Below are 104,125 nucleotides of genomic sequence, written 5' to 3'. Positions count from 1 at the left end.
ACACAAAGAGTCATTAGAGTCCTTGGAGATTGATTACACCTTTTACTCTAGATTGGTCAGCCTCAGTGAACATAAGGCAGGTACAATTAAAGCCGCATTTGACCTATTAGCTCTCAATTCTTCAACTTGAAAGATTAAGAACAGAGTGATAACATGTTTAAACAGGTTGTCTTTTTAGTTTAGTGTAATTATTTCTGTACAGAGAAAAAAAAATGTGTCTGAGTTTAAAAATCAGAAGGAAGAAATATTCCCAGCCTGAATGCTTCAACTTAGTAATTCCAACCAAGTTCATGCAAGTATTTGTTCTTGTAATATTTGTACTTTTAAAAGAAAGCTTGTGAAAGAACCTGGCTCACTACTTGACTTTTGAGGAAAAAAAATCCAATTCTTGTCACTGCTCTGTTTATTGTATAAACTGGACAAATTAAAAAGAAGCAGATCTAAAGAAGGGTTCATAATAGCTTATTCTGTGTTACTTTCAAAGGATGATTATTCAGACATCCATGATCTACACAAATCATTCCCTTATTAAAAAAATGCATGTGACATCTACATACTCACTCCAACGACCAACTATACCATTGTTACAGAAATAATAAAATCACACATTTTTCTCAGACATGCATAATAGTTCATCACATAGATGCAATGAGTGGCTTTTAATCAAGCTACTCTCTGAAGACATAATAACCAATTTTGAGATCCCATTAGATCTCAAATCTCAACTGCATGCAGTAATCTGACTGCAACAGATTGCTTCTAAATCTAATAGCTGTATTATGCTGCAGCAGAGGTTTTAGGAAAAAAAACTATAAAAATCTAAAAAGCCACAATACTACTTGCCAAATGAGGAATTAAGTTTTAGACTGGTGGTTTAATTTCAAGAGCAAAATCATCACCTACACAAAGTTAGTAAGGTTCTTCCCACTGACCTTTCCAAATACTGTAAAACTTTTAGATCAGGGGGCATGAGAGTAACACACATTTAAGGGAACACTGAGAACACAGGGAAACTGGTGTTAGTCATTACCTGCATATTCAGCATTTTCTGTACATTACAGAATAGGGCTCAAGGAAAAGCAAGAACACTTTTTTGAAAATGTCTTCCTTTCAATTTTTCATGCATGTGCATACTCTCAACACACCAAGAAAGAGGTTGCTGTATCCCTCATTCCCCATATCCAATTGATAGGTAGGTACTTGTACAGAATGCAAGAGATCTAGGCCCAAATTCTATTCTAATTCAGGCAGACCTGTTTTTAAAATCACTCTTAAGCGGTTTGTCTATCTACAGAACTTTATTCATTATGAGTTAGTGCCACAGGTTGATTTTTCAGCTCAGGTATTACAGTGAGCTGTTCCTGATCCTGTTCTGAATCTGGCAGTGACTATGCAGTTGGAGTTTTTTTGTTACTTGTTACTGACACCTGCCTATAACTTTGACTGGAAATTCCATTCCCTTTGAAAGTTTCACCTGCATCAATATAGTGCCATTGCATTTTGCTTTTCATGACTCATTACCTTTTACCTAAACCTTCCCAGACTGCTACAGCAGAGATAAAGCATATGTAGATACCACTACCTTTCAAAGAAGAGATGCTTGACACTTCGTTCTGCGGTGCCAATGAAAGTAATTCTTTTGAGAAATTTATATATTTTGACATTGATCGTGACTGGAAAGGGTCACAATTACAGCTCTTCAACTGCAAAATTAGAAGCTTCATAACTAATACTGCATATTTTCAGTCACTTTTTTAATTTGGAAAAGTGAGAAAAAGTCATAGACAGGAAAAACTTCACAAACCAAAGAAGGTGTTTCTATTACAATCTCTGCCCCTGCAATAGCAGAATTCTCTGATCGTATTGATTCCCTTAGTGAGAGCTGCCAAGCTGAAAACCTCTGCAGAGAGGTTCAGATACCCTCATTCAGCATGGAGGAAGTTTCTCAAGGATTCCCAAGGATTCAAAAGATATAGAACATAAAACGTGGTACAAAATTTAACTTTGTCTCCATAATTCCCTCTCTTCTCTCATGCAGCCTTAAGTAAAAATTCTACATCTACCCTAACTTTACTTTGATATCTTATGGTTTGAAGAACCCCTAAAAATTACAATGAGAGATCATTTAAACATAATATTCCATACAGTAAGAACTTTACACCTAAGAAAATCACGTACTATTATTCTTTCCAACATTAATGAACACATTAAAAGAGAAGAAGTCACACACTCCTGTGCTAGTACTGTCATAATTCTCCTTTCTCTTCTGACAGAAACATAACAGATGCCCCACTAACATTATAGCCAGACGAGACAATTTTGGGAAATAACACAAGCCACGTGGTGTTACTTGCCATTAATATAATCTTAATCAGCAGTAACCCACATACTATTATTACACATACTAAGCCTATTCAAAGAATGGGAATGTCAAGCAAGTTTTAATAATAAAAAAAAAAAAACAAACCACAAACAACCAACAACCAAATCCACAGATGTTGTCACAACCTTTTAAAAGGCCTGGAGCAGCTTACCTCCACAGGCAAAGCTGTGGCTACTGCTGACCATACTCAATATAAATTACCTATTATTCATAGTTTATCTGCATATAAAACCTCTGCTAATCTGCAGATTGATGTATGTGCCAACAACATACTTTTTCATTGCCAAGTATCTACCTTTTGTCATTAGTGCTTGCAGATGAGCAACTGTGCTTATGAACAATAGGCCACCTTAAAAATATGAACACATCTGTCTTTAAACTAATGAAATTTTATAACTGGGAAAGCTATCCTACATATCTTCTCACCTTGACCATAACAACTCCAGGTATTTTACTTCTGATCTTTTGCCACAGAAGTTCTAATAGGCAGTGCCTAGGTGGAAATATAGTAGAGTTTAAGGATAATTTTTTCTTTCTGAAGATCAGTGGGTTTTCCTGCAAATAACGATTTTCTTCTTTGGTAGATGAAAAAAATGACAACAAAATATGCATTTTGCAAAAGATGTTTCAAGTCAGTAAGATAAAGTGGAAGGTACTGACAAAGTCTTCCAAGAGGGCATATCAACACATACAGATGTATATACAGCTGGACAGAAAGAACAGAAAGGCAAAAAGATCTCTGCAAGACCAAAAGGTCCAGGAATGTCACTATGACCATTAATCACTTCCAAGTCAATTGTTAACTAAGGAGCTCAACAAAAAAAACTTATACTGGCATTTCATCCCAAGAGCAGGCAAGAGACATGGAAATAACGCTACAGTTTTGGCAAAGTAGCCAAATGAGAGCCCATGAACTGGAACACAGCAGCCACCTGACTGAATATCAGCTTCCTCCTGAAGAAAGTTTGTGACAAATCCAGCCCGTAACAGAGCAAGCCTTACTCTCCACTGTTCATGCTATCACACATGCAGAAAGTGACCATCATCACAAACCTACCAAGGGTACCCAGTGTTCCATGAAGTGACAAATGCAAGTGAAAAATCATTTTAACAAAAGCCCTACAAAAGAGTGGTGCTTCATTCTTATATTTATATGGAGAAAACCAGAAAATCTAAAATAAAAGATCAAAGATTGCATTATGGCTATTAACCATTATGTATCAGTCCTGGAATACTGATGGGAAATGTTCACCAGGAAAGACCTGCACTGTTTATGGTGCAAGAGTCACCAAATCAGAGACAGAATTAAAGTGGCCCTCTAGGAACACCAGACTCACAGGCAATTCTGAGTGCAGGTTGCCCAATTATACAGACAACTTATGTTCTTTCTCCAAGTGCAATATAAGGGACAAAAAAAAAAAAGTAGATCTGTTCAGTATATACTTAATAAAGGCTAATTCCTGCCCCCCCCCCCCAAGAAGGGAAGCTTATCTTGAATCAAGACTTCAAGTAAACATGGGTGATTTGCTTGCAACCAAATAAAATATATCTAAACCATTTCCTGACTTCTTTCCAGAACACGCATTAAAAGAACCACAGACCAGAATTTTTGAGCCCGAGGTGAAACAGACACTGACTGCAAGATAATGGATCTTGTCCTGGTTTTAGTTCCTAGAACTGATTGATTTTTCTGCCACCTACTGTCTTCATTAGAACTTTGGTCCTGAGAGCTGAACAACATTAAGTCCTCCATGTTCTGCTAAGAGGTCACTGACGGCTTCCCTTAAGCTTCTCCTTTCAAATCTTAAAGTTAATTAAACCTGATTGTAAAGAGTGTATTGATTTAACTTTACAGCAAATTTTTTAATTCTGCTGTCAGTAAGCTTTCACCATCAGTAATGAAAATTCTGAAGGGGACAAAGGCATTGTAGGGCTGCATGGTGAGAAACACAGACCACCAGGAGTTTCACGTAGAAAAAGGAGAGCCTTCTAAACAAACATACAGCATTAATGAAGTAATGCCATGGCACACATTGTCTGGCATCAGCTCTACCAGCTGACACTAATACTGTCCCCTACCTGCACCATGCTACAGGTACTGCCTTGCATTTACTGTCACCTCAGGTTTGCCAGCTATGCAACCTGTCTACGTGTTTCCTAATCCTCTCTACTTATAGGGATTCAAGTCAGCTATGCTATGTAAGCGCTTTGTAGCTCATTTGGCCTAGGAAAAATAACAGAGCAGTTGCATGAAAGAAAAGTAACCTGCCATCCCTTTGAAACAGAATGAAACACTAAGTTTTCTGTAAAACGTTCCGTAATCTAAGGGTCTGCATTTGAAAACTATGAAATTTGAATATTAGAGCGAGCTACATTTATTTTATTTATTGTGTAAATAATAAATTTGGCTTCCTGTTTCAGTGGGCTTCAATGACCCCATTCCTATTGGGATAGCAAACAGGGCTAAGAATTGACTGTGTAAGAATGCTCTTTTCCAAAAATGGGAAATCAAAGACCTGTTTTTCAATTTTAGTTGTCTCATCCAAAAGAATGGCAAGAAAAGCTCGGTTGCTGATTGAGTGCCAGGTACACCTACCTAGAAAGGCCAGAAGCCCTCATCAGCCTTGCTCTAGCCTAGGAATTTCAAACTCTATCTTTAAATTGCTATTTTGCTCTTTTTCTTTTGCTTAAGTATGTTGCAGAGCAAATAACTGAATGCACCTACTGAACTGACCCTGATTCCCTTGAACTATGTTGCTCTTTGTTTTTAAATCTATTCTATTTAAAAGTTAAACCTGAAATATTAATGTCCCCCCTAGGCATGCAGAATATTCTTTGGTATCCAAGAACAGAGTGAACTGTTGTCTACTCATCTGATTTGATGTTTTTGTCCTTGCAATATGCCAGTTCAGTAGTTCACATTTTCTACTGACTTTTCAATGCTTTTTGAGGCCCAAATGACATTACCCTTTAAGTACATGAGCCTGCTGTCAGCAAGAAAGAGGTAGCACAGAAAAGTCACTGGATACAGAGCTAAGATACAATTAAGCAACTAAAAAGAAAAGGAAAAAAAATATCTTGATCAACCATTTCTGCTCCCATTCACCCCTTCCGCGCAGAGCCCTGTTGGAGATATATCTGCTCTGACATTCCTCGCAATGCAAATGAGGATAGCAGGCAAGTTCAGGTCAGGCTCAGTTCCATGGGTTGGGTTTTTTCCCCAGGTATAGGGATCCCACATATGACAAAGCTTCCAAGATAACTTACCACCTCTTCTACATGTTTGGCTTTAAGTAAAAGCCCTTGAAACACCTTTTTAGGCATGCTATAGGGCCTGTTCCAAAGACTTCTGAGATAGTTCCGTTTCATATTTTAAAGAGACTTATTTCATTTTTCCCTGGATTTTGAGTTCTAGTCCACGACAAATGAGTTATCATTGCTATTTTTCATTAGCTATCATTAGCACCTATCTATCAGCAATACCAGCTCGATTTCCAGGAATATCTTCAACCCAGCTGTATGTCCTGTAGCTAAACCAGAACATTTTTTTTTTTTTTATTATTTTCTTGTTAGCAACCTCAGTCTCCATAAGATTAAAATCAGAATTGACCAAATGAAGGTCTCAGTCACAAAAATTACTTATGAGCTAAGTATTTTGTAAACTATAGACTGTATTTTCAGGCAATAAATTACAGCTTCTGTCAAGAAAACTAAGCTAGTCCTCCCAAAATTTTGTTGCAGAAATTTTGTCTTTACCAAGCAGGGAAGTGATTATTTACTGTTATGTTCTATATAACTTTTTGCTACAATTTCAGCAAAAATAGTCCTTTTATGTATATTAAACAGCTAACACTTAATCATGTATTTATTAAGACCAGAATATGTAATACAGAATGAGTACATATGATAGAGAAAGTTAAACAACTTTGAGTGGAACCTGAGTTCCCTCATACTGCATTCCCATTTCTGGGCCAAAAAATGAAGTGACAGCCTATAAGGATGTTCATTAGACTGCACATACAAAAAAGTGTTCCATACAGAGTTTGATCCTGTACACACAAAACGGGTAGAAATTTATTGCTATTAACTTCACTGATTTTTCCTCTACCTTTATTGGGTTTGAAAAATCTCTGTACTCATAATTTGGGTTTGCATAATCCTTAATTAAATCTCTACATGCCATATTTCCATTTTGAGTCAAAATGATAAGTGAGAGTTACACAGAGACTGTCAGATATTCCCAGGGGTTTTCTTCCTTTATTTCTGGAGGATGTTATTTAACAGTTTTTGTATAGCAGAATAAGTAGTTGTCACCTAGGTAGAACAAGTATATCAGGAGGGTATCAAAGTATTTGGAATAGCAACTACCACCAATTCTTAGTTTTCAGGGCTTCATTTCCAACACAGCAATAAAGACAAACTGCTGTGAACTAAACACTAAAAATTAGAAAAATATCCGTTAGAATTATTTGAGAGGTTTCAAAGATCTTCTGCAGTTCTAATATAATCCATCTTCAATACTGATTATATGCTTGAGAAAATCTGGCATTTCAACAGTTCTTTAGCCAGTTGGTTTCCCTCCAAACTCCTGCTGCTATCTGATGTTACAAAAGGTCAAACTTACAAAATTCCTTAAAATTTATTTAAATAACAAAAGTCAGTAACTGCCTACAAACCACAGTATAATTGCTGTGAATACAAGAGTTTAATCCAATTCAAGAGGAAAAAAATTTTGGTTAGCTGTCTGGTATCAAACTCATTCAGACAATTTCAACTCTAATCTAATTCGCAAAACATTAATCTGTCTGGTTCCTGATCTAAAAGCTACCATTGTCAAAAACTTGCACTTGATCTTATTTGAATGTTTTCAAGCTGTATAAAGACCTGCCTAACATCTTCCAGCAGGAAAATTTCAATTTTCCAGCAACCATTTTGATTCTTGTACAAGCTTCCAGAACAGCCCTTTCCAAGATTTAAAAATATTAAACATTAAATACCATCCCAAATTTAAGGTATTTAAGAAATATCCAAGAAAGCAAAGTAATTCCTGAAGATAAAGTTGCTGCAGTGTTTTTTCTATATATAATTATCATTAACATAGTTTGTACACGTTCATACAACACACAAAATACAACAGAATACCCTGATGTCAAGCAATGCAACGTGCCCATTTATAGAAAGTTTCTTTACCATAGCACAAAATGTGAACTTTGTAAAAAAAAAAAAAAAAGAAAAAAACAAAACCAAACACACACACACAAAAAACTCTCAGCTGCTGTTCCAGGTCTCTCCAAATCTCAGAGAACGCTTCATTCCGATCCTGTCCCTATTACCATTCAAGTATGCAGAGTTATAGATTTCTCCTTATTTCTTGTTTACGTACTTTGTGTGCTCAACCAGTGGCAACTAGATTGATGTATGTTTACTCCAAGAGAAAAGTCTTATATTAAACCTGGCTATAATAAACTATAAACACAGATCCACTGACGACAGTTAGCATAATCCCTAGAGAGTGGGCTTTTCATAAAATATCAACCCAGAAATATACCCAGATTCAACTACACAAACTTATCCATAGCTGTCTAGCAAAAGGCATTCAGAAGATGTGCAGAAAATTCTCAAGCTTGGTCATTCACCAAACAGCCAATCTCTTTTGAAATGTTCACAAAGACAAATAAAATGTAGGGCAGAGAAAATACGGGGAACATCTTGCACAAATATCCACTGGAATTCAACATGAAATTTCAAACTGACAAGTTTCTGCATACTTGAAAGGCTTTTCACTCAAAGACTGAAAAAAGCTCCTGAGCAGGTAATTTCCATTCTACCAATAGCATATGTTAAACTCCTACAGAATAATTTAGGACCACAAAGCTGTGCAATCACACACCTTGGTAAAAGTGAAGTTACACGCTTAGATGACCATGTTGTCTTCATCATTTTGTGTCACGTATTATTTTAAAGTCATAGGAAAAGGCAAAGTTCTAATATATTAGAGAAAACAGTGTGACCACGACCTTCTGTGGACACCACCACAGAAGGTAAGGTCCACTGAAGACTGCTCTGCTATCGCTCCATGCAAGCCAAAATATTATTAATTGTTCCCAAGTCACCAGATTAAAATGTTTAAAGGGTTTAGAAACACAGAAAGAAACTGTACTCCTGCTATACATAGGCAAAGAATTTCAAGCCTCTGACCTGAAATGTGTGTTAAAAGCACAAACCTGATCTGATTTTAAATACTAATGTATACACATTTAGACTTCCTCTGCAGTCAGTAGAAAAAGGCATCACCAGACAGCATTAAAGATTCAGATCTTTAATAGGCTGAATTGTTTTCTGCAATCCCTTTCTTTGCTCTTCATCAATTAGATCTTTTAATTACAAGTCTCAGTTATGGTATGATAGGTTCACATTTTATATGGAACAGCAGCCTAACTGGCCCACCAAATTTTACTTTCCCCAACACCAACTCTCTTGAAAGCTGAATGGGTAGACAAGCACCGTTTGCAGGTATCTTCTGATACGGACAGTCTGAGAACACAAGTACTGCTGAGTGATACAGATAAATAAGCATACATTTGAATTAACCATTTCAAAGATTAAAAAAAAATGCTGAAAAACATAATGAGAATGAAATTTTAATAATAAATGCATTCAAGGATTTTATCTGTTTAACAGAAGTTTCATACCAGGAATAAAAGGAGGGGTAGAGGTGTTGTTTTGTGAGCCACTGATGGCTTGACAGCTGTGTTTTGCAACCTAACATACAGAGCCAATGAGCAGAGATTCCAACAGTTCCTAGTGATTATCCTTTTCTATTAACTCTGAAGAACTTTAGACTGTTTTGTTTAGAGCAGTTGTTTTGTTTAAATCTTATGAATTATAAAATGTATATTTTACATAGTTGAGGCAGTAGAACAACATCTGTAGTTTATTCCATGCTTCTGTCAATTACAGTACAGGCCCTGGTAAACGAATATGTGAAAATGTTTTCCAACCGTTTTTACGGAATCACGCACGCTATCTTACTTCTTCTGTAAGAGATACGACACTGCCTTTTTCTCCGAGAAAACAAGTGGACTCCTCTCATGATCTCACTCAAACAAAAGAAAAAGCATGTATAAACTCACAGAAAAATGTCTCCAGGATTATACAAGCATCAGGTTATTGACGTATAATTGTGGTAATAAGCAGATGCAAGTTTTTCATTAGTTGTTGCTGGAATGACTTTTTAATTATTTTCATTTTTTTTTTAAAGTCTGGAACAGCATTAATAGAATTCTAGAAAGAAGCTCTCCTTTCCACATCTTAGTAATATTAGACTGCATTCTCTAAGAAAAAAGTCTGAGCCATTTATAAACAAGGTTTACTATGGGCTATGCAATACATTCCCTATAAATAGCAATTTTCTTGTCCAATATCAAAATCCATCACCAAAATATTATTAATTGTTCCCAAGTCACCAGATTAAAATGTTTAAAGGTTTTAGAAACACAGAAAGAAACTGTACTCCTGCTATACATGGGCAAAGAATTTCAAGCCTCTGACCTGGCAAGCAAATCTGCAGCACAAGAAAAAACTATAACCTGTAAAACAAAATGACCACCCCCTTCTGAATAAATAAAACTTGTATGCAGACACGAAGACAACCTAACTACCAAGGACTATGTTGAGCTGCAGAATGGTTTTACTGCCCCAAAAAGGAGCATTGGCAGTAATCCTGTCTTTGAAATCAGTCACCATTACAAGCTCTTGTGGGGTATAACTGACATAGCTAGACCAGGAGGAAAAGCAGTAACTTCAGGACTGCTATTAGAACCGGTCTCACAACACATATATATTGCTTTATGTTGATGTGCAAGATACACAAACATCGTGATTTCTGTCTCCTAAGACAGTACCAGAGATGCCTAAGACATCCACACGGCAAAAATAAGACGATATGCAATTTTACTTCAACTCATACATCCTTTTCCCCATGTCTCCCCAACTGCAACAAAGCCAGGACATGTCATTTCCTAGGCAGCAAAATTTTTAAAAGTTGCAGTTCCACCACAGAGTAGGGTTCCCAAATGAAAAATCACTGCTAGAGAAGGTGGTATTTCTCCTAGGGGTAAGCTGTTATGCACATGCTTTTTGTGTGTAACATGACAATAAACAAAGCTCACTCTAGATATTTTCTGGCTCACAGACAAATACCATGCAATTAATGTCAAATTTACTTGCATAGCAACTGCTAATAGTTTTCACATATTTGGAAAACGGAGCAACTGTTTTCTGTCACAAATTATTTAAGGCTGACTCATTTTCAGGGTTTCTTAGCACCATAGGGCTCCACAGCTTTTTTTGTGACACTGCCTGGCTTTCATAAAAATAACACCAAAGAAATTTTAGGAGTAATGATAATAAACAAGCCTGACATGACCTACTGGGGCTTTTTATTACAAAAACTATTTAGACAGCAATATCTAGAGGCAGAAGACAGATCTTTAGCAATAACAGATCAGTACTTTTAGCCTCAGGAAGCACTTCTAGTATATCCCACCCATACCAAAATTTGGTGTTAGATAAGACTCTGAAGTACCTAACAGTACAATTTTATTTATTTTTTTTAATGTGGAATAAGTATTATGCGATTTTAAATGCACATCGCTAAGGTCCGTAATGTTACCTGAAGGTACATTCAGACTCAGGGCATCGGTTTAAGTAACCCTGCCATGCCTTATTCATAGAATGGTTCAGGTTGGAAGGGACCTTAAAGATCAGCTAGTTCCAACCTCTCTGCCCTGGGCAGGGACACCTCCCACTAGACCAGGTTGCTCCAAGCCCCGTCCAACCTGGCCTTGACCACCTCCAGGGATGGGGCAGCCACAGCAGCTCTAGGCAACCTGGGCCAGCGGCTCACTGCCCTCACAGCAAACAATTTCTTCACGATATCCAATCTAAATCTACCCTCTTTCAGCTTGAAGCCGTTAGCCCGTGTCCTATCATTACACTTCCTGATCCAGAGTCCCTCCCCATCCTTCCTGTAGGCCCCCTTTAGGTACTGGAAGGCTGCTATAAGGTCTCCTTGGAGCCTTCTGTTCTCCAGGCTGAACACCCCCAACTCTCTCAGCCTTTCCTCATAGCATAGGTGCTCCAGCCCTCTGATCGTCTTCATGGCCCTCCACTGGACCCGTTACAACAGGTCCATGTCCTTCCTGTGCTAAGGAGTCCAAAGCTGAACGCAGTACTCCAGGTGGGGTCTCACCAGAGCAGAGTGGGGGGGCAGAATCACCTCCCTCGACCTGCTGGCCTCACTTCTTTTGATGTGGCCCAGGATGCAGTTGGCTTTCTAGGCTGCAAGTGCACATTGCCAGCTCATGTTCAGCTTCTCACCTACCAGCCCCCCCAAGTTGTTCTCCTCAGGGCTGCTCTCAAGCCATTCTCCACCCAACCTGTATTTGTGCCTGCAATTCCCATGACCCAGGTGCAGGACCTTGCACTTGGCCCGGCTGAACTTCATGAGGTTCACACAGGCCCACCTCTCAAGCCTGTCAAGGCTTGCTTCCACCCTCTGTAGGCCTCCTTTTTGCTTTTGAGTTTGTCCAGGAGCTCTTTATTAATCCATGCAGGCCTGCCACGCAGAGGCACTTGGTTAGGGGATGCGGGCAAGGAGGGAGTTCAGTTGCCTCCGGTACAGACTAGCCTCTATTCACTAGCCTCCTTTTGTCCACTGCCTTCAGTCTGGCAGGGGGAGGGTACCAGATCTCCTTCAGCTCAGGGGGTTTTTTGTGGCTCTTCTGGTTTTTTTTTTACTCAGGGAGGTCAGAGTCTGATTCCACCAGCCAATTTCTTTCTCACACTCCCTGATGCTCCACAGCCTTTCTACTTCCTCTTTTAGCTCTGCTACCAGGCTAAGTACATCATCCACCTGGTCGCACCTCACACAGCTGTCACCTCTTCTGCCATCCACTAGCCATGAGAGGTTAAGGCAGTCCGTGTAGCCAGAGACCTCAGTGGCTGCGCGCTTCCATGGGAGCTCAGTCTGTATGGCTACGTCTGCTCTGGCAAGTGCAGAAGAGGCAGGAAGCTGCGTTTTTCGGGCAGACACCATGGCTGAGCGCCCCTCCTGAGCTTCCTCGCAAACTGCCCCGCCACGCCCTGTTTGCCCGTCCTGGTCGCTGCGCTCCCTGGGGCCGCCTTTAAGGGGGTGGGTCTGGCCACCGCCGGGGTGGGGGCTGCGTGCCGGTCCCTGCCGCTACTCGGGCTTTTCCCCGCCTCAGAAAAACTCGGGAAAAGCCCAGTTTTGCCGCGAGCGCCCGGCTCCGCTGCCGACGTGCCGGCACCGGAGCTGTTTGTCTCGGCGAGGTATTCTTCTCGGGATATTCTTCCCCTATAAAGTGAATACTGTGGTATTTAATTCCCTCACAGAAACAAGCTTATTCATAGAAGTTCTAGGAACCATCCAAAGGAAATTTAGTGAATTTAATATAATTAAATTATATTAGTTAATTAAATTATTTAGTGAATTTAATATAATTTCGTAGCTTTCCTGGTTAATACACTATACACAGCTGCTATTCTTGATTCATTTCAGTCACAGCCTTCTACTTGGGTAATGCTGCTTTTCTCTCCCATAAAATCAAAGGCGATAAACACTAATATTTTCCATACTTTTGCAAATATCTTAACTTAGAATAAATTTGTTAAGCTAATTTTTTCCCCTATGCAAGCCCCCTAAACTTAGGGAGTCTGCTTCTACCTTCAGCTCAGCCATGGAAAATAGCAGCTAGCTCCAGAATTACACAAATAAAACCAAAAGCAGTTTCACACCTAATGAACTTTATATAAAGATTAGATCACTCAGAAGCAATGTAACACATCAAAAAGTATTTAACATAACTGTAATTGAGTAAAATGCAAATAGATAGATAGATATGAAACACACATTTTGCACACTGGGAAAAATTTGGAAGTAATTCAGTTTTATACCGTGTATTTTCATATGGAACAAGCTTATAACTGTACGCACTTAAAATGCAATGAGAAATAGTAATTATGACTAATAAATAGTACTTTTAGAAAGCCAGTGGGACTGATATTTACAAATTCCATCTGTGATTGGTTCAGCTTGAGAATTGCTCCTCAAATTCCAAAGCTCAAAAAGGAACAGAATGTACACAGCTTGAAGTCTCTGAACTTAGAGGTGTTCAGTAAAGTATCACCCCATCCAGATCTAACATTCCTACAGCACATCATAGTTTCCTCTTCTGTGTGCAAGTCTCGATGGCTTATTATTTTCCCTTGGTGGGCCTGAAGCAGTTTGATTTATTTAAAAGATAGAGCTATAAATCTTTATGTTTACAGTGATTCAGACATATCCCTTAAGTTACAAATGAGGTACAAAATGTGTGTGTGTACAAATAAATTATTCTTTTATTCAAAGTTGCCATAGAGACACACTACTTACTATTGACCAGAATGGCAGCTCCTGTTGAAGTAAACAGGGCTGAGAAGACAAGAAGATAATAGACCATGAGATTTAAGAACTAAGTCACATTAATCTACCTTTTTAATAAAACTTTTTAGTTACATTGAAATTAATTTGGTGCTGAATATTCCTGTGGGCTGTTGTAACCCACTGGTTTCAATAGAGTTACCTCAGCGATGAATTTGCCTCTCAGTTATACTGAGGCTCTCAATTCCTGATAAAGCTTATCTGCCAGTGTGGAGCTGAACAGGAGCACTGGGTCAATAACAAGCTACCTCTTAACTTAAACTCCAATAACATCTCTGCCTGCCTACATGAGAGGCCTCAGAATACAATCCCACAAGCTTCACTGTCAGAGCTGCTAAAAAAAATTTTTTTCAGACCTCGAATGAATTTTATACTAAACTGATTTTAAATGCCCCTTGCAATTCAGCAGATAATTATATATATATATACACACACACACACACACAGAGTCTGTTACAAGCTTTAACTCCTAAATTCCAATTCTTCACTATGCCTTCTTTCTGCCAACTCTGCTGATCATCTACGTATCAGTTTACACATAAGATTACTCTTGTATTTTATCAGTGCCTTTCTCCTGGTGGATTATTCAGAAACCTTCCTCTGCCCAGCATTTCCGACATCCTTATTAGGCTGGAAATACGGCATCTTCAGGAAAATAAGGCTAGACCAAGATCATTCTATCCAAAGGAACACCCGACCCCTCTAATAATGCAAGTGAGAAGCATAAACATCAGGAAGCCATTTTACCATTACCTCAAAAGTTTAATTTTATTTGATTCAGACCAGTTACGGTCCTCTTATTTTAGTAAGGCATGCACTGACATCCAAGCCAAGAGCTCAGTCAAGTAGGAAAGGTTCCATTTCAGTCTATTTAACAAGTATTAGAGCAATGGGTACATTTCAACGAATGTAGAAATAGCAGAGATTCCTGCAGGACTCTAGATAAAATGATTACAGAAAGAACATGCAACTTCAAAACAAAGTTATATTTACTACTAGGCAGGTCAGAACTCTGCTGCCTGTTCTCTCAACTAATAAGACCTATTTACATCATGATGGTAGGACACTGATCTTTTATACTGGTGAGGAAACAACAGACGAATAATGACGGGAGAGTGGGAACTTAAAACTAACAGCTGCGATCCACCTCATCTTACTTTTTCCCCACCGGTGTTAGAAAGACCCACAACAGCTGAGTCTGGAAAGCAAAGAAGGATCAAAAGCTGGATTGCTAAATCATTGTCTGCTCCCTTTTCTTTTCTATACATCTATTCACTACCAGGGCAAATAGTGTTAAGACAAATACAAGACAACTGTCAGCATACTTTGCAGAAGATAGCTGTGACAGGACATCAGCAAGCAAGAAAGCTTTTCAGATTTCAGAGACATTGCTATATGAATTCCCACCACCCCACCCCCCAACATTTGATGTCTTCACAACTAAGTATGTATTTTATATATCAATTTCTCATACTTTGCTGCTATCAGGAAAAGCAGCCACAGCACCAGTCACACAAATACATGATTTAGTTCTAAACAGAACTTTTAGCACTATATCCATAAAACCAGACACAACCTAATCAAGTGATGTCATAAGATTTGCAAAGACACATGACATTTAAAAATGGACAAGAATCCATATCCTTCAAATCTTTTCTAATATTTTTTTTTGAATGACGAAAGCCTTATTTGTTCTTACATCCTGTTTTTAATATGGATATAAGCACTTTTGCCACTAAAGGAAAACAGTGGATATAAAATGCACCTAAAACTAAGCAAAAACCATACTACTTCAGGCTGATTTTGTTCAAATTGAAGTAAAAAAAAATAAAATGAATAATGCAAAAAGATACAGGTTTAAAGAAGACAGAAGCATGCTCTGAAATGACAGCTATTTTTCAACATTCAGTCCCCTCACACTGAAACTTTCCTCAGTTTTATGAGTCTTTATAAGCAGAACCTGCTGCGCATTATGTAGCGACTAGAGCTGTAACTGGCAGTTTCACCTTCTGGAAAAAAAGAAAAAAGGAAGAAAAAAAGTAATTTATGCTGTCATCTGCTAAACCACAGACTGTAAATAGTTCTGCTGGAGAAAACCATTCTAGGACAGTTTAAAACATGGTACGGTTTGTGACTAATTCTCTGAACCCTTTCCTTCCCACTCATTCTCTAAAAAAAAAAAAAAAAAAAAAAAAAAAAAAAATCAACGGGAGAGCTATGGATTTGTATTGAAGATCAATAGATAAGGCTCCCAGAAAATATACCCTTAATTTTCAGAGACCTTATTCTTAGAGGAGCCACTTAAACATCTCTGAAAACATGGCCTCAAAAGAAAACAGAAGGAAACAGAAAACTAAGCAGAATAAACTACTGATGGCATGTCACCTGCAGAATGATTTCATTGGTATACTAAGAGGGCCTTCCAAAGAAAAAGCTGCTTCTTCCTTGCCTTCTAGTCACAGGTGAACATCCAAAGCTCAAGGGTTTTGGCCCTGAAGGGTTTGGTCTGGATCAGGCTTTCTGAAAATATGAGTAGGAAGAATACATTACAGCTGCTGTTTTCACTTTTTTCCGCCTGGAGGAATAGGCTGACACTCCCTTTGCCCTGTCATTAGTAGGTCATGTAGGAGTTAATGTAATCAGGAACTTTCCTTCAAGTTTGTTTGCTCTCCTCCTAGATTTTATAACCAAAGACAAAAAAGTAAACTTGCCTGTGTGATCCACTGTAGCAGTAACAATACTCTTCCAACATTAACTCCTTACTGAAAACTGGATCACATCTAAGAGATTACCATAAAAGGACATCGTTTTAGCCCCTATGCATTACTGAGAAGTCATTGCTCTATTTGCAGAATCCTGCAGAAAGATAATAGCTCATTAAAAACAAGAAAGCTGGAGAGCAACCTTATCTACCAATTCCAAAAGTCATCATCGGGCATATGAGGTCAGCTTATACCCTTATGTCATGCGTCTCACAGCATTAATCTTCCCATGACACAAAGAGACTAAAGCTGCTAGGAAAACCTGCAGGCACCACAGTGTCTCCAGCAGCATTTCAAGGCCACTGACAAAGCACAATTAATCAGCGTGTGCAAAAGTGTGTTCCACAGAACTTATTCATCTCCATCTATATCTTGTTCCCCTAATAGCTGTAGGGCACTCACATCTGCAGTGCAGCACAGCTGCGTTGGCTTCCAATTTGGAAAGGTGAGGGATAGTAGTATCAAAGCAGAAACAGTATAAAGCAGAGATTCAGTTACAGCTTTTTCTTTTGAGAAATGGGCCTGTTAGTGGTGAAGGAAGCAGGGAGAATTTCACCAGAGATCTGTGTTCTTGCCATGCAGAAAGCCAAGTGGGCTCTCCTCGGTGTGTGACCTGAAAATACGACAGGCCATGACCAAAGAGCACACACTTACGCCTGCCTTGCTTCTGCTTTGCCAGGGATGCAGCTTGGAATTGCCCTCTGCTCTCCTAGGCTGTGGCTGCTTGTTCTGGTTCCAGGGGGGGATAGGGTTAATTTTCCCCAGAATCTGAGCTTTGGAATGGATGGACTGGGGAAAGGTGGTTGGAGCTTGGTGAAATGAGACAAGCACTGAGGAGCATCCTTTATCATAAGCTGCATCTAAGCAATGTTTCCCTTTGGCCTCCTACAGGGCAAGCTGGCAAAACTGTGTTGCTGGCCTCTCCACCAAAGGCCTCTCAGGACAAAGAAAGGAGACAAGAAGAGTCTGGAACTGGGGGACCTCTTCTGCCAGAGAAGACCAAGTGAATAGTTCCGGATGTCTTAGCCTGAACTGTCTGTCCCATACCTGTTTCATAACAAAACCTGTCCTGTGTACTTCTAGCTCATGGGAGTGAGGGGAAGCCCCATGATGGGCCCAGCACCAGCAGTGCCCACTCTGTCCCATACCTGTTTCATAATAAAACCTGTCCTGTGTACTTCTAGCTCATGGGAGTGAGGGAAAGCCCCATGATGGGCCCAGCACCAGCAGTGCCCACTCTGTCCCATCTTTGGGCAGGACTATGTTCTCCTCCTGGTTTCCTGAGCCCAGGAAACCACCTGTGAAGAGTAGGTACAAACCGCAGAACATCCCTTGGTCTCCTAGAGCTCCTCCTTTACAAAGGCACAAATCTGCTGCTTCTGCTTGCAAGAGAAATCCCAGCTCTGCAGGAGGGGTCATGTTGGCAGCCTCTCTCCTCTCTCTAAGGAGAGGCTAAAGGCTGTTCACAGTTGCAGCTTGGAATTGCTCTCCGCTCCCCTAGTCTGTGGCTGCTGCTTTAATGTGAGGGGCTTTCATTGATTTGTGGTTTGTTTTTTTTCCTTTCTTTCTCTGTTGCAAAAATTGTACCCAAGATGGCAAAGGCTATCAAAGATTTCAAAACCAGTTTCTCTCGGCAATAAGTTTGCCATGCAGGCCTGGCACTTTCCCTCTTGGGGACAAGTGTCACTGAAGGAGGAGAAGGTCCCCCAACAGCCCTTTTCTTTGGGCGCTTGGGAGGCTGCAGCTTTGTCATCTGTCAAAAGAAGATGTCTCGGGAGACCTAAAAGCCTGTGAAGTCTTGGCACCAGTGGAGAGTGGAGGATCCAGAGACCATTTACTGTTTAACCTCTGAATAAATTATAAAATGGTTTTCATTAGTATTTTGCCCCTTGCCATTTTTGCCCTCATCAAGGTACATTACCCCCTAACAGCAATGCTGTGGGCAATACCCACACCGAGTATGTGGCTGTAGGATTAATTAAGGTGCCATTGAGCAGCACCCAGGATTGTTCTTGGACCTCAGCCCGCCCTTTGCTCAAGGCTCCATTGGGGCCTACACATGATGCCAGGCTCCCCTTCCCTCCCCTCTGCCCCAAGTACAGAGGAGAAATAAAGGGTGGCACAACTCTCAGCAGAAAACGATATATTGTTATCTAATTAAAAATACAGCAAAACTAAATACAGCAAAAATGCAAGAGTAAGGAGCCATTATTTTACAGCACAACACATACTGAAATGCTGCACGGCAACATGAAAGCATCTGGGACTGGAACAAACTTACAGCACATCAGAGTCTGAGAACACTTGCCCAAGACCTTCAAAAGAAGACAAGAACAGACCCAGTAAACAAGAGACAGGTGTTCAGAATGGTTGGAAAGAAAGAAAAGGAGAAAAAGAAACCCACAGAAAGCAGCAGCCTACGGGGCTTTCCTGGTGCCCTCCCAGGAGGGCTTCCCAGCAACGTTTGCCCCGGTCAGCGCGCACAAACAGCTCCGCCGGGTCAGGCTTTGGCAGCCACGGAACCAGCAGCAGAGCTTCTCCAGAGCTGCCACCAACAACAGCCTCCACTACCGGCACCTTTTCTCAGACAGCCAAGGCCTAGGGCAGCCAACATGGCTTGCGGCAGGAGAATCTCTCCCCTTTACGACCCAGACGGATCTCTGAGCACTAACAGAGAGCCCGGCTCCCTTGGCACGTGGCCTGGCTCTGCCAAGCCCCATCCTCTGCTGGCACCACCTCTGCGTGAGTTCCCTTTCGAGGCAGACGTGACCCACAGGCCCAAATGCTCACCACAATATTATATAATATCCCATACCTATTAACCAAATAGGTATTTTTTTAAAAAGAGTCAGAGTTATCAGCTTTCGTTCAGCTGCAATTTTGGGATTAAAAAACTGGCAGGCAATCTACAGTTCAACACTATGGTATAGGGTCAAAGTGCTTTTATAAATAGCAGTAATAGGTTATGCTGTTTCTTTTATGAAGAAAGCCAAGAATAGCAACAACCAAAATATACTATGCATTCACAGGAATTCCTCATTCTACAGAAAAAGCTGCAACATGGCAAAGTTTCATGCAGACCAAGTATACTTTGGCAAGCCGTGATGCACAGTCTTCTTCAGCCGGAAGCCATTCACTTGAACTTTGCTTCACTTCCGCATAGGAAACTGGGGATGGGGATTCCTTTTACTATGCACATGGTGTAGATATGAAGCTTTGTGGAATGGATGCTCAGACCAGACATTTTACTAAATGGGCACTCAGGTGCCCACAAGATACAAAGATACTACAGAAGCTGTATTAGAAGTATATGTGAAACAAAGATACGCACTGGAATTAAGAATGGCACTGAATTAATTCTTTGTTTAGCTATGTTGGTTTTCCCAATATCTCCCTGACAGAAGTATTAGTTCAGTGTTATTTACATTAATATTATAATAAGAAAAACTTTCAATATAAGCCCTTCATTAGGGGTCATAAAACACTGAATAACCGAGTATAGATTAAGTTCTTAATAAGGAAACCACAGCTGTCATCTTCTAAAATAGTTTGAGAAACATTGATAGTCTCTACAAATGTCATAAAAATTAATTTCCTCCTCACACTAACTTCAGTATGCTTTTTTTAAATAACATCGTTATCACTTAACTTCTTAAACCTTGAAAACTAAGGCAGAGAGACAGAAGGGATGTACAAAAGCCAGCCAGCCAAATTCAAGGAGGAATGAGATCTCCCAAGGCCCAGCCTACTACTTTTGACCATTAAGAAAGGTTTTAATACACATTACATTTTCAGAAAGAAAAAAGAAAAAGAAAAAAATTATCTCTTCCTGAGTCTTTCTTCCTGCCCAGAGCAAAATGCAAATGCAAGCAGTAGGAAATAAGTGCCCATCTTTATATGGCTGACCTTATTTCACTGACTGTAACCATCAAAATTAGGAGCTCTGTTTCCCCAATAGCTGTAGTCCCAAAAGAGGATGCCACCTTTCAAAGGTGACCAGACCGCCAATAATTTGCTAAAAGAATTTAAGTGAGGCATTTAAAAAAAATAAAATCTCCAATGGTCACTAGTAAAATGTCAGAACTCTGTGGTAAATGCTGAAACTATTGACAGTTTAAATGTCAACTATTTTATATTTCCAACACTATAGCAGAAGCCCTCTATCATTTAAAAGGCACTGTCCATTTTTTAAAAGCTTTGTATTTGTCGAATTTCTTTTTAATTTTCATGAGTTCATTCAAGACAACATTACATACAATTTAATTCAAGCACGTATGGCCCAAACTTAGATGATTTCATTTCCCCTTTTATGGTAGGCAGGCCAAATTAAGGCAAAGCCCTTCTGGTACCTTTTATTACAGCGTCATCACTTGTCTTCTTCTGTCCAGAGCTCATCATTTCTGAAGCGCAGAATTACACCTGTGCATGACTAATGCCAAGCTGGTGGTGGTCTCACCACCATCAGCTCTGTGGTGCAGTGGTATTTCCAAAAGGATTCAGTCCAAACTCAACCTCTGTTTTCCTTTAGTTTATTTCAATGGAAGAAACAGGACAATACTGACCATGCCTGAAAACTGCACCAGTCTAAAGTAAGTGATTTGGGAAATACCAACACACAGCGCTTGGAAAAACTATACAAATTAATTCTTATGGTTGTACAGGCTCCAATGCTGAGAATTGTTCTGCACAAGCAGCTTTCTGTGCATACATTCCATGGAATAGAAGGTAATCCATAGGCCTCCAAGGAGAAGACTGCTCAAACTACCCATAACATTAAGTAAAAATCACTAATTTTGGCTATCTTAAAAACAAGAACAACCAAAAAATTATCAAAAATACTTCATAGGTGAAGGTAACACCTATTTTTCTGAGAGTTCAGAAATGCCTTTACCACAAATCTGGAGTCTCACAAACTCAGTGACAGCTGACTGCATTAAAGCTCTTTCCTCTCTTTCCCTACCCTGCTCCTATCTAACAGCCCTTGCTCAACTCCCACTTACAAAAGAATAGAACAAGGCACATCTTTAGCAATCGGACACATTGGAGCTATATGTTTACAAGCACTCCTTGAAAGAAGTGCTTCCTTCACAAACAAAAATAAATCTTCCAGGAGTAAGAATGTGAAGCCCAATGCATATTGGGTAAACACTGCTCAACAGAGGCACTGGAAGATTTTTCCTGTTTCACATTACTCTTCAGCATCAGGTTCATTTCTTAAGTTTCCCCTGTTTCTGCACTGTTACAAACAGTTACAGGGAATTTTATTTCCAGGAGTGACTAACATAACTAGATGAGCAGTTTTAAGATCATCCTCAGATACATGCTGTGGTGTGTGCTTAAGTTATAGGTAAATGCTATAGAATGCAAACTGCATTCCCTCTTGCCAGTGCCACTTACAAATTCACTACACCACTTTCATTACTTTCATTGTTCTGACAACTCCCCCACCGCCTCAATCTTTACCTTCATTTCTGTAATGCTTAATTCAAATCTCTAGACAGTAATTTGTATTTGTTTCAGCCTATAAAATTGACATTTCAATTGCCTTTAAACTCAGATTATAACAAAACTAAGCAGAAGAATAATGGAGAAATTAGCACTGTTTAAAATAAACAAGGGCCAGATTACGTTTTAGATGCAAATGTAGAAGGATTTCCTGATAACAACGGATAAAAACATTAGAGTGGATGGTTAAAAATGTACATGCTACATTTGCTTGCTTTAATTCCAAGGAGCTATATACTCGGTCATCAAAAACTAGATAAACACACAAACTTACTTCCCTCAGTACAGAAGAAATATTATAGTTTCTGCATGACATTGAGTTATTCAAAAAGGGATTCCAACTTCCTTCCCTATATCCACCTATGTCAACTGTCATGCAAAGAAAGTGAAGATACCAAATCACAGTAGTTTCACTGTCCTACTTTAAATGATGCTTTTCCACTGCTCAAACCCCATACTTCCCCATTCAGAGTTGGATTAGAAATGGTTCTCAGGAACAGCCTTTCTGGCCTTCCTTCCCCTGAGCTTCACCCACTTTTTCTCTCATGACTGATCCAGGTTTAGGACAAGAACGGATCACGTTTTCATACAGAGGCTAAATGGGGGCCTCTTCTGCCAGTTCAGTAAGATAAACTGGTGCTTTTCTCCTGCTACTAGTTGCAAAGCAGAAGCAAAAAAACCCATTCTGCTGAAATACTGAAATCCAGGTATGTGAATTAGATAAGGGCTCTGGAGAACAGGGCTGGTAAAGAAGCTCATTATCTCTGAATCCTTGTTTACAGTCTTCATAGCCCGCATTGTCAAGTATCTTAGATTACATTAAAAAGTGTGTCAGTGATTGTAGTTGGTCACTGCTAAAAAAAAAAAAAACAGATAATATCAATTCCTACTGACTGTATTTCCTTTGCTTTTAAGGTCTGATCTCTATAATCTTCAAAGCGTGGGCCTTTATATTCTAAAATTATTTAAACAGCTTAAAGGTTGGCGGTTGGCATTTCTTAAGAACTCTGGTGCTGCAACGGCGGAAACTTTGTAGTGGCTTCGTTACAGTTGAATCAGTGCTTCTGTTATCAGCCTTCTTTCATGAAGGATGTTTTCTAAGAACATAAATATCTCCATGGACCTGAAAGTGGATTGCTCCACTTCTGTATACCACCACCTAGCTTTTACCTACAGTAGCAGGGCAACAGACTGTTGCTGCTTCTCAAATCCATGCTGCTGACTAGCTGCAGGAAACTGATTTATTGGATCATTGACACTTCAAGGCCTTCCCAAAAGCAGAACTCCAATCCCATCCTTGATTTTTGAGGCCCAGAGAGCAGAGTCCACATTAACATGTATGACTACTGTGACTGAGTACAAAGCAGATTAGTATGTATAGATGACCATGAATGAAAACCTCTGAGTTTAGCAATCAGCTGTACATTTCATGTAAACTTTCACATATACAGTATGTAAATCCTGTTTGGGTTTTTTTGGTTTGGGTGTTTTGGTTTTTTTTCCTGGGACACATGCTCATTTCCAGTCTTTTGTAAATCATGCCGCATTGTATTCAAACTGTGGAAGGCCATGCGTCAAATGTAATACCTCTCAGATAAAAATTGGAATAAAATTGTAATACCTCTCAGATTGGAAATTGTAATACCTCTCAGATAAAAATTGGGATAAAAAAACTAGTCTTTCTGTGGTCACCTGAAACATACCTGTTCTGTTTCAGCGGACAGAATTCAAAAGGTTATAGAATGGTTTGGGTTGGAAGGGATGTTTAGAGGTCATTTAGTTCAACTCCCCTGCAAGAAGCAGGGACCGTGTTGCTCAAAGCCACGTCCAACCTGACCTTGAATGTTGATGGGGCATCTAACCCATCTCTGGGCAACCTATAAAGACTCCTTTATGCAAGTCCCAAGGCACTTAATACTTCCCACCCATGACAAACAGCAACGGTTCATCCCCAAACAGTTTTCTCTAGGAAGGCAACACAAGTATTGATCTTCTATCTTTTGATAAATCTCTAAGAAAATACCCTTGAACTTCTTTGAAGCTAACTAGTTCCCATTACAGAGAAACGTACAGACAGCTGCAGGATTCCATGACTATTTTGCATGTTCCTTTTGACAAAATTTAAGTGTTATTTAACTAGCAGAATCTCAGTAACAACTTTTGGGTTAAGTCAGGCAAGGAAACAGTGTGCATGCCTTTGTTATTCAGGAAGTTGTATTACCCATTTGCAACAGAGTCAGATATCTAAGTTGCTGCCACCTCTGGTTATAATGAAATGCTGCAGATTCAAATTAAATACAACACAAAACTCAAATGGAGACCAACCATGCACAGTCTGACCACCTTTGGTACTGGATATGACAAGGTTTGAAGTAAGTGAAAGGGTATATTCTCAAGCTTAACAGTGCTGGGCTGGCACCAGAGCTAGAAAACACTTTCAGACCTTGTGGCACCATCTCCCCCTGTGACCTTGAAATGACTATAAAAGGCAAGATTTCCAGTGGGCTAGCTTCCATACAGAAGCTTCCATTGTAGGAGGGAAGATTTTCAAGAGAGCTTAAACATGATTCGATGCCGTCTCCAAATCTTTGGTTGTTGATCTGCATGCATACAATTAAATTTCATCTCCCTGCCAGGTCTGGTCTGGCAAAATGCTTCATGCTGTAAACTTCAGAGGCTCTCATTATGCATTTGTAGCTTTGCATAGCACAATGGAAGTAAGATTTATTAGGGCCTCTAGCCATAATATACAGAAAACTAAGTAAGGTTCTAAATAAATTCCCTTTCTCCCCTTCAAGTGGCTCTTTTACTTTGCTCACTGACAAGACAACCCCAGGAGAGAGGTAACAAAGGAGAACAAACACACAAAAATATTTGCCTTACTCTTTCAAAGCAGTAACCAATGTCACACTGTTTTCATAATCTTTGCTATGTCAAAGGCCACTTATGTTTAACTAATTAAAAATAAAGCCAAGAAAGAACAAACCAGCAGGGTAAAAGAAAATGAAAAAAATAAAATAGATTTGGGAAGTACAAACAAAATGGAGTAAATGTGAAAAAGGAAAAGGCTAACATGACTCAACAGTACAACTCCCAGATGGTCTAAAGAGACATTTTTGGATATAAACGTATGAATGAAATCACATTAAACAAATCTTACCCTTGACATTTTTCACTCATCATCTTACACCTTTTCCTGGAATTTTCCAAAGCAGCTACACTTTAGTCTGCAGCAAAGTCCACCAGCAATTTGAAGAAAATATTTGAATTTTTTTAGTAGCAAAAAATATACTCCTGTTGAGAGTAAATAATTGCCCAATTTGTTGTTTTTAATAACATCATTTCTAAGTAACTGTCATTTCTACATGTCCACATAGGAACTTGAAACAAATATTTAAAACAAAACCTTAGAAAATAATTTAGAGTTTGGGAGATGTTTAAAGAACCACCAACTCCTAAGACCACATTTCGTAATGACTGATTTCCTAATCACTGTGATACTACTTCCTCCCTAGAGGATCTAGGATCATGTTAGGTTGCAGCATCTGATATATGGTCTCCAATTTCATTTTTTTTCCTGAAAGGAAAAAATTAAATTATGGGTAACAAGCAAGTATGTCAGAGACTGGTTTGATTTCAAGCAATAGAACACCAAGATCTAATGAAATGTCACCATGCCACCGCAACAAAGTTGCTAGTTTCCTTTCTCCCAAACCAATGACCTGAAATAAATAGCCATTTTCCACCCACAGAGAAGACACCTTGTTTCAAATTTATTTGAAAGTGTCTGTACTGTAAGAAGTTGAAGAAATATGCAGCATCTTACAGTAAAACACCTATAAGACATTATCAAATTTTAAAGGATCCTCAAGATATCTTCATAAGCACATTTTTTAGTTCAGGGAGAAAGTAAAGAGTCACATTGTTAGTATTAAATATATGCTTTTTCCTCTGAGGCAGAAAAGGCATGGCTCTAGTGCCCAATCCACAATGAAACTGGTAAATAGTACATAATATAGCAAGGAATAAGATTTGATTATTTCAAATATTCCCCAATGCTATTAAAATAAAAATAAAGTAAAAAGAGGTGAATTTTTGGATGGCAAATCAGTTTTCAATTTGTGAAGGTGAGCTTCAAAAGGTCTGGATCTGACAATACATAAGCTTGAACTTTTGGCTGTTTATCTGAACTAGAAATCTCAGGAGAGCAGGCATTTTCATGAGCTTTCTAATATCTCACAAGGTAGGACAGGGGTGGTGGACAAGAAGAGGGAAAAGAAAAAAGCAACTTCTCTTACAGTATTTCATAGCTATGTTTTTCCAAGCCTGGGTGAAATCTAGAGAATTAGAACACTAGAATGCAATATAGTAAAAAGGGAAAAGGAACATTTTAAAACTTAAGTTTTGTTAAATGAGGCCTGGCCAGAAAATAATAATTCCTCTAGCCAAAAAAATGCTGTGGTTTCTACAGTTTTGTTCTTCATCCAGACAAAAATTTAAAACTTTAAAAATAAATTTTAAAAGACAGCAGAATTAAAGACGTGAAAACTAACTCATCAGCTACAGCCAGCAATAGGCCACTCCTTTTACAGATTCTCCTCTCTATATTCCAAATCTAAAAAAACAGAAATCTGAATCCATGTCCACAGTAAAAATTCTAATGCTGGGTGTTCTGAAATCATTTATTTAAAATCTTTGTCTCTCTTTACGTTCTTTGGAAAAGAAGCCACACTTAATTCCTATTTTACTTCTGTCTACTATATAATTAATGAATAGAAGCTCTTAAGGGATCCCAAACACTCCCCACGTACAACAGCATTATCATTTTAGTCTGCTTTACTTTCCCATTTGCCTACTTGGCAGGTACTATGTATGCATCTTTGAGGGATGATAAATAATTCCCTGACAAAACTTTTGGCAGAAAACTGCATTGTCAATTAAATTTTGAGTAATTTGGGGTAAAGTTGTAAGGTGGGCCTACAAGAAAGCTGGTGAGGGACTCTTTAGGATGTCGGGTAATGGTAAGACTGGAGGGAATGGATTAAAAGTAGAGATGGGTCGATTCAGATTGGACATTAGGTAGAAGTTCTTCACCATGAGGGTGGTGAGACACTGGAACAGGTTGCCCAGAGAGGTGGTGGAAGCCCCATCCCTGGAAGTTTTTAAGGCCACGGCAGGGGGGTTGGAACTAGATGATCTTTAAGGTCCCTTCCAACCCAAACCATTCTATGATTCTATGAAAGTTCTTCTTTAAACATTTTTGATGCATCAGAAATGGTTTTGTTTTTTTAATTAGTTTTCTGCTGCTTTTCCTGATTTTAATTTGGCTGGAACTGCTGCTGCTTTCCTTTCTAGAGTTCCTCCTTGATTTCAAGTGGGAGATGGTATTCTGCTTTTCGGTGGCTAGCTAGGGTGCATTCCAGCTACACCTATTCTTCATACATTTTTTTGGGACAATGCGGCAGTTGAAGTGTACCTGGCTGGTAATACATTTCTAGCTCATGTCACTTTCAAAACATAACACCAAATAAGCATTAAAGCTTCAGAGGTACATTTTCACTTAGAACAATATCAGCAGCCAAGTAAATACTGTTAGTGGAAGAAAAACTGGTTTTGGAGGAATAACCAGAAGACTAAGTAAAGAAATGCCAAAGTTAGGAAGCTGAAGCCCTATTAAGGGACAGTACTTTCTAACAAACTAATCCCTTGTGAGGTGAGGGAAGAATCAATGCTATTCTGAGCCAACACACTGCCATTCTTGAAAAGATCAAGGACAAAGTTCTTTCTGACTATAGAGCTAACTGCAGTAGGCCAGCCTCAAACCACATTACCAGATTAGCAATAGAGAGAGATTCCAAACTACCAAGTAATTACTAAGCGTAAGACCAGTTCTTAAGGCAGTGAAATCAGCACTTTCTTGCTTTAAGGCTTTAACATTACAACATCACACAACTAAAGGTACATCTGAAAAATAGCAGGAAGCAGTGGTCTGTTGATATTCTCTGAACAATCTGGGCAAGCGTAACTGCTCATTATCAGAAAGGTGGTACGCTTGCTACTCTTATTTAAGGACAGATGCTTACATTGGAAAACAGTTATCTGTTGTGTTTGGCACACTCTGACATTCTCTTTTCTTGATGATATTCACATTTACTAAAAGCAAGAAAAATGTACATTGCTTTGTTCCGTCTTTACTTTTGTCCCCTCTTAGAAGATTCTGTAGTTAAGCAAAGCCATTACATGGGGCTTTTTTATAAACTGTAATATTGGCAGAATGTCAATGTCATACTTAAAGGCTTTTAGATCCAGATTTAAAAGCTATTCAAACAGTCAAGAAAGCAAGAGCAGAGACTGCCAACAGCACTAACTCCCTAGGTAATTTTCTTAGGGCAATAAATTAAGTGCTTCAAAAAAAAGTCAAAAAGACTTATAAGCCAGAGACTTTATAGACAACTAGCTAGGATTTCAGCAGAACCACTTATATGCCAGAAAAGCTCAGAGAGAATTGTTTTTAAAAAGCCACCATTTTGTAATAAGTAACACACCTGATAACTTAGTGTAGTGTTAGTAAAACAAGCCAGGCTACCCCAGCAGAGCTCAAAATTGTAAGCAGCAAATATTTAAAAAAAAAAACCACAAAAACAAAACTAACCACAACAACAAAAAAACACATTAAATCCATGCCACCTTTACGATTTTGTTTCTGCAGTATCAGCTGTAGGTGTTTTATTCAACTATATGTTTTAGGCTTACCTTGATGACATGCTTATTGTAGGAAGTTCTGATTCTGTCAGGTCACAGGCTGCACCTTGAAGGGCCTGAAAATTTATCTCAGGGTAAATTCACCAAGGTCTCAGGAGTAAAACTAAAAGAAATAATAAAAAGCAGTCTCATTTTTAGGGGACAACAGCCTACATAAAAAGACAAGTTTAAAATACAAAACCTCCTATGGAATCAAAAGAATAAAAAAAATACATATAATCCTGAAAACATAACTTTTGACCATAATTATGCAGGTTAATTCATGTTCTCATGACATGATTTCATGGGGAAAAAAAACATACCAACCCACCAGGAGTACTACACAACCAATATCCCACTGTTCAAAGTTTTCGGAATTTGCTTGCCCAAGCCCTAATCCCAATTTCTTATCTATTAAAGGTAACCTAAACTATATACGGTTTGCTAATTAGAAAGAAAAAAAGGGCTTTTTCTATGGGTAGAGGTGGGATAAGGAAAAAAAAGAATCTTGTCAGTTTCTCTCAAACTTAAAGGCTCTTCTTTGTCTCACTGCAAGAGAAAATAATTGAAGTACTGATAAAAGTATAAAAAAAGTTTTATACAGTCAAAGAATTTTCCAGCTAAAGTTTACGGGTGATTGAGTCAGGACTAATTTATGACCAAGTATATTAGTAGATCCTTGCCTAGAGATACCTTTTAGATTCTGGCATTCGGTGATAAGCCATCTCTACATTTATACACCCTAGATCTGGAGATGTTACTTGCTTCTTATGTTTTTCTTCAGAGCTCCAGCTATCAAAAGTGCCACCGCATGCACAAGTCTGCTCTTTGTTAATAACAGAATTTTAAAATCTTCCATTATGGCACCAAATCTTTGTGCTTGCCATTGTTTGAAACTGACCCCTCCCAGTGCCTGCCCCAGAGCGGATCAGAAAATGAAGGCAGATCAAATGTTCGGCTCAACAATCAAGGTGTTCCTCAAGCTTTTCTACTGCCCAGTAGACCCGCCAGTTTCTGCTCAGTGTTTAAAGAAAACGCTTTCAATGAAGCGGACGAGCAGTACTACCACAAACTGAACTGTGGTGCCGGACAAGCACCACCAGACAAGGAAGTTTCAGGCTCTACCTGCATCAACCGACAGGACCCGCCGCTATCCCGGGGCACCGCCCAGCTCCCGCCGCCTTCGCGCCTTTCCCTGAGGGCAGCCGCTGCTCTCGCAGGCTTCCCCCGCCGCACCGGGCCCAGCCGCCCCTGAGGAGACGGGCGGCGGCCGCCTGAGGCGCCTCTCTGCCCTTTCCGCGGCTATAACGCCGGCCGGCGCGGGAGGCGGGAAGCGTGAGGCGCCACGTGCCCGCCCCCGCCTCCCCTCAGCCCCTCGGGCAGCGCCTGCATCCGCTGGGGACCGGCCCGCTCAGCGCCTGGAAAGGGAGAGTGCTCAGACCCTGTGCCTCGTTTATCTGCTTTTGTGCCTCAAAAATCTGCTTATATGCACTGTAGCCAGTTCAGGTAACAGCTATCATGAGTTGTATTTCAAACCACATGGTGCGCTTTTCCCCCTCCATCCTCTGTAACTGCTATAGAAGAATCCTTGGAGGGCCCCAAACATCTCCCGATTAAAAATTAAGTTCTTAAATTCTGGATATTCTTACAGATCTTTATATAGGCAGTCTATAGTTTATATAGTCTGGGTCTTCCTCTCCCACCAACTGTAAAAAGGAAGAGGTAGTGAATAAAGGAGAAAAGAGGACAAGGGGAATGAGGTCTAGGTCCTAGTAGTCAATGTTGTTTCATAAATGTTCCCATCTAGACAGTTACTCTAAGTAACTAGAGGTCAATGTTTACCATTTATTTAAATATCCGGAATTAGCTTCTCGGGTAACATGCCATTTACCAGTGCAAGAGATAACGAAAAGGCAGTGGGGGTCCCCTCCACCTTCTCCTTTAATGCCCAGGGCCCTGCCTGGGTATCAGCTGTAGCATTTAGGGTGGAGGGAAGATGAGAAATAGCCACTTACTGTTGCAAATTCATCAGTAACAGTAGCACAATTGTCTAACTTGGTAAATTCCTTCTCCTCAAATACCAGCAAAACTAGAATTACTGTTTTCCCCTTCCTAACCAGGCTTCCGGACTAGTTTTATGGTGGAAAACACTATTGATACCATTTTTCAGAAAAACGTTTTTACTAATTGTGACTTATAAGCAGTTAGTAAATGCAGCAAATTATAAAATTACCTATTATGTCTTTTCATATAAACAATTAGAACTAAGGTGACCTTTGCACTTGGTTTTTGCTTTGTGTCTAGTCTTAAAGTATATTTTGTGCTAAAATATCACAAATGTCCTCAAAGAAAGAACACTGCAAGAGAAATTATGGTTTTAGTTATTCCTACACAGGTGCCTCCTGGTATGGTTTTTCTGTAGACAAGCTTTTTGAGAAAGTCTGCAGCCACGTACAATCTGCAGCTACATACAAGCTATTAGAACTGATTAAAGAACACAGCCCTAGTTCAGTGCTGTAAGACCACGATTTAATATCCACACAGGTGTTACCTGAAATAAAAGCTCTCGAAACCAGAAGTCGTTTAGAGAGGAGATATTGCTTTATTCGATGTTGGGTGCTAGGGGGAAAACCCACAAATCCAACACACCTTACCGGGGATATTCACCCATTATTTACACACAAAAGATTCTCATAATTCCACCTACATAATACATAACTCCACCTAGGCTTACATATTCATTAGGATGATGGAATAGCCTTTTTGCACATGCATATTAAATTTTGCTGCGTCAGCAAAACATTTCTGTGCAGGTGTGAGCATCTCAGTGGTCATTTGGGTAAGGAGAGCATATGTTTATAAACAAAGCAGAAGTCTGTCTTTGGTAACACATGGATAATCCTTTTTACAGTGTCACAAGGGTATATATACTGAAGTACCACTTGCTCAAGCAAGCCGTGCCCAAACTCAAAGAGAATAAAGCCTCATTTGCTGAGCTTACCTTCTGACAGTGGCTTCCATTCTGACAACTTGTTGCTCTGTGCTCAAACTATGAAACAGTTTTGCTTTCACCTGTCACAGTATGAAATGCTTTGTCTGTGCAGTAAGGAGCAGAAACAAGGTGAGTACTCTGGGCATGGTCTATAGTCATGCACCCCCATTCAAGAGTGCATGGTTTACCATTTTTTTTAATTTGATATTGATACTGTCAGTATCAACATTGGAAAGTCTCCTACAGTAAGTGTAGTTGTTACGCTGGTGTCCCTTGGAATTTACATTCAGTTGATGAGATCAATTGCATATCAGGGGTTAGAATAAAAATTCAAGTCCTCTTAGCTCACCGCAGCATAAATAGAGAATAAGACATTGCAAGAGAAGGTAATACCATGTTATAGCAGATATATTCTGCAGTTCCTCTCTTTCTTGAAGGCTGTGCAGCCCATTGAAAAGCTTGAGTCTTCTACTTCTGAAGTAGATTCCTCCCTGTGTTTTTCATCTGGTCTGATTCGGCTGAAGGAATTAAGTTACAGCAGTTAACATTTTCTTTTAATCACATGCACAAGGGATAAACAAGACTGTTTATACAGTTTGCTCACTGTTGGAAAAGCAATTGAGGCTTGTTTGTTGTTGTAGTGTTTTTTTAAGACAAACTAGAACTTGAGTATTTAGCCAGAAGTTGCCACCTTTTACTTCCTTAGTGTTGCACGTGGTCTAACATGGGAATAGATGATGAAATAAATGCTTGGAAAATAGTCAGGCAAAGGACTGCTGGTTACTACATTATCAAATGATAGGGTCTGTTTTAGGAAATGAAAGGAGCAATTTCCTGTCCTACATTTGTTTCCCTTCAGAGTCGCTATGTGAAGTAAATCTTCTTTAATTCAGCAGCTATTTCTTGTGATCCTGGCTGCACAAGAATTCTCCTAGATAAATGAGATAGCACGTCTCTATTCAACAGCTGTCAGCTGAAGACACTCTTAGGAGGCAGGGCAGACTGCTCTCTAGTTCCATCAGTTAGGCAGAAAGGTAACCAGCAGGTTCTGTACTTTTAGAAGGCCAAGACTCTTCCATACTACTTAAGAGGAGCCTGTGCAGGAAGAAACATGCATCTTTGGAAGGGGGAGAATATGCTAAGGTTGTATACAGCCCTGACTTTTGAAGAGTCCAAGAACTCTTGTCATCACAGGGAGTCTCTGCTGTTCTTTGTGGAAGACCTACCACCTTCCCAGTATCCCAATTCCTGCGTGACAAAGCGCACTGAGAGCGTACATTGTTAGCTCACATTCGTATAAAACTGGACTTAAGTCATGGCCTGTGATCTGTATGTAGTGATTTCTCCATTCCCATTCATACTACAGTTTCCATTGTGAGAGTGACAGAGGTGAAGTGTTTTAACTTCATTATAATGAGAAAAGATTTTTTCCGCTGCCCTTTCAGCAGGATGGCCTGCTGGCTAAAAGCTAAGACTGAAATCTCTTATTCCAAGAGGAGGTAAGGGGTTGCTATTTTCACCTAGCTCTGGTACATGAGCATGTGGCTCATTCTTAGCAATACACACCTTCATTGTTCCTATAAACACCAAGTAGCAGGAGGAACATGTAATTCCATGAAATTTATCTTTAAATCCTTTGTAATCCCCTCTTGAGTCATCAGACCTCTTTCATGAGGCCCAACAGAAGAGCAGCAACAAGGACTAAGTCCAAAATAGAATCACAGGACAAACAGAAAATGTGTGATGCTGAGAAAGCTCAGAAGCAACACGATCAGATGAATATTCTTTACTGCATTTCCATACCACAGTGTTATGTCAGACAGCATTGCCAAACACCAGGTGAATCTAGTGAATTGTTGTTAGGATCTCAGTAAAGTCATTATTCCTATTTTTATTGTTTGTTTTTTTTATTCTTCTTAAGCTGATACAGACCATAAACTCTCCCCTACAGACTTTGCCTCTGCCAGCCTAGAAAAAACAGCTGAATTAAAGCTAAACAATGGGACTCTTGTCATCTCTAAGTATTATCAGGAACAAAAACCCTAGTGAGGGTGAAGAGTTATTTAAACTAAAGTGAAGTTTTGTTATGAGAGCAAGTGCCTATAAACTAGGAACAAATCTAGGTCAGAAATTAGAAGGCTTGAGAAGAGTTCTTCAACTAGGCCTCATATCTTAGTAGCTGGGCAAAAAAAAATCCCACCTATTTGAAATGTAGAACTCAAGTTTGAAAGGAATGCATCCTGTTTTCCCAGGTTCACAGAATAATTAGATTTAGGTCAGTCCTATCATCATTTACAACTTACTAACTTTTGAACAAGCCAATATGCTGCTCTAAACTCAATATATGAACCAGTTATTTTATCTCTGTTGCCCTGAGAACTGAGGATATTCACACTGCATTCCCTAGCTAAAGAAAGTCGTAGTCATTGCAAGTCTAAAATATCAGAAATTCTATCTCTGGCCCTTTCAGTGCATGAGCTGAGAGATCTTGCAGGTGGGATGTAAAGATTCCTGTGAGGAGAAGAAACAGGGTATTTTGCTAGTAATGAAAAATACAGAACGAAACAAGTTATCAGTGCAATTGTACATATGCACTGAATATAAAGCCTTATTCCATGAGGATCTTCAGGCTTCAGCAGCTACTCTGGGTTTTGTCTTGCCAGCATCCCTCCTGGAATTCTCCACTATTCTGTGTGGCAGAAAGCTCCTAATGGCAGGGAACAAGAGCACCACCTTATCTCACCTGCTTCTTCAATAATGACATTAACACTAAAGTTAATGTAACAGTATTGTCTTGGATAGATGATAGTACTATTAACTGAACATCACGGATGGGCTAAGCCTGAACAAAAGTCACAATGGTTGACACAAAGTACCCTGGGAATACTTTGATATTTGGGAAAGAGGGTAGAGCAAGCATAGTTTGGGAATAGGTTCTTTACTGCATGACGGATTTCACCCTTTTCTTGTCTGTTGTAACATACTCCTCCTTCCTTGCCTCGCACTTATTTCCTTTCTTCACCACAAAGCATTATTGCAAAAACCCTGTGGGCCTTATAAAAGTTATTTGACTTTTCACAACTTCTTCATACATTTTTTCCTCCTACAGCTGAAAGAAATCCCACAATACCACATTGAGGCTGTCAAATGAGTTATAATAGTTTATTATTTACTGCATGAACCAGCCTTTGCTACAAGTGATACAGCAGAGGCTGGACTCCTCCAAAAAAACCACAGTTTAATGTAATTGTTCTCCCTGTGGACATCATTAAAGAGGTATCATCACCTGCTGTGCTAGGTTTCCAGGGTGACATCAATAGTGCATATCAGCTCACAGGTCTGTTGAGTTCTGTATTGTTTAGGAAGTCACACTAGTGCAGCGTTTGCCTTGCTTTCATTTCTGGCAGTAGCCTTGAGCAGACCCTGTCCCTCCACATTAAACTTTTTTTAAACTCCACATTAAAACTTTTGGCAAAGACTTACTTTGTTTTCTGACAACTCACATGTGTACCATGTACACATCTGGAACAGGGCAACGCAAATCAGATAGACAAGGATGCTGTCAAAATTACTTCATTTCAGGTTGTTAATCATCAAGTTTCTTCATAAAAAAGGTCTTATTTTTTACTTTGTCTCCATTTGGGAAATGTTTTTATAAACAAAAGTTTTTTGCGTAATGTGGAAATTTTGTCTCTCAGCCAACTCCAATTATGGTTCTCACACTAAATATATCATAAACATGTATTTTGGCAGGGAAAAAATTACTGTCTTCCAAGTATAAAGAAACCAGAATCCTGCTGGTTTGAGCTGTCTCAGCTGCACCTTCAATTCATTGTCCCTGTTTTTCAACTGGAAGATTTTTTTCTATTGTTTCAATTGCAGAAAAAAAATCTAGGTATACTTGAATCATGCATACCACTTTTTCCTGCAGTTGTCCATCTAGAAAAAATATATACTTAAAGTATTCTGAAAAATTAAATATTTCAAGCAGAAGTCTATACTAAGGATATCCAGACTTTTTTTTTTTTTTTTTTAAAGTATAGCCATGAGCAGCAGCAGTGACAGCAGGGGCACAACTGCTACTCACAGCCTTCATACCACTCTGAACTAGCTTGTTTACTAGCAATGTTTATTCTCAACAGAGGAGCTGCTCCTCTAAGCTTTAACAACCAGCTGCCTGTTTAATTGCCACATCTTTTATGCAGGTCAACCAAAAATACTGTAATAAAGCTTTACATGTAAGCCATTTGTCTCTGCATATTCTTTCCTGCATTGCAGGACAGAAGGACTACAGCTCTCAGATTGTCATGGCGTGCTGAGGAAAAAAGGGTGTTTTCCATACTCCATCATGGAAAAAGAGCTGCTCAGGAGCCCTTCCTAGTGCATTTGCAACCCTTGCTGTTTAATTCTAGCCACATAAAGAACTACTGCAATAGTTCATCTATGGAGGGCATGGAGGCAATTCTAGCTGAAGTGCTTTTTTCTAGAGCAGCAGTACTGTCCATGCCTTGCTGCCTTTGTCTTGTAGAAGCAAAAAGAAGACAAGCTCTAGAAGCATTAGAAAGGCAGGTGATGGCAAAAGAAGTCATACTCCTTCCCACACACAAGTAGTACTAGCATCAGTTTTTAGAAAATGGTGAAAAGCAAGGCAGACTCTAGATAATTGTTAAGAGGTGACAACATGGAAGTTATTGAACAGGGTCCAGTTCTAGAAACAGCATTTCAGAGTAACTTTATACAAGGCCATCTAGAATACCTTTCAGTGAGAGGGAAGACATTAGCTCTTTTCTTCAGTCTTCTGAACTTTTTACAACAATGGAGACAAACCTTAGATTTCATACAGGTTATCTTCAGCACCATTTCAAGACCAGTACTGCAGGCTCAAGTTTCTGGTGAATTGCTCTGCCTTATTTCTGTTGTAGTGTGTGTGTTCTTGGCTATTCAGTGGTCCCCAATATGAACTCCAGAAAGGAGAATTTGTCCACAGTCAAGAATGTTTCTGTTAGTAGGCTGTTGATAGCAACTGTTGTTGCAGACTCTTGCTCTCATAACCACAGAAGATGTGGGAACAAGGCTATTTGAGATAAAGTCACCACATCAGAGAAGTCCTTCTGACATTTAATCAGTTCTCCCTCAGATAGTCCGTCCACATATTGATAAAAATCTCATTTATCCTGAAAGGCTCATAAATCAGTGCACTCTCTGGAACTTCTAGGGAGATCTGGCTGAAGAGGGCAAGTCAGCAGCATAGTCTCTACTTGCTTGAAAGCAATCTTAATAGAAGTTTGAAAATGTTAAACTAGGGAAGGATAAACAGGACAGGTCGTTTTTTTACAATAACTAACAAATCTCACTGGAACTTCCAAGTCTTAATATCTATCTTGGAGCTTTTAAGACTTAACATCTCTTGCAATAAGATTAAATGGAGTCCATAGTAGAGATGCACTCCAAACAGAGTCCCTAAGGTCCATCTCCTTTCTGTGGGTACCTGCATGTGAGGTGGCACAAGCAGTCCCCACAGTGGTTCTCACAGAGTTTATTCTAAAAGACAGAAGAAATAACGGACATTCAGAGAGACAGTATAGCTACTCCAAGGATCCAGTCGTACCTTTGACAACAGCTTGCTATTCAGCCCTCCCAAAGACCAAAGTACTCAAGAGCTCAAGATAAGTGAGGCCCAGCAAGAGAAAATGTGGAGTAGAGAAGGATCAGCCTTTCACTGAGGAAAGAGAGCCCTTCCCTTAACATTGTCAGAGTAGGTGCTGGGGCAGAAATGAACTCAATAATGTGATAAGCCAAACAGTAGCATCCAAGCAAATAGGCCATACGGAGTGGCACTACTGGCTGTGTCCACTCACATTTGGTCATAGTGATACGCTGAGCATCTGGCAAGTTCTGTTTATTAAATCTTTTGTTGAAATGTATCTATTCAGGGGGAAAAAAAAACTTCTTCCTGAAAGCAGGTGTTCAAATATGAAACTTCATGGAGTTACCAGTGAACATATAAATAACACGTTTTGAAATGTGGAAGAATAAACGGCATTTAATTGCACAATTCCAGTTGTGAACAAGAAATTACATAAATTCCCAAGGCTCCTATTTCTACAGCATGTCCTGAGAAACATGATATCAGTATATTGAGCACACCCTTATTTTCTTTCAGAATTCAGAAGGCTTTTACAAGTGGCTATAGAGACTGCTAGAGATACGACATACATAATGGCACTTTCCCAGTGACATTAATGGAAGTCAAGTCCATTCATAACATGTTTGACATTTATTACCAAAAAAAAGCAATGTATAAAAAGCACGGGGGTTTTCTTTGCTGCTGAGCCTGGCTGCAGAAGGCTTTTTTACTTCGTTCCATTCATGGACTGAGAGTGGCCACTACGCCGTCTGTGTTGGAGCCAGAGACTTTTTTTGCTGAGAGCAGAGAGGAGAAATCTCAACTTCTCCCTGAGGAGGCAATGATGGAGACAAGTTTTATTTCACATTCCTGGTACGGCAAAAAAAAGAAAACATTAAACCTATTGTGTTTTAACTGTCCTTTTGAAAAGAATGGTTATTTAAACACAGGACTATGGGCCTGCTGACTGAAATAGAAACTGGATTTTTATATTGTTACTGTCTGTTTGGTTTTCAATGGCAAACCAAGCAGCATGAAGAATCATGTATTTGTGCTAGTAAATAATGTTTTCAAATGTAATTCTGATGAGGAGAGGAGTTTTACACAAGAAAAACTCTAGCTTCTTCCTTTGGCTTAGGAGAGGTGCCTGGACCTACTTAAGGGGGGTTTGTTTTATTTGTGGTACAAGTAACCTGTGGAGATGCTCTCAGGCTGCAAAATTTTCATCCAAATTCCATTTCAATCCAGTAACTCAGACTCACAGTATTGCATTGGAGTAATTTCTGATTTTAAACTGAACATTGATTGTTCATTTTAAACTCCAAAATTCAACTGAAAAATTGGCCAAGACTAGCATGATGACAACTGAGTCTTGTTTCTGGAGGAGTTCAACAACTTCTGTGATCTCTACTGTCTCCAAGACATTTATAGATGTCACAGGCTAGGTACCTAATGCAGCAGGTTTGGAGTCTCTTTATGAGTGTTTGACATGGGTTTAATTGATGATGCCAGTATAAAAAATGACTTGGATATCTGGGGTTGAAGTACGTCTAATTCATTAGTTACAAAGTTGAGAACAATTTCTTTGCCAATTTTGATATCTTAAAGCAAAAGAAATGTCAGCGTCAAGAGAAGGTCAACTTTACCAAAATATGTAGACTTTTTCCATTAAACCTTTTATCTGTAGAACTATCGACTTCTAAATTTTTTTTCTAAGGTGCCTTCTCTGCTTCTGAGAAAATTTGCCACCGTATGCCCAATTTAAAGACATTATTGAATTTCCCTAAAAATACTTACAGGCAAGTTGTAGTACCCAGGATGTGATTGTGGACATATGGTTAGTAATGAGATTCTAATTAGATTTTGATACTTAAGCCTGGTGTGAGAAGGGTCAGTCTCTTAATCGTGTTAGACTTTGAAGAGATTACAGGAGTGACTTTTTCCTCCTTACAGACTCTGCACTCAGAGCTGCCTCTCTTTAACTAGATTGCGACACTAAATGTAACTTGATAAATTATGCTGTATTAGCTATAAAATCACACACACAAATTTATTCATTTTGTAACCCCACAGCACTGAATTGCAATTTGAGAAAGGGCACCCCACGCATACTCCTGCTAGAACAAACTCTTGGCATAATCACAAATGTCCAATTAAACAAGCACTGTGAATTCTAACAGGATTTGCTTCACTGACAGAGGCGAATTAACACAGAAGAAAGACTGCCTCTAACTTCAGTCTCCCAGTAAGTTTTCTCTGACTTGCTACTGCTGCGTAGATCAGAAATAGTATTAAAGAGCATCTCTGTCACTTCTACTGTCCTTTCTGTTCTAACTTCATGCAAAATGAGGTTTTTGGGAAAATGAACGCCACTCCTGGTATTAGAGGAAAGCTACAGGGGAGGGGAAAGTGCGGGGATACAAATCCATGGCCTTAGAGGGAATGTGGTCGAAAACTTACGACTTGACATTCCCATCTCGCATACCTGTCCTTCCTCCACCTCCTCTCCAACAAGTACTAGTCTTTACAGCCGTGAGACACATTTCAAGTAACCAGATCTGTCAATAGTGTTTATTTATGTACATTAAAAATTGACACGTGCTTTAGATCAGAGCCTGTACTTGGAATTAATCTCCATGATTTTGCATATGTTTACATCCATAGGGGTCAAGGAGCCTTCAGAGTGAAAGATCTCCGACCGTTGCAGAGAGAATAACCTACTTTCTCCAAAGCTGCCATCCCAAGCTGCCCTTGCACCCAAGGTACAGTCTGTCCAGGAAGCCAGAAGGAATTCTGTGCAGGAGGAGATGGCAGAAAATGCAAACGTCAGAATCTGATTTAGCCCTATGAGGATGTAGCCATACTGACTTTCAAGCCAATGTTATCTACGCTCAGTATGCATTCTTAAGGTGTATGGCCTGATTGTACAGATGCTGAGGGTAAAACACCTCTGGTTTACCCAGCTAAGTAGATTTTATGCCAGTTTCTATTCATTACTGACATAAGAGCTGGCAGAAAGAAAAAAGTAAATGAAGGGAGTGTTCCGTCCCCAAAAAGGAGGAGTAAATAATGCCTGTTTAAAGGGAATTGTTTTTAAAATCTGAGGGAAAAAATACATTATAGAAAGCACACGCCACTCTGGGAACAATATAACTGCTGAGCTTTGCTCACAGCAGAATCTTACACAGCTTTAGCTTTAGTGCGTGAAAAACAGGGCATGGGAGTTAAACTGAATTCACCTAAGAGACAGGCTGGACTAAAGCTCATCTGCTTTTTATTTTCAGTATGTTCATTTTAGTTGTCTGGCCTGGCTGGCCACTTCAACAAGCTCTTTTGAGGTGAGAAATATCTCCATAAATGCAAGTTGTTGAAAATGGTAATGAGTGGAGCCCAACCAAACACACTTCTATGAAAAACAGAGCTGAAGCCACTCTGACAAGATAAGAGTTGTGCTGGTTTAAAGCCCATAAACAATAAACAGGGCCACCCTTCACCCCCAGCACAGCTGGCCTCTGGGGAAGCTCATTGTACTTGTCCTTGAAAGAGAAAAGAGCAGATAAGCCACAAAGAGTTACATTGTGGGAACAGCTTGTGTGAACTCTGGTGAAGGACATGAAAGGAGCCAAATAAAAATACATTCAGTCCTGATTGTAGCTGGCTTATTTTGATGGGTACTATTTACATATTCCATTTAGATCTTTAATGTTTCTGTGGTGAATTTCTTTCTTTTTTTTAAAGCCTCGGCAATTGATTCCTTATTAACTGTTTTGTTGTTTGTTTTTGTTAATCTAATGGAGAGGGAATCAAGGTATTTAATCATAGCTGTAAATTTAAAAGCAGAATGAAATTAATTGCTACGCTTAAGAAATTGTTTCAGATGTGTAATAAGAATATCCTATGTATTTGGCTACATAAAGCAGGCAACTTTGGCAAAGTATTGCATGCATATGACTTGCTACCTTGTTACCTATATTAAGTCTTGCATTTAGAATTTATGCCTCTCAATTTTAAGCTGTAATTCTTAAAATCCTTACTGTTGTTTGCATGTTGAGTGGGTCTTCTGTAGATGCAGTAACTGCCTGGCATTTGAAAGACCCAACCAAAGATGAACAGATCAATTCATAAGCTTCTTGACTTTGGGTTCTTCATTTCTTTTTCTATTTATATGAGCTATTTTTTTTCATTCACATGCTCTGCTGGTGTCGCAGGTGGAGTGAATAACTTCACTTGTAAGAGAGAAGCAGTGAAACATTTATTAACATAAAACAGTGATTTAACAAAGTTAGTAGTGAATGCGACAGTGTTTTACGAGATTCGAAGCCAGGGTACACTTGATTATTTAGTGCATAGAGGCCAGGGTTGGACAAGCTGTCAGGGAGACCCTCCCGTTGAGTCACGAGGTTCAGAAAGGACCCCCTTGCTTTCTAAACTCCTTCTCAGAGAGGAGTCTAGGTGCGGCTGGATCCAATCCTAGTCCCAGACTTGGTCAACGGTTTATGTCTAAAGGATTATGTATGCGCAATCAATCCTTATATCACTCAGCTAAGATTTCAAAGTTTAGCATGCTATTAGTCACTTACCAAGAATCTGTTGTGGCAGGGAATCTCTCAACCTCGAGGAGAAGAACCTTAAGCGAGCGTCCCCACTCAAGGGGAGATCCTGTCGTGCAGGAGAGCTCAAAGGGCTCTTGGGCTGTCCGCTATTTATGGAGTAAGATTATTGACTATAGTCATATTCGCATGGGAACAAGATACCTAGGTTCCCACTCCAGACAGTGTTTTGGTTATGTTGCCAGCCATCTCCCACAGTTCAAGTGCAACTCATCACAACTCCCGCTGATGGCCATGGCTTGAACAGGAGCCGAGGGGGAAAAAGGGGAAAAGGGGAGAGCACGCTGCCACAGCTGGCTGCTGGTTTTGCCTCTTGTTGATGCACAATGCAAAGGACTAAGTTGTCAGAGAGGGGCCACGCATCTTTAGCATTATATCCATCATATAGAACATCATGCACAACTGCTCAGTGTAAGTCACAGTCTGTACAATAGATACAGATATTCTTGTACTAGGTCACATGGAAAACAGCATTTGTTGAAGGTGGGTCACCTCAGCTCTTAAGTTTCAGTTTGCTGAAAATCAGCAAATTTAAGCAAATTCAGTTTGCTTAAATGTCTGGGTTGAGTTGGAAAGAAGAACCTACTTTCACTCAGATTTACTACCCCAACCTGCTGCAGAAGTACCAAGGCCAGGCCAACCCCATCTTAGAAAAATACGAAGCCAGTGGTCCTCTTGAGCCCTCCAACAAGGAGTGTATGTGGTGCATTTCCTACGCTATAACAGCTGCACTTCACATCCCTCCAATATTTTACTGTATTGAATCTTGGAGATTGCTGTATGTCTGGAGGTATATGGACAATATTGTGTCCTCCTGGCAATGGTATTTTATTAGAAAGAGAAAAAGCTGCATCAAGAGGACATCTCACATCTTGGAGCTGGCAGGCAAAATATTGTCTACTTTGGTTTTTCTTAAAAAGCATCATTTTATGAGGCCTGACTTTGCCAGACATTTAACTTTTATCTCCCATCCAATGCTGCAGTTTAAAGAGGAGTTTAAATGGGCATAACTTGTTACTGCTGTCACAAAAGGCACGGTCCCATCCCATTGCCACAGGTCTGTATGACTGTTTGTGCCAGCACAAAATGGGCAGAGGGAGACAACACAAGAAGCAGCAGGAGAGGGCAGACAGGACCACCTCCAGAAGCAGTAGCAAGCTATGGCAATTCAAAACCTTTCATGAAATTCCCTAAGTTTGAGCTGAGAGGAATACTGAGCAAGAATTAAATGGTTGTATGCATATCTGACAACAGAAACATAGGCACCATAGGGTTGGGCGAAAGGAAACAGATGAACAGTATCCAAACATTGGATATTTCTGCACCAAAATGGCAACTTGCTGCTTTCATCTCCCTGTTGAAGCTAAGCCAGAATATCCTGTCATAGATCCTGACTGTCGTCACTGTAAGATTGGGTTGGAAAGAAGTATCAGCCCAGCTGACATTTTCCTCTTCTAGCAATTCTGTAAAAACACTTTCTTTGGTGAGATAGGTCGATTTTTGTTTTACTTATTTAATGGTGGATGAGATTTATACAGCATACAGTGCCATCCTCTCCCTCTTACATTTCTTTTAACATCACAGAATCACTGGCCTGCTTGCAGGCACCGACCTCTAAAAGGTTGAGACCTCTGCCTGAGGTCTCTTAACTTTGATACTAACCCATTCGCAATGACATCTCTGTGGGCCATGGACACATCCTGCCACATTTCTGTTTCAGTAGTGACATTGATATTATTGACATTGCAGGCAACAGCAGAAATCATTGCCAGCTGCAGAGCCTGAGACCTCATGGCGACAGCTATCTTGGGAGTTCCAGGAGGCAGTGCAGAGAAGTGAGAGAGAACCTCAGCCAAAGCCCTGTGCAGAGGTGAGTCAGGGACCCCTCCTGTTGCCACTCAGCACTATCCAGGTAGCCCTTTCCTTTTGAAATTGTCCTGTTTCCTCAGCTTTTCACCCATTTCTCAGCTCAGATTTAGCCCATCACACATAGTAAGCGCACTGGCTGCCTAGAACTTCCTGAAGCGCCAGGACAGGCTTGCTTTAGGAACTGACCGAACACGTGAACATCAGGCCTGCCAGGAGCAAGCGGTATCTGCCTGGCCGGCAGGCGCTTTCCCCAGCCAGAGGAGCAGACCTGCCCTTGCGACGCTTTTGCCAACAGCAAGAGGCCTGTCTGCATTATTTTAAGGGTTGAGAGATAATTTTGTACAGAATTTGACAACGACAGACTCCACGTCAGTTGATAGTCCACTGGCAGGGCGCATTCCGTTCAAAGAGATGCCTGAGCTTGCAATAGTGTGACTGTGATGGGAAATTTTCTTCCAAAACCTGTCACCTGCTGGACTGCCCCGCAGTTCCGACTGCTGCCGTCTGATGTGGCAAATCCAGGGCGCTGGGGTACCTCTCCCCAGGGGGAAGCGGCACTTTGTCTTGGCAGCATCTGCCTACAGACCTGGGCCAGTGACTGTGTGTGGGGATAATTACTCCAGAACGGAATGAAAGCTTTTGACCTCCAGAGCACAGCACGAGGGAGTTTTTTCCATCCCAAGGGAACTACTGAAGAAGCAAACATTATTATGGATGACGCAGATGAGAAAATGAGAAATGGGGACAGGGGAGGAGGATGAATTGTTTAAATGGCATTTTTTTTAATTTATCACGTTTCATTTCCTACCAGTGCATCTAGATTCAAAGAAGTACTGTTTAGATGAATAGCATGAAAAATCACCACTCAACATTAATTTCCAAATAATCTGGGTAAGCGCCGCGGTGTTTCCCAGGCCTGGGGACCCAGCGCAGGCGGCAGCCGCTGCCCTCTGCTGGGCGGCCGCCGCCAAGGCAAAACCTGGCGTGTGGACCGAGCCAGTGCTAGGAAACTCAGCGGGAAACACACCGCTCCTCACGGAAAGTAAAGCAGCTTTTTGATCGCAGGGGTGTTTTGATTGCGAGTTTTCTGGAGGTGAAAGCTAAAGCAAAGTGACATCTTTGTGCTACAGTAAGATTTTTTTACATAACTCATATTAAAATGAAACCACAGAGGTCTTAAGTGTAATACAAAGAGCTTAACTCAACTTTGTCATTTTGTATTTTAATTGCAATGTTCTCATCTCCTTACCAAAAAAAGGTTTTAGAGTAGGGACCGGAACGGAAGATGACCATTCGTTACCCTCACAGAAGCTGACTCAACTAGAAATTACCTTACACAAGGTAATTGTAAAGGTTGTGTTTTCTTACACAACCTTTTCCACGTTGCTTCCCGGTTTCACTGACGTGCACCCTTAGACCCTGCCCTTTAATGTAAGCCAAGTCTCAGAGGAACTTATTTTGAACCTGCTATATATAGAGATGTCTTACACGACTGGAGCCTATTAAATTCTTGGGGTCCACACAATGCTGACTTAGGGGTTTTTCAGGCTTTTCACCTGATGTAATATATTGGTAAGGATATTCACCTTGTTGGTTTGATGTTAAAAACATAATAAAGCCACAAACAGGTTACTTGGTTCAGGTAACAGATGGTGCTGAAATCCTTTTGGGAGGTGGAGTTATGTCACCCAAATGCATGAAATTTCATTAAGTGTATATATTTCTCAGCATGTTTATATTAGAAGTTTACATTTGGTAAAAGAAAGCTAGTATCTCATAGTTAGACCTACAAAAGTCTGAGAAATACAAAGTTCTCATGAATTCTTTTTATTGCTCCTATAAAAGAATGGTTGCAAAGAGGTGTTAACTACCACGATTGCTGTACACTTGCACACTACTACTCAGTCCTCTGAAGATGTAAAAATGATCGCTCTACAAATAGCACACTATTTACAAGTGAGAAAGCTTTATTCTTTCCATTACTCTTAAAATGTGAGTGAAATGAATTTTGGCTTTTGAAACCAAAAAAAAGCAAAGACTGTTGTTAAAAAATTAAAATAAAAAATACCCAGTAGAGAGCGCACCCTAGAGTTGTTTTCTGGCTGTTGTCTTGCTGGGATCTTGCACACACTAATACTATCCTGCTCCCATCAGGTATGTACTATCTCACAGAGAGAACAAACGTAGGCTTTAATTGTAAAACTCATATAATGAGCACTTATTCCAGATAAAAGCCCAGATAGTTTCTCAGATTTCTATCTTACAAATTTGTCATGCTGTTATCAGTGAAACAACCAGGAGAACTATCCCAAGAGGGCTGACAGAATTATATACCAACTAGCAAGAGCACATGGGTCAGACAGCTGTGTCAATGCCCACCTTCCTTGCCATACTGCTAATGGATCCCACAGAGGTTAACTCACACATGTCCCTTGTATGGGATTACGGATTTCCCTGACAGCTGGAAATCTTGAGGGGACAGCAGCTTGTGTGCATTTCATAGTCTACAGCTAGGGAGTTCTACCTGGCTATTGCATATGGTAGTAACTCCAGACGTGGGAGCCTGTACTCACTCAGGTACACCATCGGGCTGCTTAAAGACTAAGGCGGCACCTCCAGAGTGCAGTACGTGGGCCGTTTTGGGGAGCAGCGACACCTTCCCCACCTTCCCCTCACACAGCGGGATCCACCGATGCCACCGCACTGGTCGGGTCACAGCAGCGCTGTGCAGGGAAGGACAGACAGGGTTTTCCTGGGTGATTCACCATAGTGCACAGAACAGAGAATAGGTTGAAAGTGTATGCAACATTTTATTGAAAAAATACGAATGTTCTGTACATAAAGTACAACTCAGTGGGCTTGATAAATTCTCCAGAGACTTATTGGTTAACATAGGTCTTCTTTTCTTCGTTTTCCTCTAAGGGCATAAAGCATACAATGAAGCAGCAGGTCCCCTGTACTTGTGCAAGTGCAATCCCATCGCTGTGCGTGCAGCATAGCACCTGGCTCTACAGACGGGACTCCAACATGCTCAATGTACTTTGATGGATGGTCTGCAAGAAATTTAAAGCATGGAAATACTGCACAGGACTGGTCCTTCAATCCACTGATGATTCAAAATTTATTGTGAGATCTCTGTTACCCTAAACAGTCTGCACCTGCGTATCCAACATTTCTGACAAATAAATACAAAAATAAATAGGGATCTGGCCTCACGGAACCTCAAGTCTCAGAAGCAACACAATTTGTAGCAAGCTACATACATAATTTTAACTATATCAACATAATTTATTTAAATCTCTATCAATAAATGTATTAAAAGTATAAATTCTTACCCAATACTGAAAGTTTAGTTCTGGAAATAAACCCAGAAAAACAAAGCTTTTCCAGTCCTCTCTTACAATTTAGTGTGCTCTTAGAAAATGCTTTATAGCTGAACTTCAGCAGAAACTAGCTGCTATATAATGTAATTCTACCCCCCAAACCTAATATAAAAAGCTTTTAAAATCTTTTTACAGTAACTGGCTTTCATGTCCTAACTTTACGTACAGTTACTAAAAATACTGCACAGAGCAGTGCTGACTAAAAATAGGTTTAGTGTTAAACTACATGCACAAATGCTGGAGTACCAAAGCAGAAACTGAATAATGTGGCAACTTCACAATTAACTTATGTTGCTAATTGGATGGTGTAACAATACTGCAATCCCAAAAGATATGTATGTTGCAAATGGAAAGACAATGAATAGGACTGGATGAGGAGAAAGTTAGGCAAAAAACCTTTTTTTTTTTCTTCTCCATTTAAAACTGGAATGTCCGTTATCGCCAAGAAGGTAAATGCAGATCAGCGTTAGAAGCTTGTACTAAGTCAGGAGTAAATTGTGATGACTTCTCGGCCGCCTCCTCTAACAAGTAATACTCTCTCCAGACCCTCAGTCAAGACTTCAAGAAACTCCATGTCTGTTTCAGTACAGTCAAGGCCAAATGAAGTATCAAAACCAAAATACACAATGATTATTAGGTTTACCTGGCAAAGTTTTGGTAGCAGGCAGGCTGCAGGGGCATCCTCTGTCAGACGAGGCCGGTGGCTGCCCCCATGTTGGACAGAGCCAGTTTCAGCTGGCTTGGAAATGAACCTGCCCATCCTCACCCATAACCTCAAGTTTAAAATCTCTCCTGGGCTGTAGCAGCTGTGGCTGAAACCCCCTTATGCAAAGAGGAATGTTTTTATCCTTTCTTTGGCCAGCGCGCTGTTGTGAAACAGCCATTACTACTATCTAGATTTAGGAGGGAACAGTCATTTGGTCTGTCATTTGTGAAATACATTTTTTGGCACGGGGCAGTGAAAGGCTGGCTAATTTAATGGCACAACCAAGGCTGAAGAGCAGCTGTGGACAGAACTGCAGTGCCAGCCGGCTCACCAGATCACAGCCCTCAGCTCTGGCCTTGCTTAGAGGCAATGGTGCAGGGATCCCTCTAAGTGCCCAATTACTGTAGGTTTGAATTTTTAATTGCACTTGGAGCTAAAGCTCCCACATTCCGATGAGCAAGCTATGCCTGAGATACACCCTCTCCTTCAGGACTTCCTCTTCACTTGCGTTCAGACATTGCCCTGCACAGAGCGCTGGCTGCTCTCAGTGCCTTCTTAAACATCTGCTACATCCACTATTGAGAATTAAATTTAATGACATTTCATAAATAAATAAATTACATCAAGTACGAATTTAGACAAGACTGATTTCAAACCTACAAGGCTTCCAGAGCAACCAGTGGCAACTTTTACTTTAAGCAAACTTTAACCTTTTAACTATAAACTTTACTTTAAGCAAACTTTAAGCTTTTACTTTAAGCAAGTACTACATAACAGCCACAAGCCCGTACCCCTCCACTCACCGGACATCGTCACATATTACAGTCTGACAGCATTTGTGGCAAAACGAATTCAAAAGCACAGATTAAAGGAAGATCTATGTGGACCAGGCCTTGCCTGAAAGGATACAGTTTTCATCACCATCGGTATTCTTTGGAGGACCAGGCATGTTGAGGAGAACAAGTCTGGCATCATGGGATCTATTTACAATAACTTCATTTAGCTTCACTGCTGTGTGCATTCTTCGGACATTAGACTGGTTCCTGTAGAAGAAGCACATTCAGACTTACTGTTAGAAACGTGCCTCTGAAAACTGAATGATTAAAAAGGCCCTTAAAACCAAAACCTAAATCACTTAAATACCCTGTTAAATGTCCACTCAACACACAGTAAAATTTTTCAAACTTAATGATGAAGATACAAAAGAGATTTCACAGAGTTCTTCAGGTACTGCTAGTCCATTGGTTTTAAGATCCCTGGAGTCAAGTCTCCAGTTTACAAAGTTACATTGCTCTTCAAGAAGCATGTTTTATAAAGATGATTCACAGTCTTGCATAAGAAGATAAAAACACATTTGCACAAAGGGAACACGCTCTTCGACCGTGGACGCTTGTGACTGCAGAGCCTTCCCTCCTGGCAGCCCTCTCCAGATCCCCTCGCTCCTGTAGCAGCACACACCACACACCTCTCCACACTCAGTACCGGAAAACTCTTTCTCAGAAACCCGTTGGAACCCAGTAGGAGACTGGCGCCATCGCACTCAGCCCACACTTCCCATGAGTGGCCTTGTCTTGTTGTGTTGAACAGCAGTTGACATCTCCAGAGAAAGCCTGGTTTCCTACAGATTCGTAGGCTGGAACGCACCCTACGAAGGGCTGGATGCCCACCTGCTTATGGGGTTTGTCTGGTGTATAATAAGGATTTTAACCTTTCCTTCAGTCAGACGCTTATCAGCCTCTCTGCCTGGCTATTTACAGGAAACAACTATGACCCAAGTCTCTTTAAAATCTCAATCATGCTTTCAAATTCGAGTAGCCACGTGGTTTCAAAGTTATAGGAGGGAAGGGAATAGATGCAGCTGCTTCTTAAGAGTCCAGGCTAAGAGAGGTAACAGGATTAATTATTCAGAATATATCATCACAAAATAACACCAATTCATGCAGGAGCAGAACTGCAGAGTATCCTTCAGGGATTTTGAGCGAGGGAATGTTTCCTTCCTACAGGAAATCAAACGTTATTTTGGTAACGTAAAAGGAAAACCGATATAGAAATAGACTTGTAAAAGGGAGAATATATTTGCGGCTTTGAGGATTTCCACTTGGTTTTTTTCTTCATTTTAGTATATTTTTTAAAAAGTATTAGTAGAAATGAATCAAATAGGAATCCATAGTTTTGTTAATTCGGCTTTAGGTATTATGAGTGAAAGTCTTGAGTAACCTTACTGCTCTTCTAAATATTTAGGTTGGCAAAGAAATGTTTTATACAGACAGAAAATAGAAGATGCAATGTTAAGAATAATGTTTATTATACTAACAGCACAATTTACCCACTTTGAGTTACCTCTCTGTTATTTCATGTTCTTATTTAACTTAGAGCAAGGACAGCCTCTGTCTTCACCACGTCGGCTTCAGAAAGCCAGGGACAACAATGAGGCCGGATTATGTTTACGGGAAGTGAGGAAGAAACCAGCACCAGAAACAATATACTGTTATTAACTATGTAGAGTTTTGGAAAAGTAATTGAAAACTAAAGGTTTGGTATTCTCTAAAGTGACATTTAAAACTGGCATCTCCCCAGCGATTCGAAGGTGTAGGCTATAAGAAAGGGTTTGTTTAGTCCCCAGAAACTGACCAGAAATAACATCATAGCAGTGTTGTGGAACGAGAGCTTCTCTGAGTGAGTAATGTTTCCCACTTCTTGTGTCATACTCTGCTTAAGAAAACAGGTTCAGACCTGTAATTGTTTTCTATCCTGACTTAGTTCTTGTCAAGACAACTCTCATAGTTTCTTATGTGCTATTTATAATGATACTTGGCTTAAGTGGCTGATCCTGCTCCCTTTAAAAACATTGCTAAGACTGCTCAATTTTAACTCCTTTTCTTTTCTTCCATAATTACATATAGTTTTCCTGCTTTTAGTTGAGAAAATGAAGCCTTCCCTCTCAACCATCTTAATGTACTTCTAAGTTAAACAACAAACTTACAAGTTTTCCCACTCTCTGAAAGCATGGAAGAGGAAAAAGTACAGGTAGTTAACACCAAATTCAGCAGAATTTCTACAGTATATAAACTATGTATGATTCATCCTAAACTAGACTGGAATTCTCACTGATTTATTAGGAAGAAAAATCCAGAACTTTGCCATGTATGCAAAGCTGACTGAGCGAATGCCTGGTGTAAGATGTGGTACACCAGAGAGGTCACAGGAGATTCATGTGTTTTTATACAAAGTCACAAATAGAGCTTTACTTCTAGCTATTCAAGGGGCACACACGTGGTTATACTAAGGCTGTTGTTACACGTCGGTGCTCCTTCAACAGCAAGTCTGTCTTGAAGGGTTTTATCACACACTATTCAGTCATTCATCACCATCTCCACAGCTGCTTCCTTGCTGTGTTTAATATCCACGCGACATATTAGATAGTGAAATTATCAGTCTTTTTTTTAAATTCTGATTAGATCAGTGAAATTATCAATCTGGTTTTTAATTGTGTGTTTTGTTGAGGTATTTGGGAGACAGGAGGAAAGTTATAATAGGATTTAACAGGTCCGATTTAGAATTTGACTATCCCAGGTAAAATACTGAGGGATATGTGTCACATTTCATTGGTTAGAGATTTCTCAGGAGGCTAACTGCTGCCTTTTCAGTAGTCAGGTCTCAATGTTCATTGCGCAAGCCTAAACCAAGGATTAGGAGACAAAAGATAATAAAAGCACTTTAGAGTGCTTTGATTTAACACATTTAGAGTTTCAGGAGGTGCAAATTGTTGACTCTGACAAAACTCACGGCTTAATGCTGATGAGATCTCTAAAGCTTCCCACAGCACTGCCTCGGTTCCGCTTCTCAGCATCACATTTCTCTTTTGTCCAGGTCATCTGGATGTTCTCAGGAACAGGGTCCCCCTCATCTTCTTCATCCGAGTAGAGGCTCTCCAGACGTGCTACTGAATGTCTGTCCTTTACCAGCTGAGCCTAGAGGGCACATGAATGACACGGTGAACTCAGAGACTTTATTTTACATTCTCTGATTCTGTTTAAGCAACAGAAGACTTTTTGTTCCATTGTATCCTTTATTTCGTACAGTCAATTTAGCATTTAGGACAACTCTGATACCAGGCATCTGCCCTAGCCAATAATCTTACATACCAAACTGACTTTAAACAGTTTTGATGGGTGTAAGCTGTGCAGAATTTGGACTAACAGAGGCCTGTATCTACACAAGAAAAAAAAAAGACAGTCTAGCTCATATCATGACATGGTCTGAAACAACAGAGAAGTCTGACTCAAAATTGACAAAAAAACATTGGACAATCACATGCAAAAAAATGAGATCATCTGCACCTTTCATAGCTACATGACCTAACAGTCCAAACTGGAATGGAATCCTCAGTAGGAAAACAGGATATACTATGAATTGAGACAAACCCCGGACGTCCCATATAAAGCAAAAACAAGTTCAAGAAAGGGTTGAGACTTACATCCTCAAGTCATACAGTATCGTTTACATTGCAAAGAGCAACACACAAATTGCTTCTACAGCATATATACTGCCATCGTTTTCCCCCCCAAAGCAAATAATTTCTAGCACAGTTTTGCAAGTACAGCCAGGCTATTCGATGACTACATGCAATTTTAGGAAACAAAAAAGCTACACAAAAGTATTTCCTTACATGTTTAGAACACAGGAGTTAAGTTTAAGCAGCAGCTATATAAAACACTACTAGGAAGGCACTTTGTGTCATCCACCTCAGCAGCCCATAGCAAACCAACCACAAATGACATACCTCCCTTTCCCTCTCTGTTTTCGTCAGCCTCATTTGCCTCAGCATCTGAGATCTCTGCTCCATCATAAGAGTTCTCTCATAAGTATATGCTGAGATATCACTATTGTGCTGCAGAAATAAGAAAAAACAATATTGTGCTTGTAATCAAGTCATAACTAAATACCACCATTTGCATCATAAAATGAAAAACAGGCTCAAATCCCTTACCATTTCTACCACTTCTACCTCTGCCTCTATTCGGAGCTGATAGAGGAAAGTAGCCAAGTCCTTCTTCATCTGGATGCTGTTATCATCCATCTGAGCTACAGTAAAAATTCTCATTTTGCATTTTCTCCAAACCTGGTGAGGGAATGCAAACTCTCAGTATTTGAATGAATAACATTTTGTTCTACAAAACAGAAACTTATCAATATATCCATTCTTGTTTATCAATACAGGCTTCGCTACCAGACCTTGTGTCTTTAAACTAACGCACGCAGAACTAGTTGGGTGAGAAACTATCTTTGGCTAGCTCCTTACTTTGTGCTGTTTGAGAAGAAAAGGAAGCAACATCAACATGCCTCCATCATGCACAATCCACCACACATCAATGTTGCCTTCATTGTAACGCTCATGGTTGCTGGGGTAGAAAGACACATTTTTGGGAACCAGCAGAGCCAGATGGGCTGCAGTTGTGCAGCGAACAGTACCTGCCCAAGAGGGGAAGAACAGACAGTTAATTCCAATTCTGCGAGAGTGATCTATGGTTTTAAGAAAAAATAAAATAAAAAAGTTACTCACTGAGCAAGTGTCAGCAAACCATAAAAGTCATCACTTATATAAAGCATATGCAGGAAGGCTTGCATAGACAGGTGGGACCAAATGACAAAGCTAGGATAAAGCCGACTTACAGGAACTCAAGCCCTTTTTCATGTTTGAAATAAAAGCAGGAATCTTCAAAGGTAAGTATCAGGAGGAAGCATCTGCTTTGTTCTAATTTGACTGTGTTACTGGACCACAGGGGAAGGAGAGGGATGTAGGCAAGGAGAGCTCCAGTAGTGAAGAGAGATGGATAGGTTAGGACAGGTGAAAAGACAGAGATTATCTAGGAAATAAATTATAGTTTGCCATAAAAATAGTATCTCTCAAGTCTGTAATTTTTTAAGCGTTCATTAGACAGATTAATTTTATCCGTCAGATTAATCTTTGAAGATCTTTCATAGGTCTTTTATCTACAAGAAGTGGTATTTCAAACATAGAGCAGTTTTGCGACAAACTATCTACTTCACAATCAATACTAGAAAAAAAGAGACTAAAAACCAAAACCAATTGCACAAGGATTCTGTTAAAATCCCCTGTGTGTACCATATGCGTAACGAACATCTCTGTTCACAATATTTGATCACGCAGAACCTTTAAAGCTCACCTATAAATGTCTTCCATGACCTTGGATCTTCACTTTGTCGCCAGCCATACGGCCATCCCAAAACCACAGTATTATGTTTCATGCCACCTAGGCCACAGGACTGGATCAAGTGGGCAATTCCTTCTCGAACTTTATTGGCTACAACTACTTGACAAAATCCTTTCACCTTCTCAATGTCCATCATATTCTTAATAGTCTGCAAGACAGACAAGGAAAAACCTCACAACCGAAAGGAACTCTTGGTATTCCTCTATCATGTGATTACAATGTAAATTGCTGGTACACTTGTCCGCAGGTAAAACACATTTCAAAGCAAAGTTCTGCTCATCCACTTTCCTTAATAAAACAGAGAAACTACCCACTAACTGTGTATAATTCTTGTTTAAAACGCACATAGTTCCCTTCCAAACGTAATTATTTCTAAGAGATTAAGATAAGAGTTATTTGACTTGTGCTATAATCTCTTATTCATAGTCGCAGTTAGTGATTGTTTGTGTTACTATCTCACTTTCCATTTTCTAATCCTAAAACACTCACCTTTTTAAACCCAAGGTTAATTATCTTCATTTGGATTTCCAGTTTCCGATTTCTATGTAACATGCTGTGTTATTACATTCAATTTACAAATATAAGCACCCCAGATCATCAAGACTACCATACCCCTTATTTGTTTAAATAGTAAACAAACTGGGTCAACACGTAAGCCTATAAATTAGTTTTCCTGTATAAAAAGCCTCTGGGGAAGAAACAGTGACGTGCTGGTACTATACAGATGCAAACAGGGCTATGAATGTCATGTTTACACAGTGAGGAAGATAAAATGTTTTATTAACAAAAACTTTCAGGACCTGCCTTCAAAGCTTTTTGTAATAAATTTATCACCACACTGAAATTTGCTAAGTTTGTAATAATTGACAGTTATTGAAATGTTTCTTGGTATGTTCAGAAAACTAAATAGTCCTCTTCCCTCTATTAATCAGCATACATAAACTTCCATAGTAATTATTTCTGAGAAATGAAGACAGTTTTATGCAGTAAGGCTGTTTACACAAGTTGCAAGCATTCATCTTATTATACTCCCAAAGCCACAACTGGCAGGTGACATGTTTGCAAGCCCTTTACTGAAGGGCTGTAGCCCTGTATTTCACAGAAGCCTTACTGATATGCTTTTTTCCATATACGATTATGAAACTTTTAAGTTATCTGCCCACTCACCCCTTTTTACTTTAGGAATTAGTTGAAGACACTGACCTGTTCAGCAGCCTGGGCTTCTCCATAAGTTTCCAAGAAATTCCCCTGGATCACTGATCCTATGATAGTCAAACCTTTGCCAGCTTTCAGCTGGGATGCAAATGTTAACAATCTAGGGTATTTCACATGCAAATCTTCATCAAGTTTCAGAAGCACCAGCAACTGAGGTCTGGAGAAAATAAAAAAAAAGGGAATGTATTTTTTACTAATGCTTTAATGAAAATACTTCTAAAGCTGCCTCTCTCATCACTTTAATTGTACTTGAATATAATCACTTTCTGTATCTTACATGTTAGAGGGGTTTTAATTATTTTTTTTTTCCTCTTGATTCAAAGCAGATTTGAAGCACTGAGGGAATTCTTCTGCTGTATCGTTTTGACAGTCCTAATACCCGTTGATGTACTTAGCTGAAGAGGCTTGCATTAGCATTACTGTGATATTTACATGGTTGATTTTCAAGGCTGTTTTAAGTATAATTAGAGCGCACGCTGTGTTCATACTGTAAGGCTGGCCTTCCAGATCTATCTGGATACTCGTGCCAAACAGTTGGGAAACATGAATATTTTCACGTAAACACAGATCCCACCTCCTTTCTATTCCTTAAGGTATTGCTACACATCAGTTAAGTTATTTTGTCTCTTAAGCTATGGTTGAGCAAGTATAAAAAGATCTATAAAAGCCTCCTCTTCTTTGGTAGATTCCTAGTCCTCTTATTGAGAGCCCAAGAGTTGTGCAACGCATAACAGAGAGCAGGGGTCCTTCCCACTGAAACGGTCTTCAACACACAAAGCCAAAGGGAGAAATGTTGGCCACTGTTCTGGTTTTTAATCCTACAACGATAGCAGTGATTTCTTTGTGCCTCCAGTGCAAATTACCATGGACCTCAGGACCTCTGTACTCAGAGATTTCCACAGGTTCTCCAAGTTCCACTTCTGAATTCACCGATTCAGGGGTCAATTAAAGATCCAAAGGATAAAAAAGGTCTGCGCGCACACAGTCTCAACACTTCTTTTCTTTTTTTAATATTCTGGGCATTTAGATTCATTCACACGGACCAAAAGCATCTTGTTTGGAGTCCAGTTTAATTCCTTAAGTGCAAGAAGAAAATCATGACGGTGCATTTTATTAGTCTAAAGTGAGTACCTCCAGTTCTTTGTGTGTGGAGGGCCCTCCTCCAGTCTGAGTAAGGCATATCTTGCTGCGCTGAGTGAAAGACCTCGGATACCATCACCCCATTCCTTCTCCGCACTGTGAAGAACACATAATGTAGCCAACATATGGTTTCATGATCATTTAACTGCACACTTATAGTCATGCTATGGAGAAATCATTATCTTATAATGAGTTTAATAATGTGATATATAGCATGCATCACATGTATATTTATCATTTGTAGATGTATGTATGTGATACTTACCACATATCACGTGAGAGAAATGCAACTGTTTCAGTCACATGTATACCACAACACCACCATTCTGGTTTTCATTTGTAATCAACACTCCACTACAGAGAATGCTTCCCAAGCATGAACAAATATCAGGCATTTCAATACCCAATTATAGTTAAAACTAAGTTACAAAGCCATAGTACAGCTGATTCCATCAGATATGACCAAGCCCAGGCAACCTAACCTGCAGATTCAGCTTTCCCAGGCCTGTCCTAGACAGTCCTTTTGGAGTAAGGTGGCTGCCTTCACGTGTTCTGGCCTGAAGTAATTACGCGTGACAGAAAGAAGGACAGATCCCAACCAGGGTTCCTACTTCTTGTGACTCTCAAGTTTCAGGAAAAAGCTTTAGAGCCTTAACAACAAAGCACTTCATGGTCTGTTTAGCACTGATACAGTAACACAATTCAAAAAATGCAGCAATAAGGGAAGTGCTCTAAGTCACAACTCGGGACAGTTCCTTCTCCAAATCTGAAGGCTAGAGATAATTCATAGAAACTAGACCCAATCTCCAGTTCATAGAAACTAGACCCAATCTCCTTCCTACCCTTGTCTATCCAGTTAATACTTACCCTTGGTACTCAATGTACTTGTAAATCATGCCCGCAATAAGCATAGCTACCAAAGCGTAATACCAAGATGAAATGAACATCAGTGCAAGGCAAATGCTCATGCCTAGAAATGAGAGGGCCCTGAAACAAAAAGCAAAGGTATTAGTGAGTAGTGGGGTAGAAAAGCTTAAAAACAAGTCAATTATTCTCTTTTTTTCTTTAGATTGTCTATTCTCAACCGGCAGTGAAAGTAAAGCTTCCAATGAATCTCTCCACTCCTCAACAGTTTTAGTATCCTGTTGTTGGAATGAAACTCTGATGCCATTAAATATCTGGGTTTGGTCCACTATGAATATTACATCAATGTACTCTTGTCTAGAGTTGATATCCAGAGAAATATAAGATGACCACAGCCCTCATGAAGAGGATTCTTCTAAAACCCCCGCTCTATGGGACAGACAAGGCGTTGAGCGTGCTGCCTCTTGCTTACCAGTGATAGTATTTAAATCGGGGCCGCCAGTTTGGAGTTCGAAGAAGTGTTTGTACTGCACATGCTAGATTAACAAAGAGGTAACACATCAGGAAAAACCTGCAGAAACAAAAAAGCTTTTAGCACACACCTTTTAGATTCTGGCACATATTATAACCGCACGAATGGTTTACAGTCATGTCCTGGTTTGAGGTAGAACAGAACAGTAAAATTACTGAAAAGAAAATTGGTTCTCTTCTACCTCAAACCAGGACAAGTCAAAATACCGCTGCCCTGTCACGTGTGCCTATCCTTCTAATTTTTATTAGCCTGAACTATAAGTATAAAGTAGATAGAGCATTTTTTAATTGGATCAAGTTAGATCTATCCACAACATCAACACTATCTTTGTTCTGTGATAGAAATAACATTTTCCCAAACGAAATAACAATATACTAAAAACATGTTTATTCACAGAATACTCCAGACCAGGAACAAATAGATTTATATGTAGAGCCTGAAGGCAGAATATTCATAGAAATAACAAAAGTGGAACTCAGGCTCCAGTAATTTACATTACCGATTTAAGATATGGTTCTGAAAGACAATCAATTAGCAAAATTCAAGAGTATTTATCTCTTCTCTGCCACTCCCCCCCCTCAAAATAGCACCACCCTGTTTCTTACATTGAGAGAATTGGAGCCACCATGTCAAGCGAAGCAATAAGGATTCCCAGCTCAGCAATTAATGCTGTTAATAGAAGAGCCCATGTTGGTTCACCATTTGCTTTTCCATGACCAAAAATCTGAAGAAATAGAAACATTAAGCACATCTTCCAAGTATTTCATAAGGTTATAATGAAAAAAATTTTACATTTTAAAAAACAATAGTAAATTTCCACTGAATTAGATGTTAGACTTCATAAAATTACCATATATGTCTATTCAAACTCCTTTAAAAATATTCCTAGTTTTTAACAAAAGAAAACAAAGCATTAAAATGAAAATATTGACCTTCACTTCAATGCTGGGCAAACTAGGGAAAATAAATCTGATTTCAAGCATAAACTCAAATAGCTGGTTAGTTACTATGTACAGAATGCCCCCCCCCTTTTTTTTTCTTTTTTTTTTTAAATATGTACTTACCCAGAGGAAAGGAATGATGTTGTCTTTTGCTATGGCTTGCAGCAGCCGGGGGGCTCCAGTAAGGCTCTGTAAACCTGCTCCGCAGGTAGAGAAGAAGGATCCTATCACTATGACCCAGGGCGAGGGCCAGGAAAGGGTGCCCACCACTAGGTTCTTGTTCACTGCATCGCCGAACCTGCAGAGAGGAACATTCCTGTTCAGAGTAGTGTCTTGACACTCACGGTTAGTGTTCTCAGTCTGTTTTAAGATGTCATTTAAATATTAAATGTTTTATGTTATTTTCTTGATTAGGAAATACAGGAAGTAATAAACAATCTGAGTTACTTTTGAGGCACAGATAAGAAGTGTCTGCAGCCTGATTTCAATAATTCAAAAGCTTTCTTTTTATTATATATTATAAAATTCTTATGTTATTAGCATAACATTTTTTGTACTTTCACCTAGGAAGATGCAGTTCTTAACACAAAAAATAAGATTAATGTCTAACACAATCCAGTATCAGACATCCCTACAGAAGACTCTGGGGGTTTTTTGTTTGTTGGTTGGTTTGGTTTGTTGGGTTGATTCTTTTCCCCAGACAATAACATTTAATTCCCTGCCTGCCTACTGGAAAGAGTCCATCAACATGAGGGAATTTTTCAGAAAAAGCACTTGTAGTTCTAGAACTGGGAATGCTGTTACTGGGTTTACAGACAGAAATGTTTGATAACTAATAGTCCGAGGGCAGAGATAATCAAACACCAAACTTTGTCCATTATGGACGTTTGACTGGGTTTCTATGTAAGAAAATAATCACAAATGCTATGAGGAAATACCGCTTCCTATGAATACCACTATGAGCAATCCAATATATACAGATACAGATGTGTGTTATCTTCCTGTCTTACAAATTTCTTCAACATAGGTCAGGGAATGTACATTTTACTGACTCAGGGGACTGTGATCAGCCGCAAGAAAGATTACAGCAGCTTTGCAAGCTATTTGCTAACATACCGTAAGCTGAAATCATTTCAGCTACTTGGCACACACTACTGATGTCATCAGTGCTTTTACAAAAATCAGCAGAGGTACCTCAGATAGCAAGGATGCCAGAAAGCAGTGCGCAAAGAGTAATTTTGCCAACCTCAGTAATTAAAAAAAAGAAAAGAGACGACAATGAACAAGGAAACAAATTAAGGTTCATGTGGAGAAGAAAAACAGAAAAAACAAAACAAAAAATTCTTGTTGTTTTGTATCTTGCTTCTCTAAGGAAGAGAAAGAAAAAGTAGACATCTATAGTTTACTGTTAGGGATCAGATCTTTGAAGGAGTACCCCTGGAAACTGAAAAAGGTATGTCAACACAAGACAAAATAGGTTTGGGGCGGGGAGTGGGGGAGATGGGGAATTAAGACATAGGATGAAAAATCTGAGGAGCCATGCAAAAAAATATCAAACCAAATACAATAAGATTCCCAAAACATTGTTTACAATTTACATTCAAATATGGTTTAAAAGGCACCCAGACATAAAAGAAAGAAAAGGGGATGGGGGGAGGGGGGCGGCGTTGGGAAAGAACACACCTTCCCTGAAAAAAAAAAAAAAAAAAAAGAAAAAGAAAAAGAAAGGGGAGAATGCAAGCAGTAAAACTTACTTATCTCTCAGGACTACACCTTCTATGCAGGCTCCAAATAATAATACACAACTGAAGTCTGAATACAGAGTGTGCTAAGGAAGTAGGATTTATATAGACATAGCAGATAAAAACAACCATAGAAAATATTGTGGAAAGTTCAATATGTGCTTCCATCCTACGGCATTTGCACTGCAGCATCTCCATAAGTACCTGGTAAAGCCGGTGAGTAAATTCATGTCTCACTGCTCATATATACCTTCTAATAGTAAAGTGACAAAGTTACTATTCTAAGTTTCAATTTTTTAAAAAGATAGTTTTAAATGTTATGATAAAGGAGATAACTTCAAAGGAAATGATTTTGTATGTAAACGTCAATTTACTCTGCTAGTATAGAACAGAACCCGACATTAAAATATCTTCCTTTTCTCTCTCCTCTTGCGGCTGAAGATATTTTGAACATATAGCAAACCATTACCTTGCACTTTCTCATTTTGTGGTCTCTGATGGCATTCACATCACCAATAAGTCTTTGAATATTGGGTTTGTTATTAAACTGTACTACTTCTGCATTGGGGAGTACGACATACTTCAGGTTTTTTTGGATCTGGCATTCCAGTAAAGTATTTGATCTTGTTATTTAGGTTTATGCGACTGGTTAAGTCCTAAACTCTACCCCCTACCCCTGAAAGGCAACTGTAAAATCCAAAGGGGGGGGGGGGAAGGGGAAACACTGATCACTCCTAAAAATTATGGTGTAAGCCTTCCACTGGGTGGCGCGTTAACATCTACGGATAAAATTACCCACCAGAAAATAAGCTTTGAACTGCAAATACTTTAACACTAGAGCTGGGTTTTACATCTATCACCTGTTCTAATATTTAATACATTCATAGGAAATGCAGCCTTGTTGGTACAGGGCCAGTTCTCAAAGTATCATCTGGGAAAGGCTGTGGTCCTAAGAAGCTGGGACAACTGAGCTGGGATCCTGATTTACAGCTTGGCAAGCGCTGGCAAAAAAAACAGGTTCAAACCAGCAGAATTTCCAGCAGAGTCACTGTCTCGGCCAACTGCCCTTTGGGTGCAATTTATTCAAAAAGTTCTTACAAAGAAGTTTTGAAGTCCTTGCTCATATTGCCTTTTGCTTCTTTTTTTTTTTATTCTCCTATGTTGCTAAGTTGTAGTTTGGGACACCAACAGCTAGATGAAGCTGAAAGACCTTGGCTTCATCTCTTCTCTAGCAGCAGTGATAAGATTAAGATGGCCTTTCCTAAGCAAAGCTCCAGTGGGTCTTAAGCCCTGAAGAGTTTAACCACACACAAAACCCGGCAACTTCAGCTGGGACAAAGGCTGCTCCTCTGAACACACACTCGGCACCTAGAAATCTGGTATGAGGAACAGCCTCATCTTCTGCAGATGAAGTGCTCCAGGCCTCGGTGGACACAGGCAGGAAACACCGAGTCACCGACAGCTACGTGGAGTTCACTACTTAGCACAATGCGGGTAGCGCTTCTGCGTGCACCACCTGGGGATGTGTCTAACAACCATGGAACAGCATTAAATCAGATGAACGTGTTAAAAATCAAAGGGAAAAAAATACAGTCCCGTAAGCTGATGTAAGATGATCTTGTTTCACTGGCTTCCAAATAAATACATAAATTCATTAGTACCAGTGCGAAGCTGACACTACACATGAACCTTCCCCCCTGTCCCTCACAAAAAAACGCGCTTGGGAAACAGCTAGTTTAATTTCTAACCCCAGTTTATCTTGCCCTAAAACATTCAAGAAAGCATATACTCCTTAATGTCACTCAAATGAAAAGGTTTTGGGGTTTTGTTTGTTTGTTTTTTTAAGGAACTGAAATTTATGATCTCTCCCATTTAAAGCCTTCCCTCATCTCAATGGTCCGCTGCATCCTAAAAAAATCATATACCTGTATGCCATCAGCCTGAATAGCCATAGAGCACTACGTAGAAAAGCAACAGTAATGCAAAAGAACAAAACAAAAAACCCAACACAAAAAGGGAGATGGAAAACAACAGGATAATTATTCTGACGCTTTCAGCTCAAGGACTGGGGGTTTTTTCCCCACTGACCAATCATACTCACACTGATAATTTAGTCACCTGAAAGCAGCTCCACAAATCAGACAATACTCATTCATCGGAGCCACTTACAAGGTGCTCGGACTTCACTAATTTTAAAAGGATACAGACTAGTGATGTGGTGACAATAGCAAGAATTGTTCCAACAGGAATGGATTTCTGTGCATCTTTGAGGTCCCCTGATCTGTTGGAACCAGCCATGATACCTGAAAATACATTTTGGATGTAAGATCAGGGAGAGAAGAAAGCTCAGAGACCCAAGGTGCCCTCTGGTCCCAGGATTCTCACCGGTCACTGAAGGGAAGAAGATGCCAACCAGCACCATGAATGAAGTGGCGATATCTGAAAGCACATACAGATGAAGGTTGTTCTTCTGGCCTGCTACGTCAACAGATGGGTGATGTGCTTTCTCCAGTATCTCGCCTTTCTCCAAGTAATTGCTCCATAAGTTGTCTTCCATGTTATTAACACACCACAGAGAAGAAAAGCACATTTCAGTTCAAACCTGTTCTCATTGTAAGGGGTCTACAACTGAATATTACAAATGCAATTCATGCAATTCAGTGATCAAAATAAGACATATACAAGTTACATGAAAGAAAATTTATATTGCATGCTTTCAAGGGAATTCGTATCAAACCCAATAAATATGTATGAATAGCCTACAGAAGCCTAAGCACTTTTTATCCTTTAGTATTACTAAATGTAATACTTGTTTGACTGCATACCTATTTTATCCCCAAGAAATACATTGAATATTTTTAATGAACCACCATACCTACAGATAGTAGCTCAGAGAATGCAAAGCAGCAATATTGACCAGCTTTCTAGATATAATCTGATTTGTTCTTTAGACAGTGGAAAAATTACAGAATTATATGGTTGGCATTTGAAATTTTACTAATAAATGCTGAGTCCATTTTTGAAACTCGGCTACTGGTTCCTGTGAAAATGGGAACCTGAGGCACTCAGCACCTGCACAGAGCAACTGTTCTCCGGAGTTCATTTCAATAATGAACACTTCTCAACGATATGATATTCAGGAGCAGGCAAAGACGGAGGTACACTATTTTCAAACAAGTACTCTTGTATTTTGGGACATAATCTAAAACTGTCTAAAATGGAGAGTCAGAGCAACTCAGAGTTCTGGAAAAGTTTAACAGCTTACTCGTGTTACTATAGCTCATAATTAGAGCTGACTTTCTGCTGAAGTTAAGAGACATACAAGGCAAATTTAATCAATTTTACAGCAGGCAAGTACTGTATTAGGAGAAAAGTGCCATCTACTCTTTTTAAAGATTATAAAACTTGTTTTTCTTTATTGAAGATAATTTTCTTCACTGTAATTACATTTCTTCAGTCCCTCTTTCTTAACCAGCAGGGAACAGTTCAACCCATTTCAACTGCTCAGCATGCCTCCACTTTAAGGGAAAAAAAAAAAATTCTATCATACCTTTCAAAATGCCACTAGCAGCTCCTGGAATTCCTGCTATCTCAGAGACATTGTTCATTAGGAAATAGTCATCACAGTTCTCCGTGGTTAAGTTTGTAGTGTGGCAGAAGAGCTCCCAAAGCTTAGAGGCCACAGTGATGTTATCCTTAACTACGGTTTTGGCACAAACATCAAAATATTCTCTTGACAAAGTCCTGTTGCCCAACATGCAAATCCTGGAAGGGAAACATGAAAACCAGTGTGATTATATGGTACCGGGAAAATGAAATCCGCCCTTCCCCATAACACTTCTTCCATATCATGGAAACGCCAAGTGGCTCATTTCTCAGCTTCCTAAAGACAGTGGTTGCAGAACAAAGACTGTGTATCTGTTTTCCTTTAAGGGTCAGAAGTATAAAGCTCCTTTTCCAAAAAAATTGGGAGGGATATAAAAAGCTACATCAGAGTGATTTATTGGATTTGGTAAATTTACCTTAAACAATGAAAGGGGTCGATTAGGCAATATTTTTCTTTTCAGTTAAACAGAACTACTGGAGTGGAAGAGATCCAAATACTTGCATTCAAATTACTAGATATTTAGAATACCTAAAGATATTTGGAATTGCATTATCCCAGTTTCTGTGTAGTAGCACTCAAATGGCCCCTGACATTTTAGCTTCAAAATCAGGAACATACATTTCAATCACAATAAGCAAAGATTCTTCTTGTCAGCAGGTACTATGCATAATTGCTAAAATCCCTCTGTGCCTGTTGTGTTTGACCTAACCACAAATATAGTTTGTTCCAGCACTGAGAATTTTCAGTCCGCTTCTCCAAAGTTGGTTCCACAAGACATGGTGATACAGCATAACAGCTTCCTGCCGCTAAAAGTTCATTCGGCTTCTCTTCCCAGTGCCAGAAAACATTCACAGAAAAAAAAAAAAAAAAAAAAAAGGTATTGCTTCTTCCATTTTAATAAGTTTAATTGCTTCATAGATCTCATCAAGCATTAAAGCCAGGAAAATGGAAGAGACGGAGCCATTTTTGTAGGGTTTTAGGCCTGTAAACTGTAATTTCAGAGGCACCTTCCACTCCAGAATTAAAAATAAATACAATGTCTAGTTACTTCAGCAAAAGAAAAGGGAATACAGCCCAAGGAAGAAAGACAGGGAGAAGATTCAAGAACAATCCAAGAGATAATGAGGGGGAGGTAAAGACATTGTTTTATTTTTACTGCTGTAAACCTGCCACTGTTGTAAAACATTATAATCATTGGGCCCTAAATATCTAAAGGGAGCACTTGAGGGCTGCAAGTACTTAGTTATGGTCACAACATTTTAAGATGTGAATAATTATGCAGACTCAACTCCTCTATTTCCATTCCATTCATCTCTTGTCAGCGGTGTCAGGAAATACTATTTGCATTTCTGGTAAAACACATGCCTCCACATTATTGCTGCTCCAGCTCTGAGTTTAAAAGACCGTATTACACGTTTAACTGCCAACATGCCAAGGAACATGTACTGTGTTCAGAGCAGAGCTGCTCATATGGCAGACTAATCTGCTTTCAGACCAAGGGGAAGTTTTCCTGGAGTCTCGGCATGGCCCCACCATCACACCTCCCACATTCCTCAGAGATGCCCTATTTCTCAGCAGCTGCATCACGCCGCCACAGTTTCCAACCACGGAAGTAGCACATCACGTCTGACTGGCCTGGGGAAAATGGACCTGCCAAACTGCTTCCTACTGAGAAGGACTGCCATAAATAACCCAGCAAAATTATTGCTAAAATTTAACTCAAGAGCCGTAGGCAAAGATACTGGATTGTCTTTGCAGGAAGCAGAGAAACGTCAGCCTCCATCAATCCGTATACTCACTACGTGACTTCATTCTACCGAAACAGTTAAAGAATGTAATAATGCGTTCATTTGAGCCTAAGAAACTTCTATTCCATGAGCTCTGCATGTGGAAGACTATGACTATATACAACTAAAAAAAATCTGAAATAATTCACAAAAAAGCTAGCTTTGACAACATATTAGGCACAAGTTTCAAGTAACGTCCACTGAACCCCACCCTCCAGACCTGTAGGCAAAGCTATACCCCCATCCAGAAACATTACTCACGGAAATTCAGGTGGATCAAAGATGGACTTGATAGCTCCAGCATAAATGGATAGTATGGATATTACTACACAGGCCAGGAAGAGGGAAGCAAATTTGTTAACATATTTGACGCCTACAAAGACCACCACTGCCATTAGGATGAGGAACAGCGTTCCGTACACCCTCATGTTGTTTAGCATAGCACTGGATGCATCATGGGCACCGGATGGATGAAAAATTGCTGCTTGTGGCACAATATATGTCTGAAACAAGAAGAAAGCAAGCTGAAGGAACACAGGAACAGAACTCTGCCTACATTACTGTAGTGATATTGTATCTATACTAGAAATGTAAATCGCTTTCCAATTTGTAACATGCTCTTCACCAGGAATCTTTACTTTATAGGAAAAGTCAAGGGATAACGGCCCATTCTATTTCAGTAGTACAGCTGAGACAATTTTATCAATCATGAGCATGTGTTTTTGATTAAGTCATACTTCCAATCTATGTTTTCAGGAGAGCTTCCATTCTGGACACCCACAGAGTGTGCAACTTCCAAAGGGAAGCACTAGCAGTACCAAATTGGACACTGAGAAACTGGAGAGCTTCTGGTCTCTACCTGTAAATGTGTGGACGAAAATGGGACAAGAATACTGCGGTATTTTCTATATGCTATTTGTCTTAAAAGCAGAACTGCTCCGGTACTACTACTACTCACCAATAAAATCTCAATGGCACCAAGGATATACATTGCTCCTGCAAATGTCGTTCCCAAATAAAAGCACAGCCCTACAGCTCCACCAAACTCTGGGCCTAATGACCTGGATATCATGAAATAGGAGCCACCAGCTATAAAGCAAGAAAATGAGAGTAAAATTATCATTTATTTATTTATCGTTACAAATTGTAAATACTTGCAACAAAAATACAAAGAAGTTATACACTGTGTATCTGCTCTTTTAGGGGTCAACTGAAGTATCCTTTTGGTAGCACAGAAAACCCCAAATAAATTAATCTTTAGCCTAATTGATACCAAGAAGAAATACTAAATATGAATTCAGGCTTTGTATCTCGGGTTAAGCAAATTTCTCTAGAACAAAACCCCATTAACAGCTTAGATCATCTCTTCTTTTTTTTTTTTTTTTTTTTTTTTTAAACACAAAAGAGAAGTTTGCGAACTACACTTACCTGGAACAACACCATTTGTGGCAATAGCACTCATTGATATGGTTGTCAGCATAGTCTGGGGAAAACAAGGAAAAGGAAGCAATTGTGTCAACAACATTTTTTAAATGTTAACTTATTTCTTGATAAAGCAAAGCTGCCACTGCATATAGGATACAATATTTCTATTTATTCTGCCTTGACTTGTCATTATCTGAAAGAAAACAAGGGTAGCAGGAATTTAATCATCAAGCTGTTGATACTTCTGCTTGAGAGATGACCACTGCTTTATCAGGTCAAATAACCGGTGTCTGCAGACAAAGAAAACAAAAGATAAAAGAACGCAGGTGTCCCTGCGTCTGCAGAGCTGAAATTCCAACAATGGCTAGTCCAACAAAGCAGGCAGCCGTGGTCTGGGACAGGCACAGAAAACAGCTGTTTGTTGAACAAACACCATTTTTAAGACTGCACTAGATACATTTGCCAGTTTAGAAATGCTAGGAAAAAAAAAAGAAAAAAAGAAAAAAAAAAGAAATCACACAGCTACAAACACAGCAGAAGTGTCTAGCATAAATCTGTCTTTTCTTTACACGTGCATCTACAATGCAACCTCTCCAAGTTCCTCGACAGTTTCACAGAGTTTGTGTCACACGCATTATTTTACCTACAAGGAAATGATAGAATTGTCTAGGTTGGAAATGACCTTTAAGATCATTGAGTCCAACCATTAACCTAACAATAATAACCTAAATAACCACCTAAATAATAACCTAATAATATACTTACACAACAGCAGCAAAGTAATACAATGAGGAAGGACTGAAGAACTCCAGCCATTCCTACCATCCAAGTCAGACGAAGGAAGAGAATAACCCCAAAGATATTCTGCATGCATGGTAAGTACACCCCCATCAGGGTGCCCATGCTGGGTGACTGAAAAAAAAAAAAAAAAATTCATTGACATTCATTAACTGGAATTATCCAAAGCACAGGTAACCAAAAAAATCCCACAACTTCAGTTTTTTACATGGTAGAAATCTAGGAAATATAAGGTAGGTACACACAAATACTGTTGTGTTGGACTTCCACAAAACATGAAGCCAACTCCTAACACCAAACCCACAAATTTCTGAACAAAATGCTGACCTTGTCTCATCTTCACATTTGAAGTAATTATACTCGGCATTTAAGACCAATTACTAACAACAGAACACATATGTATTTGCTTTAATGTAGAACCACAGAGTTCCTAGTATGAAACCTGTTGAGTGTTGCAGACCCCGAGTAAGATAGATCCTACCCTACTCCCCACAGTTTACAAATTAGTTTTCATGGAAAACACACTTTTGTGATGTTACAACTAGAAAAGACTTGGAAGCAATCTGGAGGCGTACATATCGTATTTTCTTCCATTTTATATATTCCATGTAAAACTAATGATTCTTTCTTATGTCTCATCTTAGCATCAGACCCCGAATTACTTTTGACAGTGACTGAGAACTGAAGTCAGTTACGTGAGTTCACAGGAACTGCACGACTGACATTCAACATAGTATCTTGTAGAATTTGCCCAAACGTTTTTTGTCAGAGGATAGTCAGATCCAAAACAATGATAAAAACGCTGCTGATAAGGGTTTTATTTCAAGGAATACAAGTGTGTTCACTGCGTTGGCACACGTGGCACTAGCAGCACTTCAGAATTCAGAGTGCCAAATCTTTGTGGTTTCCTGCCAAGACATTGCTTCAGCTTTCTGCAGATTTCTTTTGCATTTAAAATTATACAGAATGATGAAACATAGGTGGAATAAACAGTGGCACTTCCCAAAGGCTCATCCCTTTTCATGCTTCTTTCTATAAATAAACCTGAATTCCCAAACATATTACAGACAGACACCATTTAAAGAAACCCATGAACCACCATCTAAATGAGAAGGATATTAAAGGGAGTTGACAACACTTGTTCAAATTTGACTCCACATAGCATTAATTAAATGCAAGAATAAATAGGTAACATGCACCCTTATAGACCAATTAGTCATGAATCAAAAGCAACAGTACTTAACACAAGCATATTACTCTTAAAGCAATAAAATGGCTGTCAAAGACTTTGTTCTTGCCTTGTCTTCACTGTGGAAAAATTTAGTTACCTAAGGTAAGTCAAGAGTATATTTTATGACAAAAAGTAAAATCCCAGAAAAATCAAATGGCTAGAGTATCATCAGGCCAAAACAAGCAACCTAGGAATTTAGTGCTTCAACTTGCAATTATATATTACAATTCAAAATTTCCTCATCTGCATTAGGAATCTGCCCTGCCGGAGATGACAGGAAACTGTGCCTAAGAACATGACCTGAACGCTTCTTTGTTAGAAATGCCAGGAATTGCTGACTGAATTTTTTGAAGTCAGCTTTGAATTCCTTGTGTGACTAAACCTAAATCAGATCAACCAGACTTTCGCCATACACACTTCAACCCAGGTGAACCTCCTGAAGTAAACTGGGCAACAGGACTATGTGCTGATGGTTTGCAATGGACTTACCCTACCAGACCTACCAGCACGGGGCCAGAGAGCTGTTACTCAGCTGCTCCAATGCCACAGTACAAAAAAAATCCCTAAAACGTCAGCTGCCATGTGTACAAAAATTACCATCCTATAGAACAAAGCTGATCTGCTTTGTCAAGATTATGTATAAGGACAAAAGGAATTGTTGTCTTCTGATACTAACAGAAATTACACTGGTATGTAAGTATCCTGACCAGGGTAAGGTAAGGAGTTTTAAACGAGTTGTCCCAGTGCTACAGTGGAGGAGGATCTTCTCAGGGTATTCTTCATAGTGTACCCGTTTCCTCAAGAAGAGGAGGTTTAGATAGTTTTGTTTCTAACACCTTCATCTGATTCACATTGTGTCTTCAACTGCATAAGCATTAACTGAGAAAGGACTAAATAATGTTGCCAGGCTCTGGGCAGATTTTGCCCTGCATAAGGGCTTCCTATTGTCACATTAACGTACTCTTTGCCTCTCTTGAGAGACATTCCACATGATTTTATCATCTATCTGACCATTCATCCACTAGTCACCCCTCTCACCACGTCCCTGAACCCAGCAGCCAGCATCAAGTGAATTTATCAGCTGTGGGGGTATCTCAGAGGTAAAGGAGTTTCTAAAAGTTTGTCAAAACCGTCATCCGGGAGAAGGACATAAGCACAACCTATTGCTCCTGCACAGGAGAAGGTGGTGGAGCACAGTTCTTATATATTCTACATGATAGTTTTCCAAGCGCTATCGAAGCAGGTGAGTTTTCAGCCTGCCCTTTACACATGTCCCAACGCCTGCTTCCTTTGCATAAGAATTGACTTCAGCTCAGCTCGTTCCTATCTTCTGCCCTCAGTGGCCCCTGCAGCTTCTTACTGTTCATCATCTTCTCCCCCTCCCTCTTAAGTGGCCACTTACGCATCTCAAGTTACAAGCTAACTTCAGCCACAGTGGATGAGGAATTGTCCATTAATTGTACAGTTCTGAGACTACTGCAGAGCACAGCAGCCCAGGAAATGCATAAGCGTCTGCCTGCAGACAAAACCCAAACCACAGGATTACTAAGTGTACCTCAGGCATAAGAGTTTACTCTGGATTTTCTTACCCTGTGGAATAAAAAAAATACTGGTATGAAAGAATGATCCCCAAATACTACTTGAGCCAGCTTGTTCACAGCAATATTTAACACCAGTAACCTGCAGTGACTTCACCCTTTTTTATAGCACCTTATAATCAGTAAGTGATACTAAACCAGTGCTGAAGTCTAAACAGAATGCAATCTGAAATAAGAAGGGGATTATGTTCAGTCTCAACAGCTACCAAATGAAAAAAAATTAAACACCCCGTGCTGCACAAAGGAAATAAAAGCCAAAGGCATTTTGAAGAATGCTGTTTTAGATTAACCAAGAACAGCCAGAAAAATCTCGAAAACAGTCTCAATTTCAGTGATGCAGATCATGTTTCGGTTTCCTCTAATCAGCTGCAGACACATAATTGATACAAATATTGATCTGAGTCTGAAGGACACTATTTCCATTGTGCCAGTGTGATGGGTTATCAAAGCACTTGGCTGCAGGGCTCGGGGACATTGATCAGTAATGACAGCTCTTGCGGTTGCTCTGCAGAATGAGGACAGAGACAGCACAGAAACAAACTGCCTTATTAAAGATACATAAACCAGTTAATTTAATTTTTTTCCATCATGAGAAGGGGATATTTTTATAGCACTGCGTCTATTAAGTGCTTTAATACAAGACTTTATTTAGGAAAGACAAAAAGCAACTAGATTTCTACCCTATTACATGGAGTAGCGTCAATTTTATCTGATGTGTATGTAACACAGAATGCTACTACCAAAAATATTTAATGGGAATGCTGAAACAGGGTAATATGTTTATATTAAGCTGTTTTGCACTGAAATTGTCCTGATCTTCATTTGCCTCTTCCACAAACTCTGCTGCAATTATTAGAAGGGGATAGTCGTGTAGCGTATTTTCCAGAGCCTGCGGAAACATTGAGGTCTCTTTTGGTCTTGTCACTGTAGAAAGCAGGTGCTGACAACAATGATCTCCACAAGCTAAAGCACATCAGTCTCTAGTCTTTTAAGCTTAAACTTGGAACTGCCTTGTTGGGGTTTTTTTGTGTCTGTGGTTTTTTTGTTGTTTGTTTTTAAATTTGATTTTATTTTATTTGAATGGATATGACTTGGCAGGCAGGGGTGTGCTAGGTCACAAAAAGGTATTCACGGAGAGACCTGTCTTACCTGCTCAGACAGAATTCTACATTCACTTACTGAAAGGACTGCTTGCGTTCATTGAGTTTTTGAATACCAGATCCAGAGTGTGCTCACTCTCCTTGCTCCAATTCTTGTCTATAAATTGCCAGTTCCAGTAAGTGACACATCAGGACAGGCAGCTCACCTTTTGTCACACTGGCTGGGTACGTTTTTGCTGAGCATACCCAATAGAGCATTCGGCAATGAGTCAGTTAACAATGCTGGCACTTAAAACCAGACCCTGCTGTCATGCTGGGGTGGATATTCCTGCTCCTGTACTAATGCTCCAATGGGAAGGATAAGGTAACAGCAGTGCATTGATTTATACTTCAAAGATGATTAAAAACAAATGTGTAGAAGAATCCCATTTGCAGTTTCTGGATACCTTCAATCCATAGCATTGTACAGTTACAGCTTTTGAATTTCCTCGTTTTAATGGTTATAATTATTGGCCAAGTTACTATTCAACCTTCTTATATTCTACAAGATGTTTAAAATTTCGTATTTCTTAAGGCAAGAGAGGGCGAAGAAATTCAAACCACAGTTATGATATTGCAGCTGATGTAATTTATCCCAGAGACTGGCACGCTAGGCAAAGATTCACTTAAGGAAACTGCAGTGTTTACACAGATAATATTAAGATGTTAACACAGGATGATATTGTCACTTTTGGAATGATTATCCAACCCACTCTACAAAAAAACATCTGAGAAGTCTGCAAACACACATTTTTGGGACATGGGAAAGCAGAATTCAGGACAACCCAGGTATTAAGCCCAAACTCTATTTTCCCATAGAAGCATGGCTTTAACAAGGAAAACAGTCCTTTCTTATGGCAGTAAACAGCTAGACAATACACAAGTGTTTACATAAATCATACCTAGATGTAGAAATATTAACACCAAACCTTACATGATACTCTACCAGGGATTTAAAACAATGTCTCAATTCCCTATTATTTGCTCCTTTTTTACACTACAGACCCATCACCAAATCCTTCTTCCAACAGGGAAGTGAGTGACTGGCTTTCAGATGAGACTGCATCTTACCCTGCTATTCTGGTCAGGCAATTAATAAGGAAATAAACAGCAGAAGTGATCAGAACTTTCTCAAAATAGTAAGGACTGTACCTATTGTACCCGCCTCCACTCTATCTTTGTTCAGGTAACGATCAATCTGCTTTTGATAGGAAGAGGCTGAAAATTATTTTAGATTATGCAATAACACTATAATAACAGCTCACGCTTGACATTCCCACCAAAAGCATGCTCAGAGATGCAGCTGACATTTCGTAAAGGTAAAAACTTTGGACAGACTCAGCAATTAGTATAACGTCAAGTACCACACTAAAGAAATTCACACTTAAAGTGTTTAAATTACTTTTTTAATGCAAGCTAATAGTAGCAGAATGCAGTTACTGCACCCAGATGACCTTCACTCAGTCTTTGTAACAATGTCATATTAACCACAATATTACAGCACTTTAGTCTATGCGGTCTCAGATAAAATTGAATTTTAAGCTTCGTGCTGACTGAAAAACTTTGTTAACCCCAGTGCAAAACCGCGCAGAGTAAGGAACTGGAGTGCAAAGGAGCTGGAATCCGGCTTTCAGCATGGGGTAACATGCATTCTCTTTGAGAACAATGTGCAACATTATCAACTGCCATCTCTTTCTGAAATGGCTCAATCTTCGACAAGGGCAGTACTATAAAATCTGCAGAATTCAAGTGCTATCTTAGTTTTTTGGAAAACTTTCTTTTGACAAAATTTGCAAGCAAACTGACAGGCCTGCAAGTGCCATAAAACACAAACATACTACCTGAGGGTTTAGCACTAACTGAAACACCTCCCTGACTGCCAGAGCACTGAGAGCAGATAGAACATAGCCCTCCTGATAGAAATCTAACTACCAACAATAAAACCCCACCTTCCATCTTATTACAAGGCCAGCCCAAATAGGCTAACCATCTAAATGCAGATCCTTTGGGGCAGAATTCAGTTGCCTAAGTGCCTAACACCAGAATGACACTTGAGCTGCCCCAGGGTGTCCAATCTGACCTCCACCCACCACTTTAGAAGGGTGTTAGCTCCTGCAAGACTTGTGTCATACCTACCAGGCTTGAGATGTGTCACATACTGCTGGGCAGCTAAAAGAGCACTAGGAAAAAGCTGGGGTTTTTTTGTTGTTGTTGTTGTTTATTCGATCCACTACTACAAGCCTATCCCCCTTATCTCAATCCATACCAAGCGTACGTAATTGCACCGTAGTGCACAGTGCTTAACCACTACAAGTGCCCCAGTTCTTTGGCAACATCCGATTACCTATAGAGTTCTATGTTATTTCTTTGCAGCACTGTCATGGCTCTGGACAGAGGCTAAGATAAAGCAAAGAGGAGTTCAGCTCCCCAAAAAAATCACAGAGGCAATCATCCCGTCCATCAGCTGGCCATGGAGAGAATCTTTACTTACTTTTGATACTTTCTTCTTTGAGCCATCAGTATTTTCTGCTTCTTCATGTTCCTTAACACCTTGAGTAAGATTTGTGTAGTTGACCAACTTGCCAAGCAGAGATGACACTTTTGGTCGTATATCAAGTTCTTCCTGTGGAAGAAGACAACTAGTCAACTTCTGCAATTCACAGCATTTATGAAGAGTGGCTGGGGTCATGCCTCCCTTGGCATGCCTGAGCCTGCCAGGGAACACACCGGGAAAATCATCCAGGAAATGACAGAATATTTCATTGTGCCTGAACCGCTGATGAGAGGATTTAATTCTCTGAAAGATGGGTAAATCTGACAGGAAAAGGCTACACCAACAGGTCTGCACCCTTCTCCTTAGGTGCTGAAACGCATGAATTACAGTAATAAAGAAGCTGTCTGAGCCTTGGGACTATAAGAAAACAGACATGTACACCTTGCATCTATCTCTAATGTCAGCTTGTATCAACAGATATGCTTTTAAAAAGGTCAAGTTGCCAAATAATTCAGAGATTTAGTGATTAAACTCTATAGTCATCGTAGGTATGCACGCACTCTGATAATTTTATCACATTTTTCAAAATATTTAATCTAATTTATGTGGACCTAGATAAAAATCACAAAAGCCACATGTACAGAGGCCTCACACCTTTACATTCATCCCATCCAACTTCTGTTTCTGAAAGTAAGTTCAAGGTGAAAAAAAAAAAAAAAATGAACAAAATCATTCCCTTTCTCTTTGAATTCAAAATGTCTTACATGTCTAATTGCACAATAAGAACGCATGGTAAAGAGAAACAACTTTCTACACGGGAAATAAAAAACAATTAAGAAAGATTTCACTGTCTGGAGTTCTATCATATATTCATGTATCATCATGAACAGCTTCTGTGAGGATCAATAGCATTACATGCTTTGTACCTGATGGCAGAAACTGACCCCAAAAGCCCCTTTTCTTACTCCTTCCTCTGATCTCATCTGCAGTTCACATCTTCCAAAACCTGATTACGATGCCTTCCAGAAAAAGGTTGCAGCAACACATGCTTCCTGTTCATAGCCTTAGGGATGCTACCTGCTCCTCCTCCTCCTCTTTAGTACAGAAAAGAGCGTGCAGCCCTAGTGTACTACTGTGTTAACTGCTTATGAAAAAGGCAGGCATGTGACTAGCAGCAGCCATGCCACAGCTGGCCAACTCTTCATGATAGGCAAGTTTATGCTGATCGCGGATTTACCATGACTTGGAGGAAGACGACACCACAGCTGAGAGCATGCTTCAAAGTCTTAGCTCAAGCACCCTGCCTGCAAATACAGTTGTAGCATTTCCAGTGAGTTCCCACCTCGCAGCAGGTTAGTTGTACTTGTCCAGGCTCCGTGCCACGCAGCTCAACTCTGCAGGCACCACCCTGGCGGGGTGTAGAGCCAGCTCAGGCTGCCCCACACCAAGTTCCCAGAATGGGAAGTATTTGGTACAGGTTGCCAGTATTTCTCTAAAGCTGTAACTCAGAAGCCCAGCTGGAAAGCTGCTGCAGAGCCATACAAAGACTCTCTGCACCACTCCCCAGCACCAGAGCTTCTGAAAACATTTTCTAGAAACTTTGTCTTCGCACACTATATTTGCAGTTAATGCAGTGCCAGTGAGGCGAGGATGTGGAGAAGGATTCTGCTGGACTTGGTGTGGCTCCAACTGGCCTCTGGTGTGAGAGTCTGGTCCTCCTTATTTCCACATGGAAACAGTCATACTGCCTCACAGTCCCGAGTGGATTTCCTGAGCTTTTTCATTACACGGGGTATCTCTGCCTAGTGGCACCTCGGACAACAGACGCACACCCACAAAAAAGCATGCGGGGCAGAAATCGGTATTACCGATATAGTGCAGTTGTAATATGGGATACCCAGGCTAACCTGAGTACCTGAATTTAGGCGCTCTTCTAGAGAATAACATTGTCCTTCTTAGCACAGTAAACAGCCCACGCTCATTTTCCACACTGATTAGCACACCAGCTTCACTATTTAAATTATTCAGGTGCTGACCCACTGCCCGGACCTTTGCAATGCTTTGTCTTCCACTTAATATGTGCTCAATCCCTCCCATCTTGGAAGACCCCAAATCACTTTAGAAGTATGAAAAACAGAAATTACCTCAAACAAGGCCAGATTTCTGTCATAGTAATCGCCTCCCTTGCTAGCTTCTGCAGCGTTCAGGAAAGGACTGTTTTCTTTATGGTTGCCATGACCTGCAAAGAAAAAAAGCAGCAGGTTTTGATAAGAGAAGAAAGAGTTTGTAACCTTGACAAAAAACATAGGGAATAAACTTGTGTAGTCAACTGAATCTGCTTGTTTTCAGTATCTAAAATTATGCAACGTTATCAGTATCAGAGGTGTTACACTCAAAGTGGAGTTACTTCCACTCCTCCATTTTCATGAAAATAGAACAAAAAGTCACCTCAAAGTAAAATGTACAAGTAGGGTCACAGCTACAGCACTACTTTAATGTTCCCTTTTATAACTATTTCTTACATAGAATGGTGACATGTGAAAAGACAGTTCTCGTGCACTTAGAAATCCTTACTAATGCTAAGAGCAACTTCTGAGCAGTATGTCCAAACAGATTAGGTAGATTTAGTAGGACTGAACAATTCAAAGACTAGATTCTGTTATTACAAGACAGGTAAATATCAACCAAAGCCCCCCCTTTTTTTGTTGTTGTTTGGTTTTTCACTATGCCTGCTAATCCTAGGCATCAGATGGGCTCACTTCATGATGCCTTTACCCTTATTGTATTTCAAACATTTAGATTGTGCACTCCTCGGACTCATCTTATGCTTTTAAGTTAAAACCTAACATCAGGTACAGTAAAAGCACAGCATTCACATCTGCAATAAACAATGTTAAAAAATAAATATATAACATGGAAGATCAGTAGAGCTTTTTGTAACGAGTAGTGACTTTTTTTAAAAAAAACTAACAAACATGTAAGGGCACTATAGTACAAAATGAGCCCTGACCAAAAAAAAAAAAAAAAAAAAAGAGAGATGTAATCGATTCCAGTATTCAAAAGTTCTCAGACCTGTGGCTCCCATTACACCCTGCTTAACAAACAAAAATTCCTTTCTTTTCCCTATAACTCTTTACTCCCTGCTATTTCAGCCAATACAAACTAAAGATATTTCCAAGAGTATCTCCTTAAGAAAGGATCAATCCAAGGAATACTTTTTTTTAATTAACAAAAAAAGTAACCACTAAAGAAACTGAAAACGAAAGAAAAAAACTTCTTATCTCAAATGAAAATACTGCAAGTTAAAGAAGTACTGTACACTGAATACATAAAAAGCAAGAGATTCAACAGCTGGAATTTTGGTGCATATTTTCAATGATTATGGTAATCAGTTCAATAAGGCTACACTACATTATTTTAATACAATTGAAGTGAAAGCATCTCTGCATTCTGAAATCTGAATCAACTTACAAAATGAACCTAACAGGCAAACGGAAGGCTCCTCCCCCCCCCCCCCACAGGGATCAGCATATACCACCCTGTTACAAAAGTAATTGCTACAAGTGAAGAAATGATCACAAAGTTCAGTACTATTCTTACTGAGGGGAAGGGACACATGGAATAGCCACAACTTGCTGGAAATTGCTGGTAAGTGCTCTGAACAAAACTGTTGGAAAAACAATATTCACAAACAACAGAGGTCTTGTTAAGCTTCTGGAAGCAAACACTTAGCTGACCAAAAATATTTGTAGATAGCAGCCTCTGTTTATGTGCCTATTGCTTTTCTCGCAGCTCTGACAACTAACACCAAAATGTTAAATAGCTGCTGCCTTGCACAAGTGGGCCCAGCTTATTTGCTGACCCCACCTACACGTAAGATACATTCACATCCTTGTACATTGTAGAATTTTTTGCGCAACTAGAGAAATATCAGTAAGCTTAGCAACATAGCATCAAAATAAAATGTTAATCAACTTCAGCAAAGGTTACTAAAAATCTGCAAAAACTACTTGCTTGCTGTATTTCTTATGTCTGTATTGTCAGAAGGAGCGCACAAGACCAGTTTTGTTGCAGCATGTATTGTAAGCTGTGCTGCAGCCCCTTCTACCCTATTGCAGTTGAAGTACGTTTGTGATTTTTGCTGAGGAAATGGAGTGATCTGCCATACAGGTTTCACTCTAAATTGGACACAGGAGCAAATGATAACGACAACTAACAGAAATACTGCCTACTTGATTTTTCAGGACTTTGGTCTCTGCAGTATCTTCTCATCATTATACTGATCAAATACAATAAGGTCATGAGTAACTTTGGTTTGTTTTCTTGTTTCCTATATACTGGCATTGGTAACTGAATGTTTGAAAAGAATCAAACTGATTTTTTTGTTTTTTTTAAAACACTCAGTGATTTTTAAATCAATTCTTTGCTGCCTTAGTTTTCCTTGTTCTTCCATCAGGAACCTTACCTTACACATGCAGCTTACCACTGTCCCAAAAAAGTATAATGGGCGTTCCTTTACTTGCAATACTTACAGAAATTCTCACACTTTTTACGCATAGAATCACACTTGTCAAGATAACTCATACTTGAGTCTCATAATAACTTGATAACTCATTCAGTCACAGATTTTTTTATATAAGATGACAAGTATTTTGCTCTTTCAAAATGCCAAGCCTCTCATTACCATCATTGGTACAACCCATCCTTGGTTAAGAAAGATAATTTCATACCATCTTTCTAAGCCTAACAAAGACCAGTGACCTACGATGAATCTTCAAGTTAATTTGCGTTACTTTTTAGATGCATCTTCATTTTATCTCCAGTAAATTTTTTCACAATTGGTCTCTTCAGGAGCTCTCAAAAAGAGCTTCCAGCTCCTCTCTCATTGTCCGTTTGCATTTTCAAGCATCACCAAATTCCTTCCCATTAGACTTTCCCTCTGAATTTGACTCCTTGGTGTGCTTGCTTTAGACATCTTCCTGCACACAGCAAGCCAAACAAAGCAAACTGCAGTAGAAAAATCATTAGAACTAGTGTCTGGAAATAGAGTATTGTTTTTGAAATTGCTAGGGCACATTTTTCTCTCTATGGAAAAGTTCATATTATAGAGAAATACAGCTGGCTTTTTACCATATTCACAGCACAAGCTCCATTATCCTGAAAGCATATTTGGATTATGAATTACTGAGGACAATGCAAAAATAAAAGTGAACTTTCAAACTACATGATTCTACTGATCCAGTGAAGTGCCACATTAAACCCCCTCTCAAACACTGTACACTTTCAACAGGAAGCAAAGGAGTCTAAGTTTATACTCAAGTTCTTTACAATGACATCCTATTTTAACTTCACCAGTATGTAGAACTGGGTGCTCCAGAGATGTGTGCTGATTCAGAGAAGTACTCGATTGCTAAGTGAAATACAGCTAACTAAAGCATAGCCAAAAATCACCTTCACCAGTTGCATGTTCGGTGCAATCCCTGCTTTTCATACATGTCCTAAATCACAACATCAGAGTGTTCATCTCATTTTCTCTCTTTTCGTATTCTAGTTGCAATTTCGTAAGTAAAACCTATGGCAGATGAGCATTTCCTCAACAAGAATCACAAAACAGAACAGAATGGACTGCAGCGCAGTATACAATACGTACTGTAATAAAAAAATTTGTCTAATATATTCCATCTGCCAATGAGCAATATCAGCAGCTTCAAAGAGACTTACTTGCATGGGAAGAGCTTGCTATGTCCATCAGTTTTGGAAGAGAGCGGAGGTGACCTCGGAAAGCTACTCCGGGGAATTCTTGCCCCAGCTTCACACGAGGACAGTTTACATTCTGAGGCATGAAGTCTCCTGGGCAAGCACCATCCTGTGACATGCGTACAGTTTTCCACATTCTTAGTTATCAAGTCTTTGGTCTTGGACAGTACCTATGTGGTGTTAGTTTTCATCGTGCAAGATCATTTTGCAAGGAACATTTCTTAAAGAGGGAGCTAAATACTCTGCAACAGAGAATAATTTATTTACCTTAGTCCCTAGTTAATCTCAATTTTTGAGACAGGCAAGCTATATTCCAAGCAGGTTAATGCATCCTCTTCACTTGTTTCATTGCTTCTCAGTCTTTGTTATCTTTCGACAATTAAAGCATTTTATTTCTGAATGCTACCAGTTCTCTTTCAAACCGAATAATTCTATTTGCAGCCACCACTAATGTTATACAGTTTATCTAAACATCTCCACCATAGTTCCCTGAACTTTTAGAGCTCCCCTACTCAGGTACGGACATGGGTCTGTAGAACAAGGTTAATCATTGCGCAGATCACCTGAGTTCCATAAAACATCAAAGACAGTCCATGGAACAAACCCTAAAAATCCTAAGTGTGCATACTCCCATACATGCAAACACACAATCCCAAGAGACAGAATAAAAGCAATAAATGGCTGTCCAAACTTTTCCCTAACTTTCATCTCATTGCCAAGAAAAAAAACATTGTGTCAAAACCATACCAGATAGTTTACTAACTGGTTCTATTTTGTCCTTCTCCAAAAGGCTTGTGTTGTCTTTAGTTTTAAAAAAAAAAGATTAAGAACACAGATGACAGTGTTCTGCTTTCCTTTTGGAAGGGGATTAGGCCAGGAAGACACAGTTTCACTGCTCAAGCATGCCGAGTGCAAGACTTCTGTGCAAGCCAATGTGTTTTCTTTAGTAACTGGAGGAAAAACAGAATTTAGAGAGAACTACAGATGAAACACATATATGAAAGTAACTATAAGAAAGACAGATTAGTAAGGATAAATGAAAGCTGAACAATTAGGCACAGTGAGACTATCATAAAGAAAGACCAAGAAGCTTCACAGTATAAAGTCTACTCAGCCAGAGCATTAAAAGAATAATCATCCCTGCGAGAAGGTGGCAGAAGCAGCTGCGTGACTCGACCTGTCGAGGTTTTATTCTTCTCTTTTGTCAGTTTCTGAATTCCCATAAAGAAAACTACCACTCCCCTACTTCATCATGTTCAGTTAAATAAGTGGAAAATTAGTACATCTTAAACCACTTCAGATCTTTGCATTTGGACATGACTAACCCAGGGAGACACACCCCTAGCTCTCACGGAGGCTCTATCTACCGGACAAGTTACGGCATGCTGAAGGCACAGATGGACATAGTCTGACTGGCTTCAGTCTAGCACAGATAACAGCAGCAATGAAAATACAGTAATGCTAATTAAACTGCAAGTAAGGCTTAAAACATTGAAAACAAACAAACATGATTACAAAGGGGGCTGTACATTGATGACAAACTTATGCCATTTCGCTTTTAGAGGCACACATCTGAGCTAATTAAATGACCATGTTCCCATCACACCTCCGCTCCCAGAGACAGCCACAGACTCCGGGACATGCTCCACTGTGCAGGGATGCTGAGCAAAGTTCCGGGTACGGCTACGTCCTGTGAAAATGGCATGCAGGGTTGCCATAATCCTCCCTGCCTGAAATATCAAGAGCTAAATCTTAACTGAGGGGCTAAATTTCTTCAAAGAATGTTAGCTTGAATCAGAGTACAAATCAGAGTTCGAACTGAAATGCTAGGCTTGACAAAGGAAGAAACCCATTGGTTTATTTACCTTTTTATAACTGATAAACAGCAGATATTTACTAGAAAACCAGCTCAAAGGAAAGCTCAACACTCCTCCTCTCAATGTAATTTAATTTCTGGAGCATCATAAGAGCTAATACGTAACTTGAAATTGTACTGTGCATGTACAGGCTCCTTTGTGTACACCACAGTGAAAAAAAATTGTCATAAAATAAACTGTATAGCAGCTAACACCATTTTTTTCTGTCATTCAGATGGTATTTTGCATCACTGGCCATGAAGCCTGTGATAGCTAGGGACAAAACTGAGCCATTTTCACACACAGAAAATATTATTTAATCTTAGATCTTTTTGTTAATTTAAAAAATAAATAAATCACTTATATTTTTAATATTCCATCTACAGAGAACACTGGAATCTAAGAATAGAAATCAGAGTTGTTACCCAAGCAGTTGGTATGGGATTCCTTTAACCACTGTTAAACCAATCTACCTAAACAGCAGGCAGTTATATTCAACTCATCACCTAGGCTCGCTTTTTAGTCAGAAAGAGACGGGTCAATTAGCCGATCCCTGGAGCGCCTCTCCTGCACACGCATCTTTGGCATGCTGCAAATTACCTCTAAAGAGAGCCTGACTTAAATAAAAACCTAATTTATAGAAGGTTTAAGGTATGCAAAACTTACCCCACTTTGGAAAGCAGGTTAGTTCTATTCCAGTTTATTTATGCTTTTCCAGATTTTCACGTGACAAGATGTTCTCAAATTTCTACACAACCGGTAAGTAGGCAAGAATTCAGTTTGGTTTTTTGACCACAAAACCAAAATAGGTTTGCTATGCTCACTGTTCTCACATGAATACACCGAATATAGCTATTCTACAGGAAAAAAATTTACAAGGGGATTACAGCAAACAGAAATTATTTTCAGGTAGAACAGTTCTTCCCTTAGTCACAACATTGCTTTTGAAGACATTTGTTCACAGCCTTAAGGATGAAGTTTTAATATAAAAAGCTGTCCATTTTTAATATGCTTCGGTGTTTTGTTTTGTTTATTTCTACAAAAGAAACTGTTTTAACACAGTTCTGGAGAAAGCACTTTCCAGATGTTAACAATGATACTACTTTCCCAAACATCTGTATTGTGAGATAAAACCTGGTTCCCTGCAAAAGATTGTGCTATGTTCAGACATTATTCTCATCGCCCACCGGCAGTAAAGTTTTGCAGAACTCAGTATTGCTGAAGAACAGAAAGCCCTAAACAAGTTCCTTGACCTTTGCTAGTAGTTCAAGAACCCCGCTATCTACACATTTCAGCAACAAAGTGTTCAAGAGTATTGTTGAAGTACATCAAGAGACTGTCATATTAAGAAGATAACCTAAGAAACATGTAGATGACAATCTGATTTCAAATACATTCTAAAGCTGCTTATATGCTTTATTTATATGGTTCCTCACATGTGGCTGGGCTAAACAAAACTGTTCACTCTCAGAACTGTTATGAAATCTCTTTCTTGGTTCATTCAGGAGACTATAACAAATTATTCCATTTACAATTGTATTTTTGCACACATTATTATTTATAAATTTCATAAACGGAAATCAGATATTGCTTCTGTTCTTAAAAAATCCACTTTCAACTGCTTACCAAAAATCCTAAGCCAACATCAGTAACAGTCCAAAGTAGAGCTCTTATTTAAAAAGAATAATAATTAAAAAAAAGACCGCCTATTAGAAATGTTTGTTTTTCCATCAGCAACACACAGCTAGCAAGAAACACGAAGCATTTCTAAAATGAAAATTCTGATTACAAACTCATTCGTGGCAGCAGAACAGGCAGCTGACATCACAAACCTGATAAGGAATACTTATTTTCTCTTTAGCTACAAAGTAGTCAACATTATCCAAAGCAAAAACAGAAAGTCATGATTTTTTAATTTTCAAGTTTTTCAAAACTGAGAATGAGAATTTTATCAGTTTACAGTAACAAAAGACTAATAATGACATTCCAAGCTCAGAAAACAAACACTTCTCAAAATATTTTGAAAACTTCACTAAGTTCTAGGGGTTGGGGGTGTGTGTGTGTTAGGTGTTGGTTTTTTTTTTTAATTAGGAGTATTGTATTTATATCAGAAATAGTAGAAACTGGAAATAAAGAGCATTGCATCTGGTTAGATAAAACTCATTCACCGTACAAACTAGGCATTGCTAACGAAATAACTAACTGAAATCCGTTAATGCCAGTTCATTTAAGACCTTGGGCTACTAGGTCTTTTTCACTGACAGTGGCAGAAAGCACAAGCTGTATATTCCAGGCTGACCCAGTATTTTATGAAAATAAAGGCCAAAGGTGCACTAGATAACAACTCATGCAACAATAAGGCTGTACAAGACGCAAGAACAGCAGAATGAAAGGACAGATCTTTACCCGGGTAGCTTTTAGGCAGCAAAGAGATCCTCTGTACTTTACACACAGGCTCAAACTATCAGTTACATTGATGACACTGAACTCTCACATGCCAGACCCAGACACACACTTCCATCAGAAACCGCAGCTTAGGGCCAAACTATTGACACTCATGGGCATTTTAAGAATATAACATGTTCATGCACCACTTTAAGACACATACATTATTTACTTCACTGTTAAATTGACACCGTCATTAAAGTTTTGAGTTTACTGAATTTTACCCAACAAGTAAAGGTGTGCTTCTTAAAATTCATTTACATACTGCACTGCAGATACCATGTACACGTTTATAATCAGCAATGGCTTTGGTCTCTACAAAAGCGATACAAACAAAGCACAGTTCTATCAGAAAGTAAATTAGAAAGCTGTATTGTTGGTAATATATTAGTTCCCCTGAAACAGTTCTAAAGACTGCCTTTGTTTGTGTTCTGCACGAAAGAACAGCCAAAGCTTTCCCAGACAACAACCTATGCAACAGTTAATTTGTACCCTGGTACAGCCTAAGTGTACAACTAAACACAGATCTCTGATTTATCCCTAGATAAACACGTGTGAAGTTACTATCAGACTTCCACCGTACTTTGCAAAACTAGAGAACAGCTTTACCAACCAAGCTGACTGATACTACACAACTCAACGGATTTACCAATTTAATAATCCCGTGTTTCAAAATGCGCAATGATTTTATTCTTCAGGTAAGATCCACTGATAGTTTCAGAACACTATAATCCTTTGTAGTTATTAATATCACCATGAAGTACTTACCCTTTAGCAACAGCTCTTTGCCATTTTCAGTAATTTGGTTTACCATTCTTCTTTCTGCTCTTAGTACATGCTTTAGTAAATGCCTTCTCTGTGAAGTCCTGAGGATTGCACAAGTTCAATAATATCGTATTCCCAAAAGAACTTTTTTCCACCTCCTCTGACAAGCTGACTGCTGTCTGCAATGCTGAATGGGATTGATCTCTTTCAGGAAGCAAACACGTTTCTTACAGAAAGCTAAACCGACACCAATATAATCCTGGTATTATAACCCTTTCAACACTGAGAAAATATACAAGTGTCAAGATCTTACTGAAAATGCTATTTATGAAATCCAAACCCAGCCACATTTAAGAGGCACGTTGCCAGCTGTTTGCACACTTACTCAGAAAAGCGTGTGCCACAGAAGTGCTGCTTGCTGAGTGTGTACTCAGACAGCGTTTTAAACCTGCTAATGGCACAAAAGTATAGCTCTGTGACGTTAGCCCTCCAGGCATTTTAGCTTTCAAGTGAAAAGAGTGATGTATTTCTTTCCATCTTCAATATTTTTTAATATGATTACCCATTAATGGATGAATCATATGCAAGATCACAAAAAAAGAAAGCACCAGCATGATGAAGTGGAGGTTTATGTAAGATACATAAGTAAATACTAACTTAATGATTCTAAGCAGTTCATAATTACCAGAACTCAGTCCATCCTGCTCATTCATAAGGAGGTCCTCTGGATACCAGCACACACCACACAGACTTATCTACGTTATACCGTAGGTGCAATCACCAAGAATGCCTATGTAATTAAAGATGCCAAGTCACTTTTGAAAAATCGGATTTAGGAATTCACATCACTTAGGAGCCTTCATAATATAATTTGTCATTGCCAGCTGAAAAAAACACTATGAAAACAACCTTTGTACTTCACTGTAATCCACTTCAGAGGTTCTTTCATGTGGAACAACTCCAAATCATTTCTCACGACTATCCTCCCAGAAGCTCTGTCCCTTCACATGCGCAAAGGCACCTCAGATGTAGCACACCCTTTATCAAATCACAGGGAGAAGCGTTCTAGCATTTTCACTGCCTCAGGAAAAGCCTCTAACCTTGCTGTAAAATGTTCTCACTTTCTCCAAAAGACAGCAACATACATCTACGAGACCAGCATGCAGCTTCCATGCAATACTCCATTTACCTCTCTCTCTCCCAGATACAGAAAATTGTTTTCAGCTCTATACCTGTTCAGCTGACCATGGCTGTGCAGTAGTAAGATGAGAAATCAACAGCAAAAAACCTAAACTCAAAAAAAAAAAAATAGCCCCACAACACAGACCACAATTTCAGACACATCTGCTCCCTTCTCCAGTTCAACATGTGCCAAAAAACAATTGTACAGGTACAAACCATGGAGCGAGAACAAGCAGACGGCAGCGGTGACCATTAAGTCAGTATTACCACCAGCTCAAAAAACTTCCTGCAAGAAAAAATGGAAATACAGGAGAAATAAGCCAGAGCGCTAAGTATCTCCAGACATACAGAAACTAACAGAGGGAGGTTTAATTGCTTTGCAAATTAATTGCATGTACATTCTATGCATTATATACAATGTATATTAACAGACATCTACAATCCATTCCTGGAAGAAAGTAGAAAGACATCTCTACTCAGCTACAGCTTATTGTGAAGCCCTGAATGTTTTATTAAGTTTTCAGTTAACTCATATAGAAAGTGCTGAATACCAGATTTTTCTTACATTTGAGAAGTACCTTGTTCCATGTGAAAACAAAGTGTGTGAGAGATTATTTTTTTTTAACTAAGAAAAAAAGAAAATAAAAGAAAAAAGAGAGAAAAAAAAGAGCTAAGCTTTTATACGCTCCAAGGATGAAGAGCTGACCTTTCAGTGCGAAGTGCTACAAACAGCCAAAACTCACTGTAACTCTGGTCATGATACTTAAAGAAAGTACAAGTCAGCATGAGACTTCTCCTAGCAAAGGAAGTCACTCCATCCCACTGAATATTTCAGAGGGTGGAGAGCACTCTGACATTGCACACGATAAGCAACAATCCACAGCAGTACTTGCACAACACACATATTCAAACACGTTTATAAAGAGCTCACAGGTCTTCCAAAACAGCACAAAATATTTCACACTGTGCAACACACAGCACAGACCAAGACAGAGTCAGGTATCTGAAGACGCCACAGGGGCTTTTAGCATCATTTTACAAAAAGTTCATGAGTTTGCCATCGCAGCAGAACAAAATGAGTACAGCACATGAGCTTACAGAAACTCTTTGAGGAGCAATGGGCAACATTAGATCACTTGTCTTCTGCTTCACCAGTCAGGAACTAAATCAAGCACACGCAACAGAATCTAAGTCAGAAGAAACTCACGGACGTATAATGGTGAGCTTACTCCCACTAAAGGTACGCTTCTACCACAGAGTCCAGAATACAGTGTCTTAAAAGTGCAAAGGCAAAATATTGCAATTCAATTATTCTCTGTGCGTTGCCTTGAGTTACAACTTTAATGCTCCCTGCCCGTACACTAAAAGACATCTTAACACAAGGCAGATAATCATCCCACTATCTGGTTACATAGTATTGGGATTTACCAAACATAGCTAAACCATACCTCCCTTCATGTTTGGCTGCAGTATCCCTGAAATTAATCCCGGACATTGCCACCCCATTCTCTGGAACATGCAGGCACATCTAAAGTGAACAGTTTGTGTCTGCTTAGGCAAAGTAGCCAAGATACAAGTTATAACCATGCAGGAACTGAATTTGGATAAGGTTGGCAAGGGTTGGCATGTGATGCTCTAGAAACAGCTGTGCCCTGGAGATCATGTCCCAGTACAGGGCGCAGAACGCAAATTTGAATCAGGGGAAAAGAAGGGATCCTGTTAGGGGGAGACGGCTAAGTCGTATTGCTGCTGAACACTTCATATTGTAAAGTCACAGACTGGACAGTGAAAACCTTAGCAGAAGAAAGCTGAAAATATTTGGGAGCAGTCAGTAGTTTCTGAAATCAGACCTGTAAGACTATTAAAGAACCTCTACCTTTGCCTTTTACATCAACTCTGGATACAAATACATGCTATAGCAAGTAGTAGTAAAATTGATGTCAGTTACATCATTTAGAAGTGGATGAGAAAGGCAAAGCTCCTAACGCAGAGGTAGAAGGCAGAGGAGAAACAGCAATGTGCTATCCTCCAGAGACAGCAGCAGCTACACCGTCATCTTGAATTGCTCCAAGTCCTGACTCAGATCTGACCTCCTACATGGAAATACAGAGGTGGACTTTGCACATAATAACTAAGCTTGGAGCTGCTCAGCTTGCAAGCACAGACAAGGTCATAACACAAAGTAGCATTGCCATAGATAATTTTATGAAAAATAATTACACTCCAAGGCATAAAAATTGTGTTTTACTGCAGCAATCAGCAATTTAAAGTATGCAAGAGCAAGTCTCAGCAAGCTGGCCCTCCTTAGGAGTTACCCTAACTCAGCAAATGGGCAGTTTCTAATGGCATACCATAAAAATCCTTTTTTTCCCTTTGACGCGGAAGCGAAAGGCAAAAGTTTGAAGCCTGGATGGTCTAACCTCCTTCACAATAAGGAGGTATCTGTAATGATTGAATGATGTTCTAAATCCCTCAGATAAACACAAGAAATAGCTGGCTACTGGCAGGAGATGAAAAATGAAGGTTGGCAATTAGACTGTAGAAAAAAACCTCACATACAGTTTTGTTCTGGCATAATTAGTTTGAACCTATACATAGTACAGGCTGCCTCTGCCCTAAACACAGAGCTCTGCGTCATCTCTCCTCTCCCAGGATCTTGTTATACAACCTCTGCTACTGTTCCCTGCAAGCCAGCTTCCAACATCAGCTTACAGCTTTGATTCCAATTTTCAAAGTAATCAATGGATTGCATACTAATTATATTATAGACCACGTGTCAATCAATGAAAGAGCTGGACTTTCGGGACAATGCAGGTCACTTGGGTGGAGCGTGGAGAAAGTGGCAAATTAAGCATTCTCGATTCAAGGGGATGGACCTGTGCAACAAACTTCCAGGGAACATTAGGCAAACCCAGAATCTGGATAGCTTTGGAAATGCTGCTAAGCCATGCCCTAAGCAAATGAGCTTCCCAGTATCCCGTCAGAGCACAATGACCACGAATACAAAGGTGGGATGATGACCGTCCCCTCACCAGTACCAGCAATTTCCTCCCTCACCCCTTTCCCCAGCTGTCCAGCCCAGCCTGGCACTGGCCTCTCATCTTCAGCTCAGCAAAATGCCATTTCATTTACATTTCCAACAAGTCTTAGGCTGCCTCCAGTCAGCAAAGCATAGCTAACTTGGCAGGACTGCCAAGTTATCAACCGTCCCCATTCATCCATAAGTTAATTGAGTCTAAACTCCTTTTGGGCAATTAGCTCTTTATTCTGCACATCGAACTCCACCTCTCTGTCCCACAGAGCAGAATGAAGACCAAAAGATGCTTAACAAAAAATTCCACCAAGTATTTGCAATAGCAACAAAAATTTTGAAAAAAATGTATTGCCAGAACTGGTCTAACTTATACATCTGCTGCTCAAACATGAATTAAGACCGCTGGAAAGTAAGCGGTTATCTTTTTCCATGCGAAACCTAATACCTACCACAAAATCTAAAGCCCTATTACATGACCTATTAGGAAAAAACGCTACTCCTGTAACTCCAGTAACTTCTTTTTATGGTTCAGAAATGACAGTTTGAGATTCAAGAATAAGAGTAACTCAGGACAAATAGGCAGTGGACAGCCTACAAAATAACCCCCGGATAGGTATTCAGAGGACTTCAGAAGAAAGAGGACCTGTACCACATAACAGTATACAAAATGGTACCATATCCAAAATCCATAGAAGTTTACCCTACATGCATTATAAGAGCTGTGTTTTTCCCGGTCACGTAAACTTTTTATATTTAAAGACAGAACATATTAAATGTATGCCAAGTATTTGATTTTGCTAAAAGACTAATTTTTTTTGTGTATGGTATTTCATTATTTTGCTCGCTTAAAAAGAAGGTATTGTTTGGTTAGCATTCACTACAGCAGCCACTGTGAACGATGCACAGCTCTCCATGCATGAAAAAATCCAAGTATACTGAAATAAAGCATCTGAAGCAGCTCAGTACAAGAACAGTACTACTACTACAGCTCAGAACAAGAACAGTACTACTCATTGCTAAGGGATCGCTTGGCATCATTTAAACAGATGCCTATTGAAAACTAATAATTAAGAAAGAGATTTTACTGAATCAAACAACAAAAAAACACTGAATCTTTCTTATCTGTGAGAACAAAGCTTAGTACAATTAAGAGATTCAAAATTTCCAATTCAAAGGTTACTGAAGACAGTGGAAATGTTCCTAAAACATAATTCCAATAGGCTTTAGACCATGTCTTAAAGTGGTGCATTTTTTTCTCCGTCGTTCAGGTTACAGCTCAAAGTATTTAAAGAAAAACCTCGAACCAACACGTTGAAGACACAAACGCTTTGACCAAATAGATCTTGCTCCCACGTATTGGTGATAGTAGCAATTTTTCTGTAATATAAATCAGTCTGCACACTAAATTATTTGTTACATCATAGTCAAGAAAAGGTGTAAATTTTCAATTGGTCTTGGAAGGGGAAGCTCACCAAATGTAGCCTTTCTCTCCTGGTGGCACTGGGTGTCCCCCATTCTGTTACATGCACTTAAAAAGTAAGCGGTGATCACTTAGTTTGATCTTCCCCAAGGTTGTTTTTGTTCTTTAACTTCAGCCAACTGCATTTATTGTGTTTGGCTACATTTCCCAGTCAATGAGGCTGCAAAGTACCTTAATCTCCATTCCACACAGAACTTTAGAGCAAAAGCCAAACTTAAACTTTACATTGAAAAGCATGCAAAAATGTATTCCTTAATTTTGCTGCAATGGGGAAAAGAAAGGAAATGTCAGTATTTTCTTTACAGAAGGGAAACACCAAAGAAATTCGCAAGGGGAAATTGAATAAAACACACACAGATCAATTTTATACAAGAGAGATATGTACTACAAACACAATATAAGAAGCCCCCAAATTCATTTGAATTTCTTTAGAAAAGTGCAGAGATTCAATAAAATTATGTAGCTTCAGTACGTAAAAAAATTCCCAAAATTATTCTCAACTCAAGTTTGAAATGGGCACTTAGGAAGTCAAAAGGAGCGAGCGTTTGCAGATAGAATTAAATGGAAACACCATGTATTTTTGTGTGCAATTGCTTAGCTTTCTAATACAGGTGTTCTCTAAAACACAAAAAATCAACAGCTACAAAAGACTAGTGGAGGGTTATTTGGCTTTTTATCGTCTATGAGTTTTTTGCAACATACAGACACATTACCGGAGTTGCTTTCAAATCACTTAGACATATCACAGAGATACTCCCCAGAGCTTTTCCAAATAACTGAAATACCAGAGAACCCACAAAAAGGCCCATGTTTTTCTATATTTAGCTAAGTCTCCTGGGCGCCAGCAGTTGGCACAGATATCCCCTTGGTACCGGACAGCTGCAGCCTCTCCAGCTCTGTCTTAATCACCCAAGAGGTACGAGAGACATGCTTAGCAAAAGTAACAGTTTATGCAGTAAAATGAGCTTTTTGCTTTTCCTAGACGAGCATTTTTATAGATGAACTAAACCTTACAAAACTGTATGCCGCTAAAAGAAACTTGAGGTATCCACCATGGGCTCCACTAAAATGAGCTTCTCAGAGAAATTCTTTTGCTTACAGGCTACAAAGAAAGTATACACCATCTCCTTCATTCACCCAAGTGTTATAAACAGCTAAACGTGTCCCAGAGCACTTCTCCACTCTCATTTTTCACTTATTGCACTCTTATCTTTCCTTATCTGAAGCAAGAGTCCACTTATTTATGCACCTGTATTGTTGAAAAAAGTATTCTGGAGTTTGGCACTGCTATCAGTGCTGTGCTCATTGCCCATTACACAAACAGAACAAAAAAATACCAGACTTCAGGAGGATGACCCTGCTGCTAAGACCCCTTTCAGGATCTGCATTTCAAGTTATAACTATTGCTGTGTATCCTACAAGAGCTCACAAGTATGCTTTATGGAACAGGAACAAATATTGACATATTTAGTGCTGACAGAACACCTTTAACATCTCCAAATTTACACATTAAACTTTCCAGTGAGGGAAAACAGTTGCTAAACTTAGCAGAACAGAAAAAACCCTCCCTCATCAAAATGCAACTAAATTGAAGAAGGTGCAGTCTCCATACTGTTCACAAAGCACCAGAAGAGACAGTTCACTGACATCAGTGTATTTCTCTTCTCAGGTTACTTTCCTCCCAAACAATTCAGAGCTGCTGCCTCAACTCTTCCCCAGGCTCCCTCCTCCATGACTTCTTGCTGCAGTTTTGAGGCAACATGAAAAATGTGAAGATGCACGTGCTACAGAGGTTATGCAAAAATACCCTACTATAACTACTGTAACAGCGCCATTTACCCACATTGCTGCTAGCAGAAGTTCTTGAATTTAAGACAACTTAAAAATATATTTGGACGCATGTTTCTGTCACTCCTGTTTAGCTGTTGTATCTAATTCATTATATGACTAATTTTATCTTATCTCTGGACTTTGCCAAAACACATACATTAAGAATTAAGTGCTTTGGAAAGGAATTTTTGAATGATTTATGTATCCCCACTGAAAGTAGCTTTAGTCATATTTTACATGAACTTTATTTCAAGTCTCGTAAGAGACTTAAAACCTGGAAAAAACTTAAAACTTACTAGTAAGTTACCACATATTAAAAAGCAGTGAACCAGGAAGAAGCTTAAAGTAAAAACGCAATGCTATCACACCAGGACTTTCTTTATCCATCTTCTCGAAAATAGCTTATTGCAAATGACCAGCATAATCTGTTGCTGCACAAGGGCACCACACATACTGATGCAGACTGTAAGCATGAGGAAAAGGTCTCAAGTCTAGTTAGAAAACTCTGGGCTGAAAGCAAGACATGTGATAATTGGAACATAAGCAGAGCAATTCATTGGCAAAAACCAAGGGTGGCAGCTGACCAAAGCTGGTTAGTGACACCAAGCTGATTAGTGTCTCATTTCCACAAACAAAAGTCACAGCAAGATAAATAACTTCCCACAGGACACATGACAGTGCCGCACTTTGGTTAACAGGGTGCACAATCACTGTGGAGCTGAGATTCCTATTAAAGCAAAGCTTATTTGGTTTTTTTAAACACTATTCATAACCCACTCTCCTTCTTCGTACCCTGTGTACCCAACCTAACATCCTGGCATTATTTCAAAGACTGAAAAGATGCCAAATTCACATTTCTCATCCCTGCCGATCCATAAAGCAAGGCTCACATGTTTATCATAGGATCACAGGAAAATTCTTTGTACTTCTTTTTCTAAATGGAAGACGTCAAAATCTATTACAAGCAGTGGCAGTCAATGGAACCTGCTTAGAAAAAAAAAAAAAAAAGCTGATTTTATTCACAAGCAAGCTCTGGAACTATCTGGGAAGGCTAAATTATTGCACGCTCACTAATGTCTTCTTAGGGAAATGACTGACAAGAAATTCTATTGCAGAATGGCTTCATGTCTGTAGCATTTACATGACACCGTATCACTTGATGTCCCAAATAAAGCAAAATTCAGAAAAAAGATTCAAAAACAAGGCTATGACAAATAAAGGTTGCAATGAAATAAGAATCTGTCAGAATCATAAGCAACAGCCTAAGAGATTGCACAACTGCACACTGTTACAGACCAGCTATAAACAGTTACATTACTGTGACGGACCACAGGCTTGAAGGGCCATATCGTTAACTGAGTCACTTTAACTCATCTCCGATCAAACTGAGCAACCCAAAGAAGTCTTTGAATAAGGTTCTGAATAGCAAGCTGATAAAATACAATCTTCCCTAGAGAAGATTCACCAGAACAACTGTAACCAATTCCTCCTACTGACTATGGTGGTGCTACTTGATCGCATAGAAGGACTGGACAACTGGCATTGCTCAGGTAGCTCTGTGCGCATTCATGCAGTGCCAATACGAATCATATGCACTTTGATAGGGCCACAGTCTAAAACTCTGAAACTCTGCACGCAAGTCAAACAAAGTTTACCTCGTTTGGAATCAGGGGCATCACCAAAACCAACAAATACTTCCACAAGCCCTTTAATCAGTTGCCACAGAAGGCTCCGGAGGGTCACTCTCTTCCCTTCGCTCTGCAGGCTCCAGCCAGCGCTAAACAGCTGTGAGATACTCTGTCTTCAACAGGAGCTTCCCATCTCCACCACATCGTATTATCAACGCTCCCCCAGTATGAGAGGCTACGCTAACTCTGCACAGGATGTAGAAAGAAGCACCAAGAACCAAAGGAATAACACAAGGGAATTCAGATTCCCCTCTATAGAGCCATAAGCCCAGGAAACCTAGGAAGAGACAGAAAAAGCTAGTGGGGAAGAGCATGCTTGTCAGTACAGGTAGACAAGACAGCATATCTTTATACCTACACCCTGAGGATATGAAACAACACTTAATTACTGTGAAAGTAAATTAAAAAATAGAAGGCAGTTATAGTTCAAACAGAAGCAGAACTAACTACCATATATTAATAGAGATGCTACTAGATATTTATCAGTTTTAAAATAGAGACTCAGCTAACTTCCAGCAGCACGGTTCTATGCTGCAGTCGGAACAGCAGTACTTAAGAGATCACAGCTTGCCAGCTACTGATAGACTGCGACGGGGAGCTGAATGTTGTTTGCACACATCCTACAGGCAGTCTTGCATCCAAATGACACGCAGTTTGAGCTGACCTTCCTTTATCCACCACGGCAGTAACTTCCAGAAATTAACACTTACCAAGCCATGGCCAAAGCTAGCTAGTGGAAAAAGTACTCAAGGTCTCAATCTGCTGAGATGGGTGAAAAGCACCTGTTACTTTCATACATATGAACTACATGTTTAGTAAACCGAGAGTTAAGCAGACATTTTACAAAATGAAGTCAAGGCCCTGTTCAACCTTTAGGGCTAGAGCCTCAAATTGTCTGTGATAACAGACAAGTTGGAAAAAGCACCTACCTTTCGTTATTCCAAAATACCCACAATAGGACTGGAAAGAACTGACATAATGGACATTAGGCCTATGTAAGCTACTTGGTATATGAAGACTAAAATTCCTTTGAAAAGCATGCAAAGAAAGGAAAAAATTAATAACATAAAAAAGAATGGTACATATTGGAGATTTAAGCACAGATTCAGGGAGAACTGAACACAGTGACAAGGAAAGAACTGGACCTTGATCTCGTGACAGTTGAGTACCACTCAGCAAAATAACTCTTTTCTCTTCCTTGAGCACAGGCCTGAGCAGTGCAGGCTCCCTTCAGGGATTATTGTGCATCCAATAAAATTTGCATTCTGAAAAGTCTGACTGCACGGGCAAGGAAGAACAGGTCAGGTGTTTACCGATTTTTCTTTTGTTGCCTAGAGTCATGCGTGATTCACAGAGGGCAAGTCAGATTCACCAGCTGAGCCCATGGGAAGATCCTCTTCTTAAAGGTTACAGAACTAAACATAACTAAGGCAGAAAAAAAGAAACAGATACCACAAAGAACTAAAACAACCTTTTACCACAACTACTCTACTCTCCAAATCTAAGTATCCTTCATTTTCTCACTAGAAACACTCACCATATTTAAATTGATTTATACCTTAAAGTCACAGCAAAACACCAAGAGAGGCTGAGCACTTGTATTAGGTGCCTAATTAACGAATGCACTTCTCACCACCCAAAATCCCCTCCTACTTACGTGATCCTCTTCTGCAATCGTAATAAATTAACCACTAGCAAAAAGCAGCTCCGCGAACCAAGAACAGTTGTGAAAGCCACACAGCCACAATACACACGCTGTAGTATTCAAAGGCCCGGGTTGAGGGAGAGGGTCCTAGATGCCCAGGCACGTTTTTCAAGATGACATAAGCAAGAAGAACAGTCACCTGCAATTCGGCTACTTTAACTGAATGTTTTACCATCCGTTTATTTTGGTAGCAGAGCACTGAAAATATCTGAGCTATCTCTGCGTCCTCTTATCACCTCTGGAGACCGCAGTTTGTGGGAGCAACGATAACGCCTGTCCCTGCTCCCCGGGCTATCAACAAGTGGCCGGGGAGCGCAGGGAATCCCCGGGGCGGGTCATGCCGGGCCCGGCTCCTCTGCGCCTCTGGAGGACCCCCCAGCCACCCGCATCCCCGGGGCACCCGCGGGCTGCGCTGCCGCCGCTCGGCCCGGGCCGCCCGGGCTGACAGTTGGCGACAACGTTCACCCACCGGGACGGGCTCCCCGCGGGCCTCGCCACGGCGGCGCGGCTCGGCCCCAGCAACGGCAGAACCGCCGCCCGCCCCGGCGGACCCCGCGGGGGCTCCTCCTCCGGGCGCGGCGCCCCTCACCGGCCCCGAGAGCCGCTACCGCCGCCCCCGCCTTTGTCTGCCGCGGCCGGCGGTAGCGGAGCGCAGCGGGGGAGCCAGGCTCGCCCCGGCTCCCCCCCCGGGAGCGGCCGGCACCGCGGCCCCCCCGCCCCGGCCGTGCCCGCTCACCGTCGGAGCTGACGGTATCGTAGGAGTCACCGGCAGCGGGCGGCGCGGCCGGCTCCCGGTAGTCCACCCAGCTGAGCCCTTCTACGCTGTCGTACTCGGCACGGTGCTTGTCCTCCACCGGCACCACGGTGAAGTGCGGCATGGCTGGCGGGGCGGCGAGGGCTCCCCGCGGCACCGCAGCCAGGCAGGCGGGACGCGGCGCGGAGCCGGCGGCGCATTCCTGCCCCGTGCGGTCACTTCCTCTCAGGAAACCGCGCTCCTCAACTCCACCCATTCCCCTCCGAGCGCCGGGGCGGCGAGGCGGCGCGGCGGCCGCCGCCCCTGGGGCCGGCAGGCGGGCGGGCGGGCAGGCCGGGGCCGCCCCGCAGCCGGGAGCGGTGGCGGGGGAGGGGGTCGCTCCGCCGGCCGGGCGCGCTCAGCAGCGGGGGCGCGGAGGAGGGGCCGGAGGCGGCGAGGCGGCGCGGGGAAGGGGGAGCCTTCCTCCCGCAGTCATCGTGACAGGAGCCGGGCCCGGGGGCGGCGGGAGCTGCGGGGCGGGGAGGGGCGGGCCCCCTCCGCGCCCTCCGCCCGCGGCCCTCCCTTGCCGGGCCGCCTCGGGGAGGAAATTTCCCTCCGCCGTGGCCCGGGCCGCCTCCGACCCCCTTCCTCCTCCTCCCCGCCGCCATTTGCTGAGCAGCAGAGATGCGGGGAGGGCGTTGGCGCGCCGCGCCCACGCTCGGAGGGGGCGATCCCCCGGGGCTGGGGCCGGGCGGCCCCGGGAGGTCGCGTCGGGCGAAGAGGCCCGTCCATGGCGTGGGGTGGTCCCCTGCCCTCCCCGCCCCGGGCCAGGTGGTCGCGGACCCCCGGGAGGGGCGGCGGGGGGGAAACAACAGCAAGGGAGGGGTGGCACATAAAGCCCTGCGGGGCTTTGAAGGAGCTGAGCGCGGCAGTTAAACGTTCTGCCGGCTCCCAGCAGACTGCTTAGCCCTGCCCTTCGGCTGATCAGCAACAAAGGGATGAAAAGCGTACCGTCATCCTGAGAGGGGGTTTATTTTTATGCGAGTTATCGTTAACTTCAGTTACCCGGCAGCTGTCCCCGCTTCCTGTGTTTGCGGTGGCAGCGCGGTGGTTTCTCTGGGGCTCGCTCCCCTCTCTGGCTGCATGAAACCCTCTGAAAGGCGAGCAGAGCAAGCCCAAGGGAAAGATGGCTGCACAAAAGGCAGGGGGGGAGCGCGGGGTAAGATGGTACGCTGGGGAAATTTGAATGCTGGCTGGAGCCAAGGGTATTGCTAGCTATATGCAAAGTAGACAGTTGCTAAGGCAGCAGACGGCCAGGGCAGATGAACTGTGGCCCCGCTGCTCAGGCAGGGGCCTGGGAGCCGGGGTTGCACCATTGTTTTGTCCCACTAATGGAGGCAGTGGGGTGTGCCACCCCCTCCCAGCAGCTGGGACGGATGCCTCGGTGGCGGCAGGGCCCATAAAGGCCAGGGCACGCCTGCCTCTCAACCTCTTGTCCCCAAGGGAGCAAAATTCAATTTTGCCTTCGCATTTGGCGCCAGCGATGGGTATCTTGGCCTTCGTTTGGTCTACAGGAGCCTTCACATGGAGTTTAAACATGAACTAATAGTTGATAATGCTATCCATTGTCTGTGTTTGAAAGCTAGCCTTGAAAGTAAAAGGATCCCTTTTTAATGCGTTACATAATTGTCAGGAAAAAAGCTCTAGAGAACAGTTTCTGCATTTTACTACAGAATATCAAGTCCGAATAGTTCTGGAGATTTTTGACTAAAATACTTAAGAAATCTGTGTACAGTGACAAGCCAGTCCAGTAATGATGTAAGCTTTGTCTTCAGATTGCATAGGAGTCTATGGAAGGATATAAACCTTAAAGCAGAGGAAGAAGATAAGACTATGTTGACATGTCCTGTGTTCAGAAGAACCTAATCCCTACCTTTCTGAATTTGTCCTGCCTTTTTGACAAAGCAACCCCCAGGTCACTGGGAGAAAGAAAAATGTGTAATGAGCAGAGGGGAGACAAACAAGAGGCAGAATGCTTTGTTGGCAAGAACTGAGTAATGAGTCTACTTTTAATTAGTTAGGTTTTCAAATAAACAAGAAGGATCCATGCTGCGGAGTGACTGCTGCCAAGGGCGTACAGGTCTCTCAGTTCACTTAACACAAACTTGCTGGTAGACCACCTCTGGGGAAAGCCAGAGCAATTACACCTCTTAGTATTGATCAGACAGGTGGAAAGACTTCTGAGACTCCTGTGCTTTCATATAACCTACATTTTACCTTTGTCTCTTTGCTCTATTGAGGAAAACACCAATGATCTTCGTGTGGCCATGTGTATCTCAATAACTGCCTCGTCGGTTTTGGAGGAGATAAAAAAACCCCAGATTTTCCTCTATTCAAAACTCATGGCATCGTGAACATCTAGGGGGAGGTATTTTTTTTCCAGGAACCCTAAAATGAGCATATTTGTAAATAGGATCCCACTGACATCTGTAAAGTTTTAGCAGCAATTTCTGTGGGCAAGCTAGGCCAATTTTGATAATTTAGAAAGCATTTCTGTTGATTTTAGAAGTGTTAGTTCTGACAGACTGGAAACATCCAGGTGCACCACTTCAGCCACTCACTGTGTTATCTCCAGCTCTATTTTTTCCCCCAGAGGAAAGTGGAACAATTGCCCAAAAAGTAGAATTTTCTGTTTAACCTTCTTTGGTTGAGTTATGTTTCATTAGTGTTCATATTAAGTATGACCTAATAAGCTAGAGTCCACCAAGAAAACAGTAAAATTAAGTATTAATTGATAGGGGGCAAAGAATTTTATATAGAAAAAGGGCAAGGTGATAACTCACCATTAAGCAAGTTAGTTCATGCTTAGTCTTCTTTCTTCTTCTTTCCCGTTTTCCACTTTATAAAGCTTTTGAGTGAAAGTGTCTGGTCTAAGCAAGCTGTCCTAGAAAAAGGAGACAGGGATTATAAGAAATAAGTCTCAAGAGTTAATGTTTTTGGAGTCATGCTTATTCAGGAAGAAGAATTAAACGGGGCAGTTCCCTCTCATCTTGCTTTTGAAAGCAGGTCTGGCAAGGAGCTGTTTTCTTTAGGCATCAAAAAATGCATCTAGGCCACCACAAAACCTTTTAGTATCATGAAATCAATGGCACTGAAATGGTGCCCCATGAGGGGAAAAAAATAAATAAAATCAAGCTCATGCACATATACCAGCAACTCCCCTCTCTGGAATGGAAACTATATCCAAATGTCTTAGGAGACAATTTAGCCTTAGGAAACTATTCAAATTTATTGAAGCAAAAATATTTCTTTTGTCTAAAGACAATGGTCCTTTACTGACTTGTAGACAGGCCGTATTTAAAGATAAGAAGTTATCTACCCATATCAACTTTGTTGTTTAGCAGCTGGTTTGTAAGAGAATTGAAATTCCAACCTGAGTGATTAACTTTTTTTTTTTCCCTGAGTATGACTACTGATTGTGACTTCTGAATGGTATGAGTGGCCATCATAAGCTTAAATGGCTGGAATGAAACTAGAATAGTACAGCATTTACCTGAGACAACATTGCTACCTCTCATTAAATAATGGAGATGAATGACCTGTTTTCTACAAAGCTAAATGGAATTTGGGATTATGTTTTCATATGGGTACAGACTGGTCAGTGAAAACGAAAGAGCAGAGGGAATAAAACTCATTTCCTTTCCCCCCCCCCCGCCCCCTACACAGCATACACTCCACCCCCAACAGATAAAAACTGCACTTCTAAGAAAAAGTCTGGTGGTTTCACTGTGAAAAACACTGAGAATAGCTTAGCAGAATCAAAACTTAATAAATAAAGCCTGAGTTTCAGTACTCTAGTGTACATTAACAGCATTGGTGAAATCAGCAGCCTGAAGATCAGCAAATCCATGATCTCTGATACACTATTGGGAACTGCTTTTAAAATATTACCTATAAATCACATAAGCAAAGACACAGTCCAGGTCTTATTTAGTAAGCCACTGGGTATTTGTGAACTACCTTAAGTAGGTCTAAGGTTCCAGCTGAAAGGTCAGTCCGCTTCCGCCGTAAACTATGCCATTCAACTCAAAGAAAAAGGCTGTCTGAGGAACTCTGAGTCTTCTGGAAGGGTAGTTTGGTGAACTGCTGAAGAGGCTGATATAAATCCTCAGGGCAGGCAAGCAAGGTCAAGTTTGCCTTGAATGCTTCTTATTACAGGTGACACCACTCAAGCATTAAAAAGCAGCTTGGCTTTTACAGCCCGGCATGAGATGGTGACTGCACAATGCATCGGCTCTTACAGAAACAGACTTACACGTGCAAGGTGTTTCAGCCCTTCCCTGGCAGACAGGGATTCACGCGTTCTCATGCAGTCGTCATGCAGTCATCCTAGGAGAAAGTGAACATAGAATTATAATATCAGCATTAGTGATCGCTTTTAAGGATATAATAGAGGGAATAGCCTGCCTCAGCCATCACAAAGGGGTGTAGTACACGCATTGGAAGGCCCTTGCAAGTGAGCTCTGGAGTATTGTTAGCTTATGGACTTGCAATAGATGATGTCATTGTCAATCACACAACAAAAAGTGACATCGTTTCAACTCCTTTGAAATAAAAGTGATTTGCCCTTTGTTTAAGGATAGAAGAACCAGCATCTGAAACTGCGTTTGAGGACAGCTTTTCTTATTTTCCCCTTCTTCCTGAATTTCATGGGGAGATACCTAATTTTAAACAAATTAGTTTATTTTTTCTAACTGGGAAAGTCAAGGCCGAGCAAAAAGTATCACCCTTAGAAATAAATATGTCATAAAATTACAATTCAGATGATTTTTTTTTTAATTCATCTGTAAAATTGTGCTGCCCCTAACATTGTTAGGAGTGCTTTATAATAACATGATACCTCAAAAAGGTTTATAGAATGTTTAACTTTCTGTAAATGAAGCTTTGAAATGCCTCATTGGTGGAGTAACCTGTGCAGTTATTGCTGTCGTTGATGACTGTAACGTTTATGACTCCAGGCAGAATATATGGCCTGCTTAGAGGCACAGGATGCACTGGCCTAGAAGCCTGAGAGTTAACATCCATAGTTGTGTTTATCCAAAATACATAAAACTTCTTGAGTGGAATACCTGCATTCTGATGTTTTAGATAATAATCATATTGCATCTCTGTTAATACAGACCAGTATAATGTTTCTCTCTTTGTCAGTGGGACAATCTATGAACTATGCTTTGAAATCATTGGAAATTTCTAAACCATATGACATGAAAAGTATTTCTGAGATATGCTGTATCATCGAGTTAGTAGCAGGGTAGTGGCCCAGAAAAAAATATCTTCCAGTTAGAAGAGAAACAGGCTTGTTAGTTATAGGAAAGGTTTGCAGGTTTATAGACAGCATAGATGTAACATAGTAAAAAATCTCTGTGAAACTGAAACTGTGCTCAGTTATCTCCCATACAGTTTGGCAGAAAGCCCTGATACCTGGAAGAATTAAATACTTGCCAATTTTAAAGCCAACATATTTTTTAAAAGCATAAATACAGATATTTAAAACTGTGTAAAGAGGAAGGCTGGGAGGCTGGGATATGCACAGCAGTGGATCTATGACTATTATATTTTTTTTGGAAGCTTTTTTCACACTAGAGTGGAACCTGGGTGATAAATAGCCCAGAGCTGACCGTCAGAAAAAAATAACAAAACAAAAGTGGCCACTGCCGAGGTACAGCTTCCCTGGACGTGAGGCTTGGCAGGAATTCTGCAAGTTCATGGCCAACATTTCACCATAGTAAACTTCCATTTGCAGCACATTCCTGCTTCTCCGCATCTGAGGATCACACCAGCCTTGTGGACAAAGCAGGCCAAAAATTGGCAATCTGGCTGCAAAGTTTTCTCACTAACAAAGATCAGGATCTGCTTCATCCGTGACAAAGATAAGCAGTTACCGAAAGAGGTCCTTTGGAGAGGACCACAATATGTGCATCCACATGTAAAGAACTGGGGACAGAGTGCTTATGGGAGATGCGAAGTACAGTGGTCCATATGCCATCTCCAGGAGAAAAGTAAGGCAAGGAAAGGGCACGTTATACAGGTGCTCATACACTAACTGCAACTGAAAATTTTGCTGCTCTTCTCCTAGAAAACGTGTCACAGCTTAGGCATTAAAAGACCACAAGAGGACACTATGGTGCCACTTATCTTCAAAATTTATTTACTTCAAGGAATTTCTGCCTCACTTGTAAAACTACTCATGTAATTCTACTGTATTTGATATGTGGAATAGGCATTTCTACAAAGATACCTTAATCTCATCTTTAGAGACTGAGAAGTTACTAAGTCTTAGAGATTTCCCCCCCACCCCTTACTCAGATGCTGTAAATTCAAATAAGAACTGGATCAAAGTTTTCTCCACTAAACTTGTGAAACATTGCAGTAATTTTCAGGGTAGGATTAAGATGCTGGAAATACACTACCCAGTGGTTTGTTGTGTTTGTTATTTTTTTAATTTTTGCTCTTTTTTAAGGGATCAGTTTCCAGTTCAGTTACATTTATAGCATGGATAGATTTATCTATTTAATTTTGAATAAAGGGCTCAGAGAAGAAAATGAGCACAGACCTAGACAAGATTCTTTAGATGTTGAGTTTAACTACAGAATGATACTCAGGAAAGTTAATCCAAACAGACTTTTCAAAGCTGCATTGAACTTTTTTCAAATGTTTATATTCCAGACTAAAGGGACCTCCCTTCTTTTGATTTGTCTGACAAAACCAGTATTAGCTTCAGTTTCAATCTTAGCTATTTTAATCTTTATTTGGTTTCTCAG

The 104,125-nt window shown here is 40.2% G+C and overlaps 1 protein-coding gene across 5 annotated transcripts; it reads right to left on the bottom strand.

Annotated features, from left to right (window-relative positions):
- Positions 1 to 46,781: 46,781 nt before the first annotated feature.
- Positions 46,782 to 97,613, bottom strand: SLC12A4 (solute carrier family 12 member 4). Of its 5 annotated transcripts, XR_010070963.1 has the most exons (26): positions 97,308 to 97,613; positions 76,974 to 77,068; positions 74,827 to 74,958; positions 68,335 to 68,481; positions 67,573 to 67,627; positions 67,103 to 67,233; positions 66,406 to 66,647; positions 64,301 to 64,515; positions 63,136 to 63,300; positions 62,955 to 63,053; positions 60,763 to 60,820; positions 59,132 to 59,306; positions 58,673 to 58,791; positions 58,008 to 58,106; positions 57,539 to 57,658; positions 56,663 to 56,767; positions 55,520 to 55,688; positions 54,269 to 54,464; positions 53,383 to 53,552; positions 53,071 to 53,202; positions 52,864 to 52,971; positions 51,867 to 52,051; positions 51,064 to 51,078; positions 48,990 to 49,123; positions 47,771 to 47,950; positions 46,782 to 47,044 (listed from the first exon to the last, which is right to left on the bottom strand). XR_010070963.1 is itself a non-coding variant. In XM_063334309.1 (25 exons), the coding sequence occupies exons 1-25, from the start codon at positions 97,579 to 97,581 to the stop codon at positions 47,859 to 47,861; spliced, it is 3,432 nt and encodes a 1,143-aa protein (XP_063190379.1). In that variant the 5' UTR covers positions 97,582 to 97,613; the 3' UTR covers positions 46,782 to 47,858. The 5 variants fall into 5 exon arrangements, 4 of the variants coding, with proteins under 4 accessions (XP_063190379.1, XP_063190382.1, XP_063190383.1 ...); XM_063334309.1 differs by having other exon boundaries at positions 46,782 to 47,950; XM_063334312.1 differs by lacking the exons at positions 51,064 to 51,078; positions 97,308 to 97,613 and adding exons at positions 80,551 to 80,828; positions 96,524 to 96,767 and having other exon boundaries at positions 46,782 to 47,950.
- Positions 97,614 to 104,125: the final 6,512 nt, after the last annotated feature.

The sequence above is a fragment of the Chroicocephalus ridibundus genome, chromosome 4 (genome assembly GCF_963924245.1).
Source record: "Chroicocephalus ridibundus chromosome 4, bChrRid1.1, whole genome shotgun sequence".
Classification (NCBI taxonomy): Eukaryota; Metazoa; Chordata; class Aves; order Charadriiformes; family Laridae; genus Chroicocephalus; species Chroicocephalus ridibundus.
The sequence above is the reverse complement of the archived record's forward strand: the minus strand, read 5'-3'. Positions and strand labels throughout refer to the sequence as shown.

Excerpts from the sequence above, each read along its gene's own strand:
- SLC12A4 (XM_063334309.1), bottom strand. The coding sequence starts at position 97,581 with ATGGGTGGAGTTGAGGAGCGCGGTTTCCTGAGAGGAAGTGACCGCACG. Across the intron at positions 58,107-58,672 it reads GTGGCTCCAATTCTCTCAAT|GTTTTTCCTGATGTGTTACC; the intron begins GTAAGAAACAGG and ends TTGTTTCTGCAG. Across the intron at positions 52,052-52,863 it reads AAACAGAGAGGGAAAGGGAG|GCTCAGCTGGTAAAGGACAG; the intron begins GTATGTCATTTG and ends TGTGCCCTCTAG.